The sequence below is a fragment of the Oncorhynchus clarkii genome, chromosome 16, assembly GCF_045791955.1.
Source record: "Oncorhynchus clarkii lewisi isolate Uvic-CL-2024 chromosome 16, UVic_Ocla_1.0, whole genome shotgun sequence".
Lineage (NCBI taxonomy): Eukaryota > Metazoa > Chordata > Actinopteri > Salmoniformes > Salmonidae > Oncorhynchus > Oncorhynchus clarkii.
Window position 1 is genome coordinate 38490407 of NC_092162.1, and position 136290 is coordinate 38626696.

At 43.4% G+C, this 136290-nt stretch overlaps 5 protein-coding genes across 8 annotated transcripts in view; 2 read left to right on the plus strand and 3 right to left on the minus strand.

The window, feature by feature from the left end:
- LOC139368401 (neural cell adhesion molecule L1-like) overlaps positions 1 to 24831 on the plus strand; it is an 80612-nt gene extending 55781 nt beyond the window's left edge. The window contains exons 17-27 of the mRNA XM_071107239.1: positions 7158 to 7228; positions 7444 to 7669; positions 8246 to 8361; positions 8655 to 8874; positions 9106 to 9228; positions 9716 to 9892; positions 10190 to 10303; positions 11691 to 11840; positions 12838 to 12969; positions 19010 to 19082; positions 19851 to 24831. Coding sequence (XP_070963340.1) covers positions 7158 to 7228; positions 7444 to 7669; positions 8246 to 8361; positions 8655 to 8874; positions 9106 to 9228; positions 9716 to 9892; positions 10190 to 10303; positions 11691 to 11840; positions 12838 to 12969; positions 19010 to 19082; positions 19851 to 20124 — 1676 coding nt within the window. The 3' untranslated portion in view covers positions 20125 to 24831. The remainder of the gene's footprint in view (positions 1 to 7157; positions 7229 to 7443; positions 7670 to 8245; positions 8362 to 8654; positions 8875 to 9105; positions 9229 to 9715; positions 9893 to 10189; positions 10304 to 11690; positions 11841 to 12837; positions 12970 to 19009; positions 19083 to 19850) is intronic.
- A 736-nt stretch (positions 24832 to 25567) lies between these two features.
- LOC139368402 (RIB43A domain with coiled-coils 1) lies at positions 25568 to 34779 on the minus strand. Its single transcript, XM_071107240.1, has 8 exons — positions 34714 to 34779; positions 34401 to 34621; positions 34067 to 34290; positions 33709 to 33823; positions 33329 to 33447; positions 26417 to 26659; positions 25969 to 26135; positions 25568 to 25743 (listed from the first exon to the last, which is right to left on the minus strand). Exons 2-8 carry the CDS (start codon positions 34597 to 34599, stop codon positions 25662 to 25664), a joined length of 1149 nt encoding a protein of 382 aa, XP_070963341.1. The 5' UTR covers positions 34600 to 34621; positions 34714 to 34779; the 3' UTR covers positions 25568 to 25661.
- Positions 34780 to 34946: 167 nt separating this feature from the next.
- Positions 34947 to 50229, plus strand: LOC139368404 (structural maintenance of chromosomes 1A). The gene is made up of 23 exons (XM_071107243.1): positions 34947 to 35394; positions 36669 to 36857; positions 37117 to 37229; positions 38367 to 38570; positions 38816 to 39054; positions 39338 to 39596; positions 39829 to 39969; positions 40067 to 40249; positions 40534 to 40641; positions 41070 to 41255; positions 41408 to 41587; positions 42005 to 42151; positions 43398 to 43535; positions 43786 to 44009; positions 44967 to 45108; positions 45402 to 45547; positions 45821 to 45974; positions 46570 to 46680; positions 46921 to 47077; positions 47212 to 47366; positions 47579 to 47800; positions 48128 to 48235; positions 48435 to 50229. The coding sequence occupies exons 1-23, from the start codon at positions 35286 to 35288 to the stop codon at positions 48513 to 48515; spliced, it is 3696 nt and encodes a 1231-aa protein (XP_070963344.1). The 5' UTR covers positions 34947 to 35285; the 3' UTR covers positions 48516 to 50229.
- A 3316-nt stretch (positions 50230 to 53545) lies between these two features.
- LOC139368403 (dihydropyridine-sensitive L-type skeletal muscle calcium channel subunit alpha-1-like) lies at positions 53546 to 97723 on the minus strand. Of its 2 annotated transcripts, none has more exons than XM_071107241.1 (45): positions 97148 to 97723; positions 94935 to 95040; positions 87443 to 87582; positions 86568 to 86701; positions 86098 to 86250; positions 85450 to 85655; positions 84786 to 84889; positions 84279 to 84424; positions 83647 to 83722; positions 83040 to 83200; positions 81363 to 81588; positions 80725 to 80932; positions 80516 to 80636; positions 79872 to 79986; positions 79348 to 79447; positions 78881 to 78950; positions 75626 to 75758; positions 75276 to 75405; positions 73949 to 74008; positions 73743 to 73849; positions 73214 to 73301; positions 72985 to 73092; positions 66369 to 66421; positions 66001 to 66147; positions 65264 to 65465; positions 64864 to 65022; positions 64548 to 64658; positions 64320 to 64403; positions 63553 to 63600; positions 62984 to 63010; positions 62731 to 62856; positions 62416 to 62481; positions 62244 to 62335; positions 61789 to 61948; positions 61579 to 61706; positions 61220 to 61316; positions 60960 to 61071; positions 60752 to 60853; positions 60323 to 60462; positions 59714 to 59839; positions 55681 to 55895; positions 55294 to 55370; positions 54910 to 54965; positions 54421 to 54558; positions 53546 to 54271 (listed from the first exon to the last, which is right to left on the minus strand). In XM_071107241.1, exons 1-45 carry the CDS (start codon positions 97342 to 97344, stop codon positions 53966 to 53968), a joined length of 5661 nt encoding a protein of 1886 aa, XP_070963342.1. In that variant the 5' UTR covers positions 97345 to 97723; the 3' UTR covers positions 53546 to 53965. The 2 variants fall into 2 exon arrangements, with proteins under 2 accessions (XP_070963342.1, XP_070963343.1); XM_071107242.1 differs by having other exon boundaries at positions 53826 to 54271; positions 60969 to 61071; positions 97148 to 97656.
- Positions 97724 to 98658: 935 nt separating this feature from the next.
- Positions 98659 to 111302, minus strand: LOC139368405 (proton-transporting V-type ATPase complex assembly regulator TMEM9-like). 3 transcript variants are annotated; one of them, XM_071107245.1, is made up of 6 exons: positions 111253 to 111302; positions 110741 to 110898; positions 108696 to 108787; positions 105770 to 105878; positions 101397 to 101528; positions 98659 to 101057 (listed from the first exon to the last, which is right to left on the minus strand). In XM_071107245.1, exons 2-6 carry the CDS (start codon positions 110834 to 110836, stop codon positions 100905 to 100907), a joined length of 582 nt encoding a protein of 193 aa, XP_070963346.1. In that variant the 5' UTR covers positions 110837 to 110898; positions 111253 to 111302; the 3' UTR covers positions 98659 to 100904. The 3 variants fall into 3 exon arrangements, with proteins under 3 accessions (XP_070963346.1, XP_070963348.1, XP_070963347.1); XM_071107247.1 differs by having other exon boundaries at positions 111249 to 111289; XM_071107246.1 differs by having other exon boundaries at positions 111220 to 111282.
- Between the last annotated feature and the right edge of the window lie 24988 nt (positions 111303 to 136290).

The following is a 136290-nucleotide window of genomic DNA, read 5'->3' on the forward strand; positions in this document are numbered from 1 at the left end:
AACTTAAATATTGTTTTGTAAACCAGATGGTAGACGAATCAGGATATATTTCTACACCAATAAAAAACAAAGTTGTATCACTATGTCACAACATATACGCATGCGATAAAGAGATTATTGCTCAATAAGCTTTTTATTAAATCTCTAAATCAACGGGTAAAGGTGTTCACACTAGGCAGAGCCCCTTCAAATTAGTAGCAAGCCAACAAAGTTATAAAAGAAAAGTAATGAGTTAACTTACAGGGAGAGAGGTTCAATCCAACAGAGATTCCCCTGTTCTACTCTTAAAAATGTTCCTTATGATGAGAAACACTGATATACCAAGGTTCGTGGTTGTACATAACAATGGGGCGACGGGGCTGAGCCTTAGATTTTGAATGCTTATTATAGCGTCACCTATGGGCCAATCCGTGCTGTTTTTGGTATCTGAGTAGCAGTGTTGATATACTTTGATATTACCAAAGTAGAAAACATTTTTACCAATCAGGCATTGAGATATTGCGACAACGGCAGAAGAGTAATAAGAAAGAAAGAAAAATGACATCAAAAACAATAGGTTTGCTTGCAATTTCACTGCCAAAATCTATCAATGGAGATGTGTTCCAATGGCCCTAATCTCCCACATACAGTGAGGTCTGGAATGATTGACACCTTTTCTAAAGATGAGTGAAAATTACTGTATAAAATGAATAATTCAAATACTGAGCTATATTGTATCCTAAACATTTTTATAGCTTTTTACTAATACAATTGCTCAGAGAAAGAGATTTTGTTTAACAAACTTGATTTTGTTTAACAAGTTTTTTTTTTTTTTTCATGTTCATGTTTTCAATATCTCACCTTGCCAGGATAATGGCACTGAGCCTTTTTCTAAAAAATGTTTTATGAGTTAGAGAACACATTGTGTGAGGATCTTATAGAGGAATAGGGGAACCATACCTCTGTATAGAGGAACCATACCTCTATACAGAATCATGAAAACGTAGGGTTTTGAGTTGAAGAGGGCAGTCCAGTGCAGACAAAGGATATCTTTGCAAGGTGAGGTATTAAAAGGAATTGAAAATAGGGATGTCAATCATTTTGACCCTTTACCATTTTGAGGAGAAAAATGTATTACTTGTGAAACAAAATCCCTTCTCTGATCAATTGTATTAGTATAAAAATATATAATTTCCCATTTTCTTTTTGCGTACAATACAGCTCAGTATTTGAATGATTTATTTTATACAGTAATTGTTGCTCATCTTTATCAATCATTTCCGAACCCACTGTACAGTATATAGTGAAACTAGCTCTAACGCGGCTGTTTATTAGCGAAGGGCTCAAAGAGCCGGCTCTTCTAGGTGAACGTTGGGAGCCGGCTTGCATATCAGAAGAGCCGAATCTATTTATAAAAAATATATTTTTTAAATGAAAATGTGAATAATCAACAGATTTAAATGATTAGAATGAACTAATTCAAAGAACAAAAAAAATAAAAAAAATACTATAGGCCTAAATGCTCAAGCGCACACATTCGTTCTGACTGTCTGCTCAGACTAACAGCCTCACCTGTTGTTCAATCAGACATGCAGTGTCAACCAATGAACCAAAGATGCGTGAGGGAGGGCGGAGCCAACTCACTCTCAGTCACACACTTAGCAGCCGAGGAGAGAGAGGAAGGACAGCTATGAAAACAACAGCTAGAAAATGAGTCGGAGGCACTTGGATGCATTTTAATAATGTAGACAATGTTAGTGTAGAATTTGCCAAAACAAAATCTCATATTAAGTCGGTTCTACGCACAACCTACACCGGCATGTCTGTAGTCTATGTCTGTAGCAAAACAAGGCCAAATTGATATTGCATTGGCTGAAATGATTGCCACTGATTTCCAGCCATTTTCGATTGTGGAGGACAGAGGTTTAAGAAATTATAGCAATAGTCTAAATCCAATTTACACAATTGCAAGCAGGAAAACCCTTTCAAAATCACGTATTCTACAACTGTACGAGAGCCTTCATTGCAGGAAAGAGTCCAAAAAGCTACTGCAGTTTGCCTTACCACTGACCGCTGGACATCAAGGGTAAACACTTCTTACATGTCGGTTACATCACTTCATTGAAGATGTTTCGATGTCTAGCTGTCTCCTGGACTGCTTTGAGTTCAGCGACAGACACACCTCAGAGAACTTGGCAGAGGAACTGTTGAGAGTGGCCAGAGAAGGGCAAGTAGATGGAAAAAGTGGTCTGTTGTGTTAGCGACAATGCAGCGAACATAACCAAAGCCATGAACATTTTAAAATGGACCCATCATCCATGTCTTGCCCACACAATCAACCTGACTGTAAGAGATGCTCTGAAGGTGAAGAAGCCCACTGTGGACAAAGTGAAAGCAGCTGTGGCGCACAGCAGGTGCTGAAAAACTAAAGTCTACACAACGCCAGACGGGGATGCCTGAGCTGAGGCCTAAAACAAGACTGCAGTACAAGGTGGAATTCAACATTTTACAAGTTGAAGCGGTTTCTTGAGTCAAAGGATGCCAACATCTCTACCCTGGCCATTGTCAATGCACCTGTTGATGCTCTGACCCAAGAGGAATGGGAGGTTGTGGAAGAGGTGTGCAGAGTCCTGGAACCCTTTGAGCAGGTCACTGTGGAGATCAGTGGAGAGAGGTACAGTAAGCAGTTATTACTACATCATTATTTAATCCAGAACTATATATGTATATGAGCAGTAGATGAGAATGTAGTATCAGTAGACAAAACATGAACCTGAACTAATAAGTTACTGTTCTCTCTTTACAGCTATGTGACAGCTTCAAAAATGATACTCCTGTGGAAAAGTCTGCAGCGAATCACAGCCAGAGAGAAGCAAATGTAACCACAGGACACGTGACAGAGTTGATGGACACCCTATGTTCGTCAATGGACAGAAAGTTCCACAGAATGGAATATAATCACGTGCTTCTTAAACCTGACCCCAGGTTTAAGAAGTTAGCCTTCAGTGATGCCAGAGCGATTGATGAGGGTCTTCAAAGAATAACCTCCGCAGCAGAGGGAGGGACAGCCCCAGCAGTCAGCTGGCTCAGGCACCGGGGTAACAGGAAGAAGAGGGAGCAGATGGAGCAGAATCACAAGCAGTAGTGCCACAAACGGATGCTGTTTGACAAGAGAAGAACTGGGGATGCAGCACGAAGGAATCCCTCAGCAGATGCCATAACGGAGGTCCGATCCTATTTGGAGGAGCCCCTCCCCCAAAGATCTGCAGAACCTCTGAGCTGATGGAAGAACAAGGCCTCTGTCTACACACGGCTATCTAAAGTCATGACAGGGAGACTCTGCATAGTGGGCACATCCGTTCCCTCTGAGAGGGTCTTCTCGAAAACGGGACAAATAATTACTGAGAGAAGAAACCGCATCAGCCCCTCGAAAGTGAGGCAGCTTGTATTTCTGAATGCAAATCTCTCATAAAAGCAAAACATAGTCAGCATTGCTGTGTGCTGCTGGTTATAACATGGCAATAAAGAAGAGAGAGAAAAGAGGGACCAGTTTAATGTTTTAAGTGGGATGCTGCAGTTTTGCACATTGTTATTTATTTTTCTTTGATATGGGGCAATATTCTATTATTATGTTGTTCAGATTATATTCGTTTTGAGTTGTTACATTTATATGCACTTTGTTTATATACATTAAAACAGTTCTACTTTAAATGCACATGTGTAATAGCATCCTTCTTTTTTACATTTATTTCAATTTGTGGGATGCTGCAGTTTTGCAAAATGTTATTTATTTTTCCTTGATATGTTGCAATATTCTATTATGCTGTTCAGATTGTATTCATTTTGAATGGTTAGATTTATATGCACTTTGGTTATATACATTAAAGTTCTACTTTAAATGCAAATATTTAATAGCATTCTTTGTCATAACAAACCAATGCATGTTTAAATACATTGTGGTGAAGGTAGAGTATGAGTTAATTTAATAATTTAATTAGAATTGTTTTAATACCAATCATAGCCAAACTATCGTAAACTGTTTGACTTGGAAAAAATACAACAACAAAAAAACATTTTAAGAGCCGTTTGGTAGCCAAAAGAGCCGCCTCTTTTTGGTGAGCTGAGCCGAACTAGCCGGCTCACTGAAAAGAGACGGAATGCCCATCACCACTGTTTAGGAAACTAGCTCCCAACTAACTCTGAACTAAAGCTATTCAATGGAGTTTGGGTGTTTTAGCAGTCAGAAGCATGCCGTCAGTGGAACCAGAGTTTATTTGATCACACGGCACATCTATGGACTACATCTTCCTACTAAATACATTCCCGATTTTGGCGTTCCCTTTCCTGCTGTCATCTAGCAAAATACTTTCATCTTCCAAGCTGTTTGAAAAATGTTCAGTGCTTACCTCTTTTTTTTTTGTGTGTTTTTTTACACACACACTTCTGAGCAGAAGAGACACTGAAGAGAGAGAGACATGAGAAGTCTCTAATCCAGCATCTCAGTTTTCCCATTCCTAGATTAGAGTATGACACCCTCTTACCCGGGTCACCTCTTCTAGTCTTTTTCATGTCGGCATCATTCTCGCATCGCATTAGACAGGTGACAATGAGCTTTTTAAAGTTATTTCCCCCCCAACGTTTGCAGAGATCACGTTCACAGTAAACACTACCCATGTGGGTTCAATAACAACACTTAGTCTGTTATAGTGTCATAACGCAGCTCTGATTGATTCCCAACCGTTGCCCTGTTTGGATGTAGCCACGGTTGTGAGACCCAGACAGCACAAACAGCAAATGTTCTGACCTATGGTTGTCATAGTCACAGGAGAACCAACATCAGAGTGTATAAAAGACAGGAACTAGACTTGGCACCATTGAAACATCAACAGGCAGTGAGAAGGACTCTCTGTACCAAGACAAAGGGGGACATATTGAGACATTATGGTGAGACATGTGAGACATATGATGCTGGAGGTGTGTGTCACTGTTGTCCTGGGCCTCTGAGGAACTCCTGAGATCATTGGAGCAGTGCAGCCTCAATCAGATTCTGGGTGTCTATTGCTGAGAGTTCAGACTGTCCTTCCTGGGAGTTAATGCTGATGTGCACAGTGCATGGATAGGCCTCTTGTGCCTGTTAGTACCCAGAATAACTCCCTTGACGTCACCCAGTTCCATGACTTCAGAGGAACATGCTTCAGGATCATCTCTAACTTGACTCTACATGACAATAACACATGGAACTCAGTGATACCCATCCCGGTTGCTGAGATCCTCCTGACAACATGCCCAGACTGTGTCCTCACTCTGCAGAGAAGCACTGAGTCTGGGAATCCCTACAACTCTACAAAGCTCTTGGAGTAGGTGAAGGGAGCTCGCTCACTGCTGTGGAACCAACGATTACAATGGGGTTTCTTGCAGATTCGCTGGGATTGGCATGGGGTGTCGGGGGTCCGTTGGTAGATTTTGACCATTTGTTTTGTGTTTTCATGTCTTACTCATTGTTAGGAAGAATTTTGGTCCAAATTGGATGTTGGGCACTACATTTATTGTCGAAATCATGTAAATTAAAATTGCAATTTTGGGTGCAATCAATTAGCAAATTTCTCAGATCAAATAATTTATCAACAAAATAAAGTTGTCGGAATGATTACCTTATCGGATTCTAACTATAGAAATGATTTCAGAACAATCTTAGTGGGTGTCAAGGGCTTGCTGAAATGACATGGAATGACTCGCAATGACAATGTCCGCTCACTGTGTTGCTGCTCCCAAACGTGACCTTTTAATAAAGCTTTGGTGATTCAGATTTAATTCAAGGAGGTTTCACGAGCAAAACCCTTTATGGACCGGCTCGGCTACTTGGCCAATACATTGGGCAAGGTGCATTGCCGAATGCACTGGGAAGCTATGCTTGGTTTTTAAGCAAATGAAGCAAAATGCATTTGTTTTTTTACATTTCTAAAAGCACATGGGCACTGTGCTGCGTTTTCATTCTCACAATCCATGCCATGACCAACTGTGTTACCGCTGGTCTTAAAATCTCCCCATTTGCGCTGCCTGAAATGTGCACATCGGTGCATGTTTTTAAGGACACAGATATTGTCACCCCTCCCACCTGATACAAGACGGGTAAATTGCCAAATGCAGTGCAATGGTTCCCTGTCATGTTTCTTAAAAGTGACACAGTAAATAACATCACATGATGTATCATTGTAATCCGTAGACTTCAGGGAACACTTAATAAAAATAAAAATACAGAATCAAAAGTTGACTGCGATTTCTCATCATTGTTGCGATCATAAAGGAAAAAACAAAATTCCATATGGTTTTGGTTGCTGATTTTAAATTATTTCCCCAAACCAATACATATATTTTAAGCTATTTTGGGGCCACATAGATCCAACTCAGGAGAAGCCATGAACCAAACGAAATGCAGATAAATGCATTTTCACGATTGACCTCTACGGGGCTCAAAGCCCGACCTTAGGCTTTGATGAAACGGCACCTTTTTTTTTTTTTACAACATTGCCAATTTGAATATCAAAGTGAACAATATGGTCTTTTTGGGGAGTTTATAACCTGGACTAATAGTGAATATACTGTATTATTATCTGCTTGTAGACCTACAGTCCTTCCTAACATGGATTGAACATCAAAACGTTCTCTATCTGCAGTGTCAGGGAGTAACTGATTGCATGTAATCTGATTACAAAAAACTAACTGTAATCGGTTACGTTACCAGCAAAAATATTGTAATCGGATTACAGATACGTTTGAAAAACTAGGTGATTACTTCATGGATTACTTTTAAATTCAGAAAGGATGCTTGCAAAAAAATACATTATGGCAGTTTTCTGTTTTCTCAATGACATTCAATTCAGCATTGAAAAAAGACACACGTTTTAAGTTTCTTCCACCTGAGCGAGTCTGACCGCAAGACAGAGACCACTATGATGACACACCAAATGCGTTTGATGGATCCTTTTTTTGTCTTCTTCTAATGCCTCTTAAGGGGAAAGCAATCCAAAAGTAACTGAAAGTAATCCGATTTGGGGTAATCCAAAGTTACTGATTTACAATTTTGGACAGGTAACTAGTAACTGTGATGACGTTTAGAAAGTAACCTACCCAACTCTGCATATCTGATTTGGGATTCCACCCCTTTCCCCACTCCACAGCTCCAGACAACAACCCTGAGGATGTGAGGAGTGAGTCTACAGACCCAGACACCCTGGTCATCACATGGGAGGTAAGACTCTTTCTTATGTTAGACTGTTCTGTCACCTTCTACATGAATGTTCCACCGAAACTGGAAAATGTGTTCATTAAAAAAGAATGGGAGAAAAACGCTGAAAAGGCAGAAAATGGTAGGCTAAACGTGTGTACCTGAAGTTCATCCCATAAGGGGATTGTGTGTACTCACATTCTGATTGGCTCCTGTCCCGGTCTGTCACTCTGTCACAGGAAATGGACAGGCGTGTGTTCAACGGACCGGAGTTCCAGTACAAGGTGTTCTGGAGGAGGGTAGTAGGTGACGGCCCCACCTGGCACTCTAATGTCACCACTGAGCCACCGTACATTGTTACTGAAGTGGGCAACTTCTCAGCCTTCGAGATCAAAGTACAGGCTGTCAATCAGAAAGGGGAGGGACCTGAGCCAGACCCTGTCATTGGCTACTCCGGAGAGAATGGTGAGATGTTGTTTTAGAATTCTGCCTTTCTTTAATGATCTCTCTTTCTTTCTCTCACTCTCCCCTCTCTATCTTTCTTTCTTTATCACTCTCTCTGACTCTCTCACAGACTCTCTACATATCTCTTTATCTTCTCTCTTTCTGTCTGTTCCTCTTTCTCTGTTCTCTTTCTCGTCTCTGTCTTTCTCTCTCCCTCTCCCTCTATCCCCTACTCTCTCTTTCTCTCGCTCTCTCAATTCAATTCAAGGGGCGTTACTGGCATGGGGAACATATGTTAACATTGCCAAAGCAAGTGAAGTAGATAATATACAAAAGTGAAATAAACAATAAAAATGAACCGTAAACATTACACTCACAGTGTAATATCTAATCAAGCCTCTTTTCCTCTCGTTCCTGCTCTCGTTCTCTCTCTTGTTCTTGTTCTCGCTCTCCTCTTTATCTCCCTCTAATGACTATCAATTAGTCTATTGTGTTTAGGCCTACTGGTAAACAGTACAATAATAATCATTCAAGTTATTATGATGCTGAGCAAGATAATGTCTCTCTCGCCTCCCTCCCTCCCTCCCCTCCCTGCAGTCCCCCTGGAGGCTCCTATGGATGTGGGTGTTGTGCTGCTCAACAGTACAGCCATCAGGGTAACATGGGCAGCAGTGGACAGAGATACTGTCAGAGGACACCTACTGGGATACAAGGTACTTGCAGGTCCTTCATTGTTTGTGTCCAGCTCTGGCACTCAGTAGTTACGTTTTCTCATTATCACCTGTGACCCCTTCCCTACTATGTGTGTCAGATAAACATTACATTATGGTTACATAGACATACATAACCCATTATAACCTCTTCCCTCCGGGATCTTCCTGACGAGGTTTGGCTCTAGGTGCCACTAACCGGGGCCGCAAACATTACACATCACGAACATGACATTATAGCTACATAAAGCTACATAGGGCATTATTAACCCATTATAACTCCTTCTATCCACCAGATCCACCTGACAAGGTTCGGCTCCAGGGGCCACCACCGGGGTCGGAGGGCCAGAGAGCCGGAGAGCAGCATGGTGGTGGAGACAGGGGCCAATGAGGAGAAGAGGGTCCTGGGGGGCCTTAGACCCTACTCCCACTACGCCCTCACAGTCACTGTGTTCAACAGCAAGGGAGAGGGGCCCCCCTCCGACCCCCCCCTGTCCTTCAGTACTGACGAGGGAGGTGAGAGAAAGAAGGGAGAGGGAGGGAGGGGGGAAAGAATGGATAGATGACATAGAAAAGGTCAGATAAAGCACAGTGCCATTACATTGGGGGGGGGGGAAATATCACAAAAAGAGATACTTAAACTAAATACAAGAATGGCCTTTGATGCGTGAGTAATGGAGACAGATCCGAGTTAGTTTGCGCTGCAGTGGAAGCGTATATAATCAAGCGCGCCTGTGTCCCCGTCAGCTCCTGGCCCCCCCATGTCTCTCCACCTAGAAAGCCCTGCAGAGACAGAGATGACCCTTCACTGGACCCCCCCTGCTCAGCCCAACGGGGTTCTCAAAGGATACCTGCTGCAGTATCAACAGAGTGGGTGTCTTTCTTTACCTCTCCCTCGTTCTGTCTATCTTTCCACCTTTGTCGTCTATGGTCACCTATACCTCCGTCTAGCACCTTCATTATACATGCTTCTCTGCCTTGTAAAAGACAATGATGCATCTCGGCGAGTCCGTAGCCATCTTCTCACTGAACGTCGGTGACACTGACATGTTGTTGATTTATTACCGGTCACTACCGGAGATGGCTAGTGGTAATACTATCAATCAATCAATCAATCAATCAATCGTTTGCCGTCCATACTTCAGACTCAGTGCGTCAATGCTAAATCAACATCCATTGGTCTAATTCTGAGGCAAACTTCAAATGTTGTAGGTTAAGTCCAAGGTAGTCTCTCCGGCCGACATACATTTTCCCTCTCGGAGACCGCATGCGACTCTACATCAGAGACAGACCTGTAAACATAATTGATGGACCGTGATTGGTTGGCTGTTCCTCTATCTCTTTTTTTTTGTTGTAGTCGTGGAGAGTGATGACAGCCCGGTGCAGGTGGAGACCATAGACGACCACACGCTGACCAAACTGACCCTGAAGCAGCTGGACCCCAAGAGCCGTTACCGCTTCTACCTGAGGGGGCGCACCTCGGCCGGAGAAGGAGAGCCCATTACAAGGGAGGGCGCCACCACGCTGGACGGAGGTAGAACTGCAGGAGGATTAGAATTAGATCCATTTTTCTTCTTTAATGTCCATGCGATGTGGAATTTTGTCATCGGCTTCAACATCACACAAAAACAGACATTAAATCATTCTGTTTACTGGTGTGTTTATCACAATGTAGTTACATGGTGGAGCATTCGGGGGTTAATACATATTATTACACCGAGTTGGTTAACACTAACAGGATGCGGCTCCGTTTGTTGGTGCTAGACTGATCGTTTGAGATTGTGAAGGAGGGTAAGAGAGAATGTAATTACTCCTTCTCAACCCATTCCAGCTCCTCCGTCCAACATCAGCTTGTCTGTAGGTGAGAAGTGTGTTAACCTGAGCTGGGTGCCAGGCCAGAGACACAGGAGTGTGGGCTTCCAGGTCCAGTACCTCAACAAGAACAGTAAGCTACCAGCCGACCAACAGTACGCCTGTGGGAAAACCAAACACATTTGTCATTTCTTTCACTCCCCTGTCTGTAAGCCATAAAAAATATATATATATAAATACACTGCCGTTCAAAAGTTTGGGGTCACTTAGAAATTTGACCCCAAACCAGAATAGAAAGAGGAGTGGGAGGCCCTGCACAACTGAGCAAGAGGACAAGTACATTAGAGTGTTTAGTTTGAGAAACTATAGAAGGACGAGCTCATTGTATTGGCTGGAATGGAATAAATGGAACGAAGTCAAACGTGGTTTCCATATGCTTGATGTGTTTGATACCGTTCCATGTATTCCATTTAAGCCATTACTATGAGCCTGTTCTCCCTCCTCACAAGTCCTCAACTGGCAGCTTCATTAAAATGTACCTGCAAAACACCAGTCTCAACGTCAATAGTGAAGAGGCGACTCTGGGATGCTGGCCTTCTAGGCAGAGTTGCAAAGAAAAAGACATATCTCAGACTGGCCAATAAAAAGAAAAGATTAAGATGGGCAAAAGAACACAGACACTGGACAGAGGAAGTCTGCCAAGAAGGCCAGCATTCCGAGTTGCCTCTTCACTGTTGATGTTGAGACTAATGTTTTGCGGGTACTATTTAATGAAGCTGCCAGTTGAGGACTTGTGAGGCGTCTGTTTCTCAAACTAGACACTCTAATGTACTTGTCCTCTTGCGCAGTAGTGCACCGGGACCTCTCACTCCTCTTTCTATTCTGGATAGAGCCAGTTTGCTCTGGTCTGTGAAGGGAGTAGTACACTAGATCTTCAGTTTCTTAACAATTTCTCACATGGAATAGCCTTCATTTCTCAGAACAAGAATAGACTGATGAGTTTCAAAAGAAAGTTCTTTGTTTCTGGCCATTTTGAGCCTGTAATCGAACCCAGAAATGCTGATGCTCCAGATACTCAACTAGTCTAAAGAAGGCCAGTTTTATTGCTTCTTTAATCAGGACAACAGTTTTCAGCGGTGCTAACATAATTGCAAAAGGGTTTTCTAATGACCAATTAGCCTTTTCAAATTATAAACTTAATTTAGCTAACACAACGTGCCATTGGAACACAGGAGTGATGGTTGCTGATAATGGGCCTCTGTGCGCCTATGTAGATATTCCATAAATCTGCCGTTTCCAGCTACTATAGTCATTTACAACATTAACACTGTATTTCTGATCATTTTGATGTTATTTTAATGGACAAAAAAAGGTGCTTTTCTTTCAAAAAACTCTGAACCTTTGAACGGTGGTGTATATATTTAGTCTATTTACATGTGTGAACCACCCTCTCATTTTTTTACTGAATAAACACATAGAAGGAATAGAGTAAACAAATAAAGGGTTTATTTTCTCTCCAGACGGTGGAAAGTGGAAGCAGTCTGAGAAGCTGAACTCGTCCCAGTCATTCTACCAGCTGAAGGGTCTAACCCCAGGATCACAGTACCGGCTCAGATTTACCTTCAGCAACAACACCTTCTGGGAGACGGAGATCAGGACAGAGGGAGCAGGTAGACCTACAGTAGCACACACACACACACCTAGATACACACCTAAATACACAGCGCACACATGATTCACTTTCAACAACAACACCTGGGAGACGGAGATCAGGACAGAGGGAGCAGGTAGACCTACAGTAGCACACACACACACCTAGATACACACCTAAATACACAGCGCACACATGATTCACTTTCAACAACAACACCTGGGAGACGGAGATCAGGACAGAGGGAGCAGGTAGACCTACAGTAGCACACACACACACCTAGATACACACCTAAATACACAGCGCACACATGATTCACTTTCAACAACAACACCTTCTGAGATCAGAACCGATGGTGCAGGTAGTAAGAAAACACACACACAATGACGCAGGCAGGCACATCAGAGGGGCTGATGGGTGGAGCTATAGAAGGACGGGTTCATTGTATTGGCTGGAATGGAATAAATGGAACGGAGTCAAACGTGGTTTCCATATGTTTGATGTGTTTGATACCGTTCCATGTATTCCATTTCAGCCATTACAATGAGCCCGTCCTCCTATAGCTCCCCTCACCAGCCTCCCCTGACACACACACACCCTCCTCTGGGCCCACTGCTGCAGCTCTATCGGTGTGAAGTGCTTTTTTTGTTTACATGTCTTAGATGAAGGAGACTAAATGGCAAAGCTTTCAGCTGCTAAATGAAATGCTCCGTTAGTGGTATTTGTTTGGGGCATTGGACTGTATTGCCTACATCTCTAGTGTAATGTCTGTTAGGTTGTGTGTGTGTGTGTGTGTGTGTGTGTGTGTGTCTGTGTCTGTGTCTGTGTGTGTCTGTGTGTGTGTCGACTGAGCCCCCGTGTGTAAGCTCCAGATCCACTCTCTCTCTTCTTAATCTCTTCTCTTCCTTTCATCCTTTCTTTCATCCCCCATCCCTCTCTCTCCGATCCCTCCCTCGCTCTCTCTTTTCTCTCTCTCACTCGCTCTTTTCTCTCTCTCTCTCTCTCTCTCTCTGTAGGAGTGGTGGATGTGCAGACAGGCTTTGCTACTCAGGGCTGGTTCATTGGGCTCGTTAGTGCTATCGTGCTGTTGCTGCTGGTACTGCTCATCCTCTGCTTCATCAAGAGGAGCAAGGGGGGAAAGTATTCAGGTAGCTCTAAATATAGCAACATGCACCAGACAAGTACCAGACAAACCACGTCAGATCTAACAAACCACATACAGTGCATTCGGTATTCAGACCCCTTGACTTTTCCCCCAAAAAAATATGTTAGTCTTATTCTAAATTGTATTAAATAAATGTTTTTCCTCATCAATCTACACACAATACCCCACAATGACAAAGTGAAAACAGATTTTATTTCTAAAAAAAATATTTATAAAAAAAATGTAAAAAAACATACCTTATTTACATAAATCCTCTTAAAAACGTCTTAGGGCTAGGGGTCCCGCTAACTTCCGGTGAAACTGAAGGGCGCGCATTTCAAATAAATAATCATAAATAATATTGATATTAAACATGTAGGTACATACCTACAGTTGAAAGCTTAAATCAGTTGAAAGCTTCAATTCTTGTTAATCTAACGGCACTGTCCGATTTACAGTAGCCATTACAGCGAAAGCATGCCATGCGATTGTTTGAGGACACCGCCCCCACATAAAAATATTTTTCCACCGGCACAGGTTTCATAAATTCACAAATAGAGATTAAATATTCACTTAGTTTTTGACAATCTTCTTCTGATTTGTCATCCAAAGGGTCCCAGCTATAACATGTAGTGTCATTTTGTTAGATAAAATCCATCTTTATATCCCAAAATGTCAGTTTAGTTGACGCCATCGACTTGAGTAATCCACTCGTTCAACATGCAGAGAAAGGAATCCCAAAAAATCTACCGCTAAACTTTGTTTAAGGAAGTCAAAATACGTTTCTATTGACTACTCAGACACCCTAAAATGTAACGAAGCTATACGGAAAGAAGAAGTATGTTCAATAGGAAAACGATATTAGCAGATGCATCTTCTCTTCATCGTGCGCGCATACACACATTTCCAAGACTGTGTCCCTGTAGTAAAACTCATTATTCTTACTCGTTTTGGAAGAAACGCGCCTGAAGCCTTGAACATTGAGTGCTGACACCGAGTGGAAGCCATAGGAATTGTACTGGGAGCTAGATTTAAGTATGCTGAACCTTTGCTATGAGACTTGAAATTGAGCTCAGGTGCATCCTGTTTCCATTGATCATCCTTAAAATGTTTCTACAACTTCATTGAAGTCCACCTGTGTTAATTTCAATTGATTGGACATGATTTGGAAAGGCACACACCTGTCTATAAAAGGCCCCACAGTTGACAGTTCATGTCAGAGCAAAAACCAAGCCACGAAGTCGAAGGAATTGTCTGTAGAGCTCCGAGACAGGATTGTGTCGAGGCACAGATCTGGGAAAGGGTACCAAAACATTTCTGCAGCATTGCATGTCCCCAAGAACACAGTGGCCTCCATCATTCTTAATAAATGGCTGAAGTTTGAAACCACCAAGACTCTTCCAAGAGCTGGTCGACCAGCCAAACTGAGCAATTGAGGGAGAAGGGCCTTGGTCAGGGAGGTGACCAAGAACCCGATGATCACTGTGACAGAGCTCTAGTTCCTCTTTGTAGATGAGACAACCTTCCAGAAGGACAACCATCTCTGCAGCACTCCACCAATCAGGCTTTTATGGTAGAGTGGCCAGACGGAAGCCACTCCTCAGTAAAAGGCACATGACAGCCCACTTGGAGTTTGCCAAAAGGCACGTAAAGGACTCTGACCATGAGAAACAAGATTCTCTGGTCTGATGAAACCAAGATTGAACTCTTTGGCCACAATGCCAATGTCACATCTGGTGGAAACTTGGCACCACCCCTACGGCGAAGCATGGTGGTGGCAACATCATGCTGTGGGGAAGTTTCAGCAGCAGGGACTGGGAGACTAGTCAGAATCGAGGGAAAGACGAACAGAGCAAAGTACAGAGAGAGATCCTTGATGAAAACCTGCTCCAGAGTGCTCAGGACCCTAAGCACACAGCCAAGAAAATGCTGGAATGTGCAGTGCAGTGACGCTCCCTGTACAACCTGACAGAGCTTGAGAGGATCTGCAGAGAAGATTGGTCGAAACTCCCCAAATACAGGTGTGCCTAGCTTGTAGCGTCATACCCAAGAAGACTCAAGGCTTTAATCGCTACCAAAGGTGCTTCAACAGAGTACTGAGTAAAGGGTCTGAACACTGATGTAAATGTGATTTTTCAGTTTTTTTGTTATAAATGTGCAACATTTTCAAAAAAAAAAAAATTTTCTGTGTCATTATGAGGTATTGCGTGTAGATTGATGAGGGACAAAAACAAATGAATCCATTTTAGAATAAGGCTGTAAAGTAGCAACATGTGGAAAACGTCAAGCGGTCTGAATACTTTCTGAATGGACTGTATACTGTAGAATGTAGTTTGTAACAAGTCTCATAAGAATAGGATGTTCTAAAATGCTCCATACACTAGATAACAAATGTTATTTTTCTATTATTTTATTTAACCTTTATTTTGACAGTGACGAAATGTTGAGAACGAGGCAACTCGGGGTCAATACTTCAACAGCAAAGTTAGATAAGATGGAAGTTTACGAAGTAGGGCCTTGTAAACAAAAATGGAGTGATGTAGAGATCTACAGGTTTTTAGCGAAGTCCAGCCAACCTTTTCATACAGGATACAGTGATGAGTATCAAAACTGTCGCCTGTAACAAAATGAAGGGCACTATGGTAGATGGCATCCAAAGGTTTGAGAGTAATAGCAGCTGCACTTTGATAAATAATATCACCATAAATCAAGAACAGATCAAAAGGTTGACTGACTAATCTGCTTCCTACTGAAAAAGCAAACTTTAAATCCTAGCTTCTTAACCAGCTCATCTATATGTTTTTTTAAATGTTAGATCCATATCAATCCAAATGCCTAAGTATATACAGTTGAAGTCGGAAGTTTACATACACTTAGGTTGGAGTCATTAAAACTCGTTTTTCAACCACTCCGAAGATTTCTTGTTAACAAACTATAGTTTTGGCAAGTCGGTTAGGACGTCTATTTTGTGCATGACACAAGTAATTTTTCCAACAATTGTTTACAGATGGACTATTTCACTTATAATTCACTGTATCACAATTCCAGTGGGTCAGAAGTTTACATACATTAAGTTGACTGTGCCTTTAAACAGCTTGGAAAATTCCAGAAAATGATGTCATGGCTTTAGAAGCTTCTGATAGGCTAATAGACATAATTTGAGTCAATTGGAGGTGTACCTGTGGATGTATTTCAAGGCCTACCTTCAAACTCAGTGCCTCTTTGCTTGACATCATGGGAAAATCAAAAGAAGTCAGCCAAGTCCTCCGAAAAAAAAAAGTCTGGTTCATCCTTGGGAGCAATTTCCAAATGCCTGAAGGTACCACGTTCATCTGTACAAACAATAGTACGCAAGTATAAACACCATGGGACTATGCAGCCGTCATACCGCTCAGGAAGGAGATGCGTTCTGTCTCCTAGAGATGAACGTATTTTGTTGAGAAAAGTGCAAATCAAGCCCAGAACAACAGCAAAGGACCTTGTAAAGATGCTGGAGGAAACAGGTACAAAAGTATCTATATCCACAGTAAAACGAGTCCTATATAAACATAGCCTGAAAGGCCGCTCAGCAAGGAAGAAGCCACTGCTCCAAAACCGCCATAAAAAAGCCAGACTACGGTTTGCAGCGTGTGTGAGCAAGGAGGCCTACAAACCTGATTCCGTTACACCAGCTCTGTCAGGAAGAATGGGCCACAATTCACCCAACTTATTTTGGGAAGCTTGTGGAAGGCTACCTGAAACGTTTGACTGAAGTTAAACAATTTAAAGGCAAATCTACCAAATTGAGTGTATGTAAACTTCTGACCCACTGGGAATGTGATGAAAGAAATAAAAGCTGAAATAAATAATTCTCTCTACTATTATTCTAACATTTCACATTCTTAAAATAAAGTGGTGATCCTAACTGATCTAAGACAGGTAATTTTTACTAGGATTAAATGTCAGGAATTGTGAAAAACCGAGTTTGAATGTATTTGGCTAAGGTGTATGTAAACTACTGACTTCAACTTAATATGCGGGAACACATTTGATTGGAGAACCATCTAATGAGTGAACATTTAGTTCATTTGAAACATTCTTACGAGAGTTTGCCCGTTTTAACCTCAAGTTTTAAAACAAGGGATTCCTGCATAGCTATAAAATATGACTTTAGTTTTGACACAGCCAGATCAACAGTCGGGGTGTCATGGAAATTAGCACAAGGGACTCAAAGTCCCAGACCAAATAGACAATTCCCAGAAATGCCTGTAGACAGCTGTCGGTAGGGCTTCTCTACCCTCACTCAGTAGTCCCAGACTACTCTAGTCTCCCAGAGACCATGGTACCTTTCTAGTAGTCCCAGACCACATAGACATCATTTTATTTTTGTTTAGTTTTATTATTCATTATTATTTTTATACAAATTAATTTAAATTGACTTAAATGAAATCAGTTGACATGTCCCTCAATTGTTAACGGATGATGTGTCTCCATCTGGGCAGCTCGCAGTAAGGGTCTGATCTGAGCAGGTCCTCGTCGTCTTTTGGTCAGACGGGGATTTCCCTCACGCTTTATAAAATGCGCCACCGGTTTTCCTCGCAGACCCTCCCTGGAAAGCTCCGCAGGCAGAATCAATCACCTAGTTCACTGTGAAGCCAAATTGTAGTGGAAATGACCACAAGGGGACTCAAAGTCAAGCTTAAATGAATCAGTTTTTGTTACCAGCAAGCTGGAGCGATTCCAGCAAACTTAATGCACCAAAGTACATGTCGGTTGGGAGCTCCGCCGGGGCAGTCCCGTTAGTTCTCTTATATACTGCTTACGCAGACAATTTATATTTGCATAATTTAGCTTATTCATAATTAATTCATCCTTAACGTTTGGTTCCTGTATGTGACTGACCAATACATCACAAGGCTTCTTCTCTCCAAGCTGAGACCTTGAAACTGAGATATCCCTTTTGGTTCCCGGGACAATGTTCCCGGGTGTACTAGCGATTGGTCTGAGGAGGAGGTCCCAGTCACCTGCACGAACCAAGATAGAGGGAGAGGAGATGCTGTGTGGAATTCAGTGCTATCTCTTCAGACAACTACATTTTCCCTCACAGGGGCAACAGCATACACGATAGTATCATCCGCATATAGATGAAGTTCCATTTTTACAGCTTTACCAATGGTGTTTATATAAATAGTGTTCATTTATGCACTTCAAGAAATTCAGACTTAACCCTATCCATCACGATAGCCTGAGTTCTGTCACCAAGATAATCATGAAGGCGCATCGAGGACACCTTATTCAATGAAATAGCATGATCAACGGTATCAAAATCTTTTGACAGGTCCACAAACAAAGCATTTAAAAAAAAACATTTGAGTCATTTAGCAGACACTCTAATCCAGAGTGACATACATTTTCACATTTGTTTGTGCTGGTCCCCCGTGGGAATCAAACCCACAACCCTGACGTTGCAAGTGCCATGCTCTACCAACTGGTTTACATTCAAAATACATTTCTCAGATAAAAGAGAGCAAAGTTGTACATTTAGCAAGGATTTGGGGATCGTAGCTCGACAAGGAAGCCCTGAAGATCGCTACTATCTTGTCCTAATGGAGTGGCAGCACAAGAGCTGATTTCCACACATTTGGAATATTTCCTGATAACAGTGTATAAAAAAAACAAAAGGGTTATTGAGCCAACCATAATGGGCGCTGCACACTTCACCAAACCGGGACCCGATCTGTCTATTGCTAGCAAAACATCGAGGACTTATTTTTCTGTAAATAACTGATCGTTCAGCAAGTTTCCCCTATCAGCAACCAGCCCAATATCATCAAGAATAGGCTTAGAAGTTCACGTGTACAGTAGCAGTCAAACAAAGTACACGCGGCAGACCAGGTAGCTCTACAAAACCACAACACATATCCTCCTGAGTGCTAGTGCCTAGCCAGTATCTGTCATTACCAAAACCCCTTAGCCAGCTACTAGCTTAGAGAGGAGCTTCTACTGATTAATGAACAGATACTGTTATCCAATAATCTCTCTCTCTCTCTCATTCTCTCTCTCAGTCAAAGATAAGGAGGAGGGTCAGGTAGACTCTGAGGCGCGCCCTATGAAGGATGAAACGTTCGGAGAGTACAGGTTGGCCTGTCTAATCAGATTACATATGGATTGTTACACATTGATCACTTATTAATATATCTTTACTAACTCTAGCCTGCTGATCATTTAATCATTTCATGTTAGCACAGAGTTAAAAAGGATGGTTCACCCAAGTTACAAAATTACATATTGGTTTCCTCACTCTGTAAGCAGACTTTGGAAAAGGTAAGACAGCGATCCATGTTTTGGCTTTGTTTACCTGGTTGCTGTCACCAAAAGCTTACCTTAAACCCAATGCATTGCATTATCCTCCAAAATTGCATGTTTTAAGTGTCATGCCGAAGTCAATGTGATCCCTTGGATTCCCTGATTGAAAAGATAATAGTATGTTTTTATCCCAACCTCTTGTGTTCATTATGCCGACCCTCTTTCCCCTAATGCTTGCCCCTGCTTTGCCAGATCTCTAGAAAGGTATGCTGTAAGGTGCTCTACTGTGCATGCAGCCTCTGCTACTTATTTGAAATAGTGAATGTTTCTTGTAGAGGCTCGCCTATTTCTCCTCTCCTTTTGCCCAATATCCCTACCCAATAACCCTATGGCAACGTGATACAATACAGGACCTTGGTATGTCAACCATCCACAGATAGTGACAATCTCTCCCTCTACCTACCACCTCCTCTATCTCTGCCTTTTCTTCACCCATCTCTCTCTCTCGCTCTCTCTCTTTTTGCCTCTCCCTCCCTACCCCTTCTTTTTCTCTCTCCCCTTCCCTCTCTCCATCTCTCTTTCCATCCATCCATCCTATAGCGATAACGAGGAGAAGCGGACAGCCAGCCAGCCGTCTCTGTGTGACGAGAGCAAGCTGTGTACCAGTGAGGACAACCTGGATGGCTACAACAACGGCAGCAGTGCTGTCACCGAGGTGAACATGGAGGATTCCCTGGTCAGCCAGTACAGCCGGCCCAGCGAAGCCACCCCGGACCCGGGTACACTGCAGGACAGCTCCCCCCTCAACCCCACCGCCACCACCCCAACACCCACCAACAACGGCCTGCCTAACTCGGCGGCCATCTTAGATTAGATTAAAGTAAAAGGCCGCCATTTTAGATTTAAGGTTACTAAGGCAACAGGACTGTCTGTCAGACCAAAACATATCTGTCAACAACATGTCAACTATAACATGTCAATGATACAAACATGTCCACAGCCAACACCCTTCTAGCTATCTATAATCCATGGGTTTATCTACTCGACTGACATTTCCATCGATAAGCTCACTGACTATATGATCAATATACTACTGACCATTTAGATACATCTGTTGTTCAATAGGGGAGAGTGGGGTAAGTTGAGCCATGTTTTACATTCACAATCACCCAGTCATTGGAACTATAGCATTCTTTCTAACAAAGATATCTACATATATTTCAGGATGTGTCTCCCTGGAAATAATCCAAATGAATAAACATGACAGTTTTGAAAACAGCTTATCCAAAAAAAGTGGTCTCTTGCCACAGTTTACCCTGGGTATAGGATATGTTGAGCTACGGGACGGAGTAAATTAAGCTGCTTACAAATTTCTGTACTGAAATATTACCACTACCTTTTTAAATGTATTTCCCAAACCCAATTCCACACAACCACATTAGCTTTTTTTGTCTTTTAGTAATTTAACAAATGCACTATGCAGAAATTGCTCCGCCATTTCCTGGTTGCAAAAATTTGAATAGTTCGCATAATTTCAGTTTCTGCGACAAAACAACTCAAAATGGAATAGATTTCAGCTCTACAGTATATCTGACATGGTACAGGAGTCTTCTTTTTTTGTAAGCTCAGAACCATGTGTGTGAGGTGTATACTTTGTTTCAATGTGGGTTGGTGCTCACAAGAGACACTCTGTGTGACCCTGATTTAGCCCACTTAAGCATATTTTAACACAGGCTTAACAGCTAACAAACACTTTGTACTATTTTTTAACACTTTTTAACATCGGCCTAGCATTATGTCTGGGAAGAAAACACTTCAATTTGCTCAACTTGCCATTGTTTCAACCGTGGCTCATCTTACTCCATGGCCATTGGCTCAACTTACCCCAAGGCAAACATTTTGATAATATTAGCCCATATAGCAACAAGGATGCACTTTCATGCTAGGTTTAGGACCTCATATTGAATCTTATAGAGACCCCAAATTATGTATAAAACCATCTTTAAATTATATACTTTGGTTTAGACGGAACCTCTAACACAATAAATTAATTTGACTTGGTGAAAATAATTTTTGGGGACCTAACTTGCTTACCACTTTTTCCATGTGCTTTCATCCTTCACAGACAGATCCTACACAGAAATTGTGACCTCTTCCTAAATATTTGGTAAAATGATACATTTTGTGTGGGGTTTCCTAGAAACAAAGTCGACTTACCCCTTTGGCTCAACTTACCCCACTCACCCCTAATGTTATCTCTCCATCTGACAGACTGGACTATTTGACCAAAGGAGTGTCCTTTTGACAAGACAGGCCGACTGACGTGACAGACAGACAGACAGACCCACCTCAGCCTAAAGATGTCCCGTGACCCGTCTTTCTCTATGTAGTTAACAACATACCTGAGTGACAGACCTTCATATCTCGTGACTCCCCCACTCTTTCTCTCTCACCCTCTATCAAATCATTGTGACATATTGGACTGGGAGAGAAAGAATTATAAAAAAAAACATGCTAGGAAGAGAAGCCAATGTAATTTCAGGTATGATGGTACACAGACATGAAGGGAAGATGTGGATGCATGGGAAGGGAATGATTGACAGACAGAGGCTTGCGGGAGGATACAGACAGCGCAAGCTAATGTGGGTTACAAATGGCAAGTCTTATAGATGTTTATTACGTTCACCTTTTTATATTATTTGCCGTGATTTCAATCTCTACATCCAGTTTTTTATGTCTTTGACAGTTGGCAACAATTTTTTTTATGATTAATTTATTTTTCTACTCACTTTTTGAATACAAAAAGTCAACATTGTTTTGCTTTGTATTTTCTCATTTAAAAAAAAAAAAAAAGAATATATTGTTTTATAGATCATTTGCATATATGAGGTGATTCATATTTAGATTTTTTTTCTACATATTTCTACATAAATCAAGATAATCATAATTTTACCCTAGCCAGGTTTTCATAGTAAATGAATTGGGTGAAAATGCTGTATAGCATTAAGCAAATCGGTGTATTTTTGTGCATTACATCTATCTATCTAGCCATATACAGTATTATAGATACAGTATGTATGTACATGTTCATTATGAGTTCCAGTGCCTACTGGCCCTCTATACAGAGCACCAGATTACATGCTTACTCTAGTCTATTCTACTTTACTCTCGCCTTTTCACCACAAGTGTGATGTCATTATTGGTATGATAATGTAATTTATGTGTAGACCTCTTTGTGTACTAGCTTTCTGTATTTGTTCTATCTGTGTCTCTTTCTACGGTGTATTAAACTATGTCCGCTGTTAAACGTTATCTTTCCCATACCTCTTCATGTCATAGTATAACATAATACTATTGCACACTGTAATGTGTGGTAGGAAGCAGTATTTCTACATATTTACAGTTAGCAGGGAGTGAAATACACACACACACACACACACACACACACACACACACACACACACACACACACGTTCAATATTCCTTTCATGCCCTGAACAATGCACGCTGTCAATCCAAAACAGGATTACCTGATTGGCAGGTTGGGGTGAAAGGGAAATGTGTAGATCGGTTGCTTTTTGCATCTAACGTATAGATTGTATTCTTTGTTGGCGTGGATAGAAATAATATTTACATGCCAAAAACCCTTCTTTTTGAATTGGACAATGACAAGAATCATGACATAAGCATTTAGAGATAAGGAGAACAGAGGTATTGGTACGGATAAAAGAGAAGGAAGAGACTAGAAAGAGAGAGCTTTTTAAATGCCACTCTGAATGTAAATACAACCCAAAAGATTGTGTTATTTAGCAATGAGTTTGTTTGATACAAGTGTGTGGGTTTTAAAACTCTTGTCTTAAGTTTACTTCAAATGTTGCAAGTAGTTTTATTGTATTTTTTTGTAATGAACCTATGAATTCATATTTTTCCTGTATTGACAACTAATTACAGTGACTTGACTGTTTTAGAAAAATCGTTAATAGATAAGCAAAATATAAACAAAAAGGCAAAAAAAAATAAAAAAAATCCTCCCACCATTCCTTAAATGTTGCAAAACAAGATAAAAAAAATACAAAAAAAGAAAAACACATTTTACATCAATAGTAGTAGAAGTGCGCACGTGAAATTTGGTTCTGTGTGCCGAGATTACATCAGTAGCTTTTGTTGTTTTAGAATATACAGTAGAATCAATACCAACCCATTGAAAGCTGAGGTTAAACTTATGCTAATGGTCATCATGTCCATCAAGTTTTCCTGGCTTGTAAGGGGCACTTCGCCTTCATTTTTTGTGTGTCCCTTTAAGCATTACAGTACAGTGAGTATCCGTGTTGAGAGAGTCTATGTTTATGTCCCAAATGGCACCCTATTCTCTGGTCAAAATAATGTACTATACAGGGAATAGGGTGCCATTTCGGACACTCATCGTGCTGAGGCCATGTGAGGATGAGGACGGGAGGGAGGGAGGCAGTGAGCTAGCTTGTGATGAAGCACCACAGGGAGTATATGCAATGTGCTTGCTCTGCCCTCACTGCTCACCCCACTCAAACTAGCCTACAGTCTACCCAGAGACAGACCCGGGTTCAAATAAGTTTCATTTTCTTTCAGAGGAGAGTTTGATTGAGCCTGCCTGGATTGCAAGATGGGCGGAGACAACGGTTTGCACTTTTGGGGCCACTCTATTGGGTCCATTGTGCCAGAAGCACAGCTTAAGTAGTTGAGAAAAAAAAAACACTATTTGAACCCAGGTCCTACTGCAAGCCAAGCTATCGTCCGCTGTTAATTTACAGTGAGTCCCAGGGAAATGAGATAGAGAAAAGGGATCGTCTCTGGCTTGGCAGAAAGGCAATAGGCGCATCCGCATTGGCACCCTATTCCTCACACAGTGGATGTGTACACTATATAGGGAATAGTGTGCCAATTCAGACGCAGCCAGTGAGTCTGACCTAATGAGAGGTTTGAGTGAGCTCAGCTCCCTGTAGTTTGCTGTTACAGACACACTCAGGACAACAACAACAAAAAATCAATTTCAGAAATCTATTTTCATACAGAATAATATTAATGATAAAATGAAATAATATGCCAATTATTCTCTCACGACTATGGATTGTGTCTCAAATGGCATCGTTGTTCCCTGTGTAGTGCACTACTTATGACCCGAGCCATATGGGCCCGGTGTTCAGGGATAGCACTATGGGCCCTGGTCATAAGTAGTGCACTACAGAGTGCCATTTGAGACACAGCCTATCTCGCTGCTAACCATCTGTGCTTGTCATGGTGTGACGTCAGTAGTGTCAGGGCAAGTGATTAGCTTTGAATGAATGAGTTGGGGAATAAGTGAACTACTGAACACACAGATACTCACTCTACTGCCTGCCTTTCTAGCTATCTCTGCTTTTGATTTTCCATGTGGTCAGTGAGGGGATCGTCTAAGCCAGGTTTAGTGCTAGCATTTCTTACTTTCCCCTCTGTTACTTTCATTTCCATGTTTTCTTTTATACTTACAACATAAATTCAAAATGAAAAGTGAATTTTAATTGCATATAGAAGAGAATGACAGCATCAGCTTCATTAGGGTACGAAATGTATGAATTTACAGTCGTGGTGGAGGGATAGGAGGGAGGGATGGAGGGAGGGGACGGATACTGTGTATTTCACTGCCTGAGGGGAGACCGAGTCCCTCTGTGTGGTGTGTTTGGGGTCCCATTAGCACAATGGAACTGGGGGACTGGAGGGTACTGTAGTGTATTGGTAGTCTGATCCCAGATCTGTTTGTGCTGTATGGCCAACTCCTATGGTCGATATCATGCTAAAGTCATAGGAGTTGGCAGGACAGTCTAACCAGATCTGTGACCGGGCTAGTGTGTTCCTGCTAATTAGTTGAGACGGAAATGGAGCAGGTTGATTGGTTAGGGAGGGGGTCACTGTGTGGAGTGGTGTTGTACTATATGTTATGGGTCCAATGACGTTGTAACGATCTGCATTATGAATCAGCCACTTGTAACTAAATATGTGACAGTGAATTAAATAAAGAACCTTGGACTAATCGGAACCAAAAGAGGCGCCCTCGTTGTGTCATCATTAGAATCACTCATAGCGTCAATGTCTAAAGATGGTGACGTGCACGTTTTATCCTCAAAAGATCAGAGAAAGTAGATATGAATCCCTACTGTGCATGAAACATAAAAGAACAGCTAGATAGACAGTCACGGTGTCCAGTATATACTTAAAATACAACTCCTGAGATAAGTTGCAGAAGACTGCAGCATTTGACCTAGTGACTAAATTGTAGGTATAAAAAGACCAAAAAACATGTAAAGTATGAGTATATCATCAACTTTATTTGCTTGTTGTGTTGTGCACATCGTCTAAATCTGAGATCCAGTATTGTGTGGTGAGTTTGTGATGGTCATCTCAGCGTGAGCTGCTGCTGAACTGAGTAAAGTACTGGGCCGTGGGTCTGTTGGTGTACAGCGTCTTGGACAGGAACTGCTGACTGGTGGAGACGAGATGGACAAAATACACTGTCAATGTCTGTTTTACAATTCAAATGTCTTTTTATGTGAAAACTGGGACATTCAATTCTTTCACCGTGTATAGTATCTGTTTATACTTTGACAGTAACGTGTTTGTGTGGTTATGTGCCATGATGCGTCTCACCCAGTATCTGTAAAGAAAGAATGTAAAGATTGATGTGTCTGAGTGTGGTTTGTGTGCTTACTGTTCGCGCTGCTCTCTGGCCAGCTGTTCATTGTATCGGTCCATCTCCATCCTCTTCTCCTTCTTCAGCTCCATCGCTTTCCTCTCCTCCTCGTCATCCTCTCGGGTCTGCACCATGCGCTGGAAGTCCCAGGCAGCGTCTCTCTGCCTCTCAATCTCCCTCAGCCTCTAAAATGATTTGAGAAAATTGTGGAAATATGATCAGAAGCCAGAGAGGTTCATGATGAGATTGCTTCTTCAATAAGCAATCAACAATAGTGATTGCCTATCACAACCATAGAGATAAAACAATATTTTTTATATAATCGCAACAATCATGAACGAATATGTTCTCTTTAAGTTGAATGCAGATTTTGAACTGATTTGACTTTAAAATATGTATTGGTGTCAATGGAAGGTTTGCAAAAGATTTGCACTAGAATTAAAGTCGTTCACGAGGTTATCATTACCTTTCCCTCTAGGCGCTGTTCCTCTCTCTGCCTGCGGATAGCGCTCAGCTGAACGGGGCTCATCCCCCTCCACCTGTCCGTCAGCACCCTGGGCCCGCCCACTGGGCCTCCGTCTACTTGTCTCTCTGCAGCCTTGGGACATTCCGTTAGGATGTCTGATGTCACCATGTGCAGCACCTCCGCCATCTCCTTGCCCTCTTTCCTCATGCGCTCCTTCCTCTCTTTCTCTACACACTCTGCAGCCTGTGGGTGGGGGTCATAGATAGGTTTAGAGTTCAAGGGTCAGAAGTTAGACCAAAAGTTCCATGACCTCCTAAGAGACGAGAGAGTTAAGGGTCACTGTCACAAGATCTGGGGAGTAAGTAGAAGTTGCACCCAACCACTGATACAGGGCATTCGGTACGTTTTCAGAACCCCTGACCTTTCCCACATTTTGTTGTGTTACAGCCTTACACTAAAATGTATTTAAAAATATATATATAATCCTCATCAATCTACACACAATGCCCCATAATGACAAAGTGAAAAACAGTAAAAAAAACAAAAAACAGATACCTTATTTACATAAGTATTCAGACCCTTTGCTATGAGACTTGAAATTGAGCTCAGGTGCATCCTGTTTCCATTGATCATCCTTGAGATGTTTCTACCGCTTGATTGGATTTCTCGTGTGGTAAGTTCAATTGATTGGAAATGATTTGGCAAGGCAAACACCTGTTTATATAAGGTCCCACAGTTGACAGTGCATGTCAGAGCAGAAACCAAGCCATGAGGTCGAAGGAATTGTCCGTAGAGCTCCGAAACAGGATTGTGTCGAGGCACAGATCTGGGAAATAATACTAAAAAATGTCTGCAGCATTGCAGGTCCCCAAGAACACAGTGGCCTCCATCATTCTTAAATCGAAGAAGTTTGGAACCACCGACACTCTTCTAAGAGCTGGCCGCCCAGCCAAACTGAGAAGGGCCTTGGTCAGGGAGGTGACCAAGAACCCGATGGCCACTCTGACAGAGCTCCAGGGTTCCTCTGTGGAGATGGGAGGGCCTTCCAGAAGGACAACCATCTCTGCAGCACTCCACCAAACAGGCTTTTATGGTAGAATGGCCAGACGGAAGCCACTCCTCAGTAAAAGGCACATGGCAGCCCGCTTGGAGTTTGCCAAAAGGCACCTGAAGGACTCTCAGACCATGAGAAACAAGATTCTCTGGTCTGATGAAACCAAGATTGAACTCTTTGGCCTGGATGCCAAGCGTCATGTCTGGAGGAAACCTGGCACCTTCTCTATGGTGAAGCATGGTGTTGGCAGCATCATGCTGTGGGGATGTTTTTCAGCGGCAGGGACTGGGAGACTAGTCAGGATCGAGGTAAAGATGAACGGAGCAAAGTACAGAGAGATCCATGATGAAAACCTGCTCCAGAGCGCTCAGGACCTCAGACTGGGGGTGAAGGTTCACCTTCCAACAGGACAACGACCCTAAGCACACAGCCAAAACAACGCAGGAGTGGCTTCAGGACAAGTCTCTGAATGTCCCTTAGTGGCCCAGCTGATCAAATATCTCTGGAGAGACCTGAAAATAGCTGTGCAGTGATGCTCCCCATCCAATCTGACAGAGCTTGAGAGGATCTGCAAAGAAGAATGGGAGAAACTCCTCAAATACAGGTGTGCCAAGCTTGTGGCGTCATAACCAAGAAGACTCGAGGCTGTAATCACTGCCAAATGTGCTTCAACAAAGTACTGAGTAAATGGTATGAATACTTATGTAAATGTGATATTTTTTTGTAAACTAAAAACTGTTTTTGCTTTGTCATTATGGGGTATTGCGTGTAGATTGATGATGAAAAACAACTATTTAATCCATTTTAGGATAAGGCTGTCACGTAACAAAATGTTACTGGGTTTTTCACACTCAACAGTTTCCCGTGCCTATCAAGGATGGTCCACCACCCAGAGGACATCCAGCCAACTTGACACAACTTGTGGGAAGCATTAGAGTCAACATGGGCCAGCATCCCTGTGGAACGCTTTCGACAACTTATAGAGTCCATGCCCTGACGAATTGAGGCTGTTCTGAGGGCAAAAGGGGGTATATTAGGAATGTCTTGTACACTCAGTGTATACTTAGGACTTGATTAATTCTGTATCGTGGAAGTTCAGCACTATAGCGCCACTGAAACTTAAAGGCAATGTTCCTGCGTTTTACGGAGACCGCATTCACGGTAAACGCTGCAAATGACCTTTACTTTTCAATCACGCTATAGTGCTGTACTTCCGCGATACAGATTGAATCTAACCTTTACTCTTCAAACCTAATTGTTATGGTTAGGGTTCATTTGGTCCTAGAGAGAGCAAGGGCATTTATGTCTATCTGTAGCCAGTCAATTACCTCCTAAGAGGCTACCTGCTAAAAGGGCTCTAGAAATATCTATTTCTGAAGCACACTGTCTGTCTGTAGTGTAGCTAAGCTGTAAAGGATTATTACAGTTTTCTTAATCGCTTCGGTACTATTTTCACAAGTATGTGGTAACATTTCACAACTCTTTGTACAGAAATCGAAACTGACCATCAAAAAGGCTGTTTTCCCCCCCTCAACTTCAAGCACCTTTTCAATTGACTTAAGTACCACACACAAAATCACACAGTAACTTTTTCACCAAACCTAATCCGTGTGTCACCTAGAAACACCTGTCACAATGCAATGCTCACAATACTTTTTCGTATAATTCTCTTCTCATTTGTTTAAAAATACATTTGACCGTCACTTAATCCAACTGCTTAATGGTTGATCACTTAACTGTTTGGTAAACCTAGAGATTTTAAACTGGTCTGTCTACTATAAAAGGATTTTGAGAACAACCGATAGAAGGTGTCTTTGTAAAGTAGAAACATCTAAATGACATGTATGATACATGATAACCATACATAACGACTAGTCGTTATTGCTTATTGAGTTCACATAGTGGTCACCATATTAAAAACACTTGCAAGGTCTTTCAATATGGAGCAGGATAGACAGCAAGGGAGAGGAAGAAACCAAAGAGCTCATGGACCAGGGGGCCCGTCAGAGAGGTGAGCATGGGCCTCGTCAGAGGTCAAAGAGGTGGACATCAGAGTGAGGGAGGCACGTGGTAAACGGAGGCCTTGCCATGGCAGAGGCTGCCAGACTCTTTCACTGCAATATGAAAAGATCAACTGTCAATTTGATCATGAGAACATTTCGCCAAGAAAACTGGTAAGTCTGCAGGATCTGCACTATGCTTTCCCATTACATTTACAGTCAATTACATTGTAATGCATGTCCATTCACAACACATGTCCCAGTATTCTTACAGTATGATCTATTGACAGTAGACTCTGTTCTACCCGCAGAATTGACAGAACACCCCATGGTGGTGCCCGTGGCTGTGTGCTGACCGACCAGCAGGAGTGGGCCGTGGTGGAAACGGTGAGGGCCAGGAATGACATAAGGCTGTACAAAATAAAGCAGGCCATTGAGGAGAACGATGACACCTTTGCCAATGTGGCATCCATCAGCCCACCAACAATCGCTCGCCTTTTGAAGAGGCACCAGATATCTATGAAACACATTTACCTGGTACCTTATGAGAGAAAGAACGACAGGGTGAAACGACTGCGGGCAGAGAATCTTCAGGTACAGCACTATATAGTGTATTACTGTTCCTAATTAATGCGCATGCTACTTCACAATATGTAATTAAACTAACCAAAATATATTTTTAGTGGGTGATTGTGCTTGATGCTGCTGTGAACCATCACAAGTATGTCTTTATTGATGAAGCAGGCTTCAATCTGGCCAAACCTCATCGGCCAACGGGCGACCGTCCAAATGCCTGGACAACGCGGGGGAAACATCTCCACGTGCGCAGCTATCTCTGAAGATGGTGTGGTAGGACGTAGGCCATTACTTGGACCCTACAACGCTGCTCACCTCAGTGTGTTTCTCAATGAAATTGAGCAGGCCTGTCAAGGTGAAGGGGTCACCCATGTCATTGTGTGGGACTATGTCAGGCTCCACCATGCAGAGGTGGTTCAGGCATGGTTTCGGGCCCATCCCCGATTCGTGACCCTATACCTGCCCCCATACACTCCTTTCCTCATCCCTATTGATTTTATTCATCATGGAGGTGGATCGCCATCCCCATGAGCGCGCCACTCTCCTGGCCATGGATGAGGCATGCGACGACATCAATGCAGACCCATGTCAAGCTTGGATTCTCCATGCCAAAAGGTTTTTCCCGCGGTGCATGAACAATGACATTCACTGTGATGTGGATGAGAATTTATGGCCAAATGCTTAAGACAGGCGTGATGCAAATGAATGCGTGCTAAACATTGTTTTATTTTCATTCATTTAATTAGGTTCATTTCATTTCTTACATTTGATTAAAGACAGTATACCGTTTTTATATATATATTTCTTTGCATGATTGACTGTAGAGGATGTCATCATTGATCACACCTTTGATTACACATTGGATAGATACTATGGAAATGATAGATTTTCTGTCAATTTTGTTGGGTAATAGAAGTGTATATTGCCTAATGTGAAAACTGTAATTTACAGTTCTGTAGCATATTACTTTCAGCACTTCTAAGGGTGATTTGAAACGCATATCTTGAATTGTTTTGCGATTGGATTAACTGGTATGTAAAATGACTCAATTGAAAATATATCATTATGTTGTGTTTTAGTGATTAAACCAATGTTCTCATTAGATTTCACAATAAACTTATATTTTGAATCAATGGTTGTGTGGTGAGAGATGTTTTTACAATCCAAATGAATGCACAATGACAGGTTTTGAATGAAAAACGGGCTCCGTTACAAGTGTGACCAGTTTGTAGATATAGAGTTGTGAAAATGTACCACATACAGTGCCTTGCGAAAGTATTCGGCCCCCTTGAACTTTGCGACCTTTTGCCACATTTCAGGCTTCAAACATAAAGATATAAAACTGTATTTTTTTGTGAAGAATCAACAACAAGTGGGACACAATCATGAAGTGGAACGACATTTATTGGATATTTCAAACTTTTTTAACATATCAAAAACTGAAAAATTGGGCGTGCAAAATTATTCAGCCCCCTTAAGTTAATACTTTGTAGCGCCACCTTTTGCTGCGATTACAGCTGTAAGTCGCTTGGGGTATGTCTCTATCAGTTTTGCACATCGAGAGACTGAATTTTTTTCCCATTCCTCCTTGCAAAACAGCTCGAGCTCAGTGAGGTTGGATGGAGAGAATTTGTGAACAGCAGTTTTCAGTTCTTTCCACAGATTCTCGATTGGATTCAGGTCTGGACTTTGACTTGGCCATTCTAACACCTGGATATGTTTATTTTTGAACCATTCCATTGTAGATTTTGCTTTATGTTTTGGATCATTGTCTTGTTGGAAGACAAATCTCCGTCCCAGGCTCAGGTCTTTTGCAGACTCCATCAGGTTATCTTCCAGAATGGTCCTGTATTTGGCTCCATCCATCTTCCCATCAATTTTAACCATCTTCCCTGTCCCTGCTGAAGAAAAGCAGGCCCAAACCATGATGCTGCCACCACCATGTTTGACAGTGGGGATGGTGTGTTCAGCTGTGTTGCTTTTACGCCAAACATAACGTTTTGCATTGTTGCCAAAAAGCCAATTTTGGTTTCATCTGACCAGAGCACCTTCTTCCACATGTTTGGTGTGTCTCCCAGGTGGCTTGTGGCAAACTTTAAACAACACTTTTTATGGATATCTTTAAGAAATGGCTTTCTTCTTGCCACTCTTCCATAAAGGCCAGATTTGTGCAATATACGACTGATTGTTGTCCTATGGACAGAGTCTCCCACCTCAGCTGTAGATCTCTGCAGTTCATCCAGAGTGATCATGGGCCTCTTGGCTGCATCTCTGATCAGTCTTCTCCTTGTATGAGCTGAAAGTTTAGAGGGACGGCCAGGTCTTGGTAGATTTGCAGTGGTCTGATACTCCTTCCATTTCAATATTATCACTTGCACAGTGCTCCTTGGGATGTTTAAAGCTTGGGAAATCTTTTTGTATCCAAATCCGGCTTTAACTTCTTCACAACAGTATATCGGACCTGCCTGGTGTGTTCCTTGTTCTTCATGATGCTCTCTGCGCTTTTAACGGACCTCTGAGACTTGATTACACACAGGTGGATTGTATTTATCATCATTAGTCATTTAGGTCAACATTGGATCATTCAGAGATCCTCACTGAACTTCTGGAGAGAGTTTGCTGCACTGAAAGTAAAGGGGCTGAATAATTTTGCACGCCCAATTTTTCAGTTTTTGATTTGTTAAAAAAGTTTGAAATATCCAATAAATGTCGTTCCACTTCATGATTGTGTCCCACTTGTTGTTGATTCTTCACAAAAAAATACAGTTTTATATCTTTATGTTTGAAGCCTGAAATGTGGCAAAAGGTCGCAAAGTTCAAGGGGGCCGAATACTTTCGCAAGGCACTGTACTTCTGAAAATAGTACCAAAGTGATAAATAAAAACCTGAATACAAACCACATTGACATGAAAACCAGTGTGAACCAGAACCATTTATAATGATGCCTCGCACTGGGGAGAATCTATTCATATCAAGTCAGTCAAGGCAAATGAGACGAGGGAAAAAAGCATTTTTAGAAAGGAGACTATCTGCCCACGCATACATCAAAGCAGTTTGCGTGGTCGTGTGTGAGCGCAAAGCAGTTTACGCCCCGTGCAGGTTGCTTAGCGCCTCCAATGTGCTTGTCATCTCCCCTGAGTGAGTGTGTACGCATCACTTAATGTCTTCAATTAGCTTTGTAATTAAAAAAAAAAAGATATACTGTCTGAGTACATGTCATGTCACAGCTCACAGTCTCATCAGTGCATCCTTGGCTGGTGGCATGTGTGAGACGATGTGTACCTGAGCATGGTTGTAGTTGTTGAGAGCGATGCGGCCAGCCCTCTTACACTCCTCTTCCAGAGCGTCTAACTGAACAGCCCTCAGGTCCTGCTGTACCAGCTCCTTGCCTTTCAGTAGCTCTGCACACACACACACACACACATTTAGTTTAGGTAGTGTCCTTAAATCATCCAAATGCCTCGTCATCCTGCACACACACCACTCATACACTCCCGCGGTCACAGTGCGTATTCTCAGGAGCCGTTGATGGGAGATGCTAATGTTTAGAGTGCAGTTATGCATATGAGAGCGTGTTGTGTTATTTGTGCGGGTGATGTGCAGTGTAGGTGTGTACAGTGCAGTTGTGCATAGTGTGTATGATAGCTGTGTGTCTGTTTCACCTTTGAGTTTATTCTCCTTCTGCAGTTTCTCACTCTGTTCTCTCTGTGCTCGTAGTGCTCTCGCTGTCTGCTCCATCTGAGCTCTCCTCTTGTCATTGTCCCCAATGCCTTCTCCCTGAGTACAGCATACAAAACAGAAGCAGAAGAAAAAGACACACACATACATACATACATACATACAATACAGTATGTCCATGAAAACACACAATCAGTAAATAAGTTAAATATTTTAAAAGAAAATGTGCTAAAATCCAGGTCAGGAGATATGGATTTGCATTATTCATTCATTTCAACATATTTCCCTATTTCCCTTAACACTCTGATATCTTGTTGCTTATTATAGTGTCATCTGTGATACCTGGAACACTTGCATACTGGCAGGTCCCAGCTCAGACTCTGGGATGGGAATGGACAACCCGAGAGCCCCCTGCAGGTGAACATTGAGATCAGCATCCCGGGTGTCTTCTGCCCGCTGTCGGATGGCCCGGTACTGGATGAGGTCTCTGTTTAACTCTGCTCTCCTCTCCTCTTCCTCCTGCTGCTGTTTCATCAACACTTTCTCTTGAGTCACTCTCAACATGTCTGAGAAAACAACAACAACACATAGGCAATTTATGGTAAATGCTTTCAAATTTGGTTCTTCCTAAGTTCCTCCTCTAAAACTTCAACTTATCCCCTTGCCTTGTGCTTACCGAAAGCCCTCTCTCGCTGACCCGCCATCTCCTCCCGTTCTTTGTTCTCCGCCACCTGTTGCTCCAGTGCTTTGAGATCCAGACCCATCACTCGGTGTCTGGTGTTGAAAATGCGAGCCTGGCGCGCAGCCTCTGCGGCCCGTCGGCGTTCCACTGCCACATCCACGGAGTTGTCCACCGGCAAATCCACTTTATACATGCCTCTTCTAGGTCTGGTGTATCTATAGTAGGCATAAAAGTTTAACAAGATAATGATTTTGTTGCTTTGGCGATTAAATATTCCTAATAATATGACAACTTGACCGAAACCTACCACAAAACAGGTGCAACTATCATCATTCAAAGGTCACCTTCTTCACTCGCCTTTTGTTTAGTCGACACAAATCACCATGGCAACACCAGTGAACTAAATGTGCAACAAAAAAAGTATCTAGATGACAAGATTGACCCTATCAGTTTCACGGTAATAATAATGACACCAGTGAGTGTGAATACATTCGATTACAAATGCTATTTTGTTAAATGTGAGAAATAAACAGTAGCATTGTGGCACTTTGGATACACTGTAGCAGCAACATCTCGCGAGAACTAATTCACTTACGCGCGCGCTCAGAGGTCTCAAATCGAGTAGGAGGACTGTAAAATGGCGCATTGTTGTTGCAGTCGTACATTTTGAAAGCTAGCTTGCAAGCTGATCGAGTTAGTTAGCCGGGCACACCAACCGATTATGCAACTTTAGCTTATTTATTTTTTATTTTAAGTGTTTACCATATGCTTGCATGTTTCTCGTTTGAGTTCAAACGCTAGCTAGCATTAGCGACATTAGCTGCTAGCACAACAACACATATTCCTTCTTCTGTTTCCGCACAAGCGATCTGGTCAAAAATGGGTTATTTGAAACTAATAGAGATCGAAAACTTCAAATCTTACAAGGGCAGGCAAATCATCGGTCCCTTTCACAAGTTTACCGCGATTATTGGACCCAATGGATCCGGTAAGTAGTGGCCAATCAACATTGCAAGTAGGCTATCTAGCTAATGCTAACACTACTGTACTGCTAGACCTAGCTAGATTGCTAGCTAATGTTAGTTTAGCCGGGTTGACTATTTGCATCAATGCATGCATGGGCGACTATACTTGTTACGTTGTCGATAACGACAGCATATGAACACTTGCTTTCTATTTAATATTAGCAACATTTTTGTTGTTGTTGCTATAACTGTAGCTAGCTAGCCACGGGTCCAAAACGTTTTGCTATGATAAACATTTCCCTCACTGACAAATTAAATTGTAATTGTCACATGCGCCGAATACAACCTTACAGTGAAATGCTTACTTACAAGCCCTTAACCAACAATAGAGTTAAGAAAATACCAACAACAAAAAAAGTAAGAGATAAGAATAACTCATGTTTAGAGCAACAGTAAATAACAATAGCGGGGCTATATACAGGGGCGAGGTACATATTAACAAAATTACATGCAGGTAGGGTTATTAAAGTGACTATGCATATAGATATAGATATAGCATAGATAATAACAAAGAGTGTGTGGGGGGGGGATGCAAATAGTCTGGTAGCCATTTGATTAGCTGTTCAGGAGTCTTATGGCTTGGGGGTAGAAGCTATTTAGGAGCCTCTTGGACCTAGACTTTGCGCTCCGGTACTGCTTGCCAGAACAGTCTATGACTAGGGTGGCTGGAGTCTTTGACAATTTTTTAGGGCCTTCCTCTGACACTGCCTGGTATAGAAGTTCTGGATGGCAGGAAGCTTGGCCCCAGTGATGCACTGGGCGGTACGCACTACCCTCGGAGGCCGAGCAGTTGCCATACCAGGCAGTGATGCAACCCGTCAGGATGCTCTCGATGGTGCAGCTGTAAAACGTTTTGAGGATCTGAAGACCCATGCCAAATCTTTTCAGTCTCCTAAGGGGGAATATGTTTTGTAGTGCCCTCTGGTGACTTTGAATGAGACCTTACAGGTAGTTGATCTAATAAACATTAGCTAGATCAACAGTTTAATGTAGTCCCGGGCGCCGATCACGTCAACGTCAATTTAAGGCAGCCCCCGCACCTCTCTGATTCCGAGGGGTTGAGTGCAATCGGAAGACACATTTCGGGTTGAATGCATTCAGTTGTGCAACTGATTAGGTATCAACTTATCCAGGTCCTAAGTTATTTACATCCTTTTCCAAGTAAACAATATTTGCAAGACTTGAATAGTTCACTGGCTGACTCCATTGGTTCCCATTCATATTCTCTCCCTCCCAGGCAAGTCCAACCTCATGGACGCCATCAGCTTTGTGCTGGCTGAGAAGACCAGCAACCTGCGTGTGAAGACTCTGAAGGACCTGATCCATGGAGCTCCCGTGGGGAAGCCAGCAGCCAACAGAGCCTTTGTGAGCATGGTGTACCATGAGGACAGCGGGGAAGAGCGCACCTTCACCAGAATCATCATTGGTATGCCACAGCTGTCTCCACATCCAGATGTGATAAACTGTGTGGCTGTGAAGCTTCCCTTAATGTCTGCTAGTCCACTTTGTGGTGTCGGGCTGAGTCTGAAATGGCACTCAAATCCCTCATAGTGCATTACTTTTGATGGGTCCTGGTCAAAAGTAGTGCACTATATATGGAATAGGGTGCCATTTTGGACAGACCCTTGATATTCTGATCTCTTGTCGGATAGCCATAACTATCACAAATCTTCTCTGTGTGTCAGGCTCGTCGTCAGAGTACCGTATCAACAGTAAGGTGGTGAATCTGGCAGAGTACAGCGAGGAGCTGGAGAAACTAGGAATCCTCATCAAGGCCAGGAACTTCCTCGTCTTCCAGGTGAGAACTGATACAAACAGTAACATACACACACAGTAATAGTCACATGCAAAAACAATATATATATATCTACCTACATATTGTTTTGTGTAAGTAGACAGATTTTCTCGATCTTCATATAAAATATACACTACATATGCACATGCAAACAATTTGCATATTTGAGCAGAATATGTGTAGAGCTTCCTTAAAAGCGAATAAAATCAAATGTTATTTGTCACGTGCTGAATACAACCGGTGTAGACCTTACAGTGAAATGCTTACTTACAAGCCCTTAATCAACAATGCAGTTCAATAAATAGTTGATCAAATATTTACTAAATAAACTAAAGTAAAAAAGTAATACAAGAAATGTACGTAACAATAACAAGGGGGTACCGAGTGACTGTGCAGGGGTACAGGATAGTCGAGCTAAAGTGACTATGCATAGATAATAAACAGTGAGTAGCAGCAGTGTAAAAACAAAAGAGGGGGGGGGGGGGGGGTCAATGTAGATAGTCTGGGTGGCCATTTGATTCGTTGTTAATTAGCAGTCTTATGGCTTGGGGGTAGAAGCTGTTAAGGAGCTTTTTGGTCCTAGACTTGGAGCTCCGGTACCGCTTGCAGTGCGGTAGCAAAGAGAACAGTCTTTGACTTGGGTGACTGGAGTCTTTGACCATTTTTTGGGCCTTCCTCTGATACCACCTGGTATAGAGGTCCTGGATGTCAGGAAGCTTGGCCCCAGTGATGTACTGGGCCGTACGCAATACCCTCTTTTAACGCCTTGCGGTCAGATGCCGAGCAGTTGCCATACCAGGCGGTGATGCAACCGGTCAGGAGGCTCTCGTTGGTGCAGCTGTATAACTTATAGCTGGTAGAAATGAGGTAAAATGGATTTAAGTTGCCTGCAATAAAGTCCCCAGCCACTAGAAGCGCTGCTTTTGGGTGAGCATTTTCTTGTTTGCTTATGGCCTAATACAGCTGGTTGAGTGCGGTCTTCGTGCAACACCGGTTTGTGGTGGTAAATAGACAGCTACGAATAATATAGATGAGAGCTCTCTTGGTGAGAGAACCCTAGAGACTGTTTGTCCATGGACCTCGCTTACTCTGTTTAAGACTGTGTTCGTAACCTCTGACCTCTATGTATTCCTCAATCAGGGTGCGGTTGAGTCGATAGCCATGAAGAACCCTAAGGAGCGTACTGCTCTGTTTGAGGAGATCTCCCGGTCTGGGGAGCTGGCTCAGGAGTACGACCGTAGGAAGAAGGAGATGGTGAAGGCTGAGGAGGACACCCAATTTAACTACCACCGCAAGAAGAACATCGCCGCTGAACGCAAAGAGGCCAAGCAGGAGAAAGAGGAGGTATGGAAGACAGCCAGTCAGATAGCAAGCATCCTTCTCTTCTCACGAGAGCTCACTCACACTTCCCATCTGTAGGTAGAAGGTAATATTGAGACAGATTGATAGACCCCATTATTTTTGCAATTCGCCCTACAACACAAAAAAACGTTTATTAAAAAAAATGTTTCAATAAAAATTGCCACCATTTGCAAACCTTCTATGTAGTTTTGATGTATCATTCACACTTTTTCCCTCCCCCTCTCCAGGCTGAGCGTTACCAGCGTCTGAAGGACGAGGTGGTGAAGGCCCACGTCCAGATGCAGCTGTTCAAGCTGTACCACAACGACGCCGAGATCGACAAGCTGAACCGCGAGCTGTCGCACCGCAACAAGGAGATCGACAAGGACCGCAAGAAGATGGACCACGTGGAGGAGGAACTGAAGGAGAAGAAGAAAGAGCTGGGGAGGATGATGAGAGACCAACAGACTGTGGAGAAAGAGATCAAGTGAGTGGGGATGGAGGGAGGGAGAGCTGGGGAGGATTGAGAGACCAGCAGACTGTGGAGAAAGAGATTAAGTGAGTGGGGATAGAGGGAGGGAGAGCTGGAGGAGGATTGAGAGACCAGCAGACTGTAGAGGAGGTCAAGTGCTTAGGGAGGGAGCAAGGGGAAATGGGGACAGGCCGTGAAGAAGAGCCTAAGAATACGATAGACCAGATGGAATTGTTGCCATTTTGGAAGTTAACGGATTTAATATCTTAACCTTTTCCATTCCCTCTTCCTCCTACAGGGAGAAGGATGCTGAACTGAACCAAAAGCGTCCGCAGTACATCAAGGCCAAAGAGAACACCTCCCACAAGATCAAAAAACTGGAGGCAGCCAAGAAGTCCCTCCAGAACGCCCAGAAGCTGTACAAGAAGAGGAAGGGGGACATGGATGAGTTGGAGAAAGAACAGGGCGCTGTGGAGATGGCCCGGCAGGAGTTTGACGACCGCATGGAGGAGGAGGCCCAGAGCCAGGGACAGGACCTCACACTGGAGGAAAACCAGGTTGGAGCTTATGAACGGTCATGAGGGTGTTCCTAAGTTAAATATGAATGGTCACAGGGAGATAGACTGGGATCCTATGAAAGGTTACAGCGGACTATCAGGCAGCAGTGTTGCCTCAGTGAGGGATGTATGGGAAGGTCGCTGGTTCATCTCCCAGGTTAGCCAGACTTACTATCTCTCAAATATGTAGGTGAATATTCTATACTCGCCACCTTCCTCCCGCTCTCCCCAGGTGAAGGCCTACCACCGTCTGAAGGAGGAGGCCAGTAAGCGGGCGGCCACTCTGGCCCAGGAGCTGGAGAAGTTCAACAGAGACCAGAAGGCCGATCAGGACCGGCTCGACCTTGAGGAAAGGAAGAAAGTGGAGACCGAGGTAAAAGGATGAGGACGATACGGAATACAGGGTTGTGTTCGTCGGGGCACGCAATGTAAAAAGAGAGCTTAACGTTATTAATATGTTACATCTGCAGGCCAAGATCAAGCAGAAGATCCGTGAGATAGAGGAGAACCAGAAGCGTATTGAGAAGCTGGAGGACTACATTACCACCAGCAAGCAGTCTCTGGATGAACAGAAGAGAATGGAGGAGGAGCTGACTGAGGAGGTGGAGGGGGCCAAGAAGAGGATCGACGAGATCAACCTGGAACTCAACCAGGTACTGGAACACTTATCTGTCAGTCTGTCAACCAATCCAAGCTATTGGTTGATCCTGAAACGCACCGGGGGAAAGTTACAACGTTTTGTGTTGACATTGCATGATAACTGTATCAGAATTGCTCATCTGGAAGAGGAAAGAAAACAATACATTTTCAGTTTTGCCTGTCTCCTGTGGGGTTTGCTGCTACGTAGATTGGTAGCAAATGGCAAGTCCCAGGACCATGTCATATCAGTCGACATTGCCTGAGGACATTTGACTGACATCTTGTCTCTGTTCCCTAGGTGATGGAGCAGCTGGGCGACGCCAGGATTGACAGACAGGAGAACAGCAGGCAGGCACGCAAAGCAGAGATCATGGAGAGCATCAAGAGACTGTATCCCGGGTCGGTGGTAAGACTGCGGGCACCTACAGATGCAGAGTTTGAGCTGGGGAATGTCAGTTGGCATAGGGCAACCACCAAGTATTAAGAGATTCTACGCTGGATCTGTGCTAAAATTACTGGAGGCTGCAGCTAGCATAGTTAGCACACCGTTAGCTGTAAAGGCTAGAGGCTACCAAACAAAGCAGAGATCATGGAGAGCTTCGAACTCTATCCCGGATCTGTGGCGGGACTGGGGACTGGAGGCATTGTAAGCAATAGGACAATCAGAGTAAGCTATCTATGCCTGTCACTGGGATGCCCTCTTCCTTCTCTGTTTTACTCTCCCTGCAACTGCTCACTGTTCCTGTCTTCTAGACATGTTTCTTCCCTCAGAATATTGACGTGGCTGTGAAGTGGTTTTGACACATTCCAGCGCTCTCTCCCTCTTCCCCGCAGTACGGCCGCCTGATCGACCTGTGCCAGCCCACTCAGAAGAAGTTTCAGATCGCTGTGACCAAGGTGCTGGGCAAGAACATGGACGCCATCATCGTGGACTCGGAGAAGACCGGCAGAGACTGTATCCAGTACATCAAGGAGCAGCGAGGAGAGCCGGAGACCTTCCTGCCCCTCGACTATCTGGAGGTAACACACTGGGGGAAGACTTAAGTTTAACGGGACTGGTCACTTACACATGGGACTCCACGATGGCATTATGTGAACACAGACCCGTATCAGTCCGGTCTATTGATCTCCGGCTCTGTGCTCGTGTCAGTCTTAACGGTCCGTGTCTCCAGGTGAAGCCTACAGATGAGAAGCTGCGTGAGCTGCGCGGCGCCAAGCTGGTGATCGATGTGATCCGCTACGAGCCGCCTCACATTAAGAAGGCCCTGCAGTACGCGTGTGGTAACGCACTGGTCTGCGAGAACGTAGAGGACGCTCGGCGCATCGCCTTCGGAGGGCCCTACAGACACAAGGTAGGAGGAAAACGCACGCACACTGATGCATACACACACACACACACACCGTAGTGTTTTCAACAAGCACATGGAGTAGCCAGCCAAATAGAAAAAGTAGCCAGCCCGGAAATGAAATTCTCTATTTTGTTGGCCTCTGGTACATTCTAATGCTAGGTTGTATTTTCTACCAGCAACTATCAGGAAAAAACACAAATCATTTTTTCGTACTTTTACAGGGTTAGTATCAGCAGCTGTTGTACTATACAGGGTTTCCGTATACTGGATTCATATGCAGCCAATTGAAAAGCAGCCTAGTTAATTTAAGTGGAAAAACAAGGCGCTAGTAGAAATGCACTGTGCACAGACACAAGGTACGCACACACCTTGAGTGGAAGACGTGCACTGACTCCTCCCTTTCCCTCTACCTCCCTCCAGACAGTGGCCCTGGACGGTACTCTGTTCCAGAAGTCCGGTGTGATCTCTGGGGGTGCTAGTGATCTGAAGGCTAAGGCCAGGCGCTGGGATGAGAAGGCTGTGGACAAACTCAAGGACAAGAAGGAGAAACTCACTGAGGAACTCAAGGTAAGCAGTCACTCTGGCCACTGGGGTCTTGAGCATCATCACCATCATCATAACATGTTATGGCGCTCAAGGTATTCCAGTCACACATCCCTTTGGTTATGAGGTAGGATGCTCCAAATCACAATCTTCCCTTTGTTGTTTTCCGGCACTGGGAATATTTCAGGTCTGTTGATCACAAACTTGAACATTGAAAATTCGGTGTAACTTCCGGCACGTTTAACTGTGAACACTGAGGGTGTACCTGCTTTTAGGTTAGTTTTAACACTGGTCAAGCAGGCTACTGTGGCTATTTTATAATAATGCAGGTCTACCAGAGTGGCCTACCATCAAAAACAATGGAGAAATGCATCCCATAACATTTTAACATGGAAATAGCTGTTCGATCATTCAGCCTACAGTAGCAGCCAATGTGAAAAAACACGCAGGGCTTGACATTAACCTGTTTATCCACTTGTCCTTCAGACAAGGTGGTGACTGAACAGGTTGTTGTGTTTTGTAAGAAGCCACTTTACAAAATATAGAATGTGTCATTATTCCCATACCATAATCACAGAGAATCAGTCAAATTACACTACTCACTGTCTCAAAATACAACACTGCCCCTTTAAGACAAAAAAAGCTATTTTACCTGACTCTCATTTCAAAGATTTCTAGAAACACACATTGTGCTCTTGTAGGAAGCAAATAGTCCCCCCTTGCTGACTGATCTATAATTGGGCTAATAACTCACTAACTACTAACGGATATGAACAAATGTGCACATGTGGCGCTCGCTTTGATCTATAAAAAAATCCACACAAAAAACAAGCTCAAAAAACGACCACTCATGCTGTAAACACAGCAGCCTTGCATAATTCGTTTTTTTTCTCTCTCGGTATGTTGAATTGAAAGTGGATAATATTGTGTTGATTCGATCACAATTCCCACAGTAAAGGGAAACGTTGATAGTGTTAACTGAACTTCACTCAACTTTCCGGAGTTTTGGTCTTGTGCGGGCTGATAATTCTTCTGCGTGGCTTAGAGGGAATATTGCTCATAACATATTACCCTACTTATAACATATATTAATATGAAACTTAAGTACCGTAAAAACCTATTTTACTTATCTGTTATCAAGCTGCAGTTGGATAAGCAGCCTAATGTATCTATTAGAACATTGTCAAGGCACTGCGATAATCATGATGCCTCTCTGAAAGGAACAGGACTACAATAACAATGGGGCATCTCTCTCTCTTTCTGGGTGTAGGAGCAAATGAAGGCTAAGAGGAAGGAGGCAGAGCTGCGCCAGGTTCAGTCTCAGGCCCACGGCCTCCAGATGAGACTGAAATACTCCCAGAGTGACCTGGAGCAGACCAAGACCCGACACCTCTCCCTCAACATGCAGGTATGGATGTGTAGCAACACAGTGTCTGTTCGTTTTGCGGTAGCCCTAAACCAAGGGTCTGAAACCTGTGGCTCTGGAGCTGCTTGTGGCCTTTTTATGTGATGTGATGTGATCTATAATGATTTATTTAAAGTCATCAATAGAGGTTTCTACTGCACAATGTGTGTGTCAGTAGGGTTTCTAGAACCCCGTAGACACACTGTTGTGATTTCAATAGACTAGCTTGAAGTCCTTTTCCCATCACCCGTAGGAGAAATCCAAGCTGGAGAGTGAGCTGGCTAACTTCGGCCCTCGCATCAACGACATCAAGAGGATCATCCAATCCCGTGAAAAGGAGGTCAATAATTTGAGAGACCGGATGAACGTTGTGGAAGATGAGGTGTTTATCGAGTTCTGTAAGGAGATTGGGGTCAGGAACATCAGAGAGTTCGAGGAGGAGAAGGTGAAGAGGCAGAACGAGATCGCCAAGAAACGGTAAGTCACTCCGTTGCGTCAATGTCAAATCAAACTTTATTTGTCACATGCGCCAAATACAACAAGTGTAGACATTACCGTGAAATGCTTACTTACAAGCCCTTAACCAACAGTGTAGTTCAAGAAGAGTTAAGAAAATATTTACCAAAATACCAAAAAGTACCGAGTCAATGTGCAGGTTAGTTGAGGTAATATGTACATGCAGGTAAAGTGACTATGCGTACATGATAAACAGTGAGTAGCAGCACTGTAAAAATGGGGGTGGGGGGGCGAATGCAAATAGTACGATTAGCTATTAATCCTTTTGGACCTAGACTTGGTGCTCAGGTACCGCTTGCTGTGCAGTAGCAGAGAGAACAGTCTATGACTAGGGTGGCTGGAGTCTTTGGTCATTTTTTAGGCCTTCCTCTGACACTGCCTGGTATAGAGGTCCTGGATGGCAGGAAGATTGGCCCCAGTGATGTACTGGGCCGTACGCACTAACCTATGTAGCGCCTTGCTGTCGGAAGCTGAGCAGTTGCCATACCAGGCGGTGATGCAACCAGTCAGGATCCTTTTGATGGTGCAGCTCTAGAACTTTTTGAGGATATGAGGACCCATGCCAAATCTTTTCAGTCTCCTGAGGGGGAATAGGCATTGTGAATGTGAACCTGTTTCTGTGTGCTGTAGTCAGCCATTTTGTCTGTCTCTTTAGGCTCTTCCTCAATTCATCTTCCTTTCATTCCTCACATCCTCTCGCCTGTTTCTTAAAACACAAAGGTCTGAGGGGGAAGTTAAGGGAAGGGAGAGGAAGGGAAGGGAGAGGAAGGGAAGGGAGAGGAAGGGAGAGGAAGGGAAGGGAGAGGAAGGGAAGGGAGGGGGAGAGGAAGGGAGAGGGAGAGGAAGGGAAGGGAGAGGAAGAGAGAGAGAGAGACTTTGAGTGTGTTAACCTAACGTCATCCATTTTGTGACCTTTAGGCTGGAGTTTGAAACCCAGAAGACTCGTCTGGGCATCCAGCTGGACTATGAGAAAAACCAGCTGAAAGAGGACAAGGAGAAGGTCATGATGTGGGAGCAGACTGTCAAGAAGGACGAGGCGGAGATAGAGCGACTCAAGAAGGTAAAGGGAGATTAACATAAACGGCTTCCGAACTAAGTCTTGAAATGTGCAGTTGCACACTCCCACTCAATGGATTTAACAATGGCGGAAACTCTGTCCAACCACCCGTCCACCAATCCAATGCTTTTATATCCATGACGAGGAGTGTGCACGCCTCGGGTGAAGGGAGGAGACTCGGGACGCAGCCTAAATTCTTAGACCGGTGGCTCTAATCAAATGTGTACTCTCTTTGTTAGGTGAGATTGGATGGTTTTTAAACTTTTTTTCCCTCTCTCCCTGTGTCCCTTTCCCAGGAAGAGCACCGCCACATGAAGATCATCGACGAGACCATGGCCCAGCTGCAGGACCTGAAGAACCAGCACCTCACCAAGAAGTCCGAGGTCAACGACAAGAACCACAACATGGAGGAGATACGCAAGAAACTGGGAGGAGCCAACAAGTGAGTCGCAAAACATAGACACTTGCGCCCACTCAAACTCCCATCCTCTTTTTCTGCCCGTTTCTGAAAGGCACATATTTCTTACTTACTACATTATTATTGTATGTGATTAAAAAATAAATAACCATTTGTAGCATTGCCATTTGGTTTGTGTTCAACAATTGTGTGTTTGTGTTTACCTTAGGGAGCTGACCCAGAAAGACGGTTACTCGTTTTGTAGCGTTGCAGTTTTCCGGCGGTATTGTTTGACCCCGATGTGTGTTATTCCCCCAGGGAGCTGACCCAGCTGCAGAAGGAAGTAACGGCCATCGAGACCAAGCTGGAGCAGAAACGCAGCGACCGCCACAACCTGCTGCAGGCCTGTAAGATGCAGGACATCAGACTGCCTCTACGCTCTGGGACCATGGACGACATCGGCCAGGGAGAGGTACTAAACACACTCGCTCTCTCCACGGGAAACGTATGTTTACATTGCCAAAGCAAGTGAAATAGATAATCAACGATAAAAAAAACATTACTCACAAAAGAAATAAAGACATTTCAAATGTCATATTATGTGCAAGTAGTTAAAGTACAAAAGGGAAAATAAATGGCTTGTATTTACCATGGTGTTCTTCACTGGTTGCCCTTTTCTTGTGGCAACAGGTCACAGATCTTGCTGCTGATATGGGAGTTTATCAAAATTGGGTTTGTTTTGAATTCTTTGTGGGTCTGTGTAATCTGAGGGAAATCTCTGTCTCTATGGTCAAACATTTGGCAGGAAGTTAGGAAGTGCAGCTCAGTTTCCACCTCCTTTTGTAGGCAGTGTGCACATAACCTAAGGTGGCCTTCACCAATAAAAAGGCTGTGGTCACTGAGCCTGTACATAGTCGAAGCTTTCCTTAAGTTTGGGTCAGTCTACAGAGGTCTGTTTAGGGCCTAATAGCATTCTAGTTTGATATTTTTGAAATATATATATATATATATATTTTTTCCCCCAATGTGTTACGTAATTATCTTGTTGTTTCTCTCTCTGTGTGTAGGGGAGCTCCCAACAGGAGGAGTCTAGCAGCAGTCAGAGAACGTCCAGTACTGTCCTGGCTAAAGAGGCTCTCATAGAGATAGACTACAGCATCCTGTCTGAAGACCTCAAGGTAAGACATACACCCGTGTGTGAACCCTGCATACTAAGGCTATGTCGGGGAGTGTGCAAGTGCACACTTTGGGAGACGTGTGCAGAATTGGGACGCCGTTCATCTCCCCCATAGACTGTGGGGGACTGTATGTGTAAAATTGTCTGTTTCAGCCATGATTCAATACCCAGCGGTTGTTTTTTTTGTGTGAGTTTGAAATGTAGTGTGAGTCGCCTAACATATTTGTCTGCTGTTTCTCAGGACGCGCTGGCGGAGGATGAGATCAAGGCAGAGATGCACACGCTGCAGCAACGTCTCAACGAGCAGCAGTCCATACTGCAGAGAATCAGCGCACCCAACATGAAGGCCATGGAGAAACTAGAGTCCGTCAGGGACAAGTTCCAGGAGACCAGCGACGGTACGGAGGAGAATGAGTCTGAGGACGTGGACTAACTTTTACCGTCTCTCTCTTGGCGAATGTTACCGAAACAACAGGGAAGGATGCGTCTTCATTTGCGTAATGTGTTCACGGTGCTCTATTCTGCATTCCAGAGTTTGAGGCAGCCCGTAAGCGAGCCAAGAAGGCCAAGCAGGCGTTTGAGCAGATCAAGAAGGAGAGGTTTGACCGCTTCAACGCCTGTTTTGAGGCTGTATCCACCAACATCGATGAGATCTACAAAGCCCTGTCACGCAACAGCTCTGCCCAGGTACTGTCCCTCAGCAATACTCCATAGTAGTACCATACGCAAACGGTCTGAAACGTATTCCACCAAGTCAAACTAGCTGCAAACTGTATTATGTGGTATTTGCATTAACATAGGGGTCATTCCATATGAAATCAAAGGTCTGTTTGACTGCACCCCTTTTGATTTGAGCAACACTTTTGTCGGTGTGTTGATGTTGTGTTCCTTCATCCCAGGCCTTCCTTGGGCCGGAGAACCCCGAGGAGCCTTACCTGGATGGGATCAACTATAACTGTGTTGCCCCTGGTAAGCGGTTCAGACCCATGGACAACCTGTCTGGAGGGGAGAAGACTGTAGCTGCCCTGGCTCTGCTGTTCGCCATACACAGCTACAAGCCGGCCCCATTCTTCGTCCTGGACGAGATTGATGCCGCGCTGGACAACACCAACATTGGCAAGGTCTGTGTCGAAAACCCTGCCGCGTGAACGATCGTTGTTAATGTATTGAAATACCTTTATGTGTTTACGATGTCGTTGTCCTGAAATCTCACTAAAACCACTGTCTAAAATGGTACCCTATTCTTGATGTAAGTGCACTAATTTAAAGTAGTGCACTATATATTGTAGGGATAGGTTGGAGATGTCTGATGTGTTGTCGATCCACGTTATCCAGATGACTATGTTATGTCATGACCATGCTGTTATGTCATGACCATGCTGTTATGTCATGACCATGCTGTTATGTCATGACCATGCTGTTATGTCTAATACTGTCCGTCTATGCAGGTGGCCAACTACATCAAAGACCAGTCAGTGAACACTCAGGCCATAGTGATCTCTCTAAAGGAAGAGTTCTACACCAAGGCTGACTCTCTCATCGGGGTCTATCCAGAGGTACAGGCGCAACAAAACACACCTATCCATAAAGCCTTGTAATGCTTCGCTTTCACATAAAAACATTACTATAAGAATGTCTTGACATTTTTCTCTCACATTTTAGATAATAGAATGAATGTAGCTATGTATGCTAACTGTTTTCTGAAATGAGGGCAAAACTGACAGCGTCACTCTCCCCCCCCCCCCCCACACACAGCAAGGAGATTGCGTCATCAGCAAAGTACTGACCTTTGACCTGTCGGTGTACCCTGACGCAAACCCCAACCCCAACGAGTAGGACATCACACAGAGGAGAGGAGCAAAATGACAGGCATACCTTTTAACTCAGTGGCATTTTGACGTTCTGGTTAACCAACTGAACCAGGGTCATATTCATTAGTGCAGGCAACCGAAAATGTTTTAAAACATTTTTGTAACTGAGAATAATTTTTTGTGTTTCTTATTGGACAAGTCCAGCTAGTCCCTAACTGTTTCTGCCTAATGAATATGACCCAAATCGCTTGTGTCTATGGATGGCAAATGTAGCTAATAATGTGTTCTGTGGTGTGTTGGTTGTAATCGTGGATCAAACATCCATTAGCTAATAGATGTTGTTTGCTATCATGTTTTTAAAAATAATTTCTGTATTTTTGGAGTATATTAGGATTAGAAAATTTGTGCTATTTCTGAATGGAGTGGGAGGGGGGTGAGACAAGTTACAGCAGCTGCAAGTTGTTATTTCTAGAAAGCTTCACCTTGAATATAATGTGCATTTATACAATTTGAATCTTTTAATTTGGAACCATGTGAGTATTGTATTTCAGGACAAGGTTATATGAGGCTTAGGCGAATTGTAAAATGATTTGGAAATCATGCCTTGTTGACAATTTGTGTATTTGTATCAGGCTTTTGTCCCTCAGACGGTAGAAACCTGCTGACAATGATAATGTATTACATGTAACCATTATGCTTTTTTCTTGTTTTTTGGTCTCATAAATGTTTTCTACTAATCTCTTTCCTTTCTTCAAATTCTTGCTTTCTGTTATTTCACTGGTTTATCTAATGGAAGTATCTGAAATTCTGCTATTTTCTACTTTGTGTTCAGCCTGTTTTTTTTGTTTTTGATTTTTTTCCTACTTATTGTGCTACTTAAAAAGAAAAAAACTTTTCTGAATTGTGTCAGGGTTGGAAGACCCTTAGGTCCCATTAGGTGGCCACTTCATTCCCAGTCAGATGTGATCTGAGCATTTTAAAATCCCCACGTCTAACTAGCCTGTATCCAAGCTGAATTTTCAACCCTAAAATATACGTGAAGTGAAACGAAACAACTCTGTTTAGATCGAGGCTACCAAGCCACCTGTTAGTTTTACCAGACAGGCTCTGAGCCTTTCCCCAAATGTCCTGGTTTTCCAGAAAATCCTGTTGGAAGTTAACCTGGAATCAGGAGGGAACATGCAGTAAATTCAGGAATCCTCCAAATGGGAATTTGGGGGAAGTTACCAAATTATTATATTTAAAAATAAAAATCTAACCATGACCTAATTTAATACGAGGCAAATCGCAGCTGTTTTAATTATCTTATTGGATATAAACTGTGATGAGATCATGAAACTCCATTAGGGAAATCCATCTAATTTGACCACCTTGCTAGATTAGCTGCTTCCTCTGAAGTGGGGAACAACTGGTGAACATGACTTAAGACCAGAATGATGAAAAGCAGTCCTTTTATTGTTATTAATATTACGTTAGGTGCATGTTCTTATCCAATCTTTATGAATTGTATCACTAAAGCGAGGGTCAATTTATAAAGGTGAGGAAGGTTTATGAGTTTAGGGGATGGAGTCTGCTTTAAAAGTGTCCCCCTGCCTGCCTCTCTGTTTTTTTTTAAAATCTGTCCAGGGCCAATGGGAAATGTAATTATCCGTTTTAAGGGTCAGTTTTGCATAAGACACGTTTATTCCATTGACATTGTATCGATTCTTTTTTTTAGTTAATAAAATATACTATTTTAACTTGTATTCTAATTGTGTATTTGTGGTAGAAGTAGGTTGAACCCTTTCATAAGTTTAGTGTTCGGTCCCTGTGTTTTATAACTTTTATTAATCCCGCGGGTATGTGTGTTTTGAGGCAGGACTTTCCGGTTCATAAGGGTGAGCGGAGTGTACGTATGCTTTGACATGCCAAAAGAATGAAGGAGCGGTTATTCAAATTTGACATGTCTTTCCCTGAGGCTCCCTCTAGAGGCCAACCATTACATTTGTCGTATCACGTTTTTCAGCACCATTTGAGCAAACTCACCTGTTATGCTGATGCTTCTTGCGTTGTGTTGTAAACAGCCGGCCACGTCTCAACCCTGTGGTACTTAATCCTTGTGTACATTTTTTTATTTCTGCAGATAACCAGTGCTCGACTTTGGGACGGAGTTCACCGGAGCGGAGTACTGGCATCTCATGTTCTACTGCTTGAGCTCTAAAATATTAGCTCAAAAGTATTGTGGGGTTCCTGCACCTAAACAGTACTGGCACCCAAAATGAGTACCAGAACCTATTTCAGTCCAAGTCAAGCACGGCACATTACAACAACAAAAAATCAAGTAAACCAAAGTGATGTATATTTTGGATGTTTTATTTGTTTTGCCAGTGTTAGCTCCATCTGACTGACATGAAGAACAAAAAAAAACATTTTGTTGAAAGGCACATATTAGAAGATGGGTTTACTTGATATAGCAGGGTTAGAAGCTGTCCCACCCACTACTTAATGTCTGATTTATGCAGCGTTATCTTTTTAAAGACCAACCGGTTTCTAAGGCAGAAATGGCCAACGAGGATGATGAAGTGAAAAATAACTCCTTTAGGACCTGTTAAGGTAACTAAATAAACAGACCTGGGGTGAATCTCAAATGTATTTTCCTTGATTCGGTCATTCTTTGCATCCTCAAAACGTCAGATCTTCTCCAATGCTCTCCTTGCTTGCAACTTACATTTTCAGGAGAAGGTGAGGAAAGAGCTCGCAAGGAATCGAGCAAAATACTTTTGAGATCCTTCCCCAGACAAAAAATGTGCAAAGTTGTTTTGTACAAAACCAGTTAATCCCCTATGTGGGCTTTCATGCTAAATCCACCATACGCCAGGTATGCTGATATGACTAACAACTCTTGATCAAATCAAATCTAGACTAACTTCAGCACCACTTAAAATCCTGAATCACCTTTTATTACATTTTCTTCTTACTTTCAACTTCATTTTAACCTCTGGTCATTAATACATATGAATCTCATTTAACAAAATCTCTGGTTTGTATTAAATAGAATATCTTCATGAACTACAATGTGATCTGTTAGATAAGTGCTAAATACCAGTAGGGGAGAGTGGGGTAAGTTGAGCCTCGTCTCTAGGAAACCCCAAACAAAATGTATAATTTGACAAAATATTTAGGAAAATGTCATTTTATGGAGTCTGTGAAGGAAGAAACCACATGTTAAAAGTGGTAAGTAAGCAAGTTAGGACAAAAAAAACAGATTTTCAGCAAGTCAAATGAATTTGAGGTTTCATGATGCTTGAATCTAAACCAAAATGTTTGTCTTGGGGTAAGTGAATGTGTTTTCTTCCCCAGCATAATGCAAAGCATTATCACTGGGATATGTTAAAAAGTACTAAGTGTTTGTTAGGCGTTAAGCTTGGGGTAAAATATGATTAAAAGACAAACAGTGATTGTCATTGTGTTTGGAAATAAAGATAGACATGGTTTTAAAAAGGTAATGGTAATATTTCATTCAGTACAGAAATGTGTTGGTGGCTTAACCCGGGGTAAGTTGTGCCAAGAGACATCTTGTCCAAAAACATAGTGATGTTTTTCAAAACTAATTTTTACACACGAATTCTGACTATTTCAAAGGATGTGCAACATCCTGAAATATATGTAGATACCTTTTGTTAGAAATAATATATTTCCCTTTACAGAGTGATGCTGAAAGAAACACTTACCCCACTCTCCCCTATACACTTATTTCAGTGAGTATTCAAACATTGATAATACAATAATAATGAATAAATTAAAAGTACAAAGAAATGTCCAACACATTTAAAAAAAGAAAATAAACTTCCTCTTTAAAAAAGTGCCCAAACCCACAGTGGGAGGAGGTTGAGCATCAAGGAAAGTGTTTTACAAGTCTCGATTAAATGAAGACAAGTGTAAATAAAGTAAAAAGATGGCAAGTCCTCCCTTTAACAACATAAAATGAAGGACGTTGCCTTTAAGAACACAAACAGTGAGGCTCATAGAGATAGACTCATCTTTGTATACTGCTCCATTATAGTGTCTGTGACAGCAGTGCTATTGAGGCTATCTCCATTTTAAAGTAGCTCATGTTCTTCAGTGACTGATTGCTCCCAACTCGTGGGAGTCCCCACCCAGTTAACCACTTTAAAATGGTGGAAGCCCTCAATGGCACTGTCCATGTTAAAAACGGGTGATATCCATGCAGAGTCCTCTATCTCTATGGTGAGGCTTCATCAAAACTGTTTGATGTATCACACCCATTGTGTCAAATGTGTTGTGCATCAGATGTACAACCTGAGTGTGTACTAAGCCTTTCCTTGCATCCTGGATGTTTTAACAGGAGAGAGAGACTCTTTTCAAAAGATTGACCTAAAACCGTTCAAACGCAACAGTTGCAGTTTTCCCAGATAAATAGAAACTCACTGAAACCCACTCACAGGTGATCCAAAATGGCATTCTTTCTTTCTCACCTCCTTTTTTCCCTTTCAGCCCTTGCTGGGACACCCCTGTCTCCACTCACAGACTTTTGCTGCGTTCAAAACGACTGGTAACTCAGAAATCTCAGACTTCCGACTTCAGTGTCTTCAAGACAACTGGGGGGAGAAAAGAGCTTTGACCTCGTTTTTTTCCAGAGTTCCCATTTGTCTTGAAAGCACCATCTGTCACCATGCACACAATACGTGTACAAGTTGCGTGTGTGCGCACGTTGAAGTTTATTGTCATGCGTCTTGTCCTGGAGGCAGAACGGAGCGATAGGCCAGCTGCAAAGTCAAAATGGGCTTTTTGGTCTTAATTTAAGGTTAGGGTTACGTTCAAAATTAGATTTTTTGAATGCTCGCTAGTGACCACTGCAGCGCTGCCTCCAGAACAAGATTCATGACAAAAAAATGCTCTCCTGCAGTGTGTACAGGGCATTAGTTAGGGTTTTAGTAAGAAACACAGCAGACTGGACATAGTTGTTCTGTCTAACCACTCTATGGAATAGATTATTACATCAACAAACATAACAAAGAAAGAGGTTCATGAACCTGTGCACTCTGTGATAAGTTATTTTTTAATTTGTTGAAATAAATATGGCGGAACTGAGAAGATTAAAATGTATTACCGTAGCAGAATATTCCTTTTCCTTTGTCGGTTAGTTTTCCATAAGAATCATGAATCTGATTCAAGAATTCAATCAGAATTGACAAGAATCAACCACAGTGGAATAGCATGTTAAAACCTGAACAGCCAACCAGCTAGAGCCTAGTAACTCGGCCATCAACCCTGGTTAGAGGGCCTATTTCCTCCAGTCTCCATTGGAAACTATGGTTAGTGGATTGAGCTCATCGCCACGGCAACTAATCAGGATTTGTTAATGCTGCGAGTGTGTGATGTCACCAACTACAACACAGCCTTGTCAAGTCAAGTGTCAATATCATGTCACAAGATAACGCCACTGTCGTCATGGGCACTCCGATGACAGACTCTCTACACTTTGGTGTCTGCCTCTTCCCCCTTCAGGGGTTGTTTAAAGGTTGTGACGAGGCGCTTCTTGGGTTTCGGTTTCAGCTCTGTAGACCTAGAGGGCCGGTCGGGGGCGGAAGGGGGCACAGGGATTGGGCTCATCTTCCTCGTGGCGGAGGTTGCACGGCCACTGCGCCCGTTGAGGAGGCCCAGGGCCACGTCTTCAAAGTGGGACATGGGCATGCGCATTGCCTCGGCCATTTCATTACGAGTCACCGCCACAAACGAATTGTCATTGGCCAGGTCGCCAAGACCGCCAACCACTAAGACCTGACAGAGGGCATGATACGTACATTGATATGATGTTTACTGTTACAAACATAGGGTCTCAGGGAGGAACCTGGCACAGAGGAAAAACATGGATTTACATATATAGTTTAAATAACTGATTAACAATCTGTCAATCAGTATCAACGTACCTCTTTGATCAGCTGGTCAGCGGCAGGTGCAGACACAGAGCCTCCTGTGGCCCCTTCAGCTTCCTCTGTAGCCTCCCCTTTAGCTTGGGCACAGCTGGGGAGAGACTGGCTCTTACCGTATTTGAGGTCATAGGGGAACTGCAACAACAAAGACAACACTTACAGTTAGGACATTCATGGAACAACAGAATCATGACTCAGCTAAATTCAATCTGTTTTGTCTATGGCAGGGATGGGCAACTCCAGTCCTCAGGGTCCTGATTGGTGTTCCACTTTTGCCCCAGCCACAGCTAAAACGACTGACTCCAATATTTAGCTAATATGATCTTCAGTTTAGAATGCAGTTTAGTTTAATCAGCGGTGTTTGCTCGGGATGGAGAAAATGTGTGACACCACTCTAGCCTGCGAGGACTGGAGTTGCCCATCACTGGTCTATTTAGTGTTTAAATGGGTTGTATGGGATCTTCAATCTGGTGTGTATTATGTTACCTGAGTGATGTCTGTTCTGATTGGTTTCTGGCTGATCTCAGAGAAGTGTCTGCTATCTACAGGAGACAGACAGAAGAACACAGTTATTTATTGTAGGACACAAGAATGACTAATGAGTATCCAACAGTATGTCAAATATCATGCAGGGTGATGATGATCAGCAGATAGTAGGATTGATTAGGTGAATAGGGCCGGGATTCAATTCCTAGCGCAGCGCACTAGACAGCCGACAATGTGGCTTTTCAGGGCATTTTTCGGGGAGATCACATTCATAGGAAACACTGTGCATGTCAGCTCAAGTGGAGATGACCTTTGACTGTCAGCCACGCTATAACACGGCCCTTAGGCAGATTAAATCCCGGCCTAGGCTGATGTTGAACTGACCTGGAGAGCTGCGCTCTGTGTCCACTCTGGAATGGTGCCTGCTCACTTTCGGACTCTCCTCTCTCTCATAAGAAAACCTATAAACATAAAAAAATCTATATATAATCATGTAAGCCATGTATCTTATACATACCAGCAAGCAAAGTGTACCGTATCACCCAAATAGTGCTGAATTTGCAAAAGAAGATCATTGATTGATTGGATTCATACAGTGCTTTTCCAGGTTCTCAAAGTGCTTATTAATCTTGGGTCTCCATTCATTTGTTTCTGTGGCAGCAAATGCAGCTTTGGTGGTGCAGCAGCACTCTACTCATAGATTGTTGTAGCTGTTGTGTTTGGTTGAAGTCAGTAACAGTACTCAATTAGCCTGGGGACGACAATACTTACGCGTTGTTGTTGCTGTTGTGTTTGGTGGGGGTCAGGGGAAAGAACTCTGTATTGGGGAGGAAGACGGAGTCTGAGCGACTGAAGGGCAACTCAGCCTCCTCGGGGCGGTTCTCTGATAGCTGTAGGGGACGCTGGCTAGCCATGTGGGAGGGCGAGACACTGCTGGTCTCTGTGGAGAACGGGTCTGAATAGTCCCCGAACAGACCGCCCTGGCGCTGCACAACCAAACACAAACACTGTGGTTAAAACAACCCAGGCACATCTAAACTCAGCAAAAAAAGAAACGTCCTCTCACGTCCTCTCAAACTTAACATGTGTAAATATTTGTATGACCATAACAAGATTCAACAACTGAGACATAAACTGAACAATTTCCACAGACATGTGACTAACATAAATGTAATAACGTGTCCCTGAACAAAGGGTGGGGTCAAAATCAAAAGTAACAGTCAGGACTATCTGGTGTGGCCACCAGCTGCATTAAGTACCGCAGTGCATCTCCTCCTCATGGACTGCACCAGATTTGCCTGTTCTTGCTGTGAGATGTTACCCCACTCTTCCACCAAGGTACCTGCAAGTTTCCGGACATTTCTGGGGGGAATGGCCCTAGCCCTCACCAACAAGTCCCAGACATGCTCAATGGGATTGAGATCCGAGCTCTTCGCTGGCCATGGCAGAACACTGACATTCCTTTCTTGCAGGAAATCATGCACAGAACGAGCAGTATGGCTGGTGGCATTGTCATGCTGGAGGGTCATGTCAGGATGAGCATGCAGGAAGGGTACCACATAAGGGAGGAGGATGTCGTCCCTGTAATGCACAGAGTTGAGATTGCCTGCAATGACAACAAGCTTAGTCCGATGATGCTGTGACACACCTCCCCAGACCATGACGGACTCTCTACCTTCAAATCGATCCCGCTCCAGAGTACAGGCCTCGGTGTAACGCTCATTCCTTTGACGATAAACACGAATCCGACCATCACCGCTGGTGAGACAAAACCGCAACTCGTCAGTGTAGAGCACTTTTTTTGCCAGTCCTGTCTGGTCCAGCGACCGTGGGTTTGTGCCCATAGGCGACGTTGTTGCCGGTGATGTCTGGTGAGGACCTGCCTTACAACAGGCCTACAAGGGTTAGGGTTAGCCTATTGCGGACAGTCTGGGCACTGATGTAGGGGTTGTGCGTTCCTGGTGTAACTCGGGCTGTAACTCGGGTTGTTGCCATCCTGTACCTGTCCCGCAGGTGTGATGTTCGGATGTACCGATGCTGTGCAGGTGTTGTTACACGTGGTCTGCCACTGCGAGGATGATCAGCTGTCCGTCCTGTCTCCCTGTAACGCTGTCTTAAGTGTCTCACAGTACGGACATTGCAATTTATTGCCCTGGCTACATCTGCAGTCCTCAAGCCTCCTTGCAGCATGCAAAAGGCACGTTCATGCAGATGAGCAGGGACCCTGGGCATCTTTCTTTTGGTGTTTTTCAGAGTCAGTAGAAAGACCTCTTTAGTGTTCTAAGTTTTAATAACTGTGACCTTAATTGCCTACCGTCTGTAAGCTGTTAGTGTCTTAACGACCGTTCCACAGGTGCATGTTCATTAATCGTTTGTGGTTCATTGAACAAGAATGGGAAACAGTGTTTAAACCCTTTACAATGAAGATCTGTGAAGTTATTTGGATTTTTACGAATTATCTTTGAAAGACAGGGTCCTGAATAAGGGACGTTTATATGTTTATCTATCCTGCTTTGATTAAAGATAAAGACTGTGACAGGCTACATTAAATATATGTACAGTGCATTCAGAAAGTATTCAGTCCCCTTTATTACGTAACAGCCTCATTCTAAAAAAGATTCTCTCAATCTACACACTGTACTCCATAATGACAAAGCGAAAACTGTTTTTTTATTTGCACATTTCTTAAAAATAAAAAACAGAAATACCTTATTTACATACAGTACCAGTCAAAAGTTTGGACACACCTACTCATTCAAGGGTTTTTCTTTATTTTTACTATTTTCCATATTGTAGAATAATAGTGAAGACACTATGAAATAACACATATGGAATCATGTAGTAACCAAAAAAGGTATAAACAAATCAAAATCACCCTTTGCCTTGACAGCTTTGCACACTCTTGGCATTCTCTCAACCAGCTTCATGAGGAATGCTTATCCAACTGTCTTGAAGGAGTTCCCACATATGCTGAGCACTTGTTGGCTGCTTTTCCATCATTCTGCGGTCCAACTCATCCCAAACCATCTCAATTGGGTTGAGGTCGGGTGATTGTGGAGGCCAGGTCATCTGATGCAGCAGTCCATCACTCTCATTGGTTAAATAGCCCTTACACAGCCTGGAGATGTGTTTTGGGTCATTGTCCTGTTGGAAATAAAATGATAGCCGCACAAAGCGCAAACCAGATCAGATGGCGCATCGCTACAGAATGCTGTGGTAGCCATGCTGGTTAAGTGTGCCTTGAATTCAAAATAAATCACTGACAGTGCCACCAGCAAAGCACCCCCACACCATCACACCTCCTCCTCCATGCTTCACGGTGGGAACCACACATGCAGAGATCATCCGTTAACCTTCTCTGTGTCTCACAAAGACATGGCAGTTGGAACCAAAAATTGTCAAAGGACAGATTTCCACCGGTCTAATGTTCATTGCTCATGTTCTTAGCCCAAGCAAGTCTCTTCTTATTATTGGTGTCCTTTAGTAGTGGTTTCTTTGCAGCAATTTGACCATGAAGACCTGATTCACACAGTCCAAGCTAAAACCAAGCCATGAGGTCAAATTGTCTGTAGAGCTCCAAGACAGGATTGTGTCGAGACACAGATCTGGGGAAGGGTACCAAAAACAATCTGCAGCATTGAAGGTCCCCAAGAACACAGTGGCCTCCATCATTCTTAAATGGAAGAAGTTTGGAACCACCAAGATTCTACCTAGAGCTGGCCACCTGGCCAAACTGAGCATTTGGGGGAGAAGGGCCTTGGTCAGAGAGGTGACCAATAACCCAATGGTCACTCTGACAGAGCTCTAGAGTTCCTCTGTGGAGATGGGATAACCTTCCAGAAGGACAACCATCTCTGCAGCACTCCAACAAGTGGGCCTTTATGGTAGAGTGGTCAGACGAAAGCCACTCCTCAGTAAAAGGCACATGACAGCCCACTTGGAGTTTGAAAAAAAGGCATCTAAAGGACAAGATTCTCCGGTCTAGTGAAACCAAAATTGAACTCTTTGGCCTGAATGCCAAGCGTCACGTCTGGAGGAAACCTGGCACCAATTTTTCAGCGGCAGGGACTGGGAGACTAGTCAGGATAGAGGGAAAGTACAGAGATCCTTGATGAAAACCTGCTCCAGAGCGCTCAGGACCTCAGACTGGGGCGAATGTTCACCTTCCAACAGGCCAATGACCATAAGCACACAGCCAAGACAATGAGTGGCTTCGGGACAAGTCTTTGAATGTCCTTGAGTGGCCTTGCCAGAGCCCGGACTTGAACCCGATCAAAAATCTCTGGAGAGACCGGAAAATAGCTGTGCAGCGATGCTCCCCATCCAAACGAACAGAGCTTGAGAGGATCTGTAGAGAAGAATGGGAGAAACTTCCCAAATACAGGTGTGCCAAGCTTGTAGCGTCATACACAAGACGACTCGAGGCTGTAATCACTGCCAAAGGTGCTTCAACAAACTACTGAGTAAAGGGTCTGAATACTAACGTAAATGTGATATTTCCGTTTATTTTTTTTGCCAAAATATCTAATAACCCATTTTTGTTTTGTCATTATGGGTATTGTGTGTAGATTGATGAGCGGAAAAAATTATTTAATCAATTTTAGAATACGGCAGTTACGTAACAAAATGTGTAAAAAAAATCAAGGGATCTGAATACTTTCCGAATGCACTGTATATATACAATATGTTATGATATTGTTTTTAACGTCCTTTTTGTTTATAGTGTGTTGGAACCATATTTACTTCCCCAGATGGGATCATAAAGTTTGCTAAACTAAAGGAAAGTGCTCCGTCGGTGTCTCACCCTGTAGATGCCTTCCTCCAGAGACTCCTCCATGGCTCTCTCCATCTCCTCCTCATTCAGCAGGTCTCCTGAGATGGCCCTGTGGAGCTGTGGAGCTGCCTCCTCCTCTATACTCCTCAGACCAGCCTGGGGAGGAGAGGGAGGAAATGGGAGAGGGACAAACAGAGGAGGAAGATGAGAAAAGAGAGGGTGAGAACATTAAGGATGAATTTCAGACGACCAAAGTGAAGAGCGAAACAAACATGGAGGGTAAAAGAGAGAGAGGTAGAGATTACAGTAGAGTTTGAAATGTTCGACACAAGCAGAAGATGATTTGAGAATGATTTTGAAGCCTAAAGATGGTGTGCAGAAAGGTGTACATCCAAACGAGCGTTGGTTGGTGTCAATTGGAATTCAATTCACTCAATTCAGGAAGTGATTTGAATTTTAAATTCTAAATAGAAAAATGCTTTAAATAATAGTTTCTCTTTTTCAGATGATTGAGAAGTCATTAGAAATATATGCACTTTTTTCAGTTGAATTGGAAATTCAGTTTAATTACTTCCTGAATTGACAGAATTCAATTCCAATTGACCCCAAACCTGCTATACAACAATGTGAGGGACTTACCTGCATCTCTGGAGCACTCCCATTAGCACTCTTCTTGGTGGGCCGGTAGCCATAGTACTCCTCTTGACGCTTCATAAACTTACGGAAATGATCCTGAATCAGGAAGGTGGCGTAGAACTTTCCCACCGTCACCTCGTCATCTAGGACATATCCCAATAAAACAAAGTGTCAAAACCCAAACAGAGCTAACTGGAGGCAATTGTCTACGTCGTGGTGGACGGATATCTGTCACAACACCCCTGATAAACGCAATCCGGCTCGAAGGACCTAGATGAAAAGTCACAGAGGAAAGACGTTTGAAAGAGTCAACAGATCAGATCAACTTTGCTGACCAGGGTTCATCTTAGCATGCTGCTCCATTCTAGGGGCTTTTGTACATGACCTTTCAGTTAGGTAGGGTTCATGTAGGGGTCACAGTGAAATGCTCACCTCCGATTGGTGGGATGACCTGGTCCAGCAGTTTCATACTGGTGCGTTTCCAGATCTTCTTTATAATGGCTCTCAACTCTTCATTAGCCTGCTCAAAGTTACCTAGTCAACATAAGACAGGAAAAACAAAGTATTACATTAAAAAAAAAACATAAACATGGAATATTATTTATGGTGTCAGACGGGCGCAGTGCTAGAGACAAGACACCTTCGACACCTTCAGTCTTTATCTTGAGGGCAGTCCTGACCAGGGCAAAAAGGGTGGCATTGAAGGTGACTGTGCCATCGCTGTTCAGGGGCATGTTCATGGATATTAAACGCTGTTGTCAGGGAGAAGAGGGGAACGAGAGAGAGTGGACACCAGTGAGAAGATGTACTGTACACATTATCAGGCACCAAACCACATCCGTGGTACATGGCAATGGTACCCATTTAAATGGCAAATTTCATCCAAATAACATGACTTACCTTGCAGGCTGAGCGATGCGGACAGAATTTCCCAAAGCCTAGCGGAGGCTGGATCCTTCGCAGTAGTGTTACCACGTCCAGATGTTTTATACGCCCCCTGCAGGACAAGAGGACAAAATACACTTAGGCACATTGATTTAGAGAGAGGAGCTATATATTAGCTTTGGGTACCAAGACTTAGAGCATCAACTACATACAGATGTCAGGTGAAACTCCTACCAACATGAACTTATTGTGGATTGAAAGGGAATGCCATGGGGCATTGTCCCTGCATTCTTGACAGAGGACTAGTCTCTTTAGTGACATAAATAGCTGACCAGCGCACGCATAACTTGGATCTGGGTTCAGAGATGACTCACGTGGCATCCGGGTCGTACTCGGCCCAGATCTTCTTGAACTCATCCAGATGGTGAGGACCCAGGATGGACCAATCACGTGTCAGGTAGTCAAAGTTGTCCATGATCACAGCCACGAATAAGTTGATGATCTGAGATGGGAGAGAAAGATAACTTAAGACAACAACAATACTTCCTGGAAGAGAAGAGAGGAGTGGAGAAAGGACTACTGACCAGGAAGGCACACAGCATATAGAAGGACATAAAGTAGAAGACAGCGAAGCTGGCTCCACAGGTGTACTCCTCCCCAGGTAGGAAGTCAGACTTGGGGTCACACTTCTTGCCGTACATACTGGCCACCATCACTTCCTGCCACGCCTCCCCTGTCGCACAACTGTTGGGAGAATACAGAGGGCATCAGTTACACCTGACCATAGGACAATACAACTTCCCGTACATACTAGCCAGCACAACTAGTGTATTCAATAGGACTAATCACTACATCACAGATGGTGTTTTTACCAAGTATATTTCTATCTGCAAGTTCTGTTGCACCCTCCCATAGACACACAGGCACCTCAGTGGTGGGTATACAGTATGTGTGAACTCTGACCTTACCTCTGACTGACTCGTAAGGTTAAATAAAAATAAATAAAAATCCACTCTCTCGATCTGACTGACTGACTCACCGGAATAGCAGCAGGACAGCTTGGGGGAATGTCTGGAAGTTGTTGTTGCGGTTGATCTGTGTGCCATCCACTAAGGCTATCTTTCCAAACACCTGAAAGGGAAGACTCAAGGGTAAGGGGACCCATAGTGTGTATGTACTTAAAAATATTCAGTTCACTCCTAAAAGTTGACCTGCATCCCGATGACTGCGTAGATGAAGAAGAGCATGACGATCAGAAGAGCCACGTAGGGTAGAGCCTGCAGAACAAACACACATTGAGTCATCCCAACCAGTGATATCCAGTGATATTTACTTAAACTACCATCAGTTCCATACATGGTTGCTGCAACCCAGTAGGAATTGGCTCCAGAACCACCAGTTGGAACCGACCTTCCATTTGGGTCTCGTGTTTCCCTACCCCAAGTTTTGCTCATCACTCTGCTGTTTACGAAGAAATGTGAGGAAGCCTGTAAATTGAGGTTAGGGAAACACTGACTGGTACTGACCTGGAAGGACTTGATGAAGGTCCACAGCAGGTTACGGATGCCCTCTGACCTGTTTAGCAGTTTAACCAAACGCATCACACGGAACAGACGGAAGAATGTGATGGACACTCTGGCATTCTCAGAATCCTTTAGGTGATTAAAAACACATGTTCATTGTCATTCATTCATATCAATGGTATAATTACAGAGTAACTTTGTCAGACTAATACATTTGTAATTGATAAACGATACAACAACAAAAATACTGTCTTACCGCAATGGCCTGCATAGGGTTTGTCTGCTGAAATACAATCAGAGATCGATCATATTAGCCGCAGACGTTATTGTTGCGTTAGTGGATAATTCTATTAATTAGTAAATGTTTATAGATTTAGCATAAATGTATGTTCATCTCTACAAAACTTCAGGAGGGGGGGAAGTTATGATACACAGTTATTAATAGATACATTCAGCATGCCAAATACAAAATAAACTTCCAAGGCCTACTATAAATGTAGACACAAACATCAGTACTTAACGTGTTGATGACATTAAATCAGTTAGTTAGTGTTAGACACGCTCAGAGAAGAGCCATACAGTTACAAACCAAGTCAAGAGAATACTGACCAAATCCTAGATGCAATGCTATGGTAAGCAATGTCTAACCCAATGTCTAATTAGCTCCTAGTGCAACAAGATGCCCCATAGGCTGGGTCCGCTATCTCTCTGTAAGGGCGCATCCAGCTAGGGCCTCATGGGCACAGTAACAGACAACTAGAGTAGTGCTCAGCACACAGCAAGAAGGCCCATGCAGATACAGATGCAGTGTAAAGTGATATTTACAGCACAGCCATGGAGACAGTACAGTCCTCCACTAGAGGCCAAGGCAGCCTGGAGAGAGGGGGGAGAGAGAGAGAGAGAGAGAGAGAGAGAGAGGGAGGAGAAGAGGAGGAAGGGGGGGAGGGGATGGTGGGTTAGACAGGTGGATGGAGGTGAGGGAACACTGGAGATGTTTATGGGTGACGGTTCAGAGGGGAGAAAACACAGGAGTGCGAGTTGGATGAAGACAGAAACAAACGAAACCTGGTGCTTCACCGAGTGAAAGGAGAGGGGGAAATAAAGACATGAAAACAAGGTGATGTTCAAAAATGCTGTAGTATTTCCTGTCATAGCCTCACTTCACTGAACTCAACTGGACGAGATGATACCGACGATAGAATATTAGTCCTTGGCGTAATATTAAATCAACATGTAACATAGACATTCCAATGGAAGGGAGTGGAGATGATGTGGGGCGTGGAGGGGCGTGTGTCTGACAGTGGTACTAACCAGGTCCTGCTGTGAACTAGTGCTGCTTCCCACAGCCTGCTGCTGTGAAGCCAGGAGTTTGTGTTTCTGGGTCACAGTTGTGAATACGTTGAATAAACACAATCACATTGCATGGGAGCGTCTTATAAAAGATCACACCAGGCTCACGTTCAGTTGGGAGAAAACATTCGGAAACATTTATTGTTGCAAGACGTTCTGCTACTGAACACGGCCAGTATCTACTACCACCGTACGACTTGCATAGGTGTGCAAACATGGCTGCCGCTGTTCTGTGTACTCACGTCGACCTCACTCAGGATGACGTCGACAACACTGCCGATGACGATGAGGAAGTCAAACACGTTCCACGGGTCTCCAAAGTAGCCCTGGGATACACAGATTACACAGGGGCATGGAGAAAAAACGATTCTGGAAAACGAAGAACCCCCAGCATACTTAAAAAGACCCACTAAACATTCTACAGTAAACATTCCTGCCAGCCCAGAGCCTGGGCCTGCGCCTAACCCTACCTTAGCTTTGAAGGCAATGAGTTTTAGTATCATCTCCACCGTGAAGAGGACAGTGAAGATCATGTTCAGAGTGTCAGACAGCTTGGTCACATGGGCTGACTGGTTACAGTGCTGCATGGTGGAAATACACAACAAACCCATTGAGGAAATAGCATAACAGCATTTTGACTATGTAATACCTCCAAAATATCTGCCATGAGGAACAAAGAGACAAAACACCAATTAGTGCTACAAAGATCAGAATTGGGCTGCCTGTCTAAACGCAGCCAGATGCGTTGAGCACAAACAGAATAGAATGGATGTGTTCTAGATTTACCTGCATGCCGAGACACAGTGTGTTGAGCATGATGAGGAAGAACATGGCGTACTCAAAGTAGCAGGAGGTGACTATGTACCACATGTTGTACTGATAGTGGTTCTTAGGGATATAACACCGCAGAGGCTTGGCCTTCAGAGCATACTGCACACACTGACGCTGAGGAGAGAGAAGTGAAGTCAAGGCAGTAAAGCCCCCGTATCTGTTAAATAGTAACAGGCCAAATGACATAAACTTGGATTGTTGCGTAAAATCTTGCATTGAGCAGGGCATGGAATATTTACATGGACATTTCTGTCAAGCACACAGATCTCAAAGAGAGTACTTGCAGATAAGAATACTCTGTCAGGCTGTCGATCACAAAGAGTTAAGAACACATCGATATGCTTCGCCAGCTTACCTGGTTCTTGTCGAGCTCACAGTTCTTATACTCAGACTCTCCCTGCTCCTGGAAGGTGACGATGACGAAGCCGACGAAGATGTTCATCATGAAGAAGGCGATGAGGATGAGGTAGACGATGAAAAAGATGGAGATATCCACACGGTTGTTGTAGACTGGGCCCATATCCTCCCTGTCTGAGTCTATGGCTTTATACAACAGCCTGGGAGAGGGGAGGGAGGGAAGGAAGGAAGGAAGGAAGGAAGGAAGGAAGGAAGGAAGGAAGGAAGGAAGGAAGGAAGGAAGGAAGGAAGGAAGGAAGGAAGGAGAGAAAAAGAGGGAGCAATTAAAGGAGAGAGAGAGAAAAGAGTAAAAAAATACTTTCCTTGTTAGAAGAACATGAAAGAGGGATTCATTTAATAATGGCTATATGTCTTGCAGTACCTAGTCTGGAATCCAAACTGAATATTGCTCAGTGTCACTACTGTTTCACTTCACTGATCTAGCCTGGAACCATTCAATACAATGAAGACATGTCCAGTTCCAGGCTGAATCAGCACAGTGAAACAAAAGTGAAACGGTGACACTCGAACGAGAGTTGTGGTCCAATTCCATTTAAACTCTAAATTCTAAATGTTCTTCACAGAAAACCATCGTGGAGAATTGGAATTTCCGTTTCAGTTCCTGAATAGGAGTTGAAATGGAATTGAGCACCAACCCTGATTCAGCCAGTTCGCCTTCCAGGCTGGGTAACTCACTGAGGCCACCCTTCGAACGTGGACACGGTAAACAGAGCCAGCATGCCGTTGAGGACGTTGTCAAAGTTAAAGTCACTGTTGATCCAATCCCTGTGGGCCAACACCATCTCCTGAAGACTGTTCTCCTGGTGCTTCAGGAACACACCCCTGGGGGGAGAGATGTAGTATTCGATCATCAGTGCTATGTCAATGAAGTTGGATTGAATTAAGAGAGAAAGGGAGGGCGGACAAGGAAGGGAAGGAAGCGAGAAAGAGGGAGAGGAGGATGGGAGGAGAGGATGGGGTTGGAGAAAAGGGAGGAATTCATAATAATGCCCAATGGAATGAATAAGGGAGAGTTAAAGAGACTGAAAATAAAGCTGTCTTACCGGCACGTGACCTCTGTCATTTTGGAGGGGTCTGAGCAAGTGTAGAATTTACCCTGGAGGAGAGCACAACATAATCATGAGCTAAGTGATATAAAGTAATGCACAACCTTTACAGTTTCTACTCCGGTCACGACTTGCAGACTTGTTTTTGAGTTGCTGTGCGTTTTGTTGCCAACCTGTTTTGCTACCTGACAAATTTACGGTTTTTACTTTTTAATTACCGTTTATATTTTTGTTTTTTTCCTACTCAACTTTTTCACTCCGGACGCTTTATCTGGACACGGTTCGTCAGGACCGCCAACAGCCGAAGCTAAGTAGTAACATTAACATGATGCCTTCTAATTGCAGTCGCTGTACTCGCCTTACGGCGAGGATAGCTGTGCTACAAGCCCAGCTTCAGACGCAATCGCTAGGCAAGGGTAATTTCAGTGTAGGAAAGGATGAAACAGCGTCTGTGCCACCAGTAAGTACAGATAGTAGTATAAATCCCCTGGCACAGTCCCCGCAGCCGGACAACTTTCTCACGGTTTCTGGAAGGAAATGCTGTAGGAACGCTCAACCCGTGTCGCTCATTCAGCCGACAGAAACTTTCAACCGGTTTTCCCCATTAAGCAGCGGGTCGGAGTCAGAGGCCGAGTCTTCTCTGGTCTCTCCTCCTCCCGTTACGGGGTCTGAGACGCCGAAGCTTCCCACCATTAGCTCTGACAAATTGAAAACTCTAGTCATTGGCGACTCCATTACCCGCAGTATTAGACTTAAAACGAATCATCCAGCGATCATACACTGTTTACCGGGGGGCAGGGCTACCGACGTTAAGGCTAATCTGAAGATGGTGCTGGCTAAAGCTAAAACTGGCGAGTGTAGAGAGTATAGAGATATTGTTATCCACGTCGGCACCAACGATGTTAGGATGAAACAGTCAGAGATCACCAAGCGCAACATAGCTTCTGCGTGTAAATCAGCTAGAAAGATGTGTCGGCATCGAGTAATTGTCTCTGGCCCCCTCCCAGTTAGGGGGAGTGATGAGCTCTACAGCAGAGTCTCACAACTCAATCGCTGGTTGAAAACTGTTTTCTGCCCCTCCCAAAAGATAGAATTTGTAGATAATTGGCCCTCTTTCTGGGACTCGCCCACAAACAGGACCAAGCCTGACCTGCTGAGGAGTGACGGACTCCATCCTAGCTGGAGGGGTGCTCTCATTTTATCTACCAACATAGACAGGGCTCTAACTCCTCTAGCTCCACAATGAAATAGGGTGCAGGCCAGGCAGCAGGCTGTTAGCCAGCCTGCCAGCATAGTGGAGTCTGCCACTAGCACAGTCAGTGTAGTCAGCTCAGCTATCACCATTGAGACCGTGTCTGTGCCTCGACCTGGGTTGGGCAAAACTAAACATGGCGGTGTTCGCCTTAGCAATCTCACTAGGATAAAGACCACCTCCATTCCTGTCATTATTGAAAGAGATCATGATACCTCACATCTCAAAATAGGGCTACTTAATGTTAGATCCCTTACTTCAAAGGCAATTATAGTCAATGAACTAATCACTGATCATAATCTTGATGTGATTGGCCTGACTGAAACATGGCTTAAGCCTGATGAATTTACTGTGTTAAATGAGGCCTCACCTCCTGGCTACACTAGTGACCATATCCCCCGTGCATCCCGCAAAGGCGGAGGTGAAGTCATGAAATCTATGCAGCCTACTCAATCACTTTTTATAGCTACTGTTTACAGGCCTCCTGGGCCATATACAGCGTTCCTCACTGAGTTCCCTGAATTCCTATCGGACCTTGTAGTCATAGCGGATAATATTCTAATATTTGGTGACTTTAATATTCACATGGAAAAGTCCACAGACCCACTCCAAAAGGCTTTCGGAGCCATCATCGACTCAGTGGGTTTTGTCCAACATGTCTCTGGACCCACTCACTGTCACAGTCATACGCTGGACCTAGTTTTGTCCCATGGAATAAATGTTGTGGATCTTAATGTTTTTCCTCATAATCCTGGACTATCGGACCACCATTTTATTACGTTTGCAATTGCAACAAATAATCTGCTCAGACCCCAACCAAGGATCATCAAAAGTCGTGCTATAAATTCACAGACAACACAAAGATTCCTTGATGTCCTTCCAGATTCCCTCTGTCTACCCAAGGACGCCAGAGGACAAAAATCAGTTAACCACCTAACTGAGGAACTCAATTTAACCTTGCGCAATACCCTAGATGCAGTTGCACCCCTAAAAACTAAAAACATTTCTCATAAGAAACTAGCTCCCTGGTACACAGAAAATACCCGAGCTCTGAAGCAAGCTTCCAGAAAATTGGAACGGAAATGGCGCCACACCAAACTGGAAGTCTTCCGACTAGCTTGGAAAGACAGTACTGTGCAGTACCGAAGAGCCCTTACTGCTGCTCGATCATCCTATTTTTCTAACTTAATTGAGAAAAATAAGAACAATCCGAAATTCCTTTTTGATACTGTCGCAAAGCTAACTAAAAAGCAGCATTCCCCAAGAGAGGATGACTTTCACTTTAGCAGTGATAAATTCATGAACTTCTTTGAGGAAAAGATTATGATTATTAGAAAGCAAATTACGGACTCCTCCTTAAATCTGCGTATTCCTTCAAAGCTTAGATCTTATCTGTCGGAAAGATATCAGTTTGTCTCTGTGAATGGTTTGTCCTCTGACAAATCAACTGTAAATTTCGGTGTTCCTCAAGGTTCCGTTTTAGGACCACTATTGTTTTCACTATATATTTTACCTCTTGGATGTCATTCGAAAACATAATGTTAACTTTCACTGCTATGCGGATGACACACAGCTGTACATTTCAATTAAACATGGTGAAGCCCCAAAATTGCCCTTGCTAGAAGAATGTGTTTCAGACATAAGGAAGTGGATGGCTGCAAACTTTCTACTTTTAAACTCGGACAAAACAGAGATGCTTGTTCTAGGTCCCAAGAAACAAAGAGATCTTCTGTTGAATCTGACAATTAATCTTAATGGTTGTACAGTCGTCTCAAATAAAACTGTGAAGGACCTCGGCGTTACTCTGGACCCTGATCTCTCTTTTGAAGAACATATCAAGACCATTTCAAGGACAGCTTTTTTCCATCTACGTAACATTGCAAAAATCAGAAACTTTCTGTCCAAAAATGATGCAGAAAAATTTATCCATGCTTTTGTCACTTCCAGGTTAGACTACTGCAATGTTCTACTTTCCGGCTACCCGGATAAAGCACTAAATAAACTTCAGTTAGTGCTAAATACGGCTGCTAGAATCCTGACTAGAACCAAAAAATTTGATCATATTACTCCAGTGCTAGCCTCTCTACACTGGCTTCCTGTCAAAGCAAGGGCTGATTTCAAGGTTTTACTGCTAACCTACAAAGCATTACATGGGCTTGCTCCTACCTATCTCTCTGATTTGGTCCTTCCGTACATACCTACACGTACGCTACGGTCACAAGACGCAGGCCTCCTAATTGTCCCTAGAATTTTTAAGCAAACAGCTGGAGGCAGGGCTTTCTCCTATAGAGCTCCATTTTTATGGAACGGTCTGCCTATCCATGTCAGAGACGCAAACTCGGTCTCAACCTTTAAGTCTCTACTGAAGACTCATCTCTTCAGTGGGTCATATGATTGAGTGTAGTCTGGCCCAGGAGTGGGAGGGTGAACGGAAAGGCTCTGGAGCAACGAACCGCCCTTGCTGTCTCTGCCTGGCCGGTTCCCCTCTTTCCACTGGGATTCTCTGCCTCTAACCCTATTACAGGGGCTGAGTCACTGGCTTTACTGGGGCTCTCTCATGCCGTCCCTGGAGGGGGTGCGTCACCTGAGTGGGTTGAGTCACTGATGTGGTCATCCTGTCTGGGTTGGCGCCCCCCCCCCTTGGGTTGTGCCGTGGCGAAGGTCTTTGTGGGCTATACTCAGCCTTGTCTCAGGATGGTAAGTTGGTGGTTGAAGATATCCCTCTAGTGTTGTGGGGGCTGTGCTTTGGCAAAGTGGGTGGGGTTATATCCTTCCTGTTTGGCCCTGTCCGGGGGTGTCCTCGGATGGGGCCACAGTGTCTCCTGACCCCTCCTGTCTCAGCCTCCAGTATTTATGCTGCAGTAGTTTATGTGTCGGGGGGCTAGGGTCAGTTTGTTATATCTGGAGTACTTCTCCTGTCCTATTCGGTGCCCTGTGTGAATCTAAGTGTGCGTTCTCTAATTCTCTCCTTCTCTCTTTCTCTCTCTCGGAGGACCTGAGCCCTAGGACCATGCCCCAGGACTACCTGACATGATGACTCCTTGCTGTCCCCAGTCCACCTGGCTGTGCTGCTGCTCCAGTTTCAACTGTTCTGCCTTATTATTATTCGACCATGCTGGTCATTTATGAACATTTGAACATCTTGGCCATGTTCTGTTATAATCTCCACCCGGCACAGCCAGAAGAGGACTGGCCATCCCACATATGTTCTCTCTAATTCTCTCTTTCTTTCTCTCTCTCGGAGGACCTGAGCCATAGGACCATGCCCCAGGAATACCTGACATGATGACTCCTTGCTGTCCCCAGTCCAGCTGACTGTGCTGCTGCTCCAGTTTCAACTATTCTGCCTTATTATTATTCGACCATGCTGGTCATTTATGAACATTTGAACATCTTGACCATGTTTTGTTATAATCTCCACCCGGCACAGCCAGAAGAGGACTGGCCACCCCACATAGCCTGGTTCCTCTCTAGGTTTCTTCCTAGGTTTTGGCCTTTCTAGGGAGTTTTTCCTAGCCACCGTGCTTCTACACCTGCATTGCTTGCTGTTTGGGGTTTTAGGCTGGGTTTCTGTACAGCACTTTGAGATATCAGCTGATGTACGAAGGGCTATATAAATAAATTTGATTTGATTTGATGTCCACATCCCCGTTCAACCCTAACCCCAACCACAACCCTAACCCTAGCTTCATGTCCACATCCCCGTTCAACCCTAACCCCAACAACAACTTCATGTCCACATCCCTGTTCAACCCTAACCCCAACCACAACCCTAACTTCATGTCCACATCCCTGTTCAACCCTAACCCCAACCACAACCCTAACTTCATGTCCACATCCCTGTTCAACCCTAACCCCAACCACAACCACAACCCTAACTTCATGTCCACATCCCCGTTCAATCCTAACCCCAACCACAACCCTAGCTTCATGTCCACATCCCCGTTCAACCCAAACCCCAACCATAACCCTAACCCCAACCATAACCCTAACTTCATGTCCAAATCCCCGTTCAACCCTAGCCCCAACCACAACCCTAGCTTCATGTCTACATCCCGGTTCAACCCCAAACACAACCGTAACCCTTGCTTCATGTCCACATCCCGGTTCAACCCTAGCCCCAACCACAACCCTAACCCTAGCTTCATGTCCACATCCCTGTTCAACCCTAACCCCAACCCCAACCATAACCCTAGCTTCATGTCCACATCCCCGTTCAACCCTAACCCCAACCCCAACAACAACTTCATGTCCACATCCCTGTTCAACCCTAACCCCAACCACAACCCTAACTTCATGTCCACATCCCTGTTCAACCCTAACCCCAACCACAACCCTAACTTCATATCCACATCCCCGTTCAACCCTAACCCCAACCCCAACAACAACTTCATGTCCACATCCCTGTTCAACCCTAACCCCAACCACAACCCTAGCTTCATGTCCACATCCCTGTTCAACCCTAACCCCAACCACAACCATAACCCTAGCTTCATGTCCACATCCCCGTTCAACCCTAGCCTCAACCACAACCATAACCCTAACCCCAACCATAACCCTAGCTTCATCTCCACATCCCTGTTCAACCCTAGCCCCAACCACAACCATAACCCTAACCACAACCACAACCCTAGCTTCATGTCCACATCCCTGTTCAACCCTAACCCCAACCACAACCATAACCCTAGCTTCATGTCCACATCCCCGTTCAACCCTAGCCCCAACCACAACCATAACCCTAACCCCAACCATAACCCTAGCTTCATGTCCACATCCCTGTTCAACCCTAACCCCAACCACAACCATAACCCTAGCTTCATGTCCACATCCCCGTTCAACCCTAGCCCCAACCACAACCATAACCCTAACCCCAACCATAACCCTAGCTTCATGTCCACATCCCCGTTCAACCCTAGCCCCAACCACAACCATAACCCTAACCACAACCCTAACCCTAGCTTCATGTCCACATCCCTGTTCAACCCTAACCCCATCCACAACCATAACCCTAGCTTCATGTCCACATCCCGGTTCAACCCTAACCCCAACCCTAACCCTAGCTTCATGTCCACATCCCTGTTCAACCCTAACCCCAACCACAACCCTAGCTTCATGTCCACATCCCCGTTCAACCCTAGCCCCAACCACAACCATAACCCCTGAGCTGGCTATGACCTCAAGTGTTATGTCATCTACCTACTACTCTACATACATTATTCAATCTCACATTGAGGAGCTGGACCCCTATGCAGTCTAGCATATTATAAATCAGAATAAAGCCACTGAACTGTCTAGGACCTTGCTGTTCTGTGTCATATGTCAGCTTCTGCATATAGCCACACCATACAGGTTGAACCGTACCTTGAAGAGCTGGACCCCTATGCAGGAGAATATGAAGTCGAGCAGCATGGTGACCAGGACGATGTTGCCGATGGTTTTGATGGCTACAAACACACACTGGACCACGTGCTGTGAAAAAGATTACACATACAGGTCAGATCACCAGCTGTGTGGCAATGCATTTCTATAGAAATACGTGTGTGTTTGTGTGTGTGTGTGTGTGTGTGTGTGTGTGTGTGGTGTACAGTACCTTCAGGCCCTTGGCTCTGTTGATAGCCCTTAGAGGTCTCAGCACCCTCAACACCCTGAGAATCTTCACCACTGAGATGGCACTGGACCTAGAGTCCGACGGCAGACACATGACAGCCTTCACAATGTGCTCGTCCCAGCAGGCGAAGCTGGTTGAAATGACGTCACGCGTGTATCTCTACAGCGCTCCATTGCATCCCTACGGCGCCACTCAGACATCGAGAACGACACAGAGTGTACAAAACCTTTAACGAACACCTTCCTACTATTGAGTTGCAACCCCCTTTTTTTTCCGGAACAGCTTCGATTCGTCGGGGCACGGACTCTACAAGGCGTTGAAAGCGTTCCACGCAGATTCAAGTGATATTTTAACAGGTGACATCAACAAGGGATCACAGCTTTCACCTGGATTCACCTGGTCAGTCTGTGTCATGCACGTTTCCAACGTTTCGTAAACTCTGTGTACATCCACAGGAATAATACAGTAACACTACATATTTCCTATCACCCAACAGGATAGCAACACTCACTCCATTCCCATGGACAACAGAGACACGCCCACCACCAGCAGGTCCAGCATGTTGAAGGAGTTACGGCAGAAAGAGCCTGGATGCAGGAAGGCTCCATACACCGTCATCTGGAGGGGGAACACTTGGGTTAACATATACTAGCTGTCACCAGGTTAATGTCCTAAATATTATACCATTTCATCCAATAGGAATTTAGACCACTTTACCTTGAGCACAATCTCAATGGTGAACACAGTGGTGAAGACAATATCAGCATAAGCCAAGACCTGCAGAAAAGCGAGGGTTGGTCGAGTTATCATCACATAGCGAAGTCATTCACGTAGCGTACTTTACACCAGGGGTTCTCAAAGGGGAGTCCGACGAACTGCAGAGGGTCCACAGACAGATCTCAATATATATATTTTGATGAATATTACTAACAACAGATGAAACAACTTTTGGCCAAGGGATCCGTGGAATAAGTTTCAATTGTGTTATACAATACAATGGTATTCATCTACAACGTATGTTCTTAACCCTGGGCAACATGGGCCTGGGATAATCACAGGGATATGGGTATTCACAGTGATGAAATGTTTAGATTTGAGGGAAATTAGCTTGAAAACAGCACAATTTTCTCTCTGATGCCAAGACATTGGGCTTTAAAAGACACAGTCATAGATAACAATGGCACTTAAGGAGTTTTACTAATTTGAGTTGTGTTCCGATTATGAGGAAACCTGATTAATTTGCTATCACAAAAGGGCTCCCCGGCCACAAAAAGTTTGAGTACCCTTGCTTTACACTGTTTGTCCTTTTATGGAACGTTTATTGATGTTTCATTTTGAATGCACTTTATTTCAAATGTTATTTTATTTGATGTGTCTGACTGGAAACACATATTTTGACCAATGGGTAAATGGTGTAGTCTAAATCTCATGTCTCTATCATAATCTGTTCAAAGTTTATTGTAGTTTTTACTCTTGCAGGTGACCAAAATTAAGGTGAATAATTCAATGGAGGCCGGAGAATTTTTTTTGTCAAAAATATACAGTACGAGTCAAAAGTTTGGACCCACCTGCTCATTCAAGGGTTTTTCTTGATGTTAACTATTTTCTACATTGTAGAAGAATAGTGAAGACATCAAAACTATGAAATAACAATACGGAATTAGTAACAACAACAAAAAATAAAAAATATATTTTATATTTGAGATTCTTCAAAGTAGCCTTATGTCTTATATATTAGTATTCGCTTTTCATATTAATTGGAAATTGTTGTTCTTTTTAGTAGATTTCTTGCAAAAGCAAGCGTATCTCTGTGAAATGTCAACGGAGCACTGAGCGTACTGTAAGCTTTTTAAAATTGAATTAATAATTAATAATCAGACTTTTCGGATATAATGTTAATCATATGTTAGAGAAAGACCCCACTGAAGAATTCAGAACACGAATTGTATTTTATAACATAAGGAAGATTCACCAAAGCGTGTTTTCATCCAGAGTAGATAGACACCCTACACTTAGACTTCCTAATGGAACATAGCTTGAGCACCTTATTCCTGAATGACTTGGGGTCTATGGGATCCTCAGCGGCCAGTGATATGCTACTGAGGAGGATGAAGAGCAGGATGAAGTTGGTGAAGGGGGTGGCATTGACGATCCTATGACACAGCTTACGAAACCTGACCACGGAGGGAACACAAACACACACACACACACACAAAGAAAAGACAACAACCTCAACTTACATAGTTATTGTAACATCAGACGCGAACACGAGGCCAATTTATTATTGAAACATTTTAATAGCAGTATAATAAGACTCTACGTCAGATACAACCCATTGTTCGTTGTTGGCCTGAATTGAATTGAATAGGGAATGTGTTGATCTGTGCGACTCACTTGTTCTCCGGTCCGAAGATAAAAAAGGAGTAGGTCTCCGGCATAGGAACCTCTTCCTCTTTCAGCTGGAGATCAGCCATTGGTCGAGGCCGTGGGCTCTCAGGGATAGCAGGCTCCTCCTCCTCGTCATCACCTAGAACAGAAGGCGTCGTGGATAGGACAGTTGGTAGTTGGCAGTCATTAAATTATTGTACAGTAAATTCATTATTGACAGGTTTTTTTATGGTGCGCTATCCTTTTTCTTTTATTAAAGTAATTTATAAGCAGATATTTTTTTAATAAGGCCACCTCCTTTCAGACAAAAACACAACCATATTTGTTTTAGGTTCATAAACATAAGACATAGTGTAGCAATAGTCGGATTCCAAGTCTGTTTGTGCTGTCTTGCCAACTCCTATGGTTAGTGGCGTGACAATGAAGTTGGCAAGACAGCACAAACACATCTGGGATCAGGCTACTGTAGCAGGGATAAAAGAGACATGTGCTGTGTGCTCTTTTTTACTTTTTTTATTTCACCTTTATTTAACCAGGTAGGCCAGTTGAGAACAAGTTCTCATTTACAACTGCGACCTGGCCAAGATAAAGCAAAGCAGTTCGACACATACAACAACACAGAGTTACACATGGAATAAACAAACATACAGTCAATAATACAGTAGAAAAAAGTCTATATACATTGTGTGCAAATTAGGTAAGATAAGGGAGGTAAGGCAATAAATAGGCTATTATGGTCGAAGTAATTACAATATAGCAATTAAACACTGGAGTGATAGATGTGCAGAAGGTGAATGTTCAAGTAGAAATACTGGGGTGCAAAGGAGCAAGATAAATAAATAAATACAGTATGGGGATGAGGTAGTTGGATGGGCTATTTACAGATGGGCTATGTACAGGTGCAGTGATATGAGTCTCCAGCTTCAGTGATTTTTGCAGTTCATTTCAGTCATTGGCAGCAGAGAACTGGAAGGAAAGGCGGCCAAAGGAGGAATTGGCTTTGGGGGTGACCAGTGAAATATACCTGATGGAGCGTGTGCTTCGGGTGGGTGCTGCTATGGTGACAATTGAGCTGAGATAAGGCGGGGCTTTACCTAGCAAAGACTTGTAGATGACCTGGAGCCAGTGGGTTTGGCGACGAGTATGAAGCGAGGGCCAGGCAACGAGAGCGTACAGGTCGCAGTGGTGGGTAGTATATGGGGCTTTGGTGACAAAACGGATGGCACTATGATAGACTGCATCCAATTTGTTGAGTAGAGTGTTGGAAGGTAAATTCCAACACCGAAGTCGAGGATTGGTAGGATGGTCAGTTTTATGAGGGTATGTTTGGCAGCATGAGTGAAGGATGCTTTGTTGTGAAATAGGAAGCCGATTCTATATTTAATTTTGGATTGGAGATGCTTAATGTGAGTCTGTAAGGAGAGTTTTCAGTCTAACCAGACACCTAGATATTTGTAGTTGTCCACATATTCTAAGTCAGAACCGTCCAGAGTAGTGAAGCTAGACGGGCAGGCAGGTACGGGCAGTTGAAGAGCATGCGTTTAGTTTTACTTGCATTTAAGAGCAGTTGGAGGTCACGGAAGGACAGTTGTATGGCATTGAAGCTTGTCTGGAGGTTAGTTAACACAGTGTCCAAAGCAGGGCCAGATGTATTCAGAATGGTGTTGTCTGCGTAGAGGTGGATCAGAGAATCACCGGCAGCAAGCGCAACATCATTGATGTATACAGAGAAGAGAGTGTCGTGGTAATTTTCTGTATTACTAAATGAGGAGAGTTTACAAACCACACACCAGTCAGAGTTATACTTAAGCTTCATCTTTAATTATATGAGCTTCACCATAACCCTTTGACTCTCAGATCAATTCAGTGTCTATAAATGAATGTTGAGAGTGCCTATAAGAGAATACCAAGATCTTTTATAGCCAAGCTAACCCCTCTCAACTTACATGACGAACCACAGATCTTAGGAACAGTTCACAAAGAAAAACTTTTACTTGAGAGAGGAGTATCCCGTAGCCAGATAGCATTAGCTATAAATTATCATTCAGTTTGGTCTCTCAGACGAGGTTCTAATCTCGTTCCTGGTACTTCCTAGTACCAAAACATTACCTCATTCAATGGCATATATCAATTGTCAACTTTAGATACTCCCATCTCAATAACACCTCAATCCTGGACAAGCTCACTGAGGGGAGTGAGCCTCTAGGTCATATACTATTAAAGATAAATGCAACATCAGAGGGGTAATACAATGGTTCCAGACACTGCCATACTCCTCCCTCCAATGGGAAAAGGAGGGCGTGACTGGCGTACAGACATTGTGGAGCCCTTCACATGGTTTAACAGATACATTCACATATGAAAACAATGTTCAAACCTGACCTCTCCCCTCTCTGGGCCCCAAATCACTTTTCCCTAGCTGAGAAGGGAAACAGCATAGTCCAAAAGGAGACATCCTAATGACAAGTATCTCACATAAGCATATTATGAAAGTAAATAAAACATCTTATTTATCTATGTTACCCAACTAATTCTGATTCATCCGCAACAAGAGTCAGCCCGAGAATTGAACCCTGTGGCACCCCCATAGAGACTGCCAGTGGTCCGGACAACAGGCCCTCCGGTTTGACACACTGAACTCTATCAGAGAAGTAGTTGGTGAACCAGGCGAGGCAGTCATTTGAGAAACCAAGGCTGTTGAGTCTGCCGATAAGAATGTGGTGATTGACAGAGTCGAAAGCCTTGACCAGGTCGATGAACACAGCTGCACAGTATTGTCTCTTATCGATGGCGGTTATGATATCGTTTAGGACCTTGAGCTCTGTCGAGGATGAGCACAACAACCTCAGACAACTCATATTTCCGATTCCCGGAAAATGGCTGGATAACAACAAAAGCATGTGTGGTAGTACAGCCTTTAAAAGGCAGTGGACAGCGTGTAAGAATAGACTGGACTTAAAAAGATGATGATCTTTGGGATGAGTGGCTAATAATAATTAGGTGGGGCTATTCTTATACTGACTGTACCGCGGCTAGGAGAGCAGCACCGATGGTCATTCAATCCAATGCAATGACGTCAACATCAAGCAGTAGCTTTCCTACTGCAATTAGCTATCGACTATTAGATTCAGTTGCTTCTTTTTTTTGTAACGGTTCGATTAGTAGAAGTGAGATTCAGGTGATAGTACAGTAGTGTATGCTGGGATCATTCCTGAAGCCTTGCCTGGCCTAGGGCTGGCTCAGACAGTGCCTACCACCTACCTGGGAAGTCTGCTGAAGGGAAGGGATCCTTCACTTCCTTCACGTTGGATTCAAACTCATCAACTTTCAGCTGGAATTGAAAACAACGGATATGTAATGAGACAGGTTTATAAACAGCTAAAAACATAGAGATTCAGAATACAAGAGACACAGCTAACTAAATACCACACATGGACCCAGCATCAGCTCATTGACAGCTTAATGGCACAGTACACAGTAGGCTATCAGTGCCATCTCAACACCTGGTTCAGGACTGAAATAGTGAAATGTAACCCTGCACCAAGAGATGTGGTGTTAGATCCTGTTGGCTCAGTAGCCCTCTTTGCTGACTGACCGTAGCGGTGGTGGGAATCCACTCTATCTTAGTTCTCTGTCCGGCCAGCTTCTTAATGCTAGGCTTAGTTAACTAACCTCATACACTAACCTGCCAGGTACAGACAGAGGACTCTTGAGTCAGCAGTACTAACCTTAGCAGTGGTGGGAATCCCCTCTATCTTAGACCTCTGTTCAGCCAGTTTCTTAGCCAGCAGAACCCTCTCCTCATCAGCCTTGTCTGGCATGTTGGCCCTGGTAGGAACAGGTGGAGAGAGAGGGAGAATAGAGGAACATTTAGTTGTAATAAAGTATGTATAGCTAACAAGCGGCTGATTAAGATGGGAAAGGAAGGAAGATAAAGATAAAGGAGGATAGAGAAAGTTGTGCAAACAGCAGCTAACATCCAGTACTTGACATGGGCAGGAGTTCACCGCAACTGTGTACCGGCACCTCAGATTTTGTTCTTCTTGACTTCCCGCACCTCCTATAGAATATTAGCTCAAAGGTATTATGGAGCTCCTGCAACTAAATATAAGGGATGCCGGCACACAAAATGAGTACTGGGTCTAAGTCTAAGTCTAAGTCAAGCACTGCTAACATCTTCAATTTATTTAGCTCTTTCTGCAATGGTGCCAAACAAGAGTGTGTTGAGTCAAAGGAGGGTTGTTGTGTTTACCTGAGCAGTTTCCGCCTCTTTCTCTCCTCTGCTTTGTCTTTCTGGGCGGCCGTCAGGCTCTCTGCTTCTGCCAGGTTGTCGACAGCGATGGCCAGGAACACGTTGAGGAGGATGTCTGTTCACACAGCACTCAGGAAACAACAGCCCTGTACTTGGGCCTGCTCTTAGCTATGCCACAGTCTAGCCTTGTAATTACACAATTATTTACATCCCATTAAACAAGCCCTATTTCTGTAACCAAACACGTCACAAACTATTCTATCCTGACCAACGGTAACAAAAATTATGAATCGAGTTGGCCAGTAACCACACTGCTAACCCGATGCCGAACCTTACATTAAGACAAAAGTTAAACTTTGTTTTCACACATTTGTATGACAAAGCCACTTTTGACTTAGTGGCTGTGGTAACTAGTGACAACCGATCACCTGAGGGGTACTGCCATCACCACAGCAGCCTACCACGGCCTGAGGATGATGATGATGTCAACCCGAGACTCAAACACTACAGAGTCCACCCCCTGGATCCTTCATCTACAGCCGTTGGCTTCATCTCAGTCTCCGCCTGAATCCCCTCACATCCCATTCCATTTCCTCAATAAATATTCTAAACCTTTTTCAATGTACTGGTGAAGTGAAGGATACAGTTTCCACAGGTGAAGAGGATGATGAAGTAGATGCTGACTAGGATGCCAGGGAAGACTGGTCCACCGTAAGCCATGATACCATTATACATGATGGAGTTCCAGTCCTCCCCTGTCAGAACCTGAATGAAGAGGAGGAAGTCATTCAATCCAAATCCGACAGTCCGGCCAGTCAGTCAACACATCACGCAACAATAGAAAGCACAATACCTGGAAGACACTGATGAGCGCCTGGGGGAAGTTGTCAAAGTTACTGCGTCTGATCTCCTGGTCTGGGAAGTTGAACTTCCCCCCGAACACCTGCATGCCCAGCAGGGAGAAAATGACGATGAAGAGGAAGAGGAGGAGGAGCAGCGAGGCGATGGAACGGACTGAGTTTAACAGGGAGGCAATCAGGTTACTGAGGGAGGTCCAATACCTGAGAGCGGGGAGAGCGGGGAGAGTAGTGGGCTGTTATCAGAGATATACTGTACAGTGGTACTTAGGTGAAAGGTTTAAAAAAGTACTTTTCCTCTTAGGGCCACCGTAGAGATACTAGACTATATCAAATGTTTGTTTACATTGACTATGATTATATTACTGATGTCATATCATATCGTTGATCTCGGCATTTCAAATGCAATGTTTGGCAAGTGCTGTTTTATTGTTGACTCCTTAAACTTGGAAAGCACAGAGATGCCACTCAGTGATTGTGAGACACCGGAGAACAAACCCCAAAATCATAGCAACAGCTGTGTCACCAAATGTTAAATCTCTCTGATGGAAGGCTAGCTAGCTCGGGATTTGATAAGGCTCGCCAGAATAGCAAATGATTGGTCAATAAATGCTCTTCCAGTGAGGTGACTTACTTGGTGACCTTTAGCAGTCTCAGCAGGCGGATGCAGCGGAGGACAGAGATGCCGAGAGGGGACATGACGTCAGCAGTGACCAGGATGATCTCGAGGATGCCCACGCTCACCACGAAGCAGTCAAAGCGGTTGAACAGGGACAAGAAGTATTGAGGCAGGCCCAGAGCATACATCTTCACAAACATCTCCAGCGCAAACAGGGTCAGCAGCACCTTGTTGGCATTATCTGAGAAAGGACACAGGAAACAACGAGGACAAAGGGATAGGCAAGAGGTAACCGATAAGAAATCAGGGATAGGCAAGACAGGCCCCTAAGAACTGATCTTTGTTGGCACTGCCTGACACCAGAGAGAATAACACAGCTAAGTAAGTGGAGGCTGGTGGGAGGAGCTATAGGAGGATGGGCTCATTATAATGGCTGGAATGGAATTCATGGAACGGAGTCAAACATGTGGTTTCCATATGTGTGATGTGTTTGATACCGTTTCCATTGATTCCTTTCCAGCCATTACAATGAGCCTGTCCTTCTATAGCTCCTCCCACCAGCCACCATCTAAGTAATATTTTATTTGTGAGTGAAGGTTGTCTTCTTCATGCAAGTCGGAATACTTTCTGCTGGGAACAAACACCCAAAGGCTTACGGCTATCGAATCCCCTTAGGGCTATTCAAATATGTATTTTGGGAGAAGCAAAACAGTGAGCAGACATTTCCTTATGGCTTTTTCTCTCCTCGCCTGACGACTCACACTAAATTCTTCCGCAGCTCTGTCGTTCGCTGCGTACTTTACTCTGCCGTCATTGAAGTCGTTTGTGGCCTCGAGGGGCGTGGTACAAAACAAAGTCATCAGCGATAGGATCTTCTCAAACCAATCATAGTAACAAATCCAATGAGACATTTCCAAACCGCCGCTTTACCCACGTGTGTTCTGGCCCAATCCATCGGTTTCTGTACCAATCAGGCGGCCCCGAATGGGTTCGCATCCGGTGAAGGGTCGGGCAGGTATTCAGATCCAGACTCATTGGGAGAAGAAACTAAAGTCCGTAGGCGTGATGTAACATTTGGCCGGAGCAAGGAGTCTGGGTTGCCAGGCAATTATTAACATATATATATATATATTGGACCTTCTTTTTGTCCTGTTCCTGTTATTAATTTGGATGTGCGTAAAACCCCCCGCATTCATTATCGGCAAGACAGGGTGCTAAGAACTGACCCTGAGACAGCAGGACGTTTGATGTAGTTTATGGTTTGTACTGGGAGCTGCTATTTCTGTACTAGAGGCTCAGGTTCTGTCTATGGGGGTAACATTAGTAAACTAAAAAAAAGTCACCATAAGTAAAAGAGGTCCCAGTATATATAAAGAGATAAAGACATAACAGAAACTTGTGTATGCTTATGTGCCAATATTCTGACCTGAGATCTGCGTAACGCAATATTGTTGTGCAAGTATCTTATTGACATCAATGAACGATTTAAGCGAAAGCCTGAGTTGTGGCAGCTTATCTTTACTCTGAATCGGGCCAATGCAGAACATGCTTCCTAGATGTACTAGTCAATGGCAGTTTCAGTGAGAGCGTAAAACAGACCTTATATAGTAGTGTGTGCATGAGTATGTGTGTGTATGTATGTTTGTGAATGCCTGCATGCCTGCGTGCATGCGTGTGTGTGTGTGTGTGTACCTTGTACAGTAGTAAGCATGTCTGACTGGTGGTGATGTTCACTAGCGATGGCAATAGTATTCAGGAAGACCACCAGAATCACAGACCAATAAAATGTCTTCGATTTTACATAGACGAGACACTTCATCCTGAAGAACCGGTTCCAGCGACGAGCCTGACGACTGGGGAGAGAGGGTTGAGCGAGAAAGAGAGGGAAAGAGGGAGGAGAAATGAGAGACGAGAGGGGGAGAGAGGAGAGGAGGAGAGACAGAGAGAGGAGAGAGGGAGAGAGGGAAAGAGGGAGGAAAAATGAGAGACGAGAGGGGGAGAGAGGAGAGGAGGAGAGACAGAGAGAGAGAGAGAGAGAGAGAGAGAGAGAGAGAGAGAGAGGAAGAGAGAGAGAGAGAGAGGGAGGGAGAAAAGGGAGGGAGACAGAGAGGAGAGAGGGAGAGAATGAGGGAGAGAGGGAGAAAAACAGGGAGACAGAGAGAGCAGAGAGGGAGAGAATGAGGGAGAGCGAGGAAGGAGAGGATGGTCTGAAGTCAGTTACCATGTCTATGATCTGTAAAAAAAATATACATATTACATTTAAATGATGTATTGTTTATGTTTTTATCTCCGTACTCACTAATAGTACACCACCCGGCTCTCACCCTCCTTCCCTATCAGACTATCTGTGTCTGCCTCCGTCAAAGGCAGGAGTCCTGCCAAGAATAAACAGAATATTAGGGGGACTTGTATACATTAAGACACCCTACACCCCAACCCACCTCTTGTCTCTTGGCCCTCCAACCCCTACAGCTCAGGTCAGCTCCCACTCAGCCCAGTCAAAGCTCTTCTCTGTCCTGGCACCCCAATGGTGGAACAAGCTTCCCCTTAACATCAAAACAGCAGAGTACCTACCCATCTTCCGAAAAGGTCTGAAACCCTACCTCTTTGAAGTGCATCTTAAATAAACCCCCAGGGGCACCCCGCCCCAACTTGCCTTTTCTGACTATCACTGACTTTGCTGTTAACTACATTATTGAGGGAACATGTACTTACTATGACTGTGATATGTAGTTGTCTCACCTAGCTATCTTAAGATGAATGCACTCATTTGTAAGTCGCTCTGGATAAGAGTGTCTGCTGAATGACTAAAATATAAAATGCAATGTTGCTCAAATCCCTGGGAACCCCCAGAACAAATCAGACACCCTATAACAATTTAGACGTCGGACGCCTCCAAGAGATGTCGGGCACCCTCACGAGTCAATCTACCTTTCCCCTCCTGGTCGTTTTCTAGGACCTCAGCCTGAGTGATCCATTCCATGTAACCCTTCAGGTCCTCATCCAGCTGCTGGGTCTCCCTCAACTTCTGGAACTCCCCTCGGGACTTAGCCTTCTCTCTCTCCTTAGTGAACTCTCTGGGTGTAGGGAAGAGGACAAAAAAAGGTTGTGTAGAAAATAACAGGCATTTCTGATTAAATACACCAGACAAGGTAACTAGAAGATCAGTATACTCTTAGGGAAAAAAAAGGGTTCCAAAAGGGTTCTTCGGCTGTCCAAATAGGAGAACCCTTTTGGGTTCCATGTGGAACCTTCTGTAGAAAGGGTTCTACGTGGAACCAAACAGGGTTCTATGCGGAACCAAGAAGGGTTCTATGCGGAACCAAGAAGGGTTCTTCAAAGGGTTCTCCTATGGGGACAGCCAATGAGCCTTTCTAGGTTCCAGATAGCACCTTTTTTTTCTAAAAGCGTAGAGTAGAATAGAGGACATGATCATACCCGCTGAGAACACCCAGGACCAGATTGAGCACGAAGAAGGATCCAATTAGGATCAGAGTCACGAAGTAGAGCCAGGGCCACTCGTTCCCTATGGCATCGTTCACCTGCAGGAGAACATCACTACTGCATTGCTACAATGTCACTACAACATAATACACAAGTGTTTCCCAAACCCGGTCCTGGGGCCCCAAAGGGGGGCACATTTTGGCTCCCATAGCACTGCACAGCTGATTCAAATAATCGAATTTGATGACATGTTGATAATTGGAATCAGCTGGGTAGTGCTAGGGCAAAAACCAAAACGTGCACCTCTTGGGGTCCCCAGGACCGAGTTGTCATACAGTCATACAGTCACAAAGGAGAGCCAGGGCCATCATTCACCTGAAGGACAGCACAACATTACTACCAACTACAGTGTCACTACTGTAATACAGTAGGTTGTTTGCTACACCACGACGAAGCTGTATGGGTCATCTATTCTAATACACTGCCTTTAATTAGGTCATTGGGAGGCAAAATAAGCTGTCTGCGGAATCGCAGCCGGATTCTGACTGCATCTCATGTTCTGTGAAGGGCCTAGATGTATGGTCCTCTCAGGTAATGGCACGCCACAGGACCCTGCTGTGATGCAGTCAGATGCTTCTCATAGGGAGGAGAGACTGACCCAGTAGAGCACATCAGTCCAGCCCTCCATAGTGATAGACTGGAAGACGGTGAGCATGGCGAAACCAAAGTTGTCAAAGTGGGTGATGCCGAAGTTTGGCCCCGCCCAGCCTGAACGACACTCTGTCCCGTTGAGGAGGCAGCGGCGCCCGTTACCGGCCTGGGCACAGGGGGCGGGCCTCTCATTCTCTAATGTAGCCATGATGTCTGGAGGAGAGAGAGAGAGAGAGAGAGAGAGAGAGAGAGAGACAACCAAATGTTTTATTGTGAAAGATGTTGATGTGTGGTGACCAGGGTTAGGGTCAATTCGATTTCAATTCCAATCAATTCAGAAAAACCCAATTCCATTTGGAGAAAAGGACAGAGAGCGTCACAGAAACATTTTCATTGTGAAAGACGTTGATGTGTGGTGACGTGATCAGTGCGCGCTGTATAGCAAAGACTATACAGCACTAACACATTAGCGACCAGGTGCCTTGCTTACAACTCAGACCTCCACCCAAAGAGGAGAGTAGAGCTACCTGGTTGTCCAAATATGACCTGGTTGTCCAAATATTACCTGGTTGTCATAGTTGTTTGTCCTCAATGTGAGTGACTTACCTCAAATACTCTTCACATACTCTTTACTATCTCCTACTTTGTCGCTTACCTGTGCCAGTCCAGTAGCAGGTCTTGTGCATCTTACACTTAAAGAGCTCCAGACCTACGATGGCGTAGATGGTGACCATGAAGAAGACCAGAAGGCCAATGTGCAACAGGGGCAGCATTGCCTTCAGGATCGAGTTCATCACCACCTGAAGGCCTGGAGGGGAACACTCACTACCTCAGTACTACTTCAATAAAAAAATTAAAAAACAGACATATTAGCCAACAATGAGGGTCAATGGTGTGGTCAAGAAACAGAAATGCGCGCTAAGCTAAAACCTGAAGAAACAATATTGTAAAACATAATGGAATGAGATGACAGTGTGACCCACTATGACCCACTGTGAATGTTACTCGAAGCCTGACGAAGAACATTTGGTCGAAACGCTGCACTGGAGAATCAAACAACTGAAACATCAAACAATGTGTGGGCGTGTGTGGGCGTGCGTGTTTGTGTGATGTGTTGGTTCTTACTGGGGACTCCAGTTACGAGACGTAGGGGCCTGAGCACCCTGAATGCTCTGAGGGCCTTCATATCTAACCCTCCTCCCTTCTCCATGTGAATGCCTGCTAGATAGTTGATGGTGTCCAGGGCGATGGTGAAGAGGCTGCAGGAGAAAAACAACAGATAGAATTAGTAACTGGTGACACTTTTACTCTAGGCTCACTACGTACGCATTCATAAAGCCTTTATAACAGCTACACAGGACATTATAGAGTGGCATGCAACTAACTGAACACCACAGAGATACTAAACAATCGACTTTCTCTGTAACCCTTTAACCTGAAGCCAACTAAAGCCAAGCATAATGCATTGTGGTGTGGTTGTAATGCATTGTGGTGTGGCTGTAATGCATTGTGGTGTGGTTGTAATGCATTGTGGTGTGGCTGTAATGCATTGTGGTGTGGTTGTAATGCATTGTGGTGTGGTTGTAATGCATTGTGGTGTGGTTGTAATGCATTGTGGTGTGGCTGTAATGCATTGTGGTGTGGTTGTAATGCATTGTGGTGTGGCTGTAATGCATTGTGGTGTGGTTGTAATGCATTGTGGTGTGGTTGTAATGCATTGTGGTGTGGTTGTAATGCATTGTGGTGTGGCTGTAATGCATTGTGGTGTGGTTGTAATGCATTGTGGTGTGGTTGTAATGCATTGTGGTGTGGCTGTAATGCATTGTGGTGTGGTTGTAACGCATTGTGGTGTGGTTGTAATGCATTGTATGCCCCCTTTATAATCTACTGGCATAAAACTGAATGTGACTGTAATACACTGTTGTGCAGAACCAAACCATACAGTGCTAGTTTGATTGATTGGCTTCGATACAGAGCCCTCCCATAAGGGCACGTCTTACCCCATGAAGACAATGACGAAGTCCAGTAAGTTCCAAGCGTTCCGCAGATAGGCTCCCTCGTGGAATACAAAGCCGTACGCTATTATCTTCAGAAAGCACTCCAACGTAAAGATCACCAGGAAGATATACTCCAGACTCTCCTGAAAGAGAAAGACACGAAAACCTCGGCAATGAGACTCTTTGCAAAACTCGTCATCTTTACTTATCCAGTAGAAAAGAGACAAGGGAGTTTGTTCCAATTTGCAGTTGTAAAGCTCACGCACAACATACACACCGAACAGGCTGGGATCAGATTTGATACCCAACTCCCGGGTCTAACATCTTTCATTTTAGGAAAGCAAAGAGCCCATCTGCCTGAAAAGACCTATCGACGGCAGTTAGTTCAATGGAGGATGAAAGGCATTTCAAGGCCCACTCTGTGATATTTACCTCTGTTTATCCCCCCTTCATTAACGATATAAGAACATAGGAGTGAGCATTTAAGGGAAAATTATTGGGGTCACTGAAACCTTTGACACAACCGGCTGCTGTAGAATCAAACAGGCTTTAACGGTATTAGATTTGCCAGCTTGTTCTCTCGCGACAGCTCTGATTAGGCAGGGCCTGGACAGGGTTTAAAGGGATGACGCTGACTCAGTAAGAGGGACATCTGGTGAGACTGGGTGCCATTATAGTTTTGTCAGCTACACACACACACACACACACTGGCTCACATACTGACATACTAGCTCTCACATAAACAGTACGCAGAGGGAAAGTATGATGTTTTGTAACCATCCTTCGTTGGAGCTGATAGTGCTACAGACGATAAGTCGGATAAACATTTGATTCCCTGTGGTATTAGCTCTAGCATTGATAGTGTCAGGAAGAGCAGGCAAGCACACACATAAACAGCACCATGTAGGGTGTCCCTCTGTCTCTATACACACACTGTGGCGGTCGCTAGAACAGACAGGCAGAGGAACTGTGGAACACACAACTGCACCGTGACAGACTACATTTACGACAGCTACTTTTCGGGGACTACGTTTAGGCCTTTACATCTCTGTGTTGCCAAATCACTTCCAAGGAGTTCAGTTATTTCCTGGTTCCCCTGACTGAAACAAACCGATTGGATGGATTCAAATAGCTATTCTAAATGTTTTCCACACTGTATTTACATATGTCTGTGCAGTGAGGAACAGTCACAGAACTAAACCCTGTTTGAGTTCCAGTTTGGCCAGGTCTCCATTGAGAAAGAGCTCTTCTGACCTCAAATGGGACTTCCTGGTTAAATAAATGTTAAATAATGGAATTAGTGAAAAGTGAATTGTCTTGTATATAGCAGCATTGCAGTTGGCTCAGAGTTACTCATCGTTACTCACTGCTTATACTTATTAGTAGTCAATATTCAGATGAACTATTTACATGTACTGTAGATCTAATCGGTAAAATTACTTTAATAGCCAGCGTCCTTCTAAAGAATGAAACTAACACCACCGTGGTCGTTAGGACAGACAAACGCTTCTCAGTCTTTCCAACAAGTCAGTTCATCAAATTCCTGCCCTGCTAGAGCTGCCCTGGTCAACTGTAAGCTTTGTTATTGTGAAGTGGAAACGTCAGGGGGCAACAACGGCTCAGCCACAAAGTGGTAGGCCACACAAGCTCACAGAACGTGTCCTCAGTTGCAACACTCACTACCGAGTTCCAAACTGCCTCTGGAAGCAACGTCAGCACAATAACTGTTCGTAGGGAACTTCATGAAATGGGTTTCCATGGCCGAGTAAAGCTCGCCGCCATTGGACTCAGCAGTGGAAACGTGTTCTCTGGCAGTCTGACATACTAATCTGGGTTTGGCAGATGCGAGGCAAACTAATGCATAGTGCCAACTGTAAAGTTTGTTGTAGGAGGAATAATGGTCTGGGGCTGTTTTTCATGGTTCGCGCTAGGCCCCTTAGTTCCAGTGAAGGGAAATCTTAATGCTACAGCATACAATGACATTCTAGACGATTCTGTTCTTCCAACTTTGTGGCAACAGTTTGGGGAAGGCTCTTTCCTGTTTCAGCATGTCAATGCCCCCGTGCACAAAGCGAGGTCCATACAGAAATGGTTTGTCGAGATCGGTGTGGAAGAACTTGACTGGCCTGCACGGAGCCCTGACCTCAACCCCATCAAACACCTTTGGGATGAATTAGAACGCCGAATGCGAGCCAGGCCTAATCGCCCAACTTCAGTGCCTGACCTCACTAACGCTCTTGTGGCTGAATGGATACAAGTCCCAGAAACAATGTTCCAACATCTAGTGGAAAGCCTTCCCAGAAGACTGGAGGATGTTATAGCAGCAAAGGTGGGACCAACTCCATATTAATGCCCATGATTTTGGAATGAGATGTGGTCATGTAGTGTGTGTATATACATACAGTGCCTTGCGAAAGTATTCGGCCCCCTTGAACTTTGCGACCTTTTGCCACATTTCAGGCTTCAAACATAAAGATATAAAACTGTATTTTTTTGTGAAGAATCAACAACAAGTGGGACACAATCATGAAGTGGAACGACATTTATTGGATATTTCAAACTTTTTTAACAAATCAAAAACTGAAAAATTGGGCGTGCAAAATTATTCAGCCCCTTTACTTTCAGTGTAGCAAACTCTCTCCAGAAGTTCAGTGAGGATCTCTGAATGATCCAATGTTGACCTAAATGACTAATGATGATAAATACAATCCACCTGTGTGTAATCAAGTCTCCGTATAAATGCACCTGCACTGTGATAGTCTCAGAGGTACGTTAAAAGCGCAGAGAGCATCATGAAGAACAAGGAACACACCAGGCAGGTCCGAGATACTGTTGTGAAGAAGTTTAAAGCCGGATTTGGATACAAAAAGATTTCCCAAGCTTTAAACATCCCAAGGAGCACTGTGCAAGCGATAATATTGAAATGGAAGGAGTATCAGACCACTGCAAATCTACCAAGACCTGGCCGTCCAAGGAGAAGACTGATCAGAGATGCAGCCAGGAGGCCCATGATCACTCTGGATGAACTGCAGAGATCTACAGCTGAGGTGGGAGACTCTGTCCATAGGACAACAATCAGTCGTATATTGCACAAATCTGGCCTTTATGGAAGAGTGGCAAGAAGAAAGCCATTTCTTAAAGATATCCAGAAAAAGTGTTGTTTAAAGTTTGCCACAAGCCACCTGCGAGACACACCAAACATGTGGAAGAAGGTGCTCTGGTCAGATGAAACCAAAATTGAACTTTTTGGCAACAATGCAAAACGTTATGTTTGGCGTAAAAGCAACACAGCTGAACACACCATCCCCACTGTCAAACATGGTGGTGGCAGCATCATGGTTTGGGCCTGCTTTTCTTCAGCAGGGACAGGGAAGATGGTTAAAATTGATGGGAAGATGGATGGAGCCAAATACAGGACCATTCTGGAAGAAAACCTGATGGAGTCTGAGACTGGGACGGAGATTTGTCTTCCAACAAGACAATGATCCAAAACATAAAGCAAAATCTACAATGGAATGGTTCAAAAATAAACATATCCAGGTGTTAGAATGGCCAAGTCAAAGTCCAGACCTGAATCCAATCGAGAATCTGTGGAAAGAACTGAAAACTGCTGTTCACAAATGCTCTCCATCCAACCTCACCGAGCTCGAGCTGTTTTGCAAGGAGGAATGGGAAAAAATGTCAGTCTCTCGATGTGCAAAACTGATAGAGACATACCCCAAGCGACTTACAGCTGTAATCGCAGCAAAAGGTGGTGCTACAAAGTATTAACTTAAGGGGGCTGAATAATTTTGCACGCCCAATTTTTCAGTTTTTGATTTGTTAAAAAAGTTTGAAATATCCAATAAATGTCGTTCCACTTCATGATTGTGTCCCACTTGTTGTTGATTCTTCACAAAAAATACAGTTTTATATCTTTATGTTTGAAGCCTGAAATGTGGCATAAGGTCGCAAAGTTCAAGGGGGCCGAATACTTTCGCAAGGCACTGTATATATATATATATATAAATATACACACACACACACACACACATTTTAAAGTGAATTACAAAGCGGGACAGTATGTATAAGTATCTGACTGAGTGTTTCCAGTGACAGTGCTCTGCATCCGTGAGGTGATGCTGACTGTGAATACACGTCGACACACTTCTTCTAACAACCAGGGAGGGTGGTCTTCAGACCAGAAGCAATACTACTTGAACCCCGGTCTCATACACCTACTTCTGACGACCAGGGGGAGAGCGGGTTTGCTTCTCCAGAGCCCAGAGGACAGCTCCTGTTTCAGACCTCGCATCCTTGGAATGACTCACTCACCGAGGAGCTGGTGGGTGGGCTGAGAGCCAGCCATACAGGATTAATCAGCGAGGCATTAGGAGATCTTATGCCAAATCAGATTTAATGACAGGAATGGCTAGATGGATCATGCTGGGGTTGTAATCTAGGGTGATGAGATGGGTGTGTATCCTATGGACGGACAACACATTAACAGTATGTTGACCATGGTAGTGTTACTCTGTTGTGATGAAAGGAGGTGGAACGTGGACCATGACAGAGTTCCATTTAGCAGATGCTTTTATTCAAAGCGATTTACAGTAGTGCTTGTATTATTCATTCCATATGGATGTCCCCAGCGGAAGTCGAACACACAATCCTGGCGCCGCAAGCGTTCTGCTCTACTAACTGAGACACGCAGGACCATGGCACAGGCACCTAGTTTCCATGTTGCAGAACTACGAGGAAGCAGAACTAGGGAGAGCCAGGCACAGGGTTCGTGAACTCGGGTGCGCTAGCTAGCTATGCTGCGCTAAGGGGCAGTTGGTGCACTGGGTGTTCCATCTAAACATTCTATACAGTAGGAGTGCCTAAGGTCCGTCTGTCAGGGTCATAGACTGCCATAAAATAACGCAATATATGCCACAACAGGTGTAAATGTATGAGTCATCACAGTGTTTACGACCAGATTATAACATATTATGGCAAGTTATGTCAGTTGTGACATATTATGACATGGTTATGACCGTGTGTCAAGTAATGTTTCAACTGATAATTATTAACTGGTTCCACAGGCTTTTTTTGTTTACACAAATGTTTGGTCCGCGTTACCTTAACAACAACAAAAATTGTTGGCCTAAGCTTTGCTCCGACAAAAATGATGTGTTTGCTCAACTAAAACAAGCTTGAGCAACTAGTTACACACACAGTGCTTTAAACATACATATTTGTCACACGTTGACATGCATTATTACATTGTGCATGTATACTGTAATTATTATTCAACCTGTCCTCACCTGGGATTTGAACTCGCAAACTCTTGGTTCACGGCATTCCAAGCTTACAGCTACGCCACCACGTCAATGTCAATTATCAGTTCATCTGACTATTCTCTCTTCATTGATTTACGTAGGTTATTTCTGTCATTTGTTTTTTTTTTTCTGTACGGTTGTCTAAAGTTGGTGGGGCATTTTATTCAATTTTAATGCAAATCCTTAATCACTGGGATAAATAAAATTGTTTATCTTGAGTGTACTTCTAGCAGAGTTGAGATTTACTTTGAAGTGCGTAGTGTAGCAACACAGGTGAAATCAGTCATTGACCGAGGTGTGGTGGCGTAGCTGTAAGATTGGAATACCGTGAACCAAGAGGTTGCAAGTTCAAATCCCAAATCCCATGGACATGTTGAATATTAATTACTGTAGAAATGAACATGCACAATGTAATCATGAAGAGCAACGTGTGTCAAATATGTATGTTAAAAGCCCTGTCTGTGTGTAGAACTAGACTGTGCAAAAATATAAATGCAACATGTATTTCATGAGCTGAAATAAAAGATCCTAGACATTTTTCATATGCACAAAAAGCTTATTTCACTCTAATTTTGGGCACAAATTAGTTAAATCCATAGATTAAGACATAATGAATTCATTTCAATTGACTGATTTCCTTATATGAAATGTAACTCAGTAAAATGGTTGAAATTGTTGCACGTTGTGTTTATATTTTTGATCAGTATAGTTCTCTCTTGTTTGGCCAATGTTTTGGGTTCTTCGGGTAATACTTGGGCCGAGAAAAAAAACTGCAGAACCAGTTGCTTAAAAATAATGAGTTGAAACAACTAGATTTATTTTACATTGCATGTTCTGTGTGCCTGATCTGAAAGACTGTCTCTGATCTTCGGAGACAATCCTTACACACATAGACACTCTCCAGTATCATCGACTAGTTATCTCAAGACACTTTCAAATATTCCTTCAGAAATCTCCTAAATTATGGGGTGAGTGTATGGAAAAACCTCCTGGGTTGTGGGGTTATGTACAAGTATAACCCTCCGACTCAGAACTATGGCCTGCACCGTACTCCCACACCCACATCAGTACATCAACACACACCTATGAGAACAGGCCTAAATATAAAGCCTCAGGATGCTCCTCAGACCAGGCTAGGGAGGGCTAACACCTGCCTAACGCCTGTCTTGCCTTACAGTCACTGAGTGTGATAAACGTTGGAGACATTAAGAGTCACCTGCTATGTAGAGTGTGATCAATTTATTAAAACTATATCTGATCGACAGATATTTTATTAGGTGCTGTTGATACTTAGCCTGGGTGCCTGTCTATTTCATTATGGATTTGAGCTGGTAAGAGAGCAGTTCAGACTGGCACCCAGCCTAGTTGATAGCGTAGCGGTGTTAAGATGATGAGCGGCTGTTGTCCAGTGTATGCGGACGGAAATCACATCCTGGCTAATCTTGGAACCCAGAAACAAATCTCTCCAGCTAACAGTCTGTCATGAGCGACTATATCCAAACTAATGTCACGGTCTCATTTACCATGCTGGTGTGACACTGTCAAAAACCAAGGCTCCAAAATCTCAACCTCATACTCTGAAAACCTCTATATAAAACTTTCAGCATGTAAACTAAAACCCTCTCACTGATTCCCTTGCCTCCTTGTCAGTATATTTCCACATGTTGCCCTACGTATAGCACTGTCTTAGCTCTGGAGGCATGTTGAGGATGAGGATGGGACTCAAGGGGCCGATGTACTATAGCTGGAGCAGTTAGCTACTGGACAGGACAGTCTGACCTGGCGATGACTCGAAAGGGGAAGCCCCGAGATGACCAACTGACTATGACCAAACACTCTGTTTGTTTCGAAAGGAGATTACTTGGATTTCAAGCATTTGTGCCATGTATTAGCCTACCAGTCATACGCTAAGGATAGAAGGACACAGCTGTTGTTGTCCAACTGACGACCGTCAGTTTGTTCAACATGCCTTAGTTGCCATCAGCCACAAAATACCCTCTTACTGCATGTTGATGTGACATCACTCTACTGGGAAAACCCCCCCAAATGTAGCCTCAACTGTGGGGTCATTGGAGTCAACATGGGCCAGCAGGTTTTCCTAATGTATGGTATACTCAGTGCATGTCATAATTATGTTACAATCAGAACAGCTTTACACACACAAACTGAAGATCAGGTCAGTAGGTTCTCACCAGGCTGGTATTGGTAGCGTTGTTGTCGTCTTCAGGCATGGGTAGGAACACAGCCAAGGCCACACAGTTGGCAAAGATGGTCAGCAGGATGATGATCTCAAAGGGTCTGGAGAGGACGGCTCAGGAAGACAACAACCAGGCAGATACACACAGGGCTAATATTGAAAAATATGAGACTGGACTAGACAGGAACATTGAGCTATTGAGAGATATGTTCTTGTTGTGGATTTCACTGGGATGCTTCCTGAGATACGACCTTGATGGTGAAAACAGTCAAGTGATTTCCTAATTTGTTTTGCGTCTGCATGTCCGTGAACCGATTATTTTAAAATCGTACGCAGAAGAAGTTCTAAATGTAATTGACTTGCTACTGGCAGCCTGCATTAACCCTGTTGGCCTTGAGATACTCAGCTAGCCTCTAAATCGAAATGCACAACAGATTCGAGCCAATGTCATTTAAGTAGTTGAACATGTTGTTACTCCAACTTTGTGAAAGTGAAAAACTGAAACATTTTCACTTTTGTCAAAAACAACTTTATATCAAATTAGTGCCTTTGATTTGATAGCCTGCACATGCGCAGTTCGACGCGAGGTGACCGTTAGACCCGATGACGTATTTCTGCGCATGAGCTTAGCTAGCTAACATCGCCTTGAAAACAAGTGTGATCCGGGATTTCTATTGGGGAAGCAGTTTCTGCCTATCTTTATACTGTACTGTCTTTGATTTTATGTCAACATGAAACACCATTTTAGCAAACTAAAACCGACTTCCTGAGCTTCAAATGGGCCATTGAGTCCTCACATAGGAATTAATGGTGTGAAATCATCAATCACTTTGTCCATATAAAGTTGGACCTGACTGAAACTAAATAATATAAAAACAAAATAAATATTTTTCATATAACTTAAACAAAATAAAAACTAGCAAATCAGGTCTGAAAACGAACTATAACGAAACTGAATTAAAAATAAAAACAAATATAAACGGACCGTGAACCTGCTATAATCCTGCCCGCCCTGCTCATTCCCACCTCTAAGTGGAGCTATGTCAGAAATCCCCTGCCAGCTCAGCAGAAGTGTCTCAGTGTGATGCCACAGGACAGCTGCACTACTGACCACCAGCCCAGAATATTATCAAACACTTTAAACACACTTTATACAAACTCAAATAAGTCCCACAAACTCAAATGAGTTGCCTATGATGATGCATTACTAAGGTCGGTCTCGTGCATGGTGTTGTGTCTGGCACATAGGAAAAGTCATTTTTACAAGTGTTGTAAAGAGTGTATAATTTTAGCTTCCATTTCTAGAACATTCTTCTGCTCCGAGTACCTGAGGCCTGGATTCTGTGAGCACAAAGTGATGTGTAAACAATCAAACTCTTATTTTACGGTTGAATGCAAAGAGAATGCTTCATCCTAACAACCGACAATGCCAAAACATGCCTGCAGAAAAACAAAAGTAGGTGCCATCTTTAATCTATGAATAGGACATCCTGTCAATTGGCAAATCATTTTATGAACCATAATCTATGATTGGCAACAAGCAGTGGATCTAAGAAATAACAATCTCCACCATCAAAAGTCCTTTTGCCTCTGGCCAGGAGAAATAGTGTAGACGAATACTAGATGAAATCTAGATGATTTTTTTTTACCATAGACTCTGGGTGGGCAACCCAGGCAGGCTGCATAACAAATGTTTTAACACCTACAACAGTTCCTCAACAGAGATTTGAAAGAGGATTATAGACATGGCTGCGCTTAGGAACTAAATGCACCAGCTGGGAAGTTCCCTGTTCAACTATTCATACACTTTTAGCATGGCAGGCAGATTGCTTTTGCATATGTACTTGGTCTAAAAAAAACATTTGGCAAGTGACACATTTAAAGTCTGTGAAATGTCCAAACGAGAGTGATACTGTAGAATAGAAGGTTCAACCACCAAGCACATAAATGTCCTGTAGAGAATATAGGCATGACATGAGTAGAGAGCATACAGAGAGTATAACACCTGACTTCGTCTCAGGCCTTAACAACTCCCGTGCCAACATATCCAACAAACACCGGGCTTCTCGGGTATTATCACTTAAATAAGTCACATGGAACATTTCTTTGACAGAATCAAAGAGCAAGAGTCAGGATTGTGTTAAAGAGCGCAGGGTGCATGTGTGCGCGCATGCATTTCTGTGTACTGTACGGGCCCTGAAAGGATACTTCCACTCTACGATGTTAATGCAGGCTTTTCTGAAGGGGTTATTGAGAGTGAAGAAGAAGAGGGATCGGGCGGGGCGAGGGTTACCCCCCGTCGCCTGCATCTTCTTCAACTTATCCCTCTGCTTCCTCTTCAGCTCCTCTTCGTTCATGATGAACGACGTCAACGCAGCCATCGCCGGCTCACCGCTGGACGCCATACTGTCCTGCCCAGGACAAAGCTTCTAAATCCTGGGAAGATACGTCCTCTCCTCTAATCACCACCAAATATTCCAGAAACGGTTGTATCTGCCACACAACTTTGTGTTGTGACTCCACTGTGGCCCCACTTAAGTTCCAGAACTTCCACAATCATTAGTTTGTCAGTTCTGTGCTCTCTTCTCTTCTGCCTCCACTCTCTTCCCTCTCTCTCCTTCTTTCTGTCCTCCTGACTCTCGTCTCTCTCTCCCTCAGAGCCACAGGAACAGGGACAGGACAGCGATCCACTTGGCCCAGGCTCCTGTTAGAGGAGTAAACTGCACCAGACCAGGAGAGGAAAACTTAGAGGAGCTGTCTCTGAGCTGCTTGAAGAACAGCAGCTGGCCCGGCCGCCTCCCTGATTTAAATATAGAGCGCCAACGACAGACTGACTGTAGCCATGCTTGGGGATGGCTAACATGCTGGAGGTGGAGGGTGGGGGGAATGACAGCAGGGGTGGGGGTGGGGGTGGGGGGGGGTTGGGTGTAGGGGAGTAGAGGGGTAGCTAAGGGGGTTTTGGAGGGTGAGGGCGTGGGGGCGTGGGGGACGGTGTGCACAAGGAATGAAGGGGGAAGCACGATCAGTCAGGATAGAGGAAGTCCTCCTGAGGCAGCAGAAAAAACAGCCTGTACCCAAGAGAGACAGAGAAAGTGTGCAGCTGTCCCCTTACCGACTAGAGATCTAAAGAAGACACTAATCTGTGAACATGAAGAAGAGGAAAGAGGGAGGCCAGGAAGGAGGTACTTGTAGCAGCTCTAGCGGCATTGTCTGAACACATGAAAAAGAAGAGAGGAGAAAAGAGGGAGGAGAGAGGGAGGAAAAGAGGTGTGGATGTTCTTTCTTGCCTTCAGTGGCCAGGGCAGGCTGACTTGTTGTGCTTCTGTGACACAGTGCAGATGGAGGAGTGTTTATACCATAGTACCAACCCAAACTAGTCTACAGTATAAACATTCTTCATCTGAACAGCACAGTGAGTTGGCAGGCAGGAACACAAAGGATGCATCCCAAATGCCACCCTACTCCCTATTTAGTGCGCTAGTTTTGACCAGGACCCTGGCCAAAAGTACTGCAATATATAGGGAATAGGGCCATTAGCGACGATTAAGAGTCTCTCATGTTGTCATGATTTCTCTGAAGTGTTACACAACATACAGTGCCTTGCGAAAGTATTCGGCCCCCTTGAACTTTGCGACCTTTTGCCACATTTCAGGCTTCAAACATAAAGATATAAAACTGTATTTTTTTGTGAAGAATCAACAACAAGTGGGACACAATCATGAAGTGGAACGGCATTTATTGGATATTTCAAACTTTTTTAACAAATCAAAACCTGAAAAATTGGGCGTGCAAAATTATTCAGCATTTACCTGTTTGACATTGATCTCGACACGACACCATAATTCCACAGAACCCCTCTCCAGGATAGGGCAGGTGGCATGTCTGAACTGCATCAAAAGAACACCATTCACGACTTCTAACTTCCTATACCAAACAAAAAAAACAACACTACAACACACAAGCATTTAATTTAAACTTGTAAGGTTAATCATAAAGGCTGTGAAATAGCTTATCACAAGTCCTCTAGCTACTGCAACGTTGTTAAAAAGGACTGAGCTAAGTGTTCTGTTAACAAAATGTGAGGTTGGTAATTTTGTTCTTTGAAGTATTCCCCCCCAGGCCCAGCTAACATAGACTGGCCTAGCTAACATAGACAGGCCTATATAAAATACAAAATGATGTGCTGCCATCTAGTGGTCATGAGTAATACAAGCACAATAGAAGACGAGGGAAAAAAGCAGTAAGCAATGCTAGTGACAACAAGGGCTCTAATATAATGAATGAAGACAAAAGCGGCTTCAAACTACTTTAAACAGATTTCCCCAAACAACTTCAACAGGATATATATAAGCTCAACCAAGGGAACGTTTTTTATTTTATTGTTTTCCAAGCATGATGTAGACAATTACATCAAACAGACATTCTTTCAACAGTGCAAGATATGACAACTGTAATAAACAAATGTAATAGCCGATTCAAACGTATCAGTTGATGTCTTAAAAATCAACCGATCATTTTCACATGATGAAAATTATATTCAAAACAACGTCAATTAAAAAGAGTGCATCTGCATTTAAATACAACAGCTAAAAAACACACTAAGAAATAATATTTCAACAGACATCTTCATCATTCCGTAACATGTATGTCTGAGTAAAAGCAGGCCAGCATAACGTCACCTTGTGAATGGAAATCCCCTCCCCCCCCACAGCACAGAGCATCAGTCCTCGCTAACAATGTGAGAAGCAATCCAACTGACTGCAATATTCCACTCCGGAATCATTCAAAGCCATTTGGCATTCCCGTAATTCCAAAAACCATTAACCAGTGATTCTACACTTAATAACTACATTATAAAAGAGCGTTTTCAAGTCAAGCCATTCACATTCAGCTACCTCAGAGGTTTCAATAAACTCAAGTCTCCACTTCAGTGCCTCTCAAAACAAAGTCAGCAAAACTATGAATCATTATCACAAGGCTTAATAAAAACCAGAGGTACTGAGGTAGCTTCACAACACAACAATGCTACAGTGAGGGTTGAAAATATATATATATTTAAAAGGTGCTTAAGCATATTAAGACATTCTGAAATCAGTCCTATTTTTTCAAGCGTTTTTTTTTTACGACGTCATTGCAATATATCGTTTCATTTAACGGTATACACCGAGTATAACAAACATTAGGAACACTTTCCTAATATTGAGTTGCACCCCCCACCCCCTTCTTGCACTCAGAACAGCCTCAAAGCGTTCCACAGGGATGCTGGCCCATGTTGACTCCTATGCTTCCCACAGTTGTGTCAAGTTGGGTGGATGTCCATTGGGAAACTGTGAAGTGTGGAAAAACCCAGCAGCGTTGCAGTTCTTGACACAAACCGGTGAGCCTGGCACCTACTACCATACACCGTTTAAAGGCACACATATTTTGTCTTGTCCATTCACCGTCTGAATGGCACACACACAATCGATGTCCCAATTGTCTCGAGGCTTAATCATCCTTCTTTAAAACTGTCTCCATCCCTTCATTCTACACTGATTGAAGTGGATTTAACAAGTGACATCAATAAGGGATCATAGCTTTCCCCTGGTCAGTCGGTGTCATGGAAAGAGCAGGTGTTATTAATGTTTTGTACACTCAGTGTATGACGCAGAGATGAAGATGCAACTTGCATTATGCTGTTTTGTTATACTCCTCATTTGGTACACATCTATCACATCTGTATTCTTTAGCTTTGGAGTCATGACTGCAACCACCATTTTGGAAACAAAGGACAATTTGGGCCAGCCATCATTCCAAACAGAATTACTGTACATAAGCTGTCCTAAAGGTGCTGGGAATGTATTGAAATGGCAAAGGAGCTGAAATCCTGAACAACAACGATGTAGCTAATGACAGTATAACAGCAGCAGATGTGGACAAAGCTCAGGAGGTGACTAGCCTCTGATCTGAAGCCAGCCATTGGGGTTTAACTAAGCATCTTGTGTCGGTCAAAGACAGTTTTGCGCTGTTCCTGGACCTGCTTTTTCCACCGCTGCTGTGCCCCCTCAACCCTCTCCAGTACGGTGTTACTTCTGCCTCCCTGAGCAGCGCTGGCACCCTCAGGCTGCGGCCGCATGTCCTGTGAGGGGAGACAGAGACAGAGCACAGGACGTTACAGACACAGGACGTCACACACACTCCTGTGTTCTTCAGCTGTTGACCTTCCCCGGTTAACCTCAACGAAACGTAGCGGTATCAAGAGAGAGAACTAAAGTCATCAAAGCACGAAGCTTAATTGATAGGTAATGTGAGTTTATGATCCCTCTGTGTGATGACTGTGGAGGAGCAAAAGCTTGGCACCCTACAGCGGATAACTGGAAAAAGAGCTCCTGTATATGTTTGACCTTCCAGAATTCAAACAGTTAAAGTAACTAATTCATTTGTGTGTGCCTATGTGTATTTAAAAAGGTTGGCCGACCTCAGAGTCCTCCTCGTTGTGAAGGGGCTGGATATAGGGGTCATGTTTACGGATCAGAGGGTCAACCAGCAGCAGGAACAACATGTAGAGGAGGAGGGAGCCCACCACTGACAGGTAGATGAGGATGGTCACCTGGGACAGAGGATATAATGCAGCTTTGATTACATTTCGAGAAAAGAAGGCCTTTGGCTGCTTTCTGAAATGCAAAGGCAAATATTAAAACATACGCAGGAATACAAAGAGAAGAAAATATGTATTATTACAAAAAAAGCAGAGGGAGAGGGATATTTCACACATTACTTCTATATTATAAATATATCATTTATTATAAACATTGGCAAATGCAGTATCTAAAAAAGCATGGCATGTAAAAAAATAAGTCAAATGACCACCAACATGTGAACTGCATAGGAAGGAGCATGTCAAATCTAGTGTCAAATTAAAGTTAAGAGTCCAGATATTTATTTTAGAAATTAAGGCATATATACATTTTAGCAGCTATTTTCTATCCTAAATATTAAGAACAAGCAAAAGCTTGGATTTCTGGTCAGATGGAAAAGGGGTCTTAGAAAACGTCGACCAGAAAAAGTCTTAATAAGTATTAGAAATACATCAAAACACATTACTGTCGACCTAAAGACCCCTGCCAAATAATATCAACAGTTATATTTCGTTTTGGAGAAATGATTTACCTTGTGAAAGTTGAAGAAACATTGCCCTGTGCCTTGAAATTCCGTTACCAAAGATATTTTCTAATTTCTCTCCTTCATGAGGGAGCATAATCAAATCAAAGTTTATTTGTCACGTGCGCCGAATTCAACAGGAGTAAACCTTACAGTGAAATGCTTACTTACAGGCTCTAACCAATGGTGCAAAAAAGGTATTAGGTGAACAATAATGAAAGTTCACAGATGTATAATGAAAGTTCACAGATGTACCAAGTAAAGGTAGACCTACCAATTAGTTATAGTGCTTTTACTAATATATATGTATTTGGAATTAAGTGATTCAACTCAAAATTCTGTTAACAAATTAAAATTAACAAAAATATAAACGCAACCTTCAGCAATTCCAACAATTAAAGTTCCAGTTCATTAGGAAATCAGTCAATTGAAATAAATAAATTAGGCCCTAATCTATGGATTTTACATGACTGGGAATACAGATATGCATTTATTGGTCACAGATACCTTAAAAAAAAAAGGTAGGGTCGTGGATCAGAAAACCAGTCAGTATCTGGTGTGACCACCATTTGCCTCATGCAGCGCGACACATCTCCACATATTGGCGGGAACTGAAACACGCTGTCGATCCATAAACATGCTCAATGGGTGACATGGCTGGTGAGTATGCAGGTCATGGAAGAACTGGGACATTTTCAGCTTCCAGGAATTGTGTACCGATCCTTGCCGTGCATTATCATGCTGAAACATGAGGTGATGAATGGCGGCGGATGAGTGGCACGACAACGGGTCTCAGGATCTTGTCACGGTATTGCTGTGCATTCTAAAATGCAATTGTGTTCGTTGTCCATGGGGCATTCTGTTCACAACGTTGACATCGGCAAACCGCTCGCCCACACGAGGCCATACATGCTGTCTATTCATCCATAGAAGAGACAAAAATGACAAGTAAATTCATCCAAAAATGACAAGTAAAAGCTAAGTCGCCCAGTAAAATCCTACTTGAGTAAAAGTCAAAGTATTTGGTTTTAAATATACTTAAGTATCAAAAGTAAATGTAATTGCTAAAATATACTTAAGTATCAAAAGTAAAAGTATAAATAATTTAAAATTCCTTACACTAACCAAACCAATTTAAAAAATGTACAGATAACCAGTGGCACACTCCAACACTCAGACATAATTTACAAATAAAGCACTTGTGTATCGTGAGTCCGCCAGATCAGAGGCAGTAGGGACGGAGATTCTCTCTTGATAAGTGCGTGAATTAGACCATTTCCCTGTGCTGCTAAGCATTCAAAATGTAACGAGTACTTTTGGGTGTCAGAGATAATCTATTGAGTAGAAAGTACATATTTTCTTTAGGAATGTAGTGGACTTTTTATTCACTTGTATCTACTCTTCTCTGTGAAGACTAGGGCTCGGAATTGCGAATGGAACTCGTGACACAATGTTATCACAAAACTTTGGTGACGATACGATATGTATAGCGATTCTCAAGATGATCAATGTATTGTGATTCGATACTGTCATTTCATTGATGTTCTAAACAAGCTATATGATGAAAAGAGTTTTGGCTCAGGTACAGCCAACTAGCGCTAGCTAACGATACCTAGCAAAATTATTATTATTATCATCATCCTTTTGGGGAGGGGGAAATCAATACTTTGACTCAAAGTATTGATATAATATTGTCCAAAATAATGCGATATGTAACCAAATCAATATTTCCTCCATCCCTAGTGAAAACTGTCAATATTCCCCCCCCCCCATGGCCTCCTCCTCCCGCTCCCTGTCCTTGAGAATGCTGTTTCTCTGTATCCTGGCTGGCGTCCATGGTGCAAACGTCGGGTCGTTATGCTAGCGGCCTTTAATTACCCCTGAATGTGGCAATCAGTGCTTTCCTGAAGTTTGAGATCTGGGAGAAGGACCTGAACTTCGATGACCACCTGGGAACCTGCACCACTAAGCTCCGCTCTGGCACTCACAGCGTAACCTGTGGTCTGAGTAGTGGAACCTTCTACTACACTTACAGTTACCAGTAAACTAGCCATAATGTCCAACATCAGTTACCAGTAAGCCAGCCATAATGTCCAACATCAGTTACCAGTAAGTCAGCCATAATGTCCAACATCAGTTACCAGTAAGCCAGCCATAATGTCCAACATCAGTTACCAGTAAGCCAGCCATAATGTCCAACATCAGTTATCAGTAAGCCAGCCATAATGTCCAACATCAGTTACCAGTAAGCCAGCCATAATGTCCAACATCAGTTACCAGTAAGCCAGCCATAATGTCCAACATCAGTTATCAGTAAGCCAGCCATAATGTCCAACATCAGTTACCAGTAAGCCAGCCATAATGTCCAACATCAGTTACCAGTAAGCCAGCCATAATGTCCAACATCAGTTACCAGTAAGCCAGCCATAATGTCCAACATCAGTTACCAGTAAGCCAGCCATAATGTCCAACATCAGTTATCAGTAAGCCAGCCATAATGTCCAACATCAGTTACCAGTAAGTCAGCCATAATGTCCAACATCAGTTACCAGTAAGCCAGCCATAATGTCCAACATCAGTTACCAGTAAGCCAGCCATAATGTCCAACATCAGTTACCAGTAAGCCAGCCATAATGTCCAACATCAGTTACCAGTAAGCCAGCCATAATGTCCAACATCAGTTACCAGTAAGCCAGCCATAATGTCCAACATCAGTTATCAGTAAGCCAGCCATAATGTCCAACATCAGTTACCAGTAAGCCAGCCATAATGTCCAACATCAGTTACCAGTAAGCCAGCCATAATGTCCAACATCAGTTACCAGTAAGCCAGCCATAATGTCCAACATCAGTTACCAGTAAGCCAGCCATAATGTCCAACATCAGTTACCAGTAAGCCAGCCATAATGTCCAACATCAGTTACCAGTAAGCCAGCCATAATGTCCAATATCAGTTACCAGTAAGCCAGCCATAATGTCCAACATCAGTTACCAGTAAGCCAGCCATAATGTACAACATTCGGCCATCACATACCTTAATGAAATTGTAATGAATTTTACTGATAAACATTAAGGTGTAAATAAAAAAAACATGCATTTCAGTACAATCTGGTTCTCTCATTATCTGGCATTTACACTTATTAGAGTTGGGCCTTACATACAGTACATGCTGTATGGATAGTTAGTGAATGTATTCTTTTAGTCACGGTTTTGAACACCATGCTCCTATATCATTTCCTTTTTAGCATTACCATCTGTCAGTTTTTACCACAGTTGGGAATCTTCGGTTGCTCAGGTATGGAAATGCTGGATTCAAAGCATAAAGCGAACCACGACTGTATTTTAAAGGTTTCATAAAACAATTGTGCACAAGGGGGGGGGGGGGGCAGAAACGTTCTCCAGAGAGTCCGTAACATAAACCAAAAAACACAAAGAACAATAACCGTATTATAAAAGCTGTTCTGTTTGGTTCTCCCACAGCCCACGCCATAACATAACTTAAGGCTAGAAACCATCTGCTAAGTGGACAGTAAGTCCTTAGAAGTCACTTTCCACCATTGCTGAGTTACAATCGGTGACCCTTAACCTCGGGAGAGTTATTTAAGAGGCAAAATTGTTCCTATGGGCACGTGGAATTTAACCACACCCAACATCAGTTGATGGACTGTGTGTAAGGGTCAGACCTCAGTACCTTGATGGTGTTGCTGCTGCGTTCTTCATACTTGCACTCACACAGCAGACAGTAGGCCTCCACATCATGGCCGGGTACTGGCATGGGCTCCACCACATGGAGGCACTTACTGGGGACCGATAAATACACATATTATGATGGATCCAAGATGACATTATGGACTGGGCCAAGATGTAGTCTGCATTCTTAGTTGAGCCTTTCCATGACTACCATAAACAACAAACGGAAATCTATTCATTTAAATCAAATCAAACATGCGCCGAATACAACAAGTGCAGACTTTACTGTGAAAAGCCCTTAACCAACAGTGCAGTTCAAGAAGAAAGTATTTGCCAAGTAGGCTAATGTAAAAAGTAATAATAAAAAGTCATACAATAAGAATAACGAGGCTGTATACAAGGGGCACCGGTACCGAGTCAGTGTGCAGGGGTACAGGCTAGTTGAGGTAATCTGTATATGTAGGTGGGGGCGAAGTGACTATGCATAGGTAACAAACAAACAGCAAGAAGCAGCAATGTAAATTGTCTGGTGGCGATTTTTATGAATTGTTCAGCAGTCTAATGGCTTGGCGGTAGAAGCTGTTGAGGAGCCTTTTGGTCCTAGACTTGGCGCTCCAGTACCACTTGCCGTGCGGTAGCAGTGGAAACAGTTTATAACTTGGGTGACTGGAGTCTCTGACAATTTTAGGGGCTTTCCTATGACACCGCATATTATATCGGTCGTGGATGGAAGGAAGCTTTGCCCCAGTGATGTACTGGGCCGGTCGCACTACCCTCTGTAGCGCCTTACGGTCAGATGCCGAGCAGTTGCCATACCAGGCGGTGATGCAACCGGTCGGGATGCTCTCGAAGGTGCAGCTGTAGAACCTTTTGAGGATCTGAGGGCCCATGCCAAATCTTTTCAGTCTCCTGAGGGGGAAAAGGTTTTGTCGTGCCCTCTTCATGACTGGCTTGGTGTGTTTGGACCATGATAGTTCTTTGGTGATGTGGAAACCAAGGAACTTGAAACTCTCAACCTGCTCCACTACAGCCCCATCAATGTTAATGGGGGCCTGTTCGGCCCGCCTTTTCCTGTAGTCCACGATCAGCTCCTTAGTCTTGCTCACATTGATGGAGAGGTTGTTGTCCTGGCACCACACTGCCAGTTCTCTGACCTCCTCCTTATAGGCCGTCTCATCGTTGTCGATGATCAGGCCTACCACTGTTGTGTTGTCAGCAAACTTAATGATGGTGTTGGAGTCGTGTTTAGCCACACAGTCATGGGTAAACAGGGAATACAGGAGGGGACTAAGTACAAACCCTTGAGGGGCCCCAGTGTTAAGGATCAGCATGGCAGACGTATTGTTGCCTACTCTTACCACCTTGGGGCGGCCCTTCAGGAAGTCCAGGATCCAGTTGCAGAGGGAGGTGTTTAGTCTTAGAGTCATTAGCTTAGTGATGAGCTTCGTGGGCACTATGGTGTTGAACGCTGAGCTGTAGTCGATGAACAGCATTCTCACATACAGTTGAAGACAGAAGTTTACATACACTTAGGTTGGAGTCATTAAAACTTGTTTTTCAACCACTTCACAAATTTCTTGTTAACAAACTATAGTTTTGGCAAGTCAGTTAGGACATCTACTTTGTGCATGACAAGTAATTTTTCCAGCAATTGTTTACAGACAGATTATTTAACTTATAATTCCCTCTATCACAATTCCAGTGAGTCAGAAGTTTACATACACTAAGTTGACTGTGCCTTTAAACAGCTTGGAAAATTCCAGAAAATAATGTAATGGCTTTAGACGGTTCTGATGGGCTAACTGACATCATTTGATTAAATTGGAGGTGAACCTGTGGATGTACAGTTGAAGTTGGGAAGTTTACAAACACTTTAGCCAAATATATTTAAACTCAGTGCTTCACAATTCCTGACATTTAATCCCCTGTCTTAGGTCAGTTAGGATCACGTTTGACCCAAGTTAAACAATTTAAAGGCAATGCTACCAAATACTAATTGAGTGTATGTAAACTTCTGACCCATTGGGAATGTGATGAAAGAAATAAAAACTCAAATAAATAATTCTCTCTACTATTATTCTGAAATTTCACAGTCTTAAAATAAAGTGAAATGTCAGAATAATAGTAGATAATGATTTATTTGAGCTTTTATTTCTTTCATCACATTCCCAGTGGGTCAGAAGTTTACATACACTCAATGAGTATTTGGTAGCATTGCCTTTAAATTGATTAACTTGGGTCAAACGTTTCGGGTAGCCTTCCACAAGCTTCCCACAATAAGTTGGGTGAATTTTGGCCCATTCCTCCTGATAGAGCTGGTGTAACTGAGTCAGGTTTGTAGGCCTCCTTGCTCGCACACACTTTTTCAGTTCTGCCCACAAATTTTCTATAGAATTGAGGTCAGGGCTTTATGATGGCCACTCCAATACCTTGACTTTGTTGTCCTTTAAGCCATTTTGCCACAATTTTGGAAGTATGCTTGGGGTCATTGTCAATTTGGAAGACGCATTTGCAACCAAGCTTTAACTTCCTGACTAATGTCTTGAGATGTTTCTTCAATATACCCACATAATTTTCCTCACTGATAATGCCATCTATTTTGTGAAGTGCACCAGTCCCTCCTGCTAGCAAAACAGTCCTGTAGTGTAGCATCCGCGTCCTCTGACCACTTCCGTATTGAGCAAGTCACTGGTACTTCCTGCTTTAGTTCTTGATTGTAAGCAGGAATCAGAATAGAATTGTGGTCAGATTTGCCAAATGGAGGGCGGGGGAGAGCTTTGTATGCGTCTCTGTGTGTGGAGTAAAGTTGATCTAGGATGTTTTTTTTTTGGTATGGAACTTGAAATCCACCACCCATAGATTGGAAGACTAGACTGTGAATTCAGCATTATGTGCATGCACATGTTATGCACTAGACAATTGCTCACCAATCTTTCTGGGAGACATTCCTGCTGTAGATGTGTCCGGTGATGTTCCTGTAGGGTGGACAGATACACTTGCAGCGCACATCTTCAAAACTCTGAGAATATAGAGAAGGTCTTTATTACTATACAGTGACATGTGCAATATAAAAAAATGACAGTAGCAGCAGTATACACTAGCTTATACCAGGTCTATTTGTGCTGTCTTGTCAACGCCATTGCTGTCTTTGTCATTTGTCACGCCAAACGCTGTAGGCCATCACAGCAATGCAGAGCTGCCAACTCTCACGCATTGGCTGTGAGACACATGCGTTTGACCCTCTTCTCATGGCATATCTCTAATATCTCACGTAATTGAAAAGTACTGCTTTTATTTTCCTAATTCGTCCATTATAGTCAGCGCATTAACTTTTCAACTGTGCTCCAAATTGTTTTGAAATCGGAGCATCTGCGCCTGCAGGTTAACATCACGAGCAGAACCTCTAGCATCGTCCTGTCTTGCCACAGCACTATCAACCGCGGAACATTGAAGCATAGGATTGGTCTCGTTATGTTAGGGATCAAGTGGATTGGATGCATGTTTTAGAGAAACGCCCCTCAAGATTAGAGTGGAACTGAATGGAAAGAGAGAACTTTATCCACTGAGTTTACATAAGTAGAAACAATAGTAGCACGGTAGAGCTGTTTAATGTACAATGTCAACAAAATGAGGCTGCTGTTGCTCCCGCCCCTATTGCAGAATGCAGCCTTTTGACAGCATGTTAAATCCACACTTGCATTAGTCCCCTGGTTTGGTGATTGACATTTAGGCTGTGCCAACAAAAAGGCAGCAGCACAGACCTACAGTATGTTTTAGCAGGGAATTTCAGGCAGGGTGACCTGATTTTATTCTACAGAGGGTGTAGATTTATGTAATCTTGTTTCCATTAGTTTTTATTATCTATTTACTTTATTTAGTCTGATCAGTGGAACAATTATCCTGCTTAACAATGGGCTAAAATATAGGGTTGATTCGTGTGCTTGTCAGCAAAACACTGCTGTTATTCACCACACTTGTTTTATTATTCCACTTCGACACTATTTTTCCAGTGTAATCACATAATTAAAATCTTTGAAAATGATTAATATTAAATCATGTATTTTTCAGCCATTAATGGACAGTTTTGATTGAGTCATACAAATCGTCACCGGATATTATATGCTCCAGGAATCAAATAACATTTGAGACATTTTAGGGGGGACTCACAACTCATAAAACACATATTGCATCTATGTAGAGTGAGACGATGACAATGATATTAAACTAGAAGGAATAAACCACCTGAATATTGAAATTCATTAGACTTTTATTGAAGGTTGGGTGATTTTGAGAAATTAATTGTTATAACAAGAACATTTTTCAAACACCCAGCACTTGGGGAAACATTAGGGGTGGCCAACCCTCCCGGAGAGCAAGCAGGATTTTCGGCCCTATTTTAAAGAGATAGTTTACCTAAATTACAAAATGTTTGTGCCCTTACCTTGAAAGCAGTCTATGGACAAGGAGAATACAATCTTATGATTTGGTTACCCACTGCCATAAACCATTAACATTAGTATTTACTGTACAGAGTTTTGGTGTAGTGGTAACACTCGCCGGCACATGTCAGATACAACTTTCCACATGAGAACAGGGACCAATCCCTGCATCCAACCATCCCATTTTCCTGTCTCCCCATCTCATTTAATTACTGTCTGAATAAAGTGTCAAACAGCCAGATAATTATTTAAAAAATATAATAATAATGTGCATACTCAACGTAACAGTCCTAAAATAAATTATCTTCCACTCTGGTCATAGGCCTAAACCATGTCAGAATATGTAGAATTGCAGGAAATTAGCTTTACAACAGGACCAGGGCAATGGGCAACAGGGCAATGAAATCCACATAGCAAATATCCCACAAAGCTTTCTTCAAAAGTTGCCAGCAACTGAATTGGCAAGACAGCAGAAACGGATCTGGGACTCAGGCTAGAATACACCAGAGTTGATGGTCCTGGAATTGATATACCTTACTAGCGTGTGCAAAGGAGATGGCGTCACTGAGCAGTACAACCAGCAGGCCGACTAAAAGGGACCTGGAAGTCTGTTCTCTCCTGGACGACATACTAACAGACAGACCCGCCAGGTAACAACCTCCTTACCCTGGACTGGAGAAAGAACACTACCCTATATGAGGAGGAAGAGGGCACACACGCACCCACAAACACACTCTTTATGGCAAATCTTAGTTAGTTTAGTTACATGTTAGTTACATAGCTTGATACTACATATCATTCCATTAAGTTGTCTCCCACATGTTCTCTCTGGCTACATTTTGAAATAAACTGCTGTCAACAGTGATACAGCAACAACAGCTAGCAAGCTGTCAACAGGGCCTAAAATGGAAGCTAAGTCGAAGGCATTCGTGCCATTGATGTATATGTGTATGCTGCAAATTAAACAGAAAAAAATACCACACCAGCGATATACTTATTAGCAAGTAAATACCTTGGAAACGTTATTTATTTCATACGCACATACCACAAGATGACTTCAGCTGTTCTTCTTCAGTGGTGTTAACCGTCGTTGGCAACAACTTCAATGGTGCCACCTACTGGGTTGGAATAAAAACAATTAAAAGTGTGACCTACTAGGATCCCTGGCATTATACAATTTGTGTACATCATTGCATGCGATTTGATGTCTATTGGGAAAAAGCCTCAGTCCAGTGTGTGTAATCTATAGACAAATGTGTGTCCTCTGACTGACTAAAATGTGTATCCTCTCTCGCTCTGGTGGAAAGTATAAGGTAAACCTGCTTCTTCTTCTTGATCCGATCAATAGCTTTATTTCCTGGTAGTCATATCAATATCATATAGATTCATATATAAAGAAAACTGTATTACATTATGAAAGCAGATCTAACAAAATGGAATAATCTTGCCATAAATCTCACAGGTAGAAAAAAAAACTCTACAGAATGACATAGCTGACAAAGTTTTGGTATTTACTTTCGGTAATACCAATTACCCCACCACAGACATTCTCTTAAAAAAGTACACTCGTTCATAACATACTTTACATGGGCAAATAAAATGCATAGAATAAAATGGAAAGTTTGACATCTTCCTAAGTCTGAGGGTGGTTTTACCCTTCCAGACATGGCATTGTATCAACCTGGCACCCAAGGCTTTAACTTGAGACATATTGTTAAATGCACTAAAGAGGAACAATGGGTACATATTTGAAGATGCTCGTGCTCAACCCAAGAATATTTTTTTACGTGTCTATCTTCAAAGGCTTAAACTGAGAACATGAACAACTTCATAGTTAAGAACACTATAACAACATCGAAGACAATGAAAAAATTTAGTAATTTTCTACTGACCAAGATATCACGAAATTTTGATTTAAAATCTTTTCTCAAATTCTACTGCACGACAGCAGAGACGTGTCTTAAGTGTAAAACGAATGACTCAATAATCTATGCATTCTGGGAATGATATAAAGAGCAAAATAAGTCATTGGGATAGAAAGTTGTATTACTGTATTACAATGTAAACATACTTTTAATCCGTCTGAATGCCTATTTCAAAATATATTGTATATGGGGGCGTAGTGAAATATCCAATGGGCTAGATGATTCTCTTCTAATCACTGATCTTGAAAAAAAATGTATACTAACAAATTGGATATCAATCAATCCGCCATCATTAACATAATGGAAAATATATATATTAAAATGGGCGACCGAGAAAAACAAATAGGTACAATTTCAGGACAAGCGGCAAACAATAACGCAGGCACTTATGGATGGGGGGTGAGAACATGTGGGTCTGGGCAGGTGAGATGTAGTCATTGTTTGTGTGCGTCTGTAAGTTGTTGTTCATATGTATACCTTTGTATCTGGAGTGGAGAAAAAAAATATGTATTCTAAAAAAAAATCTAAGATGAATATCTCTATAGTGAGCTACCCACCCTAGACCCTAGGCTACCCTTAATAAGCCATACACACCAATAATGCACACAAGCAACTGAAAGGGCAGTTGGAGACACGGATACTTCCGTAACGAGCTATGTTATCCGTGTGAACGCTACTCTGTATTCTTTGCTTGTCATCCTCTTTCTCGCCACCTGAATCTGTCCTGTGTTTTTTTTATTACGTTGAGATTCCCTCTTGACCTATTGGAGGGTCTTCTTGACCTGAGGACGAAAGGTCAAAATGCTGCACACTTCAGATTCAATACAGCTGCATTGTTGGGGAGTCATACAGTTCAAGAGTGCAACCCCCTTCCCACCTTTCCTATGTCATACATGTGTTAAGTAAGTACTGAGTACAGTGGACATCATGGTGCATTCCTGGTATCAGCCCCAAAACATTGAGTCCAATATCCAGCTTTCACGAGTCTTTCTCGGCAGAATGAGGCTGTGAGAAATTACGCTTCACCAGCTCTGCCATTATTAGCCTCTTCTCTTCAGCAGTAACCCTTCCTGTCTCCTGCACAGTGAGGGTCTTTACACCCAAAGGCTAATTGTCTGTTTAAGGACACCGACCTCTGCCCACTGAGGCATACAGTCACTGGCCTTTCATCACCTGAAAGGTCAGAACAGAACACTCAGAACCATCATACGAGTTTAGATCGTCTTTCCATTTCAATGGTCTAAATAGAATGTAAGAACATCTTTTGAATATCCACCAAGAAGCAAAAGCGTACAGGACATTTTTGGTTGTAGCAAAAAGTAGTCAGTTTGACCACTAGGTGATGCTAGTTGCACTAGGTTCCAAGTCCACAGTCACTGACTGGGCTCAGTGGCATAAGCTCCTCCATTGTGATACGGATACTTTATAATAGGGCTCATCCCTGTAGTAGGATGTGAGAGGTATTGAGGAAGAATAGCAGCTTTCAATATGCCTTGATGTCTAACGACCAGCTATTGTATGTTCTTGGAACCTCCAATTCGATCAATTGCACATATTCATGTAACCTTTACAACTGATTAAAGCACAGATATTCTCAGGACTGTTAGATATTGTGCATCAATTTGGAATATAGGGCTTGCTTGACAAAATGAAAAGAAAGGCTGTTAAGATTTGTTGTGAAATGAATGTTCCAATTAGAAACACAATATTGTAGCCTACCTTTTTCTCTGCCTTTTCACTACTCCTCACTCCACCTCTCCCACTCCCTCCAGTACTACTTCTAACCATTCTTCTTTTTGACCTTTACCTTTACATCTTCTGTAGTTCCTAAAGTGGAGTCCTCTCTTTCTCTCTATCATGTTATTGCAGAGTACACTGTTTGAATAACAAGACAACAACACCGGTAAGTGATACTTCCCCACTCTCCTCTCCTCTCCTCTCCTCTCCTCTCCTCTCCTCTCCTCTCCTCTCCTCTCCTCTCCTCTCCTCTCCTCTCCTCTCCTCTCCTCTCCTCTCCTCTCCTCTCAAGTGATGTGCTTAGGGTAGTATGACTATCACTATTCTAATAGACACAAGGTAATTATGGTGGTTGGTGTCTTGACTGTGTGTGCATGTGTGTGTGCGTGTGTACGTGCTTGGGATTCCTGACATTTCTATTCTAATAGATACACACTGTAATTACATTGGTGGCTAGGAGGCAGCAGAGAGTGGTGATCCATCGACCAGGGACAACACAAAACTATAAATCACAACGCTATGGTTCCGCCCTCCCAACTGTAGCCGAGCACGCTCCGGCGAGAGAGCAATCCTGCCAACCTGGGTTTGCACATTTGTCTTCATCAAGTAGTAGGGTTGTTTTGGGCATGACTGAATTTGCTGCCAGTGCCATGGTTATCAAACATGGAGTTATTTTAGCAACTGCTGCTTTAGACCTTATTCAAAGCTTAATGTTCTACCATAGAGCACTTAACAGAGCACTTCATACAGTACCAGTTTAAAAGTTTGGACACACCTACTTTTCTTTATTTGACTATTTTCTACATTGTAGAATAGTAGTGAAGACATCTAAACTATGAAATAACACATATGGAATCATGAAGTAACCAAAAAAGTGTTAAACAAATCAAAATATATGTTATATTTAAGATTCTTCAAAGTAGCCACCCTTTGCCTTGATGACAGCTTTGCACACTCTTGGCGTTCTCTCAACCAGCTTAAACGGGTATGCTTTTCCAACAGTCTTGAAGGAGTTCCCACATCTGCTGACCACTTGTTGGCTACACTACTAAAATAGTACAAATAAAGAAAAACCCTTGAATGAGTAGGCGTGTCCAAACGTTTGACTGGAACTGTACATTTGAATGATAGATTTCATTGAAAATGCTAAAGGCTTCCGTAAACCCAGGGGGACACCACAACATGATGTTGTGAAACCCTATGGATCGAAGAAGTACAGCTACTTTCTAATTTTGGTTTATATAAACTGTGAATCTCTGTAACCGTAGAAGCCCCATGGATCATTCTGGGAAAGCCTGAACTATAGAGGTGTTAGTGAGAGATCATTCCAAATTAACAGCCGATAAAAAGAAAACACTGGCTCAGTCTGAGAACTACTGTTGTTCTGTTGTTCTGTTGTTGAGTCCGAGACAGCTGGTGGTATTCTCCTGCCTCGACTGAGAAGACAGCTGTCAATCACATACCCACCTGAGCCCAGGGAGAGGAGGAGGGGGAGAGGAGGAGGGAGAGGAGGAGGTGTCTGGTGAGTGTGGCGCCAAGAGAAGAGGTGAGGCGAGTGCACCTGAAATAGATGCAGAGTAGTAGTTGAGGTGGCAGCTCCTCCAGCCTGGCCTGCCTCTAAGGGACAGAGATGCTCGGCGAGGAGACAGAGAGGAGACTGACCACTGGAGCAGAGCGGGATATTGAGCCAGACAGAATTTGAAACCCTAGGAGCTACCATGACACATGATGGACACACGCACATGCACGGACGGACGTGCACACACACACACACACGGATGGACGTGAGTGCGTGCACACATAAAGACACGCACTCACGCACGCACGCACTCACACAAACAAACACACACACTCTCTCTCAGACACACACACACTCCATCCCACCACCTCCACACATAGAGACCCTGGTCCCTCCACTGTTTTCCTTAAGCAGCGTATGTTTGGGGGGGGGGGGGAATGGAACCGATTTACATGTGCAAATGTCAGTCAGTCAGCTCCCAGCAATCACGGAGGGGTGAGACATGGACTGAATAAAACAGCAGCTCAGTGCCCTGTGTTCTGGGGTCACAGCCTTCTAAAGTGATGACAGAAATCTCTCCCCAACGACCATACACACACACACACACACACACACACACACACACACACGGACAGACGGAAGCACATGCACACACGCACTCGCATGTGCGTATGCACTCGCTCATACAGGCACATACGCTCCATGCACATGCACGCACACACTTGTAACTCTCTCACCCACACATGGACGCATGCACACACACACACACACACACACACACACACACACACACACACACACACACACACACACACACACACACACACACACACACACACACACACACACACACACACACACACACACACACACACACTCTCTTTTTCTCCTCTCTCTTTCTCTCTCTCTATTTATCTCTCTCCTCCTCCTCCTCTCTCTCTCTCTCTCTCTCCCCGTTGGGTATCAACAATCATCCACACTGTATAAACAGTGTCATAAAACAAAAACACAACTAAACAATGACATTTTCATAGACGTCCCCCAAGTCGATGCTAATCCCTGCCTGTAATAAAAACACCCACACGCACGCACGCACGCACGCACGCACGCACGCACGCACGCACGCACGCACGCACGCACGCACGCACACACACACACACACACACACACACACACACACACACACACACACACACACACACACACACAGAGAGAGAGGGAGACATTAGAAACCATTCAGGAGAGTAGATAAAGATCATCATCAAGAGATGACAGGAGAGACATGGAGAGGTAGAGGATAGAGGGGAGAACTGATCCCTCTCTCCGTCCATCTGACCTGCGCTACCTTTCTATCATTGTCAAAGTGAGACACCGTACATCATCGGACCAGAGCGCTCATCGCTCCTCTACACCTCAGCTGGGACCGGGACATGACAAGGATAGACGGTGCTGTCCAACAAACACAATCAACAGATTTAAGCACGTAAACGTGACATATTGGACACTTTAAATAACATAACAATTGATGTTATTATAATTTATAAACTATGCATGCTAACTGTATTATTCTGTGTTTTAATGATCCTTTAGAAGCGTTGTTAGTCAGTTGTTTCCCTGAAACTACCACACGAATAAACCTCTTCATTACCATAGTGTATATGCAACCATCCATGCACTTTATCCTCTTAAGATTTATATTGACAAATACTATTGATTGGTGAGGCTAAATCCCGTAGCACGCTATTATGTATCAATATGATGTGTCTTTCTATTGTAACCATGTATGTAAAGATGTCAAATGTTTAGGAAGAAGGCTACTCTTCCTGTGTCTCTCAAATATCTGAAGCTTTAATGGAATGTAAAGAGAACACAGGTGAATTGGGTATCAGTAATGCAATGGATCGTTTCCATGGAGATGTCAAGACAGTGTTGCCTTGTTAATGCAGCCCCTGACATGCAGGATCACTAGCGATGCCTTGTAGGGAATGTACAGCATGTACTGTTTTCTTCCACCGTCTGCTATTGTACCCTGACACGTTGTGTGCTTCACTGATGCAGCCATGAGTGATTCTCATCCAAGGAACTTGAGTTTGTTTTCAAAGGATCCGCAAAAAAAAAAAAACAAGGGAAGAACTGAAAATAGCAAAATATCATCAGTGCGCCTCAAAATATTGGACATAAAAATGATGTAACGACAGCCCAAACTGTGGAACGGACAAGTGCCTCAATGGCCAGTGGTTTGACCTGATGCTGTGGTGGTACCAAGGGCATCGGGAAGAAGAGGAGGACATGAGGGATTATTTGGTGATTTATGGTTGAGATTTAACGATAAATGGTGGCAGCCAACAATGACACTCTCCTTTTTACTGCATGTATATCCCTTCTCCCCCTCCCCCCTTGCCTCGTCGTCCTCTTCCGTCTCCCCCTCTTCCTGCCTCCCCCAACCCCTCTGTCTGTCTTTTCCCTCCCTTCACACCAATAAGTTCATACACTGAACAAAAATATAAATGCAACATAACAAACTCAAGGAGTTTACTGAGATAGAGTTTATATAAGGTAATCAGTCAATGGAAATACATTCATTAGTCCCTAATCTATGGATTTCACATGACTGGGAATACAGATATGCATTTGTTGGTCACAGATACCTTACAGAAAAATAAGGTGTGGATCAGAAAACCAGTCAGTGTCTGGTGTGACCACCATAGGGGCGGCAGGTAGCCTAGTGGTTAGAGCGTTGGGCCAGTAACTGAAAGGTTGCAAGATCGAACGCAAGATCGAATGTTGCATTTATATTTCTGTTCAGCGTACTTGCAGTTACTTTTTGGAGTCCTCAGTTGTCCTAACATGTTCAATACACTGCTTTTAAAAACACTGTGGTTGATGTTGTTTGATTCTCTCTCTGTTAATTCATCACTGTTGTGTATAGAGTAAGCTAACGACACGACATAAAGCCCACCAAGTACTTATGTTGGACGGCACACCTTTCAGAAGGTCTGAAATGACATTCTATTCCCTAGTGCACTAATTTTGTCTCAGTACTTTTCTGCTTGACCAAAGTTAAAAGTAGGGCACTGTGTAGTAGGGAATGCTGATTTTAGACCCATATTTACTTCAGGGTTTTGCCTTTCATCCTGTTCCTATCAGGAGACATTTCCTCTCTGTCTAATTGTCATTCCCTGAACTGGCTGATTAGGGATCAGAGATGGACTTCCCAGTGTAAATGCTGCTTGCATTATTCATTCTAGCCAGTCTGCCTGTCAGGGGTGTGTGTGTGTGTGTGTGTGTGTGTGTGTGTGTGTGTGTGTGTGTGTGTGTGTGTGTGTGTGTGTGTGTGTGTGTGTGTGTGTGTGTGTGTGTGCGTCGTGTGTACGTTTGTGTGCATGGGCGTGCGCGTCGCCAGGCCCCTCAACATGAATAATTGATCGGATCTGATTAAAGTTTTGCCATGATTACCCCCTCACCTCACCTCTCCTGGTTGATGAAATGACACAACACCTGCCTGTGTTCACATCCCTGTCTCTTCAAGTTGTTCCCTTCATCCCCTCAATCAAGCTAGTTTGAATTAAAAAAGGGTGTTAAAGTAGCTTTGTTTTCCGATTGTTTCTGTGGTTATATGAAAGACAGTTACTTGTCTGCAGTGCCTCCTTTTCATTTGGTTCCTCCCGCAGTAACACAATTCAGGCCAATAAAGAACCCTGATTGGACTAGTGCTGAACAACAACTATATTTTCCTCCAACTGCTTCCGAATGATGAATCCTTAGACGCCGATAGACGGAGCATCAGTGAAAACTGTAATTGTCTGATACACTGAAACACTTAAACGAACACTTTAACAAGGTTCCATTGAGAGCAAACCTTGATCACCTTGACTCTCCTGTCTGCCTCTGCGCGTCATCCATTCCCTCCCTTGTCCACTCCACACATTCTGCTCATTTTGTAGTTGGATCACTTCTCACTCTCTCCTCTCGTAACCTTCAAAGCCCAACTAAGTATGTCACTTTGATCTGTCTTCCAGAGCCAAGGAACGAAATGCATGACAGAGAGTGTCTTCAGGAGGGAGAGATGGAGGGAGGGAGGGACGGAGGGAGGGAGAGAAGAGTGACAAGTAATGACCGTGGCTACAAGCTGTGACCTTTGGAATGATCAGGGAAGCATGACTACCAGGCCCCACGTTACAGACGAGGAACAATTTGGGGGAGAGGAAGAGGAACGGACAAAGATTTTGTGTGTCTGGTTAGTGGAAGTTGTGGTAGAGATGATTGATGGGATAGCATTTCTATGCCATTTTCCCTTATAAAGAAGACAATAGATGACATGCACCTCAACCGAGTATTAGAAATCAGAAGTGAATATATCACGTTGATGGGACTGTTCATGTTGATCTGATTGGCATGAGAACAGAGTGTACAGGACTAGAGCTGGACCGGTGATAAGTGAGATGAGCGGAAAGGAGAGGTAAAGGGAGTACTTGTCCAGCCCAAGTCCCTGGTGAGGAGCTTTCAAGTCGCTAGTCTTCCCGTCTGCCCTGTCAGGCCTGAACAAACACCTGTCACACACGCAACCACACCACCCAGCAGCAGCATCACACAAGGCTGGCCTGGGCCTCACCCAGGGCCAGTTCCAGGCATAAGCGATGTAAGCTGTTGCTTGGGGCCCCTGGCCGCTAGAGGGCCCCCGACACAATATATACAGTGCCATCGGAAAGTATTCAGACCCCTTGAATTTTTCCACATTGTTAGGTTACATCCTTATTCTACAATGTATTCAATAGTTTTTTCCCTCATCAATCTACACACAATACCCCATAACAACAAAGCAAAAACAGGTTTTTAGAAATGTTTGCTAATTTATATATTTAAAAAAAACTGAAATGTCACATTTACATAAGTATCCAGACCTTTTACTCAGTGTAACGATTCTCGTTGGTGGAAGGAGAGGAGGACCAAAATGCAGCGTGGTAAGTGTTCGTCATATTGTAATTGAAAAACTGAACACTACACAAAATAACAACAAAGAGAAAACGAAATAGTTCTGCCAGGTGAACAGACACTAAACAGAAATTAAACACCCACAACCAAAATGGGGACAACAGGCTACCTAAGTATGATTCTCAATCAGAGACAACGAACGACACCTGCCTCTGATTGAGAACCATACTAGGCCAAACACATAAATATAACAACATAGAAAATAGAACATAGACTACCCACCCCAACTCACGCCCTGACCAACCTAACACAAAGACATAAAAAAGGAACTAAGGTCAGAGCGTGACACTCAGTGCTTTGTTGAAGCACCGTTTGCAGCGATTATTTACAGCCTCGGGCCTTCTTGTGTATGACACTACAAACTTGGCACACCTGTATTTGGGGAGTTTCTCCCATTCTTCTCTGCAGATCCTCTCAAACTCTGTCAGGTTGGATGGGGAGCGTCGCTGCACAGCTACTTTCAGGTCTCTCCAGAGATGTTTGATTGGGCTGGGTCACTCAAGGACATTCAGAGACTTGTCCCGAAACCACTACTGTGTTGTCTTGATTGTGTGCTTAGGGTCATTGTCCTGTTGGAAGGGGAACCTTTGCTCCAGCATCAAGGATCTTGCTATACTTTGCTCCGTTCATCTTTCCCTCGATCCTGATTAGTCTGTAAGTCCCTGACACTGAAAAATATCCCCGCAGCATGATGCTGCCACCACCATGCTTCACTGTAGGGATGGTGCAAGATTTCCTCCAGATGTGATGCTTGACCTTTAGACCAAAGAGTTCAATCTTGGTATCATCAGACCAAGGAATCTTGTTTCTCATGGTCTGAGAGTCTTTCAGTGCCTCTTGGCAAACTCCAAGCGGGCTGTCATGTGCCTTTTCCTGAGGAGTGGCTTCCATCTGGCCACTCTACCATAAATACCTGATATGTGGAGTGCTGCAGCAATGGTTGTCCTTCTGTTAGGTTCTCCCATCTCTACAGAGGAACTATGGAGCTCTGTCAGAGTGACCATTGGGTTCTTGGTCACCTCCTTCAAGATTAGGGAACTCCTTCAAGAATGTTGGAAAAGCATTCCTCGTGAAGTTGGTTGAGAGAATGCCAAGAGTGTGCAAGGCTGTCATCAAGGCAAAGGGTGGCTACTTTGAAGAATCTAAAATCTAAAATGTATTTTGATTTGTTGAACACTTTTTTGGTTACTACATGATATGTGTTATTTCATATTTTTGATGTATTCACTATTATTCTACAATGTAGAAAATAGCTTAAAAAAAAAAAAACTTGAATGAGTAGGTGTGCCCAAACTTTTAGATTGGTAGTTGGTCTAGCCAGCTATCTAAACTTGTAGTAATCATGGACAAATACCAACCATCCATGAAGGGCTTGTGCACAGGGGCCCTTACCTCCAGAGGAGCCCCAATTGAATCTGTTAGTCATTCTCACTCAGATCATATTAACATGGCATAAGTCATTACAAAATGTGTAGAATTGCAGGAAATTAGCTTTCAAACAGCAACGTTTTCTTTACGCCCAATGACATAATGTGTAGAATTGCAGGAAATTAACTTTAAAACATAACATTCAAGACGGGGGCCACAAAATGTTTTTGCCATGAGGTGGGGGGCCCCCCAACCAAATCTTGCTTAGGGCCTCCAAAAAGCTAGAGCCGGCCCTGGCCTCACCAGCAATCCGCTTGTCTGCGTTCTCCTTCCGTAGAGGCTTCACTAGAGGATGGGAGGAATACTAAGAAAGCAGCCATAGATTTTCTTTCTGTTGGGGAAAGAGAGCGAAGGAGGTTAGGGGTTTGAATGCTCACATCAAACTCCCCTCCTTCTCTTTTCTCGCACCCGTTTCTTTCGCTCCTCTCTTCTCATCTGCACTGCTCTGGAGGGACCTTCTGTTTGTCAGCCAAGCACTGGAGCGTTTCCCCCTAAACCCACCCCAACGCACCTCTATCTCGCTCTCTTTCTGTCTGTCTCTCTCCCACCATCTTTCTATCTCTGTCTCTCTCTCTCTCCTACAGCCTCTTTCATTCTCTCATCCTCTGCTTTACACTGCCTTCACTCTTCCACCAGTTAGGAAAGAACCTGATGAAGTCAATAAGGGAGAGAGACAGAGAAAGATGGAATGTGAGAGAGACATAATGGATGGAATAAAACAGGGTGGGGAAGCGGTGCACTACTTGGGTGCAGAGGAGTGAGAGAGGCAGCGGGAATGAATTTCCATGGAGATGCTTCCTAATAAGAAAGGCAAAGGCTGCACAGAATTACAAATGAGAGAGAGAGAGAGAGAGAGAGAGAGATAGAGAGAGATGGAGAGAGAGAGAGATTGAGAGAGAGAGAGAGAGAGAGAGAGAGAGAGAGAGAGAGAGAGAGAGAGAGAGAGAAAGATAGAGAGAGAGAGAGAGAGAGAGAGAGAGAGAGAGAGAGAGAGAGAGAGAGAGAGAGAGAGAGAGACAGAAAGGCGGGAAGAGAGAGAATAACAGAAGAGAGAGGCAACAGATTTGTTTTATTGTAACAAAATTCAAATGCAGGAAAGGGGTTAGGCTTATGTTTACTCTACAATAAATGTACAACAACTGTAAGACGTCAGTTGGTAAAGATGAGAGGACATTGAAGATAGTGTGTACCCTCTCTCTCCCTCCCAGGCCTCTCTGCAGGTCCCAGCCGCCGCCAAAAGTGCTCCACACGTGCTGGGGGATCAGAGTGTGAAAGTGGGGCTATATTGATTCTTGAAGCTGTGAGATGACAACTATGGTCTCAGATCACCCTTTTTGTTTACCGTTGATTCACAGCAAGCACTTTTTCAGCTCTCAGCGAAAGACTGTGTGTGTGTGAGTGTGCACTCGTGTGAGTATATCTACTGTACAGTGCATTCGGAAAGTATTCAGACCCCTTGACTTTTTCCACATTTTGCTACGTTACAGCCTTATTCTAAACTGGATTAAACCGTTTTTTCCCCTCATACATCTACACACAATATCCCATAATGACAAAGCAAAAACAGGTTTATAGACATTTTTGCAAATTCTTTTTGTTTTTGTTTTAAACACTGGGAATATCACATTTACATAAGTAGTCAGACCCGTTACTCAGTACTTTGTTGAAGCATCTTTGGCAGCAATTGCAGCCTCGAGTCTTCTTGGGTATGACGCTACAAGCTTGGCACACCTGTATTTGGGGAGTTTCTCCCATTCTTCTCTGCAGATCCTCTCAAGCTATGTCAAGTTAGATGGGGAGTGTTGCTACACAGACTTGTCCCACTCCTATGTTGTCTTGGCTGTGTGCTTAGGGTCATTGTCCTGTTGGAAGGTGAACCTTTGCCCCAATCTGAGGTCCTGAGCACTCTGGAAAAGATTTTCATCAAGGATCTCTTTGTACTTTGCTCCGTTCATCTTTCCCTCGATCCTGACTAGTCGCCAAGTCCCTGCTGCTGAAAAACATCCCCACAGCATACTGCCACCACCATGCTTCACCATAAGGATGGTGACAGGTTTCGTCCAGACATGACGCTTGGCATTCGGGCCAAAGAGTTCAATCTTGGTTTCATCAGACCAAAGAATCTTGTTTCTCATGGTCTGAGGTGCCCTTTGGCAAACTCCAAGCCGGCTGTCATGTGCTTTTTACTGAGGAGTGGCTTCCGTCTCGACACTCTACCATAAATACCTGATATGGGGCGGCAGGGTAGCCTAGTGGTTAGAGCGTTGGACTAGTAACCGGAAGGTTGCGAGTTCAAACCCCCGAGCTGACAAGGTACAAATCTGTCGTTCTGCCCCTGAACAGGCAGTTAACCCACTGTTCCCAGGCCGTCATTGAAAATAAGAATTTGTTCTTAACTGACTTGCCTAGTTAAATAAAGGTAAAATAAAAAAATAAAAAAAATATGTGGAGTGCTGCAGAGATGGTTGTCCTTCTGGCAGGTTCTTCCATCTCTACAGAGGAACTATGGAGCTATGTCAGAGTAACCATTGGGTTCTTGATCACCTCCCTGACCAAGGCCCTCCTCCCCCGATTGCTCAGTTTGGCCAGGCGGCCAGCTCTAGGAAGAGTCTTGGTAGTTCCAAACTTCTTCCATTTAAGAATGATGCAGGCCACTGTGTTCTTGGGGACCTTCAATGCTGCCGAAATGTTTTGATACCCGTTCCCCCGATCTGTACCTCCACACAATCCTGTCTCGGAGCACTAAGGACAATTCCTTTGACCACATGGTTTGGTTTTTGCTCTGACAACAGTGGGATCTTATTTAGACAGGTGTTTGCCTTTCCAAATCATGTCCAATCAATTGAATTTACCACAGGTGGACTCCAATCAAGTTGTAGAAACATTTCAAGGATGATCAATGGAAACAGGATGCACCTGAGCTCAATTTCGAGTCTCATAGCAAAGGGTGTGAATACTTACTTAAATAAAATATACCAAAATAAAATAATAATACATTTGTAAAAATGTCTAAAAACCTGTTTTCGCTTTGTCATTACGAAGTATTGTGTGAAGATTGATGAGGAGAAAACCCCCCGATTTAATCCAGTTTAGAATAAGGCTGTAATTTAGCAAAATGTGGAAAAAGTAAAGGGGTCTGAATACTTTCCGAATGCACTATATTTATTTAATGTGAGTAGCTTATCTCTTTCTGTGACTAAAAGCTGCATTTCCTAATCAAAACAGGCTCGTTACCTTTCATATGAAATAAAAAGTCCTGTGGGAATAGAAAATCCTTACTCCAGACCATCCCTAATAGCCACAATACTCTCTCACGTGTTTTAGGGGACACAGGGCAGGACGGTGTGGAGCGCTTTCAGAGCTGCCAGGTTTGATAATGTTGTGTTGTCTGTGGAGGCAGAGGAGGGTGAGTCACTGTGGCATTTGGAGGAGAGCCCCGGTGGAGACCTGTCTGCCTGCAGACCTCTATGCCTGCAGTTTGGTGCCGCAGCTGGAGCAGCTGGATCAAACTCTGCCGCTCCAGGGGGCTCCAGGACGCTCCAGGACGCTCACAGGCTCAACACAGCACCTCCCCAATGAGGGGCATGTCGGAAAACCCCCACACTCCCCAGGTGTGTGTGTGTGCGCTACTCCCCAGACTAGAGCGCTGTGAGGTTCCCCATGTAGAATTAGAACTGACAACATGCTTGTCTCTCCTCTCTCATCTGTCAGGCTTTTACCAAACAAACACCTCTGAATGACATTTGATGGCTATGCATGTTACCCACAATGCTTTGGAGGAAGCTGACATAGAAAAGGTGTGTCACACATTTGATTGACATGTGAAAGATTGTCATAGGCTATTGGTTCCTGAGTTCTTAATTAAAGAGTGCTACTCAAACCCCCAGATAGAATGAGAATATTCAGTGTATTTCCACCTTTATAAATCAGCCATTTTGTCATTGGGATTGTGCTGTGGACATGAATGACTGTCAGTTTATCGACCCTCCTACCAAACCATGTTAAACCTACTGGCAGGTCTCACTGGAGACCAAAGCTTACATCCCATCCTTTAATTCCAACACAAAGTTCCATCCTTCCCTCCAGCTATTTACACGACCTCTCATTCCATGGCTCCTTTCATTTCTCTGTTTTTACATTTCTCTCTGCTTTTCTCCCTCACCCCCTCACCATGTGACGGGCGTGAGGCGCATGTGGATTTCTGTCTGTCTGTTGGTTTCCATCCAACATGCTAGGATTTCCTGTAGTTCCCCTTGAAGCTTTATATAACACATCAAGGGACACACATTATGTGGGCAGAGTTCAAATGGCTCTATGGGTATCAGCTCTGTTTGATACAAGCACGGCCTCGTCTTCTTCATATGAAGTTCATTCTCTGAATCTGAGTTCACCCGCATTCACACAACGAAAACCACAGTCAGAACTCTTGGCTTGTGGAATCCAATTAAAAACTGCTCATACAAAATTCCTCTACTTTATGCCACGACTTGAGTACAGTAGTGAGGAACAATTTTAAATATACACCAGAGTTGTTTCTAGTCTATGACAAAGATAAACTTAGTGACTGGGGAGATCATTTTAGAGGGGATCAATCGAGTGAAAAAATACAACGTATACAGAACTTTTAGTAGTGTTCCCGAAATACAGTATTATTATCCTATTAAATTCCATTCTGAGACCAAACCCTTATTAGTGTGCCCACTCCTTGTCCAAATCCTTTAACCTATTTGACTAATTTGAACTTTACTTTTCAAAATGAACATCATAAAAATGTCAGTAGTGGGTAGCTGTCAGGCGGTGGGTGTAGCTGGTGCATGAAGTCAGGCGCAGGAGAGCAGAGATGTGTGAACAACGCACTTTACTCAAGAAAATAGCACAAGTAACAGTACCAATGTGCGAACAATAATGGTTGCCACAAAATACGGGTGAAAAAAGCACTAGAAAATTGTACAGTATATCATACACTACAGTTGAGGAACAATGGAAAAATAATTCTGCTTTGAAAGTTGATAAACAGTAACCTTAAACTTTAAATGAAAACTACTATTTGACAACATTAGATACTATCTGAAAATGTAGCTAGCTAGACTATCTTACATGGATGGATGCATCTCCCTGCCATGGTTGCCCTTAGTTTGAAGATGTAATCCGGAGACAGGTGTTTTATAAACAGCCTTCTGTGTGTTCTCTTTTCAACTCCCTCTGCTTATTTGCAATCAAATGCCAGAATTTTCTCCATCTCCTTAGCTATCATACTCTAATTCCACCAGACATTCCACTGATTTCTAAAGTCGGTCCTCCTTGAGGGTACAGTGCCTTGCGAAAGTATTCGGCCCCCTTGAACTTTGCGACCTTTTGCCACATTTCAGGCTTCAAACATAAAGATATAAAACTGTATTTTTTGTGAAGAATCAACAACAAGTGGGACACAATCATGAAGTGGAATGACATTTATTGGATATTTCAAACTTTTTTAACAATTCAAAAACTGAAAAATTGGGCGTGCAAAATGATTCAGCCCCTTTACTTTCAGTGCAGCAAACTCTCTCCAGAAGTTCAGTGAGGATCTCTGAATGATCCAATGTTGACCTAAATGACTAATGATGATAAATACAATCCACCTGTGTGTAATCAAGTCTCCGTATAAATGCACCTGCACTGTGATAGTCTCAGAGGTCCGTTAAAAGCGCAGAGAGCATCATGAAGAACAAGGAACACACCAGGCAGGTCCGAGATACTGTTGTGAAGAAGTTTAAAGCCGGATTTGGATACAAAAAGATTTCCCAAGCTTTAAACATCCCAAGGAGCACTGTGCAAGCGATAATATTGACATGGAAGGAGTATCAGACCACTGCAAATCTACCAAGACCTGGCCGTCCCTCTAAACTTTCAGCTCATACAAGGAGAAGACTGACCAGAGATGCAACCAAGAGGCCCATGATCACTCTGGATGAACTGCAGAGATCTACAGCTGAGGTGGGAGACTCTGTCCATAGGACAACAATCAGTCGTATATTGCACAAATCTGGCCTTTATGGAAGAGTGGCAAGAAGAAAGCCATTTCTTAAAGATATCCATAAAAAGTGTCGTTTAAAGTTTGCAACAAGCCACATGGGAGACACACCAAACATGTGGAAGAAGGTGCTCTGGTCAGATGAAACCAAAATTGAACTTTTTGGCAACAATGCAAAACGTTATGTTTGGCGTAAAAGCAACACAGCTCATCACCCTGAACACACCATCCCCACTGTCAAACATGGTGGTGGCAGCATCATGGTTTGGGCCTGCTTTTCTTCAGCAGGGACAGGGAAGATGGTTAAAATTGATGGGAAGATGGATGGAGCCAAATACAGGACCATTCTGGAAGAAAACCTGATGGAGTCTGCAAAAGACCTGAGACTGGGACAGAGATTTGTCTTCCAACAAAATCTACAATGGAATGGTTCAAAAATAAACATATCCAGGTGTTAGAATGGCCAAGTCAAAGTCCAGACCTGAATCCAATCGAGAATCTGTGGAAAGAACTGAAAACTGCTGTTCACAAATGCTCTCCATCCAACCTCACTGAGCTCGAGCTGTTTTGCAAGGAGGAATGTGAAAAAATGTCAGTCTCTCGATGTGCAAAACTGATAGAGACATACCCCAAGCGACTTACAGCTGTAATCGCAGCAAAAGGTGGTGCTACAAAGTATTAACTTAAGGGGGCTGAATAATTTTGCACGCCCAATTTTTCAGTTTTTGATTTGTTAAAAAAGTTTGAAATATCCAATAAATGTCGTTCCACTTCATGATTGTGTCCCACTTGTTGTTGATTCTTCACAAAAAAATACAGTTTTATATCTTTATGTTTGAAGCCTGAAATGTGGCAAAAGGTCGCAAAGTTCAAGGGGGTCGAATACTTTCGCAAAGCACTGTATATTATTTGAGCCATAAAATGTTCATATGATAGGTAAGATATACAAAACCTTGCAGAGAGCATTTCCAACTGACAATCTCTTAGAACGAAATATAAACTATTGGAACCAAGACTTCAAAATAACTGATGTTGGCACAAGATTGAAGGAATGTTGAAGCATAACTAACAAAATTACAGTTAAGGAAAATGTATGCGTAATCCAGTATAAACTAATGTATAGAATTTATTATACAAGAGACAAAATTCAAAAATTCTCCAGCACAACGGCAGAGTCATGTCTTAAGTGTAAAACTAAGAGTGACTCAATTAATCCATGCATTCTGGGAATGCTATAAAGTCTGAAAGTTATGGGCGGAGTTAGAAAGTTGTCCGTCATAAGTTTTACAACGTAAACGTACTTTTATTCCGTCTGTCTGCATATTTCAAGACATGGTATATGGTGGTGTAGTGTCATATGGGGGTGTAGTGAGACACCCAATGGGCTGGACGATTCTCTTCTCATCACTCATCTTGAAAAACGTCTACTAACAACCTGGAAATCAATCAATCCGCCATCATTAACATAATGGAAAAATAAAATGATTTATTATTGAAATATTGAAATAGAATGGGAGACCAAGAAAAACGAATTAGTACAATTTAAGGCCAAGTGGCAAACAATAATGCAGGCACTAGGGATGGGGGTGTGATCATGTAGGTCTGGGGCAGATGAGATGTAGTCATTGTTTGTGTGCGTCTGTAAGTTGTTGTTCATATGTATAATAAGTTTGTGGGAGTAAGTATATAAGTACTCATTATACATCAGACTTTTTTTGTAAAGACAATGCGGCCGTAAATGATATAAATAGGAAAGCTTCTTCTTTTTTTTAACCAAAAATGTATGTGGACTTAAAGAGAGAAAGAGAGAGTAGAACATCTCTCAGTATGCCTGACCATGTCTCAGAGCTTGGAATGGAGGAAGAGTGGGAAAGCAAGGGATAACTGGACAGACCAGGAGGGAGACAGGGAGCGATTGAAGAAAGAGGAGTTAAAAAAACAGACTGAGAGACCGAGAGAGAGAGAGAGAAAGAGAGAGAGTGAAAGTGAGAGAGAGGGTGGAGCATTGGACAGGTGACAAATAGTGATTAATAAATGTGGTCTGGGCTGGCAGTGTGTAGGGAGGGAGGAGAGAGAGAGAGAGAGAGAGAGAGAGAGAGAGAGAGAGAGAGAGAGAGAGAGAGAGAGAGAGCAGGGCATGTAGCTGGTATTATTAATAGGGAGAATGAGAATGGCTGTGCAACTCAATCTGCACACTGTCACTCTGCATCAGGCCTCCTAATCAGAGTCTAATGGAACAGCACAGCACAAACATGTTGTACACACACACACACGCACAAACACACAAACACGCACACGTGCTGTGCGGGCCAGTGTATACCTTCCCTTTTCCTGCCTTAAGAATTATCTTTCCTTCCATATCGTTGATCTCATTGTTGAGAGGCCATACCAAACTGGGAGGTGTTGACCCTATTTCTAACTAACACCATATCAAAGTTAGGCAAGACATCCTCTCCATCTTTATTTGGAGGTCAGGTCATGCCTTCCTTCCTTACTTTATTTTGTCACTAACCACTTGTAGTATAGATGCCCCACGTTCTGTTTCTTTCTCACCCCAGCTCCCACAATCGTTATATTGAGTAATAACTCTCTCCTGTCCGTCGTTTGGTGTGTGTGTGCGTGCATGTCTGTGTGCCGTTCTGGCCTGTCCTCAAACAACCCTGTAGAAGCCGTTGTATCCTCTGTATCCTAATGACCCCCAGATTGATTGCTATCTGTCCCCCTGGCAGTGGATGAGGATTAGATAGTTGGATCTGTGTTTAGTGGTAGTGTGGGTCGAGCTGTGGGTAGCTTTGTTGCTGAGGAGTGGGACCCTAGGGAGAAGCAGTGGTGGCCATCAGACATCCAGCTGTGACCTGCCTCTAGGGGATCCAACAACCATCCTTCTGATGTTATCACTCCACCCTTCACCATCCCCTTCACCCATCTCTCCAACACCCCCTCAGACTGGAACTCACACTGATGCTGATCTAATATGCGGAACGTTCTCGCTGAAATCTACCTCGTGCTGTATCGTCAAGCAGGTTTGTATATTTTGTCTTTACAATGCAAGTTGTAAGACTATTGCATTCTGTGGCCTGCTTCTTTGAAATTGAGGTTCTGATATCGTCTTCAATTAAATGTTAAACGAGCCTTGAATTCTCACAATGGCTAAATTCAAATCGTGATACGGTAGTGTATTCAAGAAAGCACACACAGACAAATATTCCATGAGTTATGTGACCATAAAATAGGTTCCTGCTCTTTCTCTTTAGACAAAGAGGAGAGAAACGACTGAGCCTAAATCCTTGGTTAGAGGGGGGGGGGGGGGGAGAGAGAGAGAGAGAGAGAGAGAGATTCTCCTTGTTGCACCACGATATATGAGGCCGATTAAACAAACAACTCAAAATGTCTCCCGACCCTAGCTACAGTAAATGGAATGTCCTGTTCACACCTCTGCTTACCAGAAGCATGGATGCACACTGCTCAATAACGCAAAAAAAAGAACTCTTCTCACAATAAATACAAATCTAACAAGGACAAGTAAGGGTAGATAGAGAGCGGGAGAGAGAGAGAGAGAGAGAGAGAGAGAGAGAGAGAGAGAGAGAGAGAGAGAGAGAGAGGGAGAGGGAGGGAGAGGGAGGGAGGGAGAAAGACAGAAGGAGGGAGTGAGAAAGAGACAGACAGCTCAGAGACATATGCAAATTTCAATATTAATGAGCTCAGTAATATTTTAACAGCCCCTAAAAATCCAATTCGGACTATATTGCCTCTCACTGCTGGCCATGATTATCTATCTGTTGTCCTGTCGGTGACTGAGACTGCCTCTAGAGCTCTGAGGAGTGTTCTATTATGTTGTAATGTTCTAGAATTCTAATGGTTTTAATGGCACTGGCAGACTCCCCGAGCCACAAAATGAGACTGACACACCATTTAACACAACACATACCTGTGTTGGATAGGACTGGACTGCACATGTTAAGTCCTCAAACATTACCCCATTGGAGCCCTAGTAACTCAATCTAGCTTAGTCCCGCACCCACCCTTTTCCTTCTCTTAACACTCCATCCGAATCTAGTCTCACGTTGTCATACTTTCTAGACTTTGACATATTCAGTAGGCTAATAGCGAGAAAGCTTAACGCTTGTTAGGCACAATTTTTACCTTCTCTGTTTTTTTTCTCTCTGGCGGGCTTCTCCCTCGCTCCCTTGACAGTGGTCATATCTAAAGAAAGAGGGATAGAGATAGAACGATTGGCAATTGATGAAAAAGAGTCATCATCAATATGTATTTCCCCAGAGCCTCCCACCAGCTTCCCATCATGGTCAATAAACTTTAAACATGCAGAGGTGTGATTACGCCTGTCATGGAGAGACACAAATCTCGGAGGATACAGAGGTAAAACCTGCATTTAAAAACAAGTTATTAAAGCCATTAAATGTACTAATACCTTTATAATTGTGCATACATTTATCTTACAACTAGGGTCCCTAAACTGTTTTGACCACAATTGTTTAGGGAATTAATTGGGCAATTGAGATGCAGTTACTGTAAATTACTATTATTGCAATTACTTAAAGTTATTTATTTTATTATCATATAACTATAATAACACCTGATGACAAAAAGAACGGAGAGCAAAAACATGGATCTTGGGAAAAAAAAGTGTGTGTTTGTGTGTATGCGTGTGTGTGTGTGTGTAAGAGAAGAACAGTTCTCTGTGTGGCTCAGTATCTCTTCCTAATGAGGCCTGATAACGAGGGAAAGCGACACACACAGACAGACAATAGTCTAGGCCTGCGTGCGTGCGTGTGTGTGTGTGTGTGTGTGTGTGTGTGTCACTCAGACAAAAGTCTGGGGAACATTTAGTGTCTTCTCTCCATTCCTCACCCATACGTACAACAATAATTATACTTAGTCATCCTCGCCTTGTTTCTTCCTCCTTCTGCCTCTCTTTCTTGCAGGATTGTGCCTATCATTTAATGGTTTTGCCACAGAAGTCTTACCAACAGGTAACAACAGGTGGGTTAAGGACATGTGATGTAGTTGTAGAGAAGCATGAACAAGCAGGCAAATTGTAGGTATTTTATACAACATTATTTATCTGTTTGTTTCCTTCCTCCCCTCTCATCAGGGTAGGTGGAAATATAACCATTAGCATTGCCATTCATCCCATCTATTTTGTGTCCCTTTGAAAAGAAAAATGGTTAAAAACTATGTAAGCCTATCTCTGCCACCATTTCTTTTATGTCGATACTATCTCAACATTTCAAGATAGTTAGTAAAAATGCTGAGTAACGTAAGTACAAATTGAACTTATAGGACATATAGGATATGTTCCTTAATTTGTAACATTGTGTGGTGATTTCAGAGGCGGTACCACAGAAGTGTTTTCCTGGAGCCCAGAGTTTTCCCTAATCTGGTAGGTTAACATAACCAGGTAAAACTCAGAACCCTAGCTGTAGGGTGTGACATGGTTATAAATCAGCTGTAAAATGGTTTTATATGGGCTATGATGGGACCAGATTTTTCTAATCAGGTCATATTGTAAAAAAATAAAAATAGACAACAACTATGATTGGATAAAATAACTAACAGAGCTGAGCTTGATTTATGCAGGGTTAGTTCTATTGTCCATTGCAGTTGTTTTCTAGTTTTTTTTTAACGTAGTGTCCACTGTTGGAACATTGCAGCGGGGACTTGCTTCCATTAAGCCACAAGAGCATTGAGGTCAGGCACTGATGTTGGGCGATGAGGCCTGGCTCGCAGTCGGCGTTCCAATTCATCCCAAAGGTGTTTGATGAGGTTGAGGTCAGGGGTCTATGCAGGCCAGTCAAGTTCTTCCACACTGATCTCGACAAACCATTTGTGTATGGACCTCAATTTGTGCACAGGGTTATTGTCATGCTGAAACAGGAAAGGGCTTTCCCCAAACTGTTGCCACAAAGATGGAAGCACAGAATCGTCTAGAATGTTATTGTATGCTGTAGCATTAAGATTTCCCTTCACTGGAACTAAGGGGCCTAGACTGAACCATGAAAAACAGCCCTAGACCATTATTCCCCCTCCACCAAACTTTACAGTTGGCATTATGCATTCGGGCAGGTAGCGTTCTCCTGGCATCCGCCAAACCCAGATTCGGCGTTGGACTGCCAGGTGGTGAAGTATGATTCAACACTCCAGAGCGGTGAGCTTTACACCACTCCAGCCGACACTTGGCATTTGCGCATGGTAATCTTAGGGTTGTGTGTGGCTGCTCGGCCATGGAACCCATTTCATGAAGCTCCCGAACAGTGATTGTGCTGACTTTGCGTCCAGAGGCAGTTTCGAACACGGTAGTGAGTGTTGCAACCAAGGACAGACGATTTTTATGCGCTACGCACTTCAGCACTCAGCACGCTACGCGCTTCAGCATTCAGCACAAGCTCACTCGTTCTGTGAGCTTGTGTGGCCTACCACTTCACGGCTGAGCCATTGTTGCTCCTACACATTTCCAATTCACAATAACAGCATTTACAGTTGACCGGGGCAGCTCTAGCAGGACAGAAATTTGACGAACTGACTTGTAAAGGTGGCCTCCTATGACGGTGCCACGTGGAAAGTCACTGAGCTCTTCAGTACCTGCCATTCAGTACGTGCCATTCTACTGCCAATGTTTGTCTATGGAGATTGCATGGCTGTGTGCTCGATTTTATACACCTGTCAGCAAGGGAGTGTGGCTGAAATTGCCGAATCCACTCATTTGAAGGGGTGTCCACATACACTATATATACAAAAGTATCTCAAACTTTGAAGTTAGTATCTTGACATTTTTAGATAGTATCTCGACATTTTTATATAGTATCGACATAAAAAAGAATAATTGGAGGCGGGTATGGGCTTCCATATAAAAGACATTTCATTATGTTCCCCTATATTGGCCAAGGGCTATATATTGTAATAAAATGCTTGCAATCAAAAACACAAGGATAGAGAGAGAGGGAGAGGGGGGGGGGGGGGGGGGAGAGAAAGAGATAGAGGGAGAGAGAGCGAGAGATCTTACAGGTGTTGCCTACACAGGGAGGGAGTGGGAGATTTTTTAACGCGGTTTGTTGGAGATGGAACAAAATCAGTTCCTCAAAGTAACTCGGTTTTTATAAACAAAAGGATGCTCCGTGTTCAACACTCAACAGTAACTTGGACAAGCTACCGAGGGCGACAAAAAAAAACATTTCTAGCAACTTCGGGTTGGTTATTTCCCTCATTTATTGAGATCTATGTTGGACTTCATAAGTAACCGCACTGTACTGATCTCAGTCGAAACGGAGAATTACCGTAGAAGTGGTGGTGAGGAGTGATTTTTTAAATTCCTTCTCTTCACTTCCCGGGCTTCTCCTGCTTAAAAGTGCGCGCGCCCTCGGCTATTTATTTGACGCGCGAAGTTGTTCGCGGAGTCTCATCGCACCTGGGAGGATTCGTACCTGGATACACTCCATTCAAAGACGCCCGGTGGAGATATCTTCTTGACTCCAGTGTCATTACAGTAGGAAGACAGAGAGTGAGTAACAATAAGGCGTAGTGCATGCTTTTTGATTTGATGTGTCCGTTCCCCAGATTTGTCATGGAGAGAGTGAGACATGTTCTGAACAGTGATACAAACGAATATAAATACTGTAGGCTACCTATAAGCTACTAATAATTCGATTAAGTATATAACAAATAAAATTACTTGATCATTGGAAGTGAATTAAATTCCTTTAAAAAAGGCTGTTAATTAAATATGTAGGGATCGCTTGGGATGAACATAAAACTACATTTTGTCAGATTTTGTAAAATTTTGACCTTGTAAAACCTCATAAACGATTTCAATAATTGGCTTATTTGTGCATGTATCTGAAAAGAGGACCAGAAATTTAACACTGTCCTCCATGTAGAAAATACCAGTTGTTTTAAATGAGAGTGGTCAGTGTCAAACCTCAAGGAGCGTTTGATTTGTAGCTTGGATAATTATATTAATTGGATGGGATAATATAAAATAATAGAAATATAGAAATATAAACACTATATGAATGTATTTTGTTTCCTTCATCTTTCCACAGACTTTGTGCATCCCAGAATAGAGGAATATACCTTGGATCACAAAATAAAGATTTTATTGGTTTCTCTCCCCGGCAACCTCCAATTAGACCAGGACACCCTATAATACCACTACCATCCTTTAAACACAGAGGACTAAAATTATTCTGACAGGAAGGGAACTCTGAACCCATCGACTTTATTTTTTCCTTCTCTTCCCATCTTTTCCCTCACAGCCATGACACATTTAGTGCAGACACCTCTATTAGGTGAGATGCAGTCCTTCGTAGGGGGACATTAAGTAAAGCAGATGTGCTCTATTTAATTAACAAGAGACTGTGAATGACTCTTTATTAAACAAACAAAAAAACAATTGCCAACTACAGTACATAATTAGCTGAATTTGGCACCTGATGTCGAATCAGTGATAAGTTC

Coding starts and splice junctions, on each gene's coding strand:
- LOC139368402 (XM_071107240.1), bottom strand. CDS start 34,599: ATGTATAAAGTGGATTTGCCGGTGGACAACTCCGTGGATGTGGCAGTG. Junction 33,448..33,708: donor GAAGGAGAATAAACTCAAAG/GTGAAACAGACA, acceptor GTGTGTGTGCAG/AGCTACTGAAAGGCAAGGAG. Junction 25,744..25,968: donor GCCAGAGAGCAGCGCGAACA/GTAAGCACACAA, acceptor CGTCTCCACCAG/TCAGCAGTTCCTGTCCAAGA.
- LOC139368404 (XM_071107243.1), top strand. CDS start 35,286: ATGGGTTATTTGAAACTAATAGAGATCGAAAACTTCAAATCTTACAAG. Junction 42,152..43,397: donor AACTCACTGAGGAACTCAAG/GTAAGCAGTCAC, acceptor TTCTGGGTGTAG/GAGCAAATGAAGGCTAAGAG. Junction 46,681..46,920: donor TCCTGTCTGAAGACCTCAAG/GTAAGACATACA, acceptor GCTGTTTCTCAG/GACGCGCTGGCGGAGGATGA.
- LOC139368403 (XM_071107241.1), bottom strand. CDS start 97,344: ATGGCGTCCAGCGGTGAGCCGGCGATGGCTGCGTTGACGTCGTTCATC. Junction 66,422..72,984: donor TAGGGGTCCAGCTCTTCAAG/GTACGGTTCAAC, acceptor GCTCTCCTCCAG/GGTAAATTCTACACTTGCTC. Junction 54,559..54,909: donor TCAGAACAGACATCACTCAG/GTAACATAATAC, acceptor TTGTTGTTGCAG/TTCCCCTATGACCTCAAATA.
- LOC139368405 (XM_071107245.1), bottom strand. CDS start 110,836: ATGTCGTCCAGGAGAGAACAGACTTCCAGGTCCCTTTTAGTCGGCCTG. Junction 108,788..110,740: donor CCTTTGCACACGCTAGTAAG/GTATATCAATTC, acceptor CTATATTCTCAG/AGTTTTGAAGATGTGCGCTG. Junction 105,879..108,695: donor AATGTCTCCCAGAAAGATTG/GTGAGCAATTGT, acceptor ATCGGTCCCCAG/TAAGTGCCTCCATGTGGTGG.